The sequence below is a fragment of the Ranitomeya imitator genome, chromosome 1 (genome assembly GCF_032444005.1).
Source record: "Ranitomeya imitator isolate aRanImi1 chromosome 1, aRanImi1.pri, whole genome shotgun sequence".
Lineage (NCBI taxonomy): Eukaryota > Metazoa > Chordata > Amphibia > Anura > Dendrobatidae > Ranitomeya > Ranitomeya imitator.
Genome location: NC_091282.1, coordinates 11374965 through 11519143, shown reverse-complemented (window position 1 = coordinate 11519143; position 144179 = coordinate 11374965). Strand labels below are relative to the sequence as shown.

The 144179-nt window shown below is 46.9% G+C and overlaps 1 protein-coding gene across 2 annotated transcripts; it reads right to left on the bottom strand.

The window, feature by feature from the left end:
- Positions 1 to 31523: 31523 nt before the first annotated feature.
- Positions 31524 to 121133, bottom strand: LOC138657415 (zinc finger protein 271-like). Of its 2 annotated transcripts, none has more exons than XM_069745190.1 (11): positions 120964 to 121133; positions 88541 to 88867; positions 88059 to 88238; positions 85758 to 85881; positions 85499 to 85596; positions 81620 to 81737; positions 57141 to 57238; positions 56984 to 57062; positions 56782 to 56879; positions 56542 to 56659; positions 31524 to 33554 (listed from the first exon to the last, which is right to left on the bottom strand). In XM_069745190.1, the coding sequence occupies exons 2-11, from the start codon at positions 88628 to 88630 to the stop codon at positions 31996 to 31998; spliced, it is 2562 nt and encodes an 853-aa protein (XP_069601291.1). In that variant the 5' UTR covers positions 88631 to 88867; positions 120964 to 121133; the 3' UTR covers positions 31524 to 31995. The 2 variants fall into 2 exon arrangements, with proteins under 2 accessions (XP_069601291.1, XP_069601293.1); XM_069745192.1 differs by having other exon boundaries at positions 88541 to 88687.
- Positions 121134 to 144179: the final 23046 nt, after the last annotated feature.

The window sequence follows — 144179 nt, the reverse complement described above, 5'->3', positions numbered from 1 at the left end:
TCTGGAAACACGAGAATCCAAGATCTTCTCCACAACATACTCCAATTCTCCCTCCACCAGCACCGGAGCAGGAGGCTCAAGCGAAGGAACAACAGGTACCTCATACCTCCGCAACAACGACCGATGGAACACATTATGAATAGCAAACGATGCCGGGAGATCCAAACGAAACGACACAGGGTTAAGAATTTCCAAGATCCTATAAGGACCGATGAACCGAGGCTTGAACTTAGGAGAAGAGACCTTCATAGGAACAAAACGAGAAGACAACCACACCAAGTCCCCAACACGAAGTCGAGGACCCATGCGGCGACGGCGATTAGCAAACTGCTGAGCCTTCTCCTGGGACAACTTCAAATTGTCCACCACATGACTCCAAATCTGATGCAACCTATCCACCACCATGTCCACTCCAGGACAATCAGAAGGCTCCACCTGACCAGAGGAAAAACGAGGATGAAACCCCGAATTACAAAAGAAAGGAGAAACCAAGGTAGCAGAACTAGCCCGATTATTAAGGGCAAACTCGGCCAGCGGCAAAAAGGTAACCCAGTCATCCTGATCAGCAGAAACAAAACACCTCAAATAAGTTTCCAAGGTCTGATTAGTTCGCTCCGTCTGGCCATTCGTCTGAGGGTGGAATGCAGACGAAAAGGACAAATCAATGCCCATCTTAGCACAGAACGTCCGCCAAAATCTAGACACAAACTGGGATCCCCTGTCAGAAACGATGTTCTCCGGAATCCCATGCAAACGAACCACGTTCTGGAAAAACAGAGGGACCAACTCAGAGGAGGAAGGCAACTTAGGCAAGGGTACAAGATGAACCATTTTAGAAAAGCGGTCACACACAACCCAGATGACGGACATTTTTTGAGAGACAGGGAGATGCGAAATAAAGTCCATGGAAATGTGCGTCCAAGGCCTCTTCGGGATAGGCAAAGGTGACAACAATCCACTGGCTCGAGAACAGCAAGGCTTAGCCCGAGCACAAACCTCACAAGACTGCACAAAAGAACGCACATCCCTCGACAAGGAAGGCCACCAAAAAGACCTGGCCACCAAGTCTCTAGTACCAAATATTCCAGGATGACCTGCCAACGCAGAAGAATGGACCTCGGAGATGACTCTACTGGTCCAACTATCCGGAACAAACAGTCTCTCAGGCGGACAACGATCAGGTTTACCCGCCTGAAACTCCTGCAAAGCACGTCGCAAGTCTGGGAAGACGGCCGACAAAATCACCCCATCCCTAAGGATACCAGTGGGCTCAGAATTTCCAGGGGAGTCAGGCACAAAACTCCTAGAAAGAGCATCCGCCTTCACATTCTTTGAACCTGGCAGGTATGAAACCACAAAATTGAAACGAGAGAAAAACAGTGACCAACGAGCCTGTCTAGGATTCAGACGTCTGGCAGACTCAAGGTAAATCAGATTTTTGTGATCAGTCAAGACCACCACACGATGTCTAGCACCCTCCAGCCAATGACGCCACTCCTCAAATGCCCACTTCATGGCCAAAAGTTCCCGATTACCCACATCATAATTCCGCTCAGCGGGCGAAAATTTTCTAGAAAAGAACGCACATGGCTTCATCACCGAGCAATCGGAGCTTCTCTGTGACAAAACCGCCCCCACTCCAATCTCGGAAGCATCAACCTCAACTTGGAAAGGAAGCGAAACATCAGGCTGACGCAACACAGGAGCAGAAGAAAACCGGCGTTTAAGTTTCTGAAAGGCCTCCACAGCCGCAGGAGACCAATCAGCAACATCAGCACCCTTCTTAGTCAAATCCGTCAAAGGCTTAACAACACTAGAAAAATTCGTTATAAAATGACGATAGAAATTAGCAAAGCCCAAGAACTTCTGCAAACTCTTAAGAGATGCAGGCTGCGTCCAGTCACAAATAGCCCGAACCTTGACGGGATCCATCTCAATAGTAGAAGGGGAAAAAATATACCCCAAGAAAGAAATCTTCTGGACTCCAAAGAGACACTTTGAGCCCTTTACAAGGAATTAGCCCGCAGGACCTGAAACACCTTCCTGACCTGCTGAACATGAGACTCCCAGTCATCAGAAAAAACCAAAATATCATCCAAATACACAATCATAAATTTATCCAGATATTCACGGAAAATATCGTGCATAAAGGACTGGAAGACTGAAGGAGCATTAGAAAGTCCGAAAGGCATTACCAAATACTCAAAATGGCCCTCAGGCGTATTAAATGCGGTTTTCCACTCATCACCTTGCTTTATTCGTATAAGATTATACGCACCCCGGAGATCAATCTTAGTGAACCATTTAGCCCCCTTAATGCGAGCAAACAAATCAGTCCACAAAGGCAAAGGATACTGATATTTTACGGTAATCTTATTCAAAAGACGATAATCTATACAAGGCCTCAAGGACCCATCTTTCTTGGCCACGAAAAAAAAACCTGCTCCCAAAGGGGACGAAGATGGACGGATATGTTCCTTTTCCAAGGACTCCTTAACATAATCCCGCATAGCAGTATGCTCTGGCACTGACAGATTGAACAAACGACCTTTAGGAAATTTACTACCAGGAATTAAATCTATAGCACAATCGCAATCCCTGTGAGGAGGAAGCGAACTGAGCTTAGGCTCCTCAAAAACATCCCGATAATCCGACAAAAATACAGGAACCTCAGAAGGAGTAGATGAAGCGATAGAAATCGGAGGTGCATCATCATGAACCCCCTGACATCCCCAGCTTAACACAGACATTGTTTTCCAGTCAAGGACTGGATTATGAGTTTGTAACCATGGCAGACCAAGTACTAGAACATCATGTAAATTATACAATACCAGGAAGCGAATCACCTCCTGATGAACGGGAGTCATACGCATGGTCACTTGTGTCCAGTACTGAGGTTTATTCATAGCCAAAGGTGTAGAGTCAATTCCCTTCAAAGGAATAGGAACTTCCAGAGGCTCAAGACTAAACCCACATCGCTTGGCAAATGACCAATCCATAAGACTCAGGGCAGCGCCTGAATCCACATAGTCATCGACGGAAATGGATGATAATGAACAAATCAGAGTCACAGACAGAATGAACTTAGACTGTAACGTACTAATGGCAACAGACTTATCAACCTTTTTTGTGCGTTTAGAGCATGCTGATATAACATGAGCTGAATCACCACAATAAAAGCACAACCCATTTTTCCGCCTATAGTTTTGCCGTTCACTTCTAGACTGAACTCTATCACATTGCATTGTCTCAAGTGCCTGTTCAAAAGACACCGCCAAATGGTGCACAGGTTTGCGCTACCGTAAACGCCGATCAATCTGAATAGCCATAGTCATAGACTTATTCAGACCCGTAGGCGCAGGGAACCCCACCATAACATCTTTAATGGCCTCAGAAAGGCCATCTCTGAACTTTGCAGCCAGGGCGCACTCATTCCACTGAGTAAGCACTGACCATTTCCGAAATTTTTGACAATATATTTCTGCTTCATCTTGCCCCTGAGAGAGAGCTAATAAAGCTTTTTCAGCCTGAATCTCTTGGTTAGGTTCCTCATAGAGCAAACCCAATGCCAGAAAAAACGCATCCACATTAAGCAACGCAGGATCCCCTGGTGCCAATGCAAATGCCCAATTTTGAGGGTCACCCCGCAGGAAAGATATAATAATCTTAACCTGCTGAGCAGGGTCTCCAGAAGAGCGAGATTTCAAAGAAAGGAACAGCTTGCAATTGTTCCTAAAATTCAGAAAACTAGATCTATCTCCAGCAAAGAACTCTGGAATAGGAATTCTAGGTTCAGACAAAGGAGCATGTACAACAAAATCTTGTATATTTTGAACCTTAGCAGCAAGATTATTCAAGCTGGAAGCTAAACTCTGGACGTCCATGATAAACAGCTAAGGTCAGAGCCATTCAAGGATTAAGAGGAGGAAAAAAAAAAAAAAAAAAAAATCAGCCAGGCTGCAATTAGGGCTAGGCAGCAACCTCAGAGGAGAAAAAAAAAAAACTTCCTCAGACTACTTTTCCTCCTACTTCAGCCCAAACATTTTGGGCCGGCTATACTGTCATGATTCCAATGGCAGGGAATCACAAAAGGACAAGCACCAACGAGCTCTAGGGTGATGGAACCTGAGCTGACCGCGACCCTAAACCTGAACACACAAATAACAATAGCCGGGGAACGTGCCTACGTTGATCCTAGACGTCTCGCACCAGCCGAAGATCTAACTTCCCCTATTAGAAGAAACACAGACCTCTCTTGCCTCCAGAGAAATACCCCACAGAAATAGCAGCCCCTCACATATAATGACGGTGAAATGAGAGGAAGGCACATACACAGTATGAAAACAGATTCAGCAAAATGAGGCCCGCTAAAACTAGATAGCAGAGGATACAAAAGTAAACTGCGCGGTCAGCAAAAAACCCTTCAAAAAACCATCCTGTAATTACTTGAACTCATGTTCCAACTCATGGAACATGAGGAGCAATTACAGCCCGCTAGAGCAACCAGCAGCAAAGAAACAATTATATGCAAGCTGGACAAGACAAAAATAAAGCAAAACGTGGAACAAGAAAATCAAAAACTTAGCTTGTCCTGAAGATTACTGAAGCCAGAAGCTGAGGTAACAAAACACTCTGATAACCTTGATAGCCGGCGGGGAAATGACAAGAAAGCCCGGTTAAATAGGAAACTCCCAAATCCTAATAGAACAGGTGGACACCAGAGACAGCAGAACACAAATCACCCAGTACCATCAGTAACCACCAGAGGGAGCCCAAAAACAGAACTCACAACAGACACGTTGCCGGTTACACAGCAGGGGAACAGCTGGCGTTGCGGAACCCCACTGACACATCAGCTAGTGTTTTTTCTGTGTAGACAACACTTTCAGGTGACAACTGACAGTGTTGAAACCCAGGGAATCAAAGAGGAGCAAAATGTAGGCCGAAGCCTGCACTGGAGGCAGGAAAATGTCTGTTATTGTGCCAGCGTGGCTTGTGCTGGACACGTTGCCGGCTACACAGCAGAGGAACAGCTGGCGTTGCTGAACCCCACTGACACATTGGCGGGTGTTTTTCTCTGTGCAGCTAGCACTTCCGGGCAACAACTGGCGGTGTTAGAGCCCAGGGTCTGCAGTAGGAGCAGAGTGTAAGCCGAAGCCTGCAGTGGAGCAAGTTGAAAGGGAACCTTTAACTCCCCCCCCAGGCATTTGTTGCTGAAAGAGCCATCTTGTACAGCAGTAATGCTGCACATGGAAAATGGTGCTCCTTGCAAACACTGAAGTACACACTCATATAATGTGTCCCCTCACACCGTTAAACCGTCCCGGAGGTGGGACTTTCCTTTGTAATGTGACACAGCACAGCCGTAATTCCAACCCCCTTGGTGCCATGCGCCACCTCCTCAACGTTGTTTGATTCTGTCTCGGAGCCCGCGCTGTAATATTATCCCTTGGCCATGCACAGTTAGCGGTGCCCGTCTTCTGACATCATTTAGGTGTCAGGCTGGCAGTGCCTGTGCGTCCAAGCTGCCCGAGATCCAACCTCGCAGTGTCATCTAATGTAATCCCACTGCGGGCCTGGGATCCATGGGCATGCGCAGTGCATATCATCGCCTCTCACTCCCCTCCTTCCTGCTTCTTCAGACTGTGTGGCGTCACGGCCGTGGCATGCTATTAGGGATCAGCTGACGCCGCCTAGTCTGAAGAAGCGTGAAGAAGGGGAGTGAGAGGCTAGTATATGCACTGCGCATGGCCATGGATACCAGGCCCACTGTGGGATCACATTAGACGACACTGCGAGGTGGGATTTCGGGCAGCGTGGACGCACAGGTGCAGCCAGTACGACAACAAATGATGTCAGAGGACGGGCAGCGCAAACTGTGCATGGCCAAGGGATAACATAATAGCGCAGGGTCCGTGACAGAATCAAACAACGTTAAGGAGGCAGCGCACCGAGCCAAGGGGGTAGGAATGACGGCTGTGCTGCGTCACATTACAAAGGAAAGTCCCACCTCCGGGACGGTTTGACGGTGTGAGGTGACACATTACATGAGTGTGTAGTTCAGCGTTTCCAAGGAGCATAATTTAAAGAGCGACCTTTTCCTTGTGCAGTATTAGTGCTGCACAAGGTGGCTCTTTCAGTAACAAACGCCATGGGGGGGGGGGACAGGTCCCCTTACATTTTAGTTGTACCAGCGTGGCGGTCGCATGACACGTTGCCGGATACACAGCTGGGGATCAGCTGATGTTACTGAACCCCAATAACAGAGGAGCGACTGTTGACTGTGCAGACAGCACTTCCAGGCACCAACTGGCGGTGTTAGAGCCCAGGGACAGCAGGAGGAGCAGATTGGAGGTATTGCCACACACACAGCTGGGGATCAGCTGACGTTACTGAACCCCAATAACAGAGGAGCGACTGTTGACTGTGCAGACAGCACTTCCAGGCACCAACTAGCGGTGTTAGAGCCCAGGGACAGCAGGAGGAGCAGATTGGAGGTATTGCCACACACACAGCTGGGGATCAGCTGACGTTACTGAACCCCAATAACAGAGGAGCGACTGTTGACTGTGCAGACAGCACTTCCAGGCACCAACTGGCGGTGTTAGAGCCCATGGACAGCAGGAGGAGCAGATTGGAGGTATTGCCGCACACACAGCTGGGGATCAGCTGACGTTACTGAACCCCAATAACAGAGTAGCGACTGTTGACTGTGTGGACAGCACTTCCAGGCACCAACTGGCGGTGTTAGAGCCCAGGGACAGCACGAGTAGCAGAGGAACAGAGTGTAGGCCGAAGCCTGATTGGAGCAAGTTGAAAGGGAACCTTTAACCCCCCTCAAGACGTTTGTAGCTGAAAGAGCCATCTTGTGCAGCACTAAGGATGCAAAAGGAAAAGGTTGCTCTTTTAATTATGCTCCTTGCAAACACAGAAGTAAACACTAAAAATGTGTCCCCTTATACCGTAAAACCGTCCCGGAGGTGCGAATTTCCTTCGTAATGGGACGCAGCACAGCTGTCATTCCTATCCCCTTGGTGCCGTGCGCTGCCTCCTCAGCGTTATTTTAAGCTGTCACGGACCCTGCGCTGTTCTGTTATCCCTTGGCCATGCCCAATTTGCGCTGCCTGTCTTCTGACATAATTTGGTGTCAGGCTGTCAGTGCCTGTGCGTCCACGCTGCCCCAGATCCCACCTCGCAGTGTCGTCTAATGTAATCCCACTGCGGGCCTTGGATCCATGGGCATGAACAGTGCATATCCTCGCCTCTCACTCCCCTCCTTCCCTCTTCTTCAGACTGTGCGGCGTCACGGCCGTGGCATGCTATTAGGGATCAGCTGACGGCGCACAGTCTGAAGAAGGCGGAGGGAGATGAGCGAGAGCCCGAGGGGAAGATATGCACTGCACATGCCCATGGATCCCAGGCTCGCAGTGTGATTCAATCAGAAGACACTGCGAGGCGGGATCTCGGGCAGCGCGGGCGCACAGGCGCAGCCAGCCTGACACCAAATTATGTCAGAAGACAGGCAGCGCAAATTGGCCAAGGAATAACAGAACAGCGCAGGGTCTGTGACAGCTTAAAACAACGCTGAGGAGGCAGCGCATGGCACCAAGGGGGTAGGAATGACGGCTGTGCTGCGTCACATTACGAAGGAAAGTCCCAGCTCCGGGACGGCATAAAGGTATCAGTGAACACATTTTATAAGTGTTAAGTTCTGCGTGTGCAAGGAGCTAGACTAAACGAGCTACCTTTTCCTTGTGCAGCATTACTGCTGCACAAGGTGGCTCTTTCAGTAACAAACGCCAGGGGGGAAGGGACAGGTTCCCTTACATTTAGGTTGTTGTGCCTGCGTGGCGGTCGCAGGACACATTGCCGGCTACACAGCTGGGGATCAGCTGACGTTACTGAAACCCAATAACACTGGGTCGTATGTTTTGACTGTGCAGCCTGCACTTCTGAGCCGCAACTGGCGGTGTTGGAGCCCAGGAATAGCAGTTCAGGTGGTAGAAAGATGAACACATCAGGAGACCTGGATGACACCCAATTACTTAATCAGGCAGGGGAGTGGCAAATTCCTGCGAGATCCAGGCCTGGTTCATTTTCAGAAAAGTAAGCCGGTCAACGTTATCGGAGGATAGTCGCATGCGACGGTCTGTTAGTACACCACCTGCGGCACTAAAGACACGTTCCGATAAGACACTAGCCGCAGGGAAAGCCAGCACCTCCAATGCATACTGGCTTAGCTCTGGCCATGTATCCAGCTTAGAGACCCAAAACTTGAACGGGGAAGAGCCGTCTGGGAGTACAGTAAGAGGGCAAGCCATGTAGTCTGTCACCATCTGACGGAACTGTTGCCTCCTGCTGACTGGAGCCGCCGGTGATGGTGTAGACATTTGGGGCGGGCACACAAAAGTTTGCCACAGTTGTGCCATACTGGTCTTGCCTTGGGCAGAGGCACTGCTTCTGTCCCTCTTTGTGCAGAGCCTCCTCCACTGCCTCAACGCACTGAGCTGCTTTGTAAAGCACTAGCAGCACTCCTCTCAGTTGGACTGGAGAAGATGATGGAATTCACCAGTGTGTCGTGGTACTCCCGCATTTTACGCTCCCGGGTCAACGCTGAGATGAGGTTTTGGACGTTGTCCCGGTAGCGAGGATCGAGGAGGGTGAACACCCAATAATCAGGCATGTTGAGAATGTGGTCGATGCGGCGGTCGTTTCTCAGGCACTGCAGCATGAAATCAACCATGTGCTGCAGACTGCCAACTGGCCCAGAAACGCTGTCCCCTGCTTGAGACATGATCTCTGCCCGCTCGTCATCACCCCACCCTCGCTGTACACACTGACCACTGGACATTTGTGTAACTCCCTCCTCTGGATGGAGCTCTTCCTCCTCCATTGACTCCTCCTCACAAAGTGGCCCCTGCGTACCCCTTTGTGAGGAACCACGTGGCGCTGACTCTCCAGAAGCTGATGGAAAAGGTGACTCCTCATCCTCCACCTCTTCCACAACATCATCCCTTAAAGCTTGCAAAGTTTGTTGAAGCAGGCAGATAAGGGGGACAGTCATGCTGACTAGTGCATCATCTGCACTTGCCATCCGCGTGGAATAATTGAAAGGACGCAAAACCTGGCAGACGTCCTTCATAGTAGCCCACTCTGTGGTTGTGAAGTCTGATCAGCGCTGACTGCGACTGTTTTGCGCCTGATGCAGCTGGTACTCCATTACTGCTTGCTGCTGCTCACACAACCGCTCCAACATATGTAAAGTGGAATTCCACCTGGTAGGTAGGTCACATATGATGCGGTGTTCCGGAAGGCGGAATCGGCGCTGCAGAGCAGCAATGCGGGATCTTGCCAAGCTGGAACGCCGCAAGTGAGCACACTCTAGGCGGACCTTGTGCAGCAGTGCATCAAGATCCGGATAGTCCCTCAGAAAACTCTGCACAACCAAATTGAGCACATGTGCCAGACATGGGATGTGAGTGAGGTTGCCAAGGGCCAAAGCTGCCACCAGATTTCGGCCATTGTCACACACTACCATGCCTGGCTGGAGATTCGCTGGCACAAACCACACATCGCTCTCCTGCTTGATGGCATTCCAGAGCTCCTGTGCTGTGTGGCTTCGATTCCCCAAAGAAACAAGTTTCAAGAAGGCCTGTTGACGTTTGGCCACGGCTGTGCTCATGTCGGTCGTAACAGGTAAACGTTCACGTGTCCATGTGGTGGTGGACTGTGACGGCTCCTGCAGCGATGATTCCGAAGAACTTGTGTATGAGGAGGAGTCAATGCATACTGTTATGAAAGGCAATTCAGTATCACAATGGACATGGAGGTCAGAGCACATACAGTGATCTGACAATAACCCAAAATAATAGAACGAGCTCTGAGACGTGGGAACTCTACAGACCGCAATCCCTGATCCTCTCCAAACACAACTAGAGGCAGCCGTGGATTGCGCCTAAAGCTCCCTATGCAACTCGGCACAGCCTGAGAAACTAACTAGCCTGAAGATAGAAAAAATAAGCTTACCTTGCCTCAGAGAAATACCCCAAAGGAAAAGGCAGCCCCCCACATATAATGACTGTGAGTAAGATGAAAAGACAAACGTAGGGATGAAATAGATTCAGCAAAGTGAGGCCCGATATTCTAGACAGAACGAGGATAGGAAAGATAACTTTGCGGTCTACACAAAACCCTAAAGAAAACCACGCAAAGGAGCAAAAAGACCCTCCGTACCGAACTAACGGCACGGAGGTACACCCTTTGCGTCCCAGAGCTTCCAGCAAAACAAATAGACAAGCTGGACAGAAAAAATAGCAACAAATAGCAAAGAAGCACTTAGCTATGCAGAGCAGCAGGCCACAGGAATGATCCAGAGAAACACAAGTCCAACACTGGAACATTGACAGGAAGCATGAATCAAAGCATTAGGTGGGGTTAAGTAGAGAAGCACCTAACGACCTCACCAGATCACCTGAGGAAGGAAACTCAGAAGCAGCAGTACCAGTTTCCTCCACAAACGGAAGCTCCCAGAGAGAATCAGCCGAAGTACCACTTGTGATCACAGGAGGGAGCTCTGCCACAGAATTCACAACAGTACCCCCCCTTGAGGAGGGGTCACCGAACCCTCACCAGAGCCCCCAGGCCGACCAGGATGAGCCACATGAAAGGCACGAACAAGATCGGGAGCATGGACATCAGAGGCAAAAACCCAGGAATTATCCTCCTGAGCATAACCCTTCCATTTAACCAGATACTGGAGTTTCCGTCTTGAAACACGAGAATCCAAAATCTTCTCCACAATATACTCCAATTCCCCCTCCACCAAAACCGGGGCAGGAGGGTCAACAGATGGAACCATAGGTGCCACGTATCTCTGCAACAATGACCTATGGAAGACGTTATGTATGAAAAAAGAATCTGGGAGGGTCAGACGAAAAGACACAGGATTAATAACCTCAGAAATCCTATAAGGACCAATGAAACGAGGTTTAAACTTCGGAGAGGAAACCTTCATAGGAATATGACGAGAAGATAACCAAACCAGATCCCCAACACGAAGTCGGGGACCCACACGGCGTCTGCGATTAGCGAAACGTTGAGCCTTCTCCTGGGACAAGGTCAAATTGTCCACTACATGAGTCCAAATCTGCTGCAACCTGTCCACCACAGTATCCACACCAGGACAGTCCGAAGACTCAACCTGTCCTGAAGAGAAACGAGGATGGAACCCAGAATTGCAGAAAAATGGCGAAACCAAGGTAGCCGAGCTGGCCTGATTATTAAGGGCGAACTCAGCCAAAGGCAAAAAGGACACCCAGTCATCCTGATCGGCAGAAACAAAGCATCTCAGATAGGTTTCCAAGGTCTGATTGGTTCGTTCGGTCTGGCCATTAGTCTGAGGATGAAAAGCCAAGGAAAAAGACAAGTCAATGCCCATCCTACCACAAAAGGCTCGCCAAAACCTCGAAACAAACTGGGAACCTCTGTCAGAAACGATATTCTCTGGAATGCCATGCAAACGAACCACATGCTGGAAGAACAATGGCACCAAATCAGAGGAGGAAGGCAACTTGGACAAGGGTACCAGATGGACCATCTTAGAAAAGCGATCACAGACCACCCAAATGACTGACATCTTTTGAGAGACGGGAAGATCTGAAATAAAATCCATAGAGATATGTGTCCAAGGTCTCTTCGGGACCGGCAAGGGCAAAAGCAACCCACTGGCACGAGAACAGCAGGGCTTAGCCCGAGCACAAATCCCACAGGACTGCACAAAAGAACGCACATCCCGCGACAGAGATGGCCACCAAAAGGATCTAGCCACTAACTCTCTGGTACCAAAGATTCCAGGATGACCAGCCAACACCGAACAATGAACCTCAGAGATCACTTTATTTGTCCACCTATCCGGGACAAACAGTTTCTCCGCTGGACAACGATCAGGTTTATTAGCCTGAAATTTTTGCAGCACCTGCCGCAAATCAGGGGAGATGGCAGACACAATTACTCCTTCCTTGAGGATACCCGCCGGTTCAGATAAACCCGGAGAGTCGGGCACAAAACTCCTAGACAGAGCATCCGCCTTCACATTTTTAGAGCCCGGAAGGTACGAAATCACAAAGTCAAAACGGGCGAAAAACAGCGCCCAACGAGCCTGTCTAGGATTCAAATGCTTAGCATACTCGAGATAAGTCAGGTTCTTATGATCAGTCAATACCACCACGCGATGCTTAGCTCCTTCAAGCCAATGACGCCACTCCTCGAATGCCCACTTCATGGCCAGCAACGCTCGGTTGCCCACATCATAATTCCGCTCAGCAGGCGAAAACTTCCTGGAAAAAAAAGCGCATGGTTTCATCACTGAACAATCAGAACCTCTCTGCGACAAAACTGCCCCTGCTCCAATCTCAGAAGCATCAACCTCGACCTGGAACGGAAGAGAAACATCAGGTTGACACAACACAGGGGCAGAAGAAAAACGACGCTTCAACTCTTGAAAAGCTTCCACCGCAGCAGAAGACCAATTGACCACATCAGCACCCTTCTTGGTCAAATCGGTCAATGGTTTGGCAACACTAGAAAAATTGCAGATGAAGCGACGATAAAAATTAGCAAAGCCCAGGAACTTTTGCAGACTTTTCAGAGATGTCGGCTGAGTCCAGTCATGGATGGCTTGGACCTTAACAGAATCCATCTCGATAGTAGAAGGGGAAAAGATGTACCCCAAAAATGAAACCTTCTGCACACCAAAGAGACACTTTGATCCCTTCACAAACAAAGAATTAGCACGCAGGACCTGAAAAACCGTTCTGACCTGTTTCACATGAGACTCCCAATCATCCGAGAAGATCAAAATGTCATCCAAGTACACAATCAGGAATTTATCCAGGTACTCTCGGAAGATGTCATGCATAAAGGACTGAAACACTGATGGAGCATTGGCAAGTCCGAATGGCATCACTAGATACTCAAAATGACCCTCGGGCGTATTAAATGCAGTTTTCCATTCATCGCCTCGCCTAATTCGCACCAGATTATACGCACCACGAAGATCAATCTTGGTGAACCAACTAGCCCCCTTAATCCGAGCAAACAAATCAGATAACAAAGGCAAGGGGTACTGAAATTTAACAGTGATCTTATTAAGAAGGCGATAATCTATACAAGGTCTCAGCGAACCATCCTTCTTGGCTACAAAAAAAACCCCTGCTCCTAATGGCGACGATGACGGGCGAATATGCCCCTTCTCCAGGGATTCCTTCACATAACTGCGCATAGCGGTGTGCTCAGGCACGGATAAATTAAACAGTCGACCTTTTGGGAATTTACCACCAGGAATCAAATTGATAGCACAATCACAATCCCTATGCGGAGGTAGGGCATCGGACTTGGGCTCATCAAATACATCCTGGTAATCAGACAAGAACTCTGGAACCTCAGAAGTGGTGGATGATGAAATTGACAAAAATGGAACATCACCATGTACCCCCTGACAACCCCAGCTGGACACCGACATGGATTTCCAATCCAATACTGGATTATGGGCTTGTAGCCATGGCAACCCCAACACGACCACATCATGCAGATTATGCAACACCAGAAAGCGAATATCCTCCTGATGTGCAGGAGCCATGCACATGGTCAGCTGGGTCCAGTATTGAGGCTTATTCTTGGCCAAAGGCGTAGCATCAATACCTCTCAATGGAATAGGACACTGCAAGGGCTCCAAGAAAAACCCACAACGCTTAGCATATTCCAAGTCCATCAAATTCAGAGCAGCGCCTGAATCCACAAACGCCATGACAGAATAGGATGACAAAGAGCATATCAAGGTAACGGACAGAAGAAATTTTGACTGTACTGTACCAATGGTGGCAGACCTAGCGAACCGCTTAGTGCGCTTAGGACAATCAGAGATAGCATGAGTGGAATCACCACAGTAGAAACACAGCCCATTCAGACGTCTGTGTTCTTGCCGTTCAACTCTGGTCAAAGTCCTATCGCACTGAATAGGCTCAGGTTTAAGCTCAGGTAATACCGCCAAATGGTGCACAGATTTACGCTCACGCAAGCATCGACCGATCTGAATAGCCAAAGACATAGACTCATTCAAACCAGCAGGCATAGGAAATCCCACCATGACATCCTTAACCCCTTCCCGACCTGTGACACAGCGTATGCGTCATGAAAGTCGGTGCCAATCCGACCTGTGACGCATATGCTGTGTCACAGAAAGATCGCGTCCCTGCAGATCGGGTGAAAGGGTTAACTCCCATTTCACCCGATCTGCAGGGACAGGGGGAGTGGTAGTTTAGCCCAGGGGGGGTGGCTTCACCCCCTCGTGGCTACGATCGCTCTGATTGGCTGTTGAAAGTGAAACTGCCAATCAGAGCGATTTGTAATATTTCACCTAAAAAAATGGTGAAATATTACAATCCAGCCATGGCCGATGCTGCAATATCATCGGCCATGGCTGGAAATACTAATGTGCACCCACCCCACCCCTCCGATCGCCCCCCCAGCCCCCCGATCTGTGGCCCGCTCCCCTCCGTCCTGTGCTCCGCTCCCCCGTCCTCCTGTCCGCTTCCCCGTGAACCAATCACACCCCCCGCGCTCCAATCAAACCCCCCCGCACTCCGATCCCCCCCCGTGCTCCGAACCACCCCCCCTGCACACCGATCCCCCCCCCCTGCACACCGATCCACCCGCCCGCACACCGATCCACCCGCCCGCACACCGATCACTCTCCCCCATGCTCCGATCCCTCCCCCCCCGTGCTCCGACGCCCCCCCGTGCCCTGATCTCCCCCCCCTGTGCCCTGATCTCCCCCCCTTATACTTACCGATCCTGGCGGGGTCCGTCAGTCTTCTTCCCCGAGCGCCGCCATGTTCCAAAATGGCGGGCGCATGCGCAGTGCGCCCGCCGAATCTGCCGGCCGGCAGATTCGTTCCAATGTGAATTTTGATCACTGTGATATAATCTATCACAGTGGTCAAAATAAAAAAACAGTAAATGACCCCCCCCATTTGTCCCCCATAGATAGGGACAATAATAAAATAAAGAATTTTTTTTTTTTCACTAAGGTTGGAGTTAGAACTAGGGTTAGGGTTAGGGGTAGGGTTAGGGGTAGGGTTAGGGGTAGGGGTAGGGTTAGGGGTAGGGTTAGGGTTAGGGTTAGGGGTAGGGGTAGGGTTAGGGGTAGGGTTAGGGGTAGGGGTAGGGTTAGGGGTAGGGTTAGGGTTAGGGTTAGGGTTTCGGTATGTGCACACGTATTCTGGTCCTCTGCGGATTTTTCTGCAGCGGATTTGATAAATCCGCAGTGCTAAACCGCTGCGGATTTATGGCAGATTTACCGCGGTTTTTCTGCGCATTTCACTGCGGTTTTACAACTGCGATTTTCTATTGGAGCAGTTGTAAAACCGCTGTGGAATCCGCAGAAAGAAGTGACATGCTGCGGAATGTAAACCGCTGCGTTTCCGTGCAGTTTTTCCGCAGCATGTGTACAGCGATTTTTGTTTCCCATAGGTTTACATTGAAATGTAAACTCATGGGAAACTGCTGCGGATCCGCAGCGTTTTCCACAGCGTGTGCACATACCTTTAGAATTAGGCTATGTGCACACGGTGCGGATTTGGCTGCGGATCCGCAGCGGATTGGCCGCTGCGGATTCGCAGCAGTGTTCCATCAGGTTTACAGTACCATGTAAACCTATGGAAAACCAAATCCGCTGTGCCCATGGTGCGGAAAATACCGCACGGAAACGCTGCGTTGTATTTTCCGCAGCATGTCAATTCTTTGTGCGGATTCCGCAGCGTTTTACACCTATTCCTCAATAGGAATCCGCAGGTGAAATCCGCAGGTAAAACGCAGTGCCTTTTACCCGCGGATTTTTCAAAAATGGTGCGGAAAAATCTCACACGAATCCGCAACGTGGGTACATAGCCTTAGGGTTAGGGTTGGGTTGGAATTAGGGTTGTGGTTAGGGTTAGGGGTGTGTTGGGGTTAGGGTTGTGGTTAGGGGTGTGTTGCGGTTAGGGTTGTGGTTAGGGTTACGGCTACAGTTGGGATAAGGGTTAGGGGTGTGTTGGCGTAAGAATTGAGGGGTTTCCACTGTTTAGGCACATCAGGGGGTCTCCAAACGCAACATGGCGCCACCATTGATTCCAGCCAATCTTTTATTCAAAAAGTCAAATGGTGCTCCTTCCCTTCCGAGCCCCGACGTGTGCCCAAACAGTGGTTTACCCCCACATATGGGGTATCAGTGTACTCAGGACAAACTGGGCAACAATTACTGGGGTCCAATTTCTCCTGTTACCCTTGAGAAAATAAAAAATTGCTTGCTAAAACATCATTTTTGAGGAAAGTAAAATGATTTTTTATTTTCACGGCTCTGCGTTGTAAACGTCTGTGAAGCACTTGGGGGTTCAAAGTGCTCACCACATATCTAGATAAGTTCCTTGGGGGGTCTAGTTTCCAAAATGGGGTCACTTGTGGGGGGTTTCTACTGTTTAGGCACACCAGGGGCTCTGCAAACGCAACGTGACGCCCGCAGACCATTCCATCAAAGTCTGCATTTCAAAACGTCACTACTTGACTTCCGAGCCCCGACATGTGCCCAAACAGTGGTTTACCCCCACATATGGGGTATCAGCGTACTCAGGACAAACTGGGCAACAATTACTGGGGTCCAATTTCTCCTGTTACCCTTGAGAAAATAAAAAATTGCTTGCTAAAACATCATTTTTGAGGAAAGAAAAATGATTTTTTATTTTCACGGCTCTGCGTTGTAAACGTCTGTGAAGCACTTGGGGGTTCAAAGTGCTCACCACATATCTAGATAAGTTCCTTGGGGGGTCTAGTTTCCAAAATGGGGTCACTTGTGGGGGGTTTCTACTGTTTAGGCACACCAGGGGCTCTGCAAACGCAACGTGACGCCCGCAGACCATTCCATCAAAGTCTGCATTTCAAAAGTCACTACTTCCCTTCTGAGCCCCGACGTGTGCCCAAACAGTGGTTTACCCCCACATATGGGGTATCAGCGTACTCAGGAGAAACTGGACAACAACTTTTGGGGTCCAATTTCTCCTGTAACCCTTGGGAAAATAAAAAATTCTGGGCTAAAAAATTATTTTTGAGGAAAGAAAACGTATTTATTATTTTCACTGCTCTGTGTTATAAACTTCTGTGAAGCACTTGGGGGTTCAAAGTGCTCACCTCACATCTAGATAAGTTCCTTTCGGGGTCTAGTTTCTAAAATGGGGTCACTTGTGGGGGGTTTCTACTGTTTAGCCACATCAGGGGCTCTGCAAACGCAACGTAACGCCCGCAGAGCATTCCATCAAAGTCTGCATTTCAAAATGTCACTACTTGACTTCCGAGCCCCGACATGTGCCCAAACTGTGGTTTACCCCCACATATGGGGTATCAGCGTACTCAGGAGAAACTGTACAACAACTTTTGGGGTCAAATTTCTCCTGTTACCCTTGGGAAAATAATAAATTGCAGGCTAAAAGATCATTTTAGAGAAAATAAAATTTTTATTTTATTTTCATGGCTCTGCGTTATAAACTTCTGTGAAGCACTTGGAAGTTCAAAGTCCTCACCACACATCTAGATTAGTTCCTTTGGGGGTCTAGTTTCCAAAATGGGGTCATATGTGGGGGATCTCCAATGTTTAGGCACACAGGGGCTCTCCAAACGTGACATGGTGTCCGCTAATGATTGGAGCTAATTTTCCATTTAAAAAGCCAATTGGCGTGCCTTCCCTTCCGAGCCCTGCCGTGCGCCCAAACAGTGGTTTACCCCCACATATGGGGTATCAGCGTACTCAGGACAAACTGGACAACAACATTTGCGGTCCAATTTCTCCTATTACCCTTGGCAAAATAGGAAATTCCAGGCTAAAAATCATTTTTGAGGAAAGAAAAATTATTTTTTATTTTCATGGCTCTGCATTATAAACTTCTGTGAAGCACCTGGGGGTTTAAAGTGCTCAATATGCATCTAGATAAGTTCCTTGGGGGGTCTAGTTTCCAAAATGGGGTCACTTGTGGGGGAGCTCCAATGCATAGGCACACAGGGGCTCTCTAAACGCGACATGGTGTCCGCTAACAATTGGAGCTAATTTTCCATTCAAAAAGTCAAATGGCGCGCCTTCCCTTCCGAGCCCTGCCGTGTGCCCAAACAGTGGTTTACCCCCACATATGAGGTATCGGCGTACTCGGGAGAAATTGCCCAACAAATTTTAGGATTCATTTTATCCTATTGCCCATGTGAAAATGAAAAACTGAGGCGAAAAGAATTTTTTTGTGAAAAAAAAAAGTACTTTTTCATTTTTACAGATCAATTTGTGAAGCACCTGAGGGTTTAAAGTGCTCAATATGCATCTAGATAAGTTCCTTGGGGGGTCTAGTTTCCAAAATGGGGTCATTTGTGGGGGAGCTCCAATGTTTAGGCACACGGGGGCTCTCCAAACACGACATGGTGTCCGCTAACGATGGAGATAATTTTTCATTCAAAGAGTCAAATGGCGCTCCTTCCCTTCCGAACCTTACCATGTGCCCAAACAGTGGTTTACCTCCACATGTGAGGTATCGGTGTACTCATGAGAAATTGCCCAACAAATTTTAGGATCCATTTTATCCTGTTGCCCATGTGAAAATGAAAAAAATTGAGGCTAAAAGAATTTTTTTGTGAAAAAAAAGTACTTTTTCATTTTTACGGATCAATTTGTGAAGCCCCCGGGGGTTCAAAGTTCTCACTATGCATCTAGATAAGTTCCTTGGGGCGTCTAGTTTCCAAAATGGGGTCACGTGTGGGGGAGCTCCAATTTTTAGGCACACGGGGGCTCTCCAAACGTGACATGGTGTCCGCTAAAGAGTGGAGCCAATTTTTCATTCAAAAAGTCAAATGGCGCTCCTTCCCTTCCAAGCCCTGCCGTGCGCCCAAACATTGGTTTACCCCCACATATGAGGTATCAGCGTACTCAGGACAAATTGGACAACAACTTTCGTGGTTCAGTTTCTCCTTGTACCATTGGGAAAATAAAAAAAATGTTGCTAAAAGATAATTTTTGTGACTAAAAAGTTAAATGTTCATTTTTTCCTTCCATGTTGCTTCTGCTGCTGTGAAGCACCTGAAGGGTTAAAAAACTTCTTGAATGTGGTTTTGAGCACCTTGAGGGGTGCATTTTTTAGAATGGTGTCACTTTTGGGTATTTTCATCCATATAGACCCCTCAAACTGACTTCAAATGTGAGGTGGTCCCTAAAAAAAATGGTTTTGTAAATTTCGTTGTAAAAATGAGAAATCGCTGGTCAAATTTTAACTCTTATAACTTCCTAGCAAAAAAAAATGTTGTTTCCAAAATTGTGCTGGTGTAAAGTATACATGTGGGAAATGTTATTTATTAACTATTTTGTGTCACATAACTCTCTGGTTTAACAGAATAAAAATTCAAAATGTGAAAATTGCGAAATTTTCAAAATTTTCGCCAAATTTCCGTTTTTATCACAAATAAACGCAGAATTTATTGACCTAAATTTACCACTAACATGAAGCCCAATATGTCACGAAAAAACAATCTCAGAACCGCTAGGATCCGTTGAAGCGTTCCTGAGTTATTACCTCATAAAGGGACACTGGTCAGAATTGCAAAAAACGGCCAGGTCATTAAGGTCAAAATAGGCTGGGTCATGAAGGGGTTAAGGGCTTCAGAGAGACCCTTTCTGAACATAGCTGCCAGCGCAGATTCATTCCACTGAGTGAGTACGGACCACTTTCTAAATTTCTGACAATATACCTCTATCTCATCCTGACCCTGACAAAGAGCCAGCAAATTCTTTTCTGCCTGATCCACTGAATTAGGCTCATCGTACAGCAATCTGAGCGCCAGGAAAAATGCATTGATATTACTTAATGCAGGATCTCCTGGCGCAAGAGAAAATGCCCAGTCCTGAGGGTCGCCGCGCAAAAAAGAAATAATAATCAAAACCTGTTGAACTGGATCACCAGAGGAACGAGGTTTCAAGGCCAGAAATAACTTACAATTATTTTTGAAACTCAGAAACTTAGTTCTATCTCCAAAAAACAAATCAGGAATAGGAATTCTTGGTTCTAACATAGATTTCTGATCAATAGTGTCTTGAATCTTTTGTACTCTTGCCGAGAGCTGATCCACAAATGAAGACAGACTTCTAATGTCCATCGCTACACCTGTGTACTGAACCACCCAAATGTCTAGGGGAAAAAAAAGACAAAACACAAAGCCAAGAAAAAAAAATGGTCTCAGAACTTCTTTTTTTCCCTCTATTGAGAATCATTAGTACTTTTGGCTTCCTGTACTGTTATGAAAGGCAATTCAGTATCACAATGGACATGGAGGTCAGAGCACATACAGTGATCTGACAATAACCCAAAATAATAGAACGAGCTCTGAGACGTGGGAACTCTGCAGACCGCAATCCCTGATCCTCTCCAAACACAACTAGAGGCAGCCGTGGATTGCGCCTAAAGCTCCCTATGCAACTCGGCACAGCCTGAGAAACTAACTAGCCTGAAGATAGAAAAAATAAGCCTACCTTGCCTCAGAGAAATACCCCAAAGGAAAAGGCAGCCCCCCACATATAATGACTGTGAGTAAGATGAAAAGACAAACGTAGGGATGAAATAGATTCAGCAAAGTGAGGCCCGATATTCTAGACAGAACGAGGATAGGAAAGATAACTTTGCGGTCTACACAAAACCCTAAAGAAAACCACGCAAAGGGGCAAAAAGACCCTCCTTACCGAACTAACGGCACGGAGGTACACCCTTTGCGTCCCAGAGCTTCCAGCAAAACAAATAGACAAGCTGGACAGAAAAAATAGCAACAAATAGCAAAGAAGCACTTAGCTATGCAGAGCAGCAGGCCACGGGAATAATCCAGAGAAACACAAGTCCAACACTGGAACATTGACAGGAAGCATGAATCAAAGCATTAGGTGGGGTTAAGTAGAGAAGCACCTAACGACCTCACCAGATCACCTGAGGAAGGAAACTCAGAAGCAGCAGTACCAGTTTCCTCCACAAACGGAAGCTCCCAGAGAGAATCAGCCGAAGTACCACTTGTGACCACAGGAGGGAGCTCTGCCACAGAATTCACAACAGCGTACAGACTGGATTCCTGCAATCCTTGGAGTGGGCAGGACACGTCCTGGGCCACTCGCACGATCTGTACCTGGCTCAACAACATTTACCCAATGGGCAGTGAGGGAAATGTATCGCCCCTGTCCATGTTGACTGGTCCACGCATCGGTGGTGAGGTGGACCTTGCTACTGATGGCGTTCAGTAGCGCGTGTTTTATGTGTCCCTCCACATGCTTGTGCAGGGCAGGGGCAGCTTGCCTGCTGAAGTAAAAGCGGCTGGGCACCTTGTACTGTGGGACTGCCAATGCCATCAAGTCACGGAAGCTGTCAGTCTCCACCAGCCTGAATGAGAGCATTTCCAGTGACAGAAGTTTGGCAATGCCTGCATTCAGAGCCTGTGCTCGGGGGTGGTTGGCCAAGAATGCCCGCCTTTTCTCCCATGCCTGTACTACCGATGGCTGTAGAGTAGACTGGGAGTGTGAGGATGACTGGGAATGTGGTGCTGTGGGTGGATTTACACTAGGTCTCTGGACAACAGTGCCAGAGGTTCTTCCATGGCGATCCTGGGAGGAAGCCGAACCAGCTGTGCGTGAGCTGGAGGAAGAGGCAACACGAGCTGAAGAGGTGGTAGCTGCCACTGTTGGTTGGCCTAGGTCTTCAGTGTGTTTTTGTAACTCCACCGCGTGCCTGGTCCGCACATGTTTCCACATATTTGTGGTATTGAGGTTGCTGACACTTTTACCTCTTTTGACTTTCTGATGACACAGCTTGCATTTGACATAACAAATGTCATCTGCAACTGTGTCAAAAAAGGACACTGCAAGTCTTGGGAGCGCCCTTTTTGGCTTTTGAAAGAGACAGGCTCCTAACGGGTGCCAAAGTGGAGGCTACAGGCTCCGCAGTCTTCCTCCTCCCTCTCCCTTTGACCCGTTAGGGGAATCTCTTCCTCAGAGCTGCTCCCACCACCTTCCTGTTCCTCACACCACGATGGGTCAAGGACCTCATCATCTCCACTACCCTCTGCCACCAACTGCTCCTCCTGGGTAGTCTCGGCAGCACAGTATGCACCAGAAAGCGGCACCTGAGTTTCATCATCAGATGCGTACTGTGCTGTGGTCACCGCAGGCACTGGCCCACCCGCCTCTTCAGAGTCAGAGAGACAAAGCTGTTGGGCATCACTGCACACTGCCTCTTCTTCCATTTCTCCAATGCTGCTTGGCTGGCCCCCTGTTTCCAAGCCAAGAAATTCAGAGAACAGAAGTAGAGACGGCTCCTGTCCTGGGCTCTCTGACTGCCTGGCCAATTTGGTAGGTGGTGAAGAGACAGATGGCTGCTCTCCAGTGGTCTGTGCCTGAGAGGATGTGGCACTAATTGAAGTCGATGCCGATGCGTTAGCTGCCATCCATCCGACAATGGCTTCAATTTGATCTTCACGCAGCAGCGGTGCACGGCGCTCTCTGACAAAGCTGCGCATGAAGGACTGTTCCCTGCTGAAACTGAGTGATGATGAGTCACCGGTGCCCGCAGCAGGCACAGAATCACCACGTCCTCTCCCTGCTCCTCGCCCACGCCCAGGTGCCTTACTCCCTGCCCTCTTCATCTTGGTTGACAGATAAAGATAAGCAGAAAAGTACTAAGGCCTTAGTGTGCTTATTCCTGAAATGCTCCTCCTAACAGGTGTAAGAAACACTAATGTTGTAAAGTGTGGACTAGACTTTATTATTGATAAAATGTGGCCTACACAAGTGTTAAGTGGTGTTTGGTGAACTTTACTTTTTTTTTTTCTGCAGATCGGGCTACAGAGCTAGTTTAAATCACACGGAGACCGTGCAGACAGCCGTAAACGGCGCTGCAAGGCCCAAAAAACCTCCTATAGGTTATCCTATTTAGTGTTTTTCCACAATTTAGCTGGAGGCGGGTGGAAAGACACTAATAGGAAATTTTTGGAAAAATTTTCAACAGGCTGCACTATTTGAAAAAAGTTAAAGTTATTCAACGGTATGAGGCAGTGACGCACCCTGAGCTGAATACAACCGGCTGTGGCTGCACACAGACTACAGGGCGAGCTGCGCTCACACGGAGACCGTGCAGACAGCCGTAAACGGCGCTGCAAGGCCCAAAAACACTCCTCTAGGTTATCCTATGTAGTGTTTTTCCACTATTTAGCTGGAGACGGGTGGAAAGACACTAATAGGAAATTTTTGGAAAAATGTGCAGCAGGCTGCACTATGAGCAAAAAAGGACAATGGATAGAACTGTATGAGGCAGTGTGAACCCCCCCCTGAGCTGAATACAACCGGGTATATGGCTGCACACAGACTACAGAGTGAGCTGCACACACACACACACAGAGACCTTGCAGAACGCTGTTAAAACAGCGCTGCAAGGCAAGAGCAAGGTGAACACACAGCGTTTGCTAAATTAGCCTTGGAAAAGCAAAATAAAGCAATTAGCTATCTCAACTGGCCCTCAGTTAGAACACAGCGTCCTGTCCCTAACTGAAATCACAGCAGAGTGAGCGCAAAATGGCGGCAGCGTTTTTTATAGTACATGGTGACATCATTTCAGCAGCCAATCACAGCCTTGCCAGTAGTTACATGCCCACCATGCTAAACAGGATGTGCCCACACTTCCATTCATTCCTCATTGGCTGCTGCGTGCAGTTTGAATTCTGGGAACTTCCGATTCCGGTATCCGATACGCGGGAAATATCGGAATTCGGTATCGGAATTCCGATACCGCAAATATCGGCCGATACCCGATACTTGCGGTATCGGAATGCTCAACACTATCTCTGAGTCTTTGAATGTCCTTTAACTTCATAGTACTATTGGGATCTATATAATGACAGCAAGTGAGTCCAATAACCTGACACATACCACCCTATGCTGCTAAGTAATCCAGTACTACAGTATATTGATTAGTGACTATGATAAGTTGGTTTTGGACAACAACAGTAGTGTTAAGTATATCCAATATATCCCAAATTTGATCATCTAGATAGTCTGTGGCCCTAACCAATTCATCCCACATTTGTGTAATCATAGGGTAAATGAAAATAGAACCGAATTTTATTGGAATGTTATTATATGGAAATACGAAAAATCAAAACATTGTTTATGTTTGTAAAGCACTGTGGAATATGTTGGCGCTATATCAATAAAATTATTATTATTTTATGTCCCCTTGTTTGCTACTAGTCTGTTTGACCAGCTTGCAGTGCCATACGTGGATCCACGTCGGCCTTCCTTCCAGCTTTACTGACGTAGGAGTAATGAGGAGGACTTGGTAGGGACCGTCATACAAGGGTTCTAGTCCGTGTTTTCTGACATGCCTTTTCACAACTACAAAATCACCAGACTTCAGGTTGTGACAAATATCGGTTTCTGCTGAATCTGGAAGGGAAGAAATATAATAAAGCATGGGTGTTAGCAAGATTTTTACTAAGCTGAATAACATATTGAACAGCACCGTCAGTTTCTTCTGATAACTGCTGAGACTGGAAATTTGCAACTGGGGGCCTAGCACCAAACAATATCTCATATGGGGACAGGCCATGTTTTGTAATAGGGGTAGTATGAATGTGGTACAGTACAATGGGTAGGAGCTCTGGCCATGGAGCCATAGTCTCCTGCATCATTTTGGTCAATTGTCCCTTCAGTGTGCCGTTCAGCCTCTCAACTTTCCCAATGGATTGTGGATGGTACGGAGTATGGAGGGCTACAGTGGATCCAAGCATTGTCAGAACCTCCTCATACACATGAGAAGAAAGGTCTGGACCTTGGTCACTTTTGACGACTTCTGGAACACCATATCTGCATATGACTTCCATCACCAGCTTCTTTGCTGTGGTCTTTGCAGTCATGTTGGTAACAAGGAATGCTTCCGACCAACTGGAGAACATGTCGACAAACACCAGACAATATTCATACCTTCCAGATTTAGGCAACGTGATATGGTCCACCTGGAGCCTTTGGAAAGGGTAGTCGGGCTTAGCAAGATACTTTGGGGGTACACGTTGAAGTTGACCGGGATTGCAGGTCTGACAGATATTACATGCACGATTGAGTGCTGTCAGGACTGTAGAAATACCTGGAACCCAGTAGAATTTTTGTACCAGGGCTAGGGCCTGTTTTTTTCCCTCGATGTTTGGGCCCATGTGCCCACATGTCAATAGCAGGGTACATCCGCTTAGGGAGACACACATGGTTCTTTTTCCAGAGACCATTGTCCATACATGCTCCATCAGCCTTCCACTGCTTAACTTCTTCCTTTGGGGACATTCTTTGCATCGTCATTAAGCGGTCTCACGGGGTCCGGCAGAAGACCTCAGTCTGGCGCAGATCATCAGGTTCCTGTAGAGTCAGTGTTTCTTATAACTGTTTACACTGAGAGCGTGTGGTCAACATAGCTGGTATGGTTGGTTCAACGAATAGGAGAGCAGCAGCTTTTGCTTGTATATCCGCAAAGGCGTTATCAACAGTCTGTGGACTGTTCCTAGGACCGTGTGCCTTAACTTTGATAATGGCCACCTGAGTAGGTAATCTGATTGAGTCCATGAGGGTTTTAACAGCTTCAGCATTCTTCACTGGAGTCCCGGCGGTGGTAATAAACCCTCGATTGGCCCATAGGGCTTCGAAATCATGAGTAATACCAAATGCATACTGTGAGTCCGTGTATATATTAGCCCACCTGTCTTTGGCCAGAACACATGCAGTAGACAGAGCCTGAAGTTCTGCTTCTTGTGCTGACTGTGAGGGAGGGAGCGCAGCTGCGTGCACTACAGTGTCTTAGTCTTACGTAGTAACAGCGTATCCAGTGTGGAATCTGTCAAACTCATCAACATATCTTGAACCATCCGTGTATAACACCAGATCAGGATTTGGAAGTGGATTTTCGCTGACATTTGATTGAGTAGCTGTCTCTTCAGTCAGGAGTTGGGAACAGTCATGTTGGAGGTAATCATCATCACTGCCATCATTCTTGGGGACCGGCAGTAAAGTAGTGGGGTTGATTGTAGTACGATGCAACTTGATGTAGTCAGGCAAAAGGAGTGAACACTGCAGCCGTAAGTGTCGTTGTACAGTCAGATGTCTTGGCTGTTGGAGTGTCAGTATTGCCGCAATATCATGCGGGGCAAAAATGTGCGTCTCATGTCCAAGACGCTCCATGTCATGTCATATGTCCAACCACTCGTTGCTTGACAAGATTGCAGACATAATTCTTGGACATGAGACGCACATTTTTGCCCCGCATGATATTGCGGGGCATGAACTCCCCTCATGCAACTTGGTGATGCCCGGGCCACGGGGTCAAGGCGGGACGAATAATAGCCCACTGGTCGTTGCCTATTGTCATGTGACTGTGTGAGCACCCCTGCTGCGTGACCTTCATTCTCAGACACATACAAATGGAAAGGTCGAGTATAGTCCGGGATGCCGAAGGTAGGGGAGGAAGCAATAAGCCGCTTTAATTCAGAGAAGGCACGATAAAGGCTTTCCATACAAACCGGTGATCTCTCCTTATAGTTCATTATATCGTCTTTCAGGGCATTGTAGAGAGGTTGTGTTATGCGGGATGCATCCAATATCCACTGACGACAATAAGTACATTGTCCAAAAAAAACACGCTGGAGTTCAGTCTCATCTTTCGGAAAAGGGAACTGACGGCTAATATTCTTTCTTTTGTGAGGTGTCTGACACCCTGAAGTAGACAGTGATCCAAAAATGTCACTTGACCAAGGCAGAACTGAAGTTTCGACGCCAAAACTCGACAGTTCAGATCTGCCAGATACTTGAGGAGGCAAGAGCACAAGAAAAGGTTTTTTGTTTTTTTTTCTATTTTTTGGAGGATCTCTGAATCCTCTTCTTGTGCTCTTGCTGTTTAGAATTAGGACTCGTAAGCATGGGGACCCTTGACGCGGGTTACGAGCTTGCGTATTTTGGCCAAAGTATAAACTAATACCTCACAAAAATTTTTTATATTTTTTTGTGTTTCTTTGCATTTTTTACGGGGTGCAGTTGGGCCCATTTTTGTCTTGTAAACTGTGGTGTCTGTTCACATGGGGTGCATTTGGATAGCGTTGGGCAGGCCCGCCTGATCTAATAGAAGGGTGTCACTACTAGGCTTGCCTGGATGCTGTGCATCTCCATTGTGTGAACAGCGCCACATACAAGTCTTTTATGTGCAGCATTGTGCCAAGCAGCCACCCCCTCCATTAGTTTGGTAGGTTGAGAGTGGTTGCCTCATCGGTTATGCTGCACCTGTGTTGTCTCCATCTTAACCACATGGGTCCACTGCATCCTGATAGTGCATTTGTTTAGAGGCCTAGGCAGGTAAGAAGCTCTGCCTTGTTTTGCTGCTGTTTTTTTTTTTTTTTTTTTTTTTAGATACTTGAGGAGGCTAACAGTGGCAGCAATGGCTTCCTGCTCTGTTCGTGCACAACAAAAGATCATCCACATACTGAAGCAGCATGACATAGGGGTGATTTAACTGCCAGGATAAAAGACACTCGCCCATATTTTTTGCAAACTGATTGGGACTATTTTGGGCCCCTTGTGGCATAACTGTCCATGTCAATTATCGTCCCGGATAAGTGAATGCAAACAAAAACTGGCAATTTGGGTGTAATGGAATGCTGAAAAAGGCATTGGCAAGGTCGATGACTGTGAACCAAGCAGCATCCTGAGGTATCTGGGACAAAAGAGTATGTGAATTAGGCACCACCGGAGTTTCTAGAACAGTAGCTGCATTAACTGCCGGTAGATCTTGTACCAGCCGGTACGCAGGGGGTTGGCCGGGTGAGGTCTTTTTCGTAACGGGAAACAAGGGCGTGTTACATGGGGAAACACAGGGTACCAGGGCACCATTATCGAGTAAAGTTTGTATTTGCCCCTTGAGGCCCCGCTCCTGACCATGTTTCAAAGGGTGCTGATGGACTTTGGGAAAAGGGCACCAGGTTTACGAAACACTTTTACTGGTTCTACAGGCATTTTCCCTATATCATCTGGCCCTTTTGACCAAAGTTTGGGTGGTATCTCTGACAGATATGGGGTGAGTCGCTGGTCCTCAGGCATTATTGGGGGTGGATCTGGGCCTATCAGGACCATCGTAACCGTAGGAAGGGCATGTAGGATACAGATCTCCTCACTATCTTTATCTGCATAGGGGTTATATAATGTAAGGACCATCTGACCATCATCTTGGAATTGTATTCTGGAGCGGAACTGTGATAATAAATCTGCCCCCAGTAAATTTACCAGACATGTGGGAGAGATTAGGAACTGAGCAGTAACCTCAGGGAAGGGTCCCACAGGGATGGGTTTTGTAAGAGTATGTTTATTGGGTCTGCCATCTACTCTAATTAAAACAAGCTCTTGATCTTAGAATTGACATGGCAGGGCTTGGGAGGGAGATTCCCAGACATAGGGTTAAAAGGGATATTGGCCAGACAGGTGCTGGTAGTGGGCGACTCAATTATTAGGGGAACAGATAGGGCAATCTGTCACAAAGACAGGGATCGTCGAACGGTGTGCTGCCTACCTGGCGCTCGAGTCCAGTAGCAGTGGGGTACCACAGGGCTCAGTTTTGGGCCCTCTTCTTTTTAACATATTTATTAATGACCTTGTAGGGGGCATTCAGAGTAGAATTTCAATATTTGCAGATGACACTAAACTCTGCAGGGTAATCAATACAGGGGAGGACAAGTTTATATTATAGGAGGATTTATGTAAACTAGAAGCTTGGGCTGATAAATGGCAAATGAGCTTTAATGGGGATAAATGTAAGGTCATGCACTTGGGTAGAAGTAATAAGATGTATAACTATGTGCTTAATTCTAAAACTCTGGGCAAAACGGTCAATGAAAAATACCTAGGTGTATGGGTGGATGACAAACTCATTCAGTGGCCAGTGTCAGGCAGCTGCTACTAAGGCAAATAAAATAATCGGATGCATTAAAAGAGGCATAGATGCTCATGAGAACATAATTTTACCTCTATACAAGTCACTTGCTCGACCTCACTTAGAATACTGTGCACAGTTCTGGTCTCCAGTGTATAAGAAAGATATAGCTGAACTGGAGCGGGTGCAGAGAAGAGCGACCAAGGTTATTAGAAGACTGGGGGGGGGGGGTCTGCAATACCAAGATAGGTTATTACACTTGGGGCTATTTAGTTTGGAAAAACAAAGACTAAGGGGTGATCTTATTTTAATGTATAAATATATGAGGGGACAGTACAAAGACCTTTCTGGTGATCTTTTTAATCATAGACCTGAGACAGGGACAAGGGGGCATCCTCTACGTCTGGAGGAAAGAAGGTTTAAGCATAATAACAGACGCGGATTCTTTACTGTAAGAGCAGTGAGACTATGGAACTCTCTGCCGTATGATGTTGTAATGAGTGATTCGTTACTTAAATTTAAGAGGGGACTGGATACCTTTCTGGAAAAGTATAATGTTACAGGGTATATATACTAGATTCCTTGATAGGGCGTTGATCCAGGGAACTAGTCTGATTGCCGTATGTGGAGTCGGGAAGGAATTTTTTTCCCCAATGTGGAGCTTACTCTTTGCCACATGGGTTTTTTTTGCCTTCCTCTGGATCAACATGTTAGGGCATGTTAGGTTAGGCTATGGGTTGAACTAGATGGACTTAAAGTCTTCCTTCAACCTTAATAACTATGTAACTATATTGGAGTATGGGACTGGATTTGTGTAAGGTGGGAGGGCAGGAGCTGAAGTCTGTTGCGTGGACCACGGATAAGGAACGGAGCTGCGTCCTTGTAGCTGTGGTGGTGGCTGAGGTTGGAGCAGGAATCGCTGTGGCTACTGGTTTAACCTTTGCCTTTCCTGCTGATGCGGAGCGGGCTAAGTTCTTCTGAAAGCTTTTAATTCATCGTCTGGAGTGGAATTCTTGATGTCAGGTCTAACTGACATTATTGCCTCTTTCAATTCGAGTTTAAGGCTGGACATCAAAGTGGCTATAAAAAAGGTGTGTTTGGACTTTATTATACAATGAGAATCCCAGATCATTAAATACTACCATAAGACGCCCAGAGAACTTCTCGGCAGTCAAGGATATATTGATATCTTGGGGTTAAGAGGCATAGGGCTAACAGTCGGGAGGAGAGGCTTGATTTCCTGGGGAGGGACCTTATCTAGCAGGGAAAGCCCCTGTCCCAAATTTTTAATTGTTTGTCTCTCTGGCACATTAATCTCAGTCACTTTCTCAGTTCCTTCTTGCACCACAAAACATCCAGTTTTTTGTCATAGTAATAGAGAACTTTCCTTTTTCAATGTAACAAAAACAATCAGAATTCACTTCCTCTGTTAATCCTCAATTTGCTATATATCAACCACTAAACTTGAAGCAGGTGAATCTTTTACCAATCTTTCAATCACACTGATAACCATACAATCACTTACAAGTTTCCTTCTAAAACTAGGCACCATATTTCACTTTCAACTTCAACTTACAATATTTCTTTCTACTGCAATACAATATTGTTGCTTTAACCCCTTCATGACCCAGCCTATTTTGACCTTAAAGACCTTGCCGTTTTTTGCAATTCTGACCAGTGTCCCTTTATGAGGTAATAACTCAGGAACGCTTCAACGGATCCTAGCGGTTCTGAGATTGTTTTTTCGTGACATATTGGGCTTCATGTTAGTGGTAAATTTAGGTAAATAAATTCTGCGTTTATTTGTGATAAAAACGGAAATTTGGCGAAAATTTTGAAAATTTCGCAATTTTCACATTTTGAATTTTTATTCTGTTAAACCAGAGAGATATGTGACACAAAATAGTTAATAAATAACATTTCCCACATGTTTACTTTACATCAGCACAATTTTGGAAACAAATTTTTTTTTTGTTAGGAAGTTATAAGGGTTAAAATTTGACCAGCGATTTGTCATTTTTACAACGAAATTTACAAAACCATTTTTTTTAGGGACCACCTCACATTTTGCCCCTGGGACAACCCAAAAAAAGCGGTACTCAGTGAAAGGAAGAGGGCGTCTCAAACTAACCCTCCGGACACCTCTGGACATATATATCACCACGCCTGATTCTAACAGTGATTAGGATTTCAGGATATTTTGACTATAAAGAAAATTACATCACTGGTCAATCCGGGGTGTCCGTCCCTTATGAGGTACGGTTCGAGCACTGGGCCCCCAACGGAACTACACCTCTATAGGATTCCACCCAAAAATCACCCCACCATCGGGGACAAACCTCAGATCCTCTTTGCAGCAACAAACACAGAAAAAACCAGACCAAATGGTCAGTCTGGACAGTATAACTGCCAACTTACCGTGGTTTTTGTGGGGGATGATCAGTCCCAATTTTCCAGTGCCTGTGTCCGGTCTGAGGGTCCTTTGTCTTGTTGTCCTCCGGGGGGCAGAGGCGTTCCTGTTTGGGGCCCCACGTTCGGGCGCCAAATGTTGAGGGAGGATCTAAAGTGATCCTTCACGGTTGACTCAGTGATTTCTAAATTAATCTACAGGGCGTTGCCGGCAACTGAAAATGACCAGATGGAGACATGTGTCTCTTTTTGGGGGGATCACGCAGATCTCTGGCCCCCGTTTATTGTGTATCACTATTCATAATCATAGAAATCATACTTCAACCAATCAGCATAAGAACACACTCACAGATCTTAACCTATAAGAATGCAGGAACAGTCTGTACGTCAATGTCTAGTAGACCAATACACCCTCAGTCTCATGTCCTGTCCAGGTTGCAACAATCAAGGTCTCATAACAGCTGTGAACTTTAGCCTAGTAACAAAATTTATATCAAAACAGCAAAATGGAGTCGTCAAAAAGTACAAAATGGAGAATCTTTCTTAATTCGTTCCTTCACATTGTAAACATCAAAAGTTTCTGTCCTGTGTGAATTCTTAGATGTGTTACAAGATTTCCTTTTTGGGTAAAACATTTCCCACATTCTGAACATGAATATGGCTTCTCTCCAGTATGAATTCTCTGATGTATAATAAGATGCACTTTAACCGCGAAGGACTTCCCACATTCCGAACATGAAAATGGCTTTTCTCCTGTGTGAATTCTCTGATGTGTAATAAGATACCCTTTATCTGTGAAGGACTTACCACATTCTGAACATGAAAATAGCTGCTCTCCTTTGTGAATTCTCTGATGTTTAATAAGACTCCTTTTAGCTGTGAAGAACTTCCCACATACTGAACATGAAAATGGCTTTTCTCCTGTGTGAATTCTCTGATGTGTAATAAGATACCCTTTATCTGTGAAGGCCTTCCCACATTCTGAACATGAAAATGGCTTCTCTCCTTTGTGAATTCTCTGATGTTTAATAAGACTCATTTTAGCTGTGAAGAACTTCCCACATACTGAACATGAAAATGGCTTTTCTCCTGTGTGAATTCTCTGATGTGTAATAAGATACCCTTTATCTGTGAAGGACTTACCACATTCTGAACATGAAAATGGCTTTTCTCCTGTGTGAGTTCTCTCATGCACAGCAACTTGTGATTTATATGAAAAGCATTTCCCACATTCTGAACATGAAAATGGCTTTTCTCCTGTGTGAATTCTCTGATGTATAATAAGATACCATTTATTTTTGAAGGACTTCCCACATTCTGAACATGAAAATGGCTTTTCTCCTGTGTGAATTATCTGATGTCTAATAAGATGCTCTTTATCTGTGAAGGATTTCTCACATTCTGAACATGAAAATGGCTTTTCTCTTGTGTGAATCCTCTGATGTGTAATAGGATGCCCTTTAACCACGAAGGACTTCCCACATTCTGAACATGAATATGGCTTTTCTCCTGTGTGAATTCTCTTATGTCTAATAAGACTCGCTTTATCTGGGAAGGATTTCTCACATTCTGAACATGAAAATGGTTTTTCTCCTGTGTGAGTTATCTGATGTCTAATAAGACTCGCTTTATCTGTGAAGAACTTCCCACATTCTGAACATGAAAATGGGTTTTCTCCTGTGTGAATTCTCTGATGTCTAATAAGACTCCTCTTATGTTTGAAGGATTTCTCACATTCTGAACATGAAAATGGGTTTTCACCTGTGTGAATTCTCTCATGTATAACACATTTTGATTTATCGGTAAAGCATTTCCCACATTCTGAACAGGAGTATGGCTTCTCTTCTTCATGTTTGCCTTGAGTAAGATAATCTGAGCTTTTAGTAAATTCTTTATGACAGTGAAATCTTGTATCCACGTTGTCACCTGGAATTGTGGTAACAGTGCAAGATCGCTCAGGAGAGGGTTCCTCATGATTAGGAGGATTATAAGAAAGTGAAGTGCTGGGAACTCCAGGAGGTCCATGAAGGGTAATGAGGCTTTCTCCATTAGAGTGCTTCCTGATATCTTCTTTTTCACAATTTAGAGATAAACTGTTATTATCACAAGGAGTTCCTATAAAGATGAAAGATAAAATTCACAAAAGGGATTATGAAATTTGATGGAGCTCAAAATGAAGACCCTCGTCAGTGAAAGGACTATTAATAAGGAAGACAACTACATGCTATAACATTATCACAATAGGTAAAGTGAATAACATTTATAAAATGGTGAAATTGGCACAAATAGACCTCTAAAATACATGAATAAAGGTTAATTTTTAAAGGGTTAAAAATACTTGATTATCTTAAAAAGGTGAAAAAATGGAGAGTCAGTAGTGGAAAAAAAAATCTAGATCTAATTTCTCCCTAGATGAGCCCTAAAGTTCACCCTACCTGCCAGTGGAGGTTGGCACCCTAGTTGTAGACGTGATGGCAGCCCCGCTGAACGTCGCCCTAGGGACCCTAATGCACCCTTAACATCCTACACACTATAATAGACACAAAAAACACACACATACAAAAACAATTAAAGGGAGTACCTAAGATATAAATATCTCGTAGTTATTGCTGTATGTTCCAGGAGGGATGCAGACAAGATGTGTAGTCACATTAATACCCCAACAAAGATGATATGGCCAGAGCATGCAATCACATTAATAGTCATCTTTGGGGCTACAATTTAGACAAAGAAAATCTATGATCCATATCGCTATTACACAATGCCTATAATATTTACATGGTTTAGAATATCACTAATGGAACGCCAATCAAATGGGTGCACAGTCAGATATCACATGACAAGGTACTATTAGATAATTAGCTCCTTTCTGTTCACTTAATTCAAAAGCCTAATGCCCAATTCTGTTTGTCCCCCACCCCACAAAAAATGGTGCATAACTGAACATAAATTCGCCATACAAAAATCCCTCACAATATAGGTATTAAGCCACTCTCCTCCTCTCCTAATTTCAGAAACCAGCACATAACTGGGTACATAATCCAGTATCAATAGCCATGAGAAAGAAATTCCACACAGTCGCGGTACTTATCTGCCATTCTTAACTCCCTCTTAGCCAAGGGTTCATCCGGGGATCCAGGGCTGAGGGCTTCAGTGTTCCTTCTGGACGTAGTCAATGCTATATTTCCGTTAACAGATGACGGACCTGAGTGGGGACTTGCTTTCTTTGTGGATTGAGTTGAAGCTTTTATTGAGAATATTTTAGATAACGTTTGGGATCACATTTATCCGGCACGCTACACTGAGCACTTACTCTGGGATTTCCATCTAAATCTCTGAGTGATGTGATTCAGATGAAACCCCCCGAGGGATCTCGAATGGCCTCTGTTCAGGGGTGTCCTTTTCAGAAGTGCCTCCATCTGCCTCATTATAGCAGAGCACAGGATAAATGTGTGCCGAGCCTTACTGCGATCTTTGGGAGGCAGAATGAAAATAAATGAACAGCATGTGAAGAATTAGCTATATTTCTTTTTTACACGGTTCATCATGCGGTATAAGTGATTAGGCGAATTTACTCTTCGGGTCGGTGCGATTACAGCGATACCAGATTTATAGCGGGTTTTTATGCTTGGCTGTTACCACACACTAAACGATGCTTTCTATTGCAGAAACTAGTTTTTGCATCCCCATATTTTGAGAGCTATAATTTTTCCATATTTTGGCCCACAGAGTCATGTGAGGGCTTGTTTTTTGCAGGACGAGCTGACGTTTTTATTGGTCCCATTTTCGGGCACATGACATTTTTTGATCACTTTCTATTCTGATTTTTGGGAAACAGAATGAACAAAAAACAGCAATTCAAGAATTCATTTTTGTTTTGTTTTTATACTGTTCTGAGTGTGATAAAATTGATAAGGCAGCTTTATGCTTCGTTTTTTTTATGTTTTGGCACTTTTACACAATAAAAACTATTTTATAGAAAAAAAAAATGTATTTTTGCATCACTTTATTCTGAGAGCTATAATTTTTTTTTTTTCTGCTGATGGAGCTGTATCGTGGCTTGATTTTCTTGCTAGACAAGATTACATTTTCTGCGGTACCATTTTTATTTACATCCGTCTTTTTGATCGCGTTTTATTGCACTTTTTTTTCAGTTTGTTGGTATGATAAAGCATTGTTTTTTGCATCGTTTTTCATTTATTTCGTTTTATGATGTTCTCTGAAGGAGGTTATCTAGTGAGACAGTTCTATAGAGCTTGTCGTTACGGATGTGATGATACCAAATGTTTACTTTTATAGTTTTTTTTATTTCCATAAATAAATGTGTTTATTAGAAAATATTTATTCCATTTTTTTCTTCTTTAGTTAGGGATTTAAAAAAAATATATTTTTACACTTTTTTTTGTTTTTTACATTGTCCCATAATGGGACATCACTGTATTATATCAGATCACTGATCTGACACTGCACTGCAGAGCATCAGATCAGAATCTTACAGGCAGGGAAGGAGGCATGACGGTGCCTGCTGAGAGCAGGGGCCCACAAACCACCTTCAGGACAAAGTGATAGCATTGCGTTGTCCTGATGAAAGCACGCAGGGAGCCCCCTCCCTGTTTGATCCTCCTCTATGTCGATGTCACTACTGACGGCGGCATCAGAGGGATAAAATGCCCGCGATTGGTGTTAGCACCAATAGTGGGCGTTGCAGCGGGGTGTCAGCTGTCACATACAGCTGATACCTGCACACGATAACCGCAGTGCTCAGTGTGAGGCTGCGCGATTGTGTTGCCGTACATATACTTCTCTTTGCGGGAACGCACCTCCCGCAGAGCAGTATAGGTGTGGCGCATGTCGGAAAGGGGTTAATGACTTCAGATTTATTATGTTGCAATAGTCTCCCACCGATTTCTTTATTGAAAACAGACCCGAGTGGTAACAGAGACCCCATTCTGACTCTGGCACTGGAACCACTGCTCCTGAATTCACCAACTTCTTTACATCTGCCAGCAGCCTTGTTGTGACCTGGGGAGACTGGATAGTTGTCAGGTGGCATCTTCCCTGGGATACCTGCATGAATTATATCTTTTAATCCTCTGCTATTGTTTGCAGTATCCATGGTTTCTTGGATGCCTCTGTCCATGCCGGAAGAAAGTTGTGGAGCCTTCCCCCCACTTTCCTTGGGTCCTTGCTTATGTGCACTATTTGCTGAACAGGAAAAAGCACGTCTTCCTTTACTGCCCATCTACCGGTCTTCCCTTTACCTTTGTATTCCGGCTTCTGACTGGAATAAGGCCTTTGAAAGGATGAAACTTTTTTAGGTTTCTCTTCCGGAAACCCCTTCTTCTCATCCGACACCCTTTCCAACATGTTGTCCAGTACAGGACCAAACATTCGAAGGTCAGAAAAGGGGATGGAGCACAATTTAATTTTAGAGTGACAACCCCCTGACCATGTTTTCAGCCATATTGTTCGCCTAGCTGTATTGGCTAGCTTCTCATTCCTTGCGGCGAATCTAATGGATTCTGCTGAGGTGTTTGCCATAAAAGCTGTCGCCATTTTGAGTAACGGCATAGATTCCAACATCTACTCTCTAGGTGTCTTCTTCCTTAGATGAGACTCCAACTCTTCCATCCATCCATATATTCATGGATCTTGCCACAGAGGTAGAGGCTATATTAGCCTGAATTGTAGCGGCAGATGTCTCCCATGAGATGACCCTCTGCCTTTCTGGCCTTAGGATCTTTTAGTCATGACGAGTTATAAAAGGGGATAGCCGTTTTCTTTTCTTCCCTCGCTATAGGGATATCCACCTTAGGAATTTCTTTCCAAATTGTATGTCGTCTGACTCAAAAGGTAGACGTGATCTCAAACTTCCTGGAATTGTCAGTCTCTTTTCCTCATCTTCCCACTCCTCTAGGATAATGCCTTTAATATTCTTAATGACAGGGAACACTTTGTTCATACAGCTCCTTAAACCTCCAAGCACTTCATCTTGCATTGAGGAGGGGGCTGGTGGGTATCCGCCACCTTCATAGTATTCCTGATGGCTGATAATAGAGCGTCAGTATCTTCCCAAGAGAAAAGGTACTTCTTTTCCTCTGCGGGTATTGTAACAAATTCTTCCCTTTCCTCTTGTTCAGGGTCAGTGTAAATTGATAATTTCTCCCCTTCTGGTCTGGATTTAATCTCCCGTCATGGTCTTTTTGCCTGGGAGCCATCCGGGAGGATTGTGGGGTGACTAACTCTGTGACAGAACTCTGAACCTTCACTCTTACTATGGTCCTTATATTGGTCATAAATGAGGGGCGTTCATCTTTAACCACCTTGGCAATACACTCCGGGAATAACTGTTTCCCATATGTGTCCGGCAGTTTAGTATTACACATGGCACATCTCTTTCCTTTCTTTTTAGATGTGGATGGTGTCATGGACCTTTTAGGGGCTTTCTTGTCCTATAAAGGAACAAGGGCAGGTACTAGGAATTATACCCTAGACAACAGTGTGAGACCCAAACTCCCAGAAACTCACTTGTACCAGGAAAATGATAAAATTTGGGGGTAGAAAATATGCATAATATGTCGATTTTCTTCTCACTTTGTTAACATTTGCCCTGGAGCACAATTTTTTCATTTTTAAGGAGACCATATACCTCCAAAAGCATGGCCATGGGTGCGGCCTTCGCGTCTTCATACGCAAACTTGTTTATGGGTATGTGGGAGAGGGGGCTTTTTTTTCATGAAACCGGTGGCGCACATCGAGGGGGTCCTGTTCTGGACCCACTATATAGATGACATTTTGGTCATCTGGCAGGGTTCAGAGCGGGACCTCCTTGATTTCGTGAAAATTTTGAATGACAACAATTTGAACATTAAATTAACCTGTAATTACAGTCATAGTAACATAGTAACATAGTTAGTAAGGCCGAAAAAAGACATTTGTCCATCCAGTTCAGCCTATATTCCATCATAATAAATCCCCAGATCTACGTCCTTCTACAGAACCTAATAATTGTATGATACAATATTGTTCTGCTCCAGGAAGACATCCAGGCCTCTCTTGAACCCCTCGACTGAGTTCGCCATCACCACCTCCTCAGGCAAGCAATTCCAGATTCTCACTGCCCTAACAGTAAAGAATCCTCTTCTATGTTGGTGGAAAAACCTTCTCTCCTCCAGACGCAAAGAATGCCCCCTTGTGCCCGTCACCTTCCTTGGTATAAACAGATCCTCAGCGAGATATTTGTATTGTCCCCTTATATACTTATACATGGTTATTAGATCGCCCCTCAGTCGTCTTTTTTCTAGACTAAATAATCCTAATTTCGCTAATCTATCTGGGTATTGTAGTTCTCCCATCCCCTTTATTAATTTTGTTGCCCTCCTTTGTACTCTCTCTAGTTCCATTATATCCTTCCTGAGCACCGGTGCCCAAAACTGGACACAGTACTCCATGTGCGGTCTAACTAGGGATTTGTACAGAGGCAGTATAATGCTCTCATCATGTGTATCCAGACCTCTTTTAATGCACCCCATGATCCTGTTTGCCTTGGCAGCTGCTGCCTGGCACTGGCTGCTCCAGGTAAGTTTATCATTAACTAGGATCCCCAAGTCCTTCTCCCTGTCAGATTTACCCAGTGGTTTCCCGTTCAGTGTGTAATGGTGATATTGATTCCTTCTTCCCATGTGTATAACCTTACATTTATCATTGTTAAACCTCATCTGCCACCTTTCAGCCCAAGTTTCCAACTTATCCAGATCCATCTGTAGCAGAATACTATCTTCTCTTGTATTAACTGCTTTACATAGTTTTGTATCATCTGCAAATATCGATATTTTACTGTGTAAACCTTCTACCAGATCATTAATGAATATGTTGAAGAGAACAGGTCCCAATACTGACCCCTGCGGTACCCCACTGGTCACAGCGACCCAGTTAGTGACTATACCATTTATAACCACCCTCTGCTTTCTATCACTAAGCCAGTTACTAACCCATTTACACACATTTTCCCCCAGACCAAGCATTCTCATTTTGTGTACCAACCTCTTGTGCGGCACGGTATCAAACGCTTTGGAAAAATCGAGATATAGCACGTCCAATGACTCACCGTGGTCCAGCCTATAGCTTACCTCTTCATAAAAACTGATTAGATTGGTTTGACAGGAGCGATTTCTCATAAACCCATGCTGATATGGAGTTAAACAGTTATTCTCATTGAGATAATCCAGAATAACATCCCTCAGAAACCCTTCAAATATTTTACCAACAATAGAGGTTAGACTTACTGGCCTATAATTTCCAGGTTCACTTTTAGAGCCCTTTTTGAATATTGGCACCACATTTGCTATGCGCCAGTCCTGCGGAACAGACCCTGTCGCTATAGAGTCCCTAAAAATAAGAAATAATGGTTTATCTATTACATTACTTAGTTCTCTTAGTACTCGTGGGTGTATGCCATCCGGACCCGGAGATTTATCTATTTTAATCTTATTTAGCCGGTTTCGCACCTCTTCTTGGGTTAGATTGGTGACCCTTAATATAGGGTTTTCATTGTTTCTTGGGATTTCACCTAGCATTTCATTTTCCACCGTGAATACCGTGGAGAAGAAGGTGTTTAATATGTTAGCTTTTTCCTCGTCATCTACAACCATTCTTTCCTCACTATTTTTTAAGGGGCCTACATTTTCAGTTTTTATTCTTTTACTATTGATATAGTTGAAGAACAGTTTGGGATTAGTTTTACTCTCCTTAGCAATGTGCTTCTCTGTTTCCTTTTTGGCAGCTTTAATTAGTTTTTTAGATAAAGTATTTTTCTCCATATAGTTTTTTAGAGCTTCAATGGTGCCATCCTGCTTTAGTAGTGCAAATGCTTTCTTTTTACTGTTAATTGCCTGTCTTACTTCTTTGTTTAGCCACATTGGGTTTTTCCTATTTCTAGTCCTTTTATTCCCACAAGGTATAAACCGCTTACAGTGCCTATTTAGGATGTTCTTAAACATTTCCCATTTATTATCTGTATTCTTATTTCTGAGGATATTGTCCCAGTCTACCAGATTAAGGGCATCTCTAAGCTGGTCAAACTTTGCCTTCCTAAAGTTCAGTGTTTTTGTGACTCCCTGACAAGTCCCCCTAGTGAAAGACAGGTGAAACTGTACAATATTGTGGTCGCTATTTCCTAGATGCCCGACCACCTGCAGATTTGTTATTCTGTCAGGTCTATTAGATAGTATTAGGTCTAAAAGTGCTGCTCCTCTGGTTGGATTCTGCACCAATTGTGAAAGATAATTTTTCTTGGTTATTAGCAGAAACCTGTTGCCTTTATGGGTTTCACAGGTTTCTGTTTCCCAGTTAATATCCGGGTAGTTAAAGTCCCCCATAACCAGGACCTCATTATGGGCTGCAGCTTCATCTATCTGCTTTAGAAGTAGACTTTCCATGGTTTCTGTTATATTTGGGGGTTTGTAACAGACCCCAATGAGAATTTTTTTACCATTTTTCCCTCCATGAATTTCGACCCATATGGACTCGACATCCTCATTCCCTTCGCTAATATCCTCCCTTAAAGTGGACTTTAGACAAGACTTTACATAAAGACAAACCCCTCCTCCTCTCCGATTTTTACGATCCTTTCTAAACAGACTGTAACCCTGTAAGTTAACTGCCCAGTCATAGCTTTCATCTAACCATGTCTCGGTTATTCCCACTATGTCAAAGTTACCTGTAGATATTTCTGCTTCTAGTTCTTCCATCTTGTTTGTCAGGCTTCTGGCGTTTCTTCCCCAACTCTTCAAAGTCCTTGCAGATTGTCGGTAGGTCCTTCCTTGCCGTGTCATTGGTGCCAACATGTATCAGAAGAAATGGGTGGACGTCCTTGGAGCTGAAGAGCTTTGGTATCCTATCGGTCACATCCTTGATCATCGCACCTGGAAGGCAGCATACTTCTCTTGCGGTTATGTCTGGTCTGCAGATGGCTGCTTCTGTGCCTCTCAGTAGTGAGTCTCCCACCACCACCACTCTTCGTTGCTTCTTGGCTGTACTTTTTGCTGTCACTTGTTGCTGTGTGCCCTTTTCTTTTTTGCTTGCTGGTATTGCTTCATCCTTAGGTGTGCCATCTTCATCCTCTACAAAGATTTGATATCGGTTCTTCAGTTGTGTGGTTGGTGATTTCTCCATGGTCTTCCTGCTTCTTTTGGTCACATGCTTCCACTCATCTGCTTTTGGAGGTTCTCTGACACTTTTTGCACCTTCTGTGACCAGTAGCGATGCTTCTGTTCTGTCTAGGAAGTCTTCATTCTCTTTGATGAGTTTCAAAGTTGCTATTTTTTCTTCCAGACCCCGCACCTTTTCTTCTAAAAGGGCCACTAGTCTACACTTCTGACAGGTGAAATTCGATTCTTCTTCTGGTCGATCTGTGAACATGTAGCACATGCTGCAGCTCACCATGTAGGTTGTCACATCTGCCATGTTGCTCCTAGATCCTGCTGACTTGCTGTGTGTTTTCCTTCTTGTGTAATCTACTCAGCCAAGCTCTCTTGCAATAATGTTCTACAGGCAAAAATTTGCGCGCCGTAAGGCGCGCGGTTTGGTGATGCTTTCCAAGTAGCTGGTCCCGGTTGTACCCAACGATCTTCTAGCTGAGGGAGACTCTTCGCTTTTCCCAGAAGGCACCTGGAATATGCAAATTATCCTCCTCAAAATTGAATCCCTGGTCAAACTACCATTGACTTTTTGAATATTCAAATTTCAGGAGGAGTGGGAAAAACCCTGGAAACCGATGTGTTTTGGAAGAAAACGGCTGTGAACAACTTGCTCCATGCAACATCCTCCCATCCCAAGCCCCTCATAGATAGTATCCCTACGGGGCAATTCTTGAGGGCCAGACGAATCTGTTCTAATGATTTGGCGTTCCAAAAACAAGCTAGTGCACTTGCAACTAGATTTGAAGAGCGAGGATACTCCAAAAGAAGTATCAAAAAAGGTCTTAAAAAGGCCAGAGATGCAAGACGTTCTGACCTGCTGCAACCATGTAAAAGAACCACCACAGAATCAACGGTGCGTTTTATCTCCACGTACAATGGCAAATGGTTCGAAATGAGAGAAGCCTTAAGGAAATATTGGCCTATTTTAATGACTGACCATACCCTCACTAAACATCTACCGCAGAACCCAGCTATCACCTTTCGCCGATCACCAAACCTTAAGGATCAGCTTGTTCATAGCTACTACCGAGGTCCACAAATAGAGAAAAGGTTTACCTCCAAAGGCCCAAAATGGGGGTTCTACCCATGTGGGGAATGTATCGCTTGCCCTAACAAGCTACGTGCAACCGAGTTTAAATCATGTGACGGTAAGAACACGTTCACTATCACGCAGCACATTACTTGTAGCACCGTAGGGGTAGTATATTTAGCAACTTGTACCTGCCCCAAGTCATATGTGGGACTCACCTCTAGGCCACTCAAAATTAGGGCAAGGGAGCACTATCGGGATATTTTAAATGCACCAAAGGTAGATGACCTCTCACTCCTAAAGCCCATTCCAAGGCATTTTAGGAAATACCATGACTGTGATGCTACGCTTCTATCTGTTACTGGCATTGACAAGGTATATGTCGACACTCGGGGAGGCAACTGGAGGAAAAAACTAGCACAGCTAGAGGCCCAGTGGATTTTTAGGGTGGGTTCTATTCAACCGTCAGGTTTAAATGAAGTTCTCAGTTTTGCCCCTTTTTTTGTAATGTTTTTCTGTTATTTGTTTTAGGTATGCTTTTATTGCTTTTTTTGTAGCTATTTTTAATCCATTTTTGCTTTTATTCTTTCTAGTTAGTTCCTTTGATATTATGAAGTACTGGTTTAATGGCGATTATCTTATCCAACTCTACGAGGTTTGGTGTTATGAACATTTCCGTCCAATTTGAATTACAGCTATCTCTATGGGAAACAACAAAGCAAGAATTGTTACGTCAAGAAAGATGAATTTTAAACTACGTGTTCTTATGGACATTTTACTGTATATTTCCTCAATACTTTTATGATGTCTCTGTTGGTACATATATATGATGCACGGTCACTTTATATCTGTTATATGCACAAAAATTAATTGTATGTTCTTCATATACTTAGCGTCTTATGATATAAATGGTATAGCATGGCTTTATGTCTTCATACCCATACTTTTTGTATTTTTTAGTTTAGATCTCTAAGTATTATTTTACACCCATTCATCTCTTTTAAATATGAAATCACACTGGCGTAGTTATAGCCTTTTTGCTTTATACACATTTAATGTGGAGCGCTTTCTGTGCTCTTTAATAATTTTTATGCACCCACTATTTTATATTGATGGTTGCACATTGTCACTAAAATTTTTAAAACTTGGAAATTATTCCAACTTCACCTGTAGGTTGTGCCTCCGTAATATTGTTTTTGTCTTTCCTCATGTAGCATTTTTTATATCTAGACGGCCGTGTGCGGCATGAATAGCTAGCACTATGAACCGTTCACTATCACTTACCAGTGCAGTGTGCGCTTGCGCGGGCTTCCTGTCTCTGAGGTCGCTGTGGAGACGCGTCTCAGCTGGCGCCTGGTCTGCCCCCCCGCTCTGACGCGTCGGGCGGGGGAGTGGTCAGGCGTCACATGACGCCGATCAGCAGCGGCAGCACACAGGATCGCTCACCGAAGCGCCGCCATTAAACTGCCACCAATCGCAGTTAAACCTTTGCTACTTAAGTATTTGGCAACGCGCATTCAGTATGCACTCACCCTCAGACGAAGCTAAACGCGAAACGCGCGTCGGGTTGCTGCTACCACCGTGAGGTAATATCCCTGGCTGTTTGCTTTGTAATTGTTAGGTTACGATCCTCAGCATATGTGAATCTGCGTATAAGTAGGCTGCTACCGCTAATTTTCCCCAGATCGCTGCATGAATCTTATATTCCTGCTGTATTTCTGCAGTATTATATTTATTTTTCTGGGTAACCTACTGTATATTGATACATATATAGATTTATTCCATGTCTGTTAAAGCTTTTTTTTTTTTTTTGGCATTATTATTAGCACGCCTGGGTTCCTTGTTTATGCGCACTATGCCCTATACCTTCCATCCTTTTGGCATAGTTTTACTATAAGAAGTTCTTTTTTGGCTGGGGTAACCTTATAATGTTATTTTTCTTGCGCATAAATGTTTATTTGTAGCATTTGACTATCGATTTTCTGTACATATAACATCGGTACTATACAGTTAGGGCCAGAAATATTTGGACAGTGACACAATTTTCGCGAGTTGGGCTCTGCATGCCACCACATTGGATTTGAAATGAAACCTCTACAACAGAATTCAAGTGCAGATTGTAACGTTTAATTTGAAGGGTTGAACAAAAATATCTGGTAAAAAATGTAGGAATTGTACACATTTCTTTACAAACACTCCACATTTTAGGAGGTCAAAAGTAATTGGACAAATAAACATAACCCAAACAAAATATTTTTATTTTCAATATTTTGTTGCAAATCCTTTGGAGGCAATCACTGCCTTAAGTCTGGAACCCATGGACATCACCAAACGCTGGGTTTCCTCCTTCTTAATGCTTTGCCAGGCCTTTACAGCCACAGCCTTCAGGTCTTGCTTGTTTGTGGGTCTTTCCGTCTTAAGTCTGGATTTGAGCAAGTGAAATGCATGCTCAATTGGGTTTAGATCTGGAGATTGACTTGGCCATTGTAGAATGTGCCACTTTTTGGCACTCATGAACTCCTGGGTAGCTTTGGATGTATGCTTGGGGTCATTGTCCATCTGTACTATGAAGCGCCGTCCAATCAACTTTGCAGCATTTGGCTGAATCTGGGCTGAAAGTATATCCCAGTACACTTCAGAATTCATCCGGCTACTCTTGTCTGCTCTTATGTCATCAATAAACACAAGTGACCCAGTGCCATTGAAAGCCATGCATGCCCATGCCATCACGTTGCCTCCACCATGTTTTACAGAGGATGTGGTGTGCCTTGGATCATGTGCCGTTCCCTTTCTTCTCCCATCATTCTGGTACAGGTTGATCTTTGTCTCATCTGTCCATAGAATACTTTTCCAGAACTGAGCTGGCTTCTTGAGGTTTTTTTCTGTCTATTTTTGGTATTGATGAATGGTTTGCATCTAGATGTGAACCCTTTGTATTTACTGTCATGGAGTCTTCTCTTTACTGTTGACTTAGAGACAGATACACCTACTTCACTGAGAGTGTTCTGGACTTCAGTTGATGTTGTGAACGGGTTCTTCTTCACCAAATTAAGTATGCGGCGATCATCCACCACTGTTGTCATCCGTGGACGCCCAGGCCTTTTTGAGTTCCCAAGCTCACCAGTCAATTCCTTTTTTCTCAGAATGTACCCAACTGTTGATTTTGCTACTCCAAGCATGTCTGCTATCTCTGTGATGGATTTTTTCTTTTTTTTCAGCCTCAGGATGTTTTGCTTCACCTCAATTGAGAGTTCCTTTGACCACATGTTGTCTGCTCACAGCAACAGCTTCCAAATGCAAAACCACACACCTGGAATCCACCCCTGACCTTTTAACTACTTCATTGATTACAGGTTAACGAGGGAGACGCCTTCAGAGTTAATTGCAGCCCTTAGAGTCCATTGTCCAATTACTTTTGGTCCCTTGAAAAAGAGGACGCTATGCATTACAGAGCTATGATTCCTAAACCCTTTCTCCGATTTGGATGTGGAAACTATCATATTGCAGCTGGGAGTGTGCACTTTCAGCCCATATTATATATATAATTGTATTTCTGAACATGTTTTTGTAAACAGCTAAAATAACAAAACTTGTGTCACTGTCCAAATATTTCTGGCCCTAACTGTATATTGCCTCTCGGTGGTCTTTCTTTTTGCATATTTTCTACCCCCAAATTTTATCATTTTTGCGGTATTTTGTATTTATGTATGTTCTAATAAAAATTCTGTTATTTTATGGCCATACTGCTTCTTTGTTTCTTCATTTGATGCTTATATTGATTTGAAGCTTTGCCACTAATCTAGGCAGGTATTTTTCCTTTTTTTGATCACTTGTACCAGGGTTTCAGCAGGGGTATCAGACCTGCTAGTGGTTTGACCTTCCATAGCGGGCTGACTAGATGAACTGGAACCTCAGCTCAACCCTGTCCATACTAGAAATAGTATTGTCTCACTTGTCTTCTACCTGAATCGTCAAAAGGCGGTTCCCCTTTAAATAAGGATCTGGCGCACGCTGGGTACTAGAAGCCTGCGTGTCATCCTTCTGTAACTGGAAGTTCCTCTGAATCTTCTGCGCGTATCGGAGCCATGCGCAGAGATGGGCCGTGCTAGCCGAGAGCCCCTCTGGAGGGGAAGCGGCTCACTCCAGGAGCCACCGCTCAACTGGACAGGCTGAGGGACCCCTTATTCAGCGGGGTGTAGGCCTCCGGACCCTCTGCAGGAGGAAGGGGACAGATGATGAGGACCCCGTCCCGATCCTCCTGCATCCAGCAGCAGGAGCTCCAGCTTGCTGAAAGATGACAGGTACGACTCTTCTGCGTCCGTCCCTGATAGGGACAGGAAAAACACTGAGGGGCGGTGGAGGGAGGGGATAAGAAGGACAACCTCCTGATGGTGCTGTCAGGAGGGACATCCTGGAAAAAATGGCTTTGTAAATCTTGTTGGAAAAATTAGAAATTGCTGCTCAACTTTTAACCCTCATAACGTCCTAACAAAAAAAATCAACAGCAGGTGAAGAATTGGATTCATTTATTTTTTTTACTAGTGATGAGTGAATATACTCGTTATTTCTCGAGCATGCTCAGGGGTCCTCAGAGTATTTTTTAGTGCTCGGAGATTTAGTTTTTCTTGCCGAAGCTGAATGTTTTACATCTTGTTAGCCAGCAAAAGTACATGTGGGGGTTGCCAGGTTGTTAGGGAATCCCCACATGTAATCAAGCTGTCTAAGATGTAAATCATTCAGCTGTGGCAAGAAAAACAGTCTCCGAGCACTAAAAAATACTCGGAGGACCCCCGAGCATGCTCAGGAAATCTCGAGTAACAAGTATATTCGCTCATCACTATTTTTTACACCGTTCCTCGTGCGCTTTAAGTGGTTAGGCGACTTCATTGTTCGGGTCGGTGCGATTACAGAGATACCAGATTTATATCGGATTTTATGTTTGGCTGCTGTCACACTCGCAAAAACTAGTTTTTAGAACAAAAAACTATTTTTTTAATCACCACATTTTGAGAGCTATAATTTTTCCATATTTCTGCAGACAGTCAAGAGACGGCTTGTTTTCTGCAGGAAGAGCTGACGTTTTTATTGGTACCATTTTCGGACACTTTACATTTTGTGATCGCTTTCTATTCTGATTTTTAAGAGGCAGAATGAACAAAAACCAGCAATTTCGGAATTGTTGTTTTTTTTCATGCCATTCTGAGTGTGGTAAAATTGATAAAGAAGATTTATTCTTTGGGTCAGTACGATTACAGCGATACCACATTTTTATAGCTTTTTTTGTTTGGCGCTTTTACAGAGTAAAAATTTTTAAATAGAAAAGATTATTTTTGCATCGCTTTATTCTGAGAGTTATAACTTTTTTATTTTTCCACTGACGGAGCTTCATTGGGGGACACAGGAAACCATGGGACGTAACAAACAGTCCTCTAGGGTTTGATAACAAACAAGGACTAGTCAAAAGCACAATCAGACACAAGAATCTCAGGTCAGGGATCGGCCACTTTAATATGCAAAACATTTCCACCCAGGCCCGAAAACACCAAAGGAGGCGGAAGGAAGTGAGAAGGACCTGGAAGGCAAAAACGTAGAAACAGCTTAGAGAGCTGCTAATGGAGGCCTGATGAAGAATGGTGCAGGAGGCCCTTGGCAGAGATGAAGAGAGCAAGAAGAAAGTTATGGCGGTCTGTCCCATGTCAATATGCATCCAGATTAATAGAGTGGATCCAGACTGTAAGACAAATATGATGACTCTCCAGATGCAAAGGGGGAATCTGAGCGTCTGAAGAAACTGTTCTCGACAGATGGAGCGCTGAATTGCACTATGACCAGATACAATATGTACAAGAGACCGATAAAGAGAATCAGAAGGAACAGAACGAGGATGACTCAGGAAAGGAAGAAAGAATGCTGTAGAGTGTTCAACACCAAACTCAGCCCCCCACAAGGTGCAAGGGAGGGACGTTAAGAGATTTAGTAAGCGTGCTCACCCCACAGGAAATCTCAAACAAGTGAAATGGAAAACTGCTTTTCCTGAAAGAACAGTAGAAACTTGCCCCTGGGGAGCTGAGGAACAAACTAGGCTAAAGATCCAACAATAGGGGGGTAAGGGGGGGAGAGAGGAAGGGGAAAAAAAGAGGGTTTCCCTACTTAGATCATAATCACGCCATGATCGGAGGAACCGGAGCCTGAATGCTGCATTTCACGAGCAGGCCGTGAATCTGGAATAGTCAAAATATGATGGATATGGAAAACATATATAGAAGATTCCAAGTGGAGGCTGTAAGAAAGTAGACTACCTCCATGCTAGAAGAAGGCGGGAGGAAGGGGGAGGGTTCGTGTAGGCGACTGTGAGAGTGTTGGAGAAGAATTTCTGAGTTGTGGAATCAGAGAGGACTGAAAAACCTCGTAGAGCACCCTGGATCTCTTCAGGACGATGTAGGGTATGCTCTACCATAAACAACTATGGACAAGAACAGTTGGATGAAACAAAACAGAGATCTGTCTGATGAGACAACCAATCTCAAGGCATGTCCGATTCACTAAATAGTGGAGAGAAAGAAACGTAGACAGCTGCTGCTATTGACCATAAGGTACATGACGGGTGGTGGGTCTGACTCACCGGACAGGGGACAGAACACTAGTACCACTGCTGCAATCGGCTCTCAATACCCTGTGACTGACTGTGGATATAACCCGGAAGAAAAGGGCACAGGAAAGAGCACTTCTGTGCTGCGGTCAAGGTCAGGATACCTGACAGCATTACACAGAATAGCAGTGTCTGACGCCCAGCTATATTGTGCACAGCACCACAAACTCTGTCCTGAAGCAAGTCCTGTTCTACCATATCTCCTGAGGACAGGGCAGCCGGGGCTACAGACCAGAGGGAGACTGCTGGCGAGCATGGAGCTTCTAGTCATCCGGGAGCTGGCGCATAAAAATAGTGTAGGCCTGGATGGAGCTCATCTCTCTTCATAATGCAGAGTAATGCCGGCATCTGATTCTGGAGAGGAAAGATGGCGCCGAGGGCAGAAAAGAGCAGAACGAGTTTCCGCGAGACAGAAAAAAAAAGCACTGATGTCCCGGATATCGAGGGAGCAAGGCGCGCTGTGATTGGATGAAAAAGGTGGACAGGAACTGCTGGAGAGACCAAGCGACTGACTGGCTGGGATGATGGGGGGCGTGTCCTAGTTCCAGGAGAAGGCCCAGAGCTGAGCCAGGGACTAAATTTAGAAACCAGGCCACCGGGAAGAACCAGGGTGGTGAGGGAGTCACAGCTGGACTAAAAGGCTAGCAAAAAAAGCTCCTAATGAGCTGTGCATGACCGAGAGATGTGGAAAGGGAAGGAAACCACATGTCTGAAATAATAATGAATAAAAAACAAGCATTACTAATATTATATATAGTGTGACAAAGTACTGGAGGGGAGATATGTAGCACTGAGCTTGTTGGCTTCAGTAATATAAACCTAGGAAAATGATCCAGCACACTAAGTGCTGAGAGGGGTTAATCAGCCATGTTTAGTGCTGGGTTGATTGAACAGCTGTATAGTGGGAGGGTCCAGAGGATAAATACCCAGCCTTCTACAGCCTTCAGTGTGGGGTGGACCTGGACGGAAAGCTCTGGAGCCGCATGTTCATGATCAGGAAAGCTGAACCTTGTGTAGTTTGTTCTTGAAATGTACGGATTCCTGTAGCAACAAGGACTGTGACACACGTTATTTTTTCCTTTCCGGTTAGGCCAAGAAGGCCATGTTTGTTTTTCTAATGTTGCCCTGGTTTATGAAGTACTCTAAATAAATCAGTGGAAGATTTAAAGAGACAGTGTCCTTGCATGTGCTGAGTGAAGACGGCTGTAAGGATGGAACAGCAGTCAGACAAAATGGAGGAGCTGATCAAGCACCTAATCCAAAGCCAGCAGCAGCTCCAACAGCAGCTCCAGCAGCACCAGCTGGCACAACAGGAGACAAGTAAGCAGCTGATCCAACAGCTCCAGCAACTGCAGATTGAGTTACTCAGAGGTAATGCATGGCACAGCGGCAGCTTCAACCCCAATGTCAGCTGATGATTTTTCTGTCCAGAAGGTGGTGAGGATAGCCTTGCAGAAAATGACACCACGTGATGACAGAGGCCTTTTTAACAGGTTTTGAAAGGGTCACAGATAGGGAGAAACTCCCACCAGAGTAGTGGGTGGAAGTCTTGAAGCCATTCTTAATGGGGGAGCCACAAAAAGCCTATTATGATTTTGGTTTACAGGACACAAATATGCAAAATTGAAAACAAAAATTTTCGGGCACTTGGGGGTTACGATGTCTGTCAGGGCACAACTAGTCCACTGCTGGGCATATCACCGTGACAAATCTCCTCGCTCCCAAATGTTTGATCTGCTGCACCTCGTCCAAAAGTGGTTACAGCCACAGTCCTCTACACCAAAGCAGATGGTGGAGCGAGTTTTAATGGACTGGTTCGTGTACTACCTTCAGAGCCCATTGCACACTTGGGTTACCCAGGAAGATCCCCGGAACCCCTATGACTTGGTCGGAGTGGTCGAAAGGTATCAAGGGTCAAAAGGTCCTTGAGGAGACAACCCACTCCCTACTGGGGGGGCGGAAGTTAAAAAGAGGGTGGGGAGCCCAAAGTTCAAGGGGGTAGTCGAGGTCATGCCGAGGGCCTTATCAGGGGATGTAATTTGCTGGAGATGTCATGGCCCAGGTTATATAGCTGCAGATTGTCGTCTGACCACCGAGCAAACGGACTGTAGCATAGGACGCTGGTGTTCATTCTACGCATATCCAGCTTGCAGTGTGGACTGTCCACCCAGCGAGGGGCCCCAATCTTGTCTTGTCTCATGGTGGAGAAGGGAATTTCTGCAGCGACTACAGGAAACGAAATGAGCTGGCTAAATTTGAAGCGTATCCGATGCCCAACGTCTATGAACTCGTAGAGAAGCAAGGGTCAGCTAGATACATCACCACTCCAGACCTAACTCAAAGTGCAAAGGAGATGACGGCCTCTTCTACACCTGACGGTTGCTTCCAGTATACCAGAAGGCCGTTCGGGGTGCCAGGAGCCCGCGCTACTTTCCAGGGAGTCATGGACCGGATCAGAGCCCCTCACAAAAAGTAAGCCGCAGCTTACCTTGACGATATTGTGATTGTCATCCCCGATTGGGGTAGTCATCTGCAGAAGATCCAGGCCATGCTGGATGTGCCGAGGAAGGGGGGGAAAGGTTACCGTAAACCCAAAGAAGTGTGCCATGGGGAAAGAGAGGGAAAATACTTGGGCTACATTGTTGTAAAAGGTGAAGCAAAACCGCAAGTAAGTAAGGTGGAAGTAATCCAAAATTGGCCTAAAAAGATCTCCAAGAAACAGGTCCTCAGGCATTTCTAGGAATGGTGGGAACCTATCAGCGGTGTATACTGAATTTCACCAACATAGCCACACCCCTGACCGATCTTCTTAAGGGCACAAAGACGTTAATGGCCAAATCGTCTCTGGAAGCAGAAATGGCGGTCCAAGAGATGAAACTCGGGGCTACAGGACTTCAACTTTCATGTGGAACACAGGCCTGGGAAGCACTTTGGTAATGTAGATGCCCTTGTCTAGACTTCCGTGTTTAGTGAATGAATAATAATAATAATAATAATTTTTATTTATATAGAGCCAACATATTCCGCAGCGCTTTACAAATTATAGAGGGGACTTGTACAGACAATAGACATTACAGCATAACAGAAATCACAGTTCAAAATAGATACCAAGAGGAATGAGGGCCCTGCTGCTCGCAAGCTACAAACTATGAGGAAAAGGAGAGACACGAGAGGCGGATGGTAACAATTGCTTTAGTTATTCGGACCGGCCATAGTGTAAGGCTCGGGTGTTCATGAAAAGCTGCATGAACCAGTTAACTGCCTAAATATGTAGCAGTACAGACACAGAGGGCTGTTAACTGCATAAAGTGAATAAGAACATGATGCGAGGAACCTGATTGTGTTTTTTTTTTTTTAAATAGGCCACACAGGGATCGTTAGGTTAATGCATTGAGGCGGTAGGCCAGTCTGAACAAATGAGTTTTTAGGGTACGCTTAAAACTGTGGGGATTGGGGATTAATCGTATTAACCTAGGTAGTGCATTCCAAAGGATCGGCGCAGCACGTGTAAAGTCTTGGAGACGGGAGTGGGAGGTTGAAGGTGCCAAAACCCCAGGCTTTGGGCAGATGTGGGGGATATGTGACAAAGTCACTGGCAAAGTACTGGAGGGGAGATATGTAGCACTGAGGCTGTTAGCTTCAGTAACATAAACCTAGGAAAATGATCCAGCACACTACGTGCTGAGAGGGGTTAATCAGCCATGTTTAGTGCTGGGTTGATTGAACAGCTGTAGAGTGTGAGGAGTCCAGAGGATAAATACCCAGCCGTCTATAGCATTCAGTGTGGGGTGCGCCTGGAGGGAAAGCTCTGGAGCCGCATGTTCATGATCAGGAAAGCTGAACCTTGTGTAGTTTGTTCTTGAAATGTACGGATTCCCGTTGCAACTAAGACTATGACACGTTATGTTTTTGTTTTCCGGTTAGGCCAGGAAGGCTGTGTTTGTTTTCCTAATTTTGCACTGGTTTATGCAGTACTCTTAATAAACCAGTGGAAGATTTAAAGAGACAGTGTTCCTGTGTCTACCTCTATGTGCAGCCGAGTGAGATGATCTACCACAACATATATCTACATATAAGTTTACCAGAGAACCCCAATGTTTTCCTGGGTCTCAAAATTTTCCCGATGGATTACGGCACACACACTGGAGAGAGTGGACCTGCGGGAGAAAAATCACCTCCTGTGTCCTCCAATGAAGCGATAGAGAAATTAGCTCAGTCACTGAGGGGTTAAGTTTGTATTTTTTTTATCTTTTTCTTCTTATTTTCTTCGGATTTATTCGCATTTGTATTCAGCAGCGATTACCGTTCTGGAGCAGGAAACTGTAAATGGTCGTGTAAAGAGTTAATAGTTGTTGAGTAAAGAAAAAAAACGGATTGTACACAGACGGCACACGGGCCAACGTAACTCGCCTGGACTGATCAGATGAGTAGTTTTTTTTCATGGACCTAATATTCATTTAAAGGGATGTTCCAAAATCAAGTTTTTTTTTTTAAATTTTGATATTATAATACGTTTTTAAATCTGTCCTATTTGGCACATATCATCCCCTAATTACGCCCCTCCAGGCTCTATTTACCCAACAGTTCCAGTGTGAACCCATATGTGAGGAGGAACCGCATGTTATATACCGGGGTGGGGGCTACAGGACCGGATATTATACGCTGGGGGGCTATGGGGCCGGATATTATACGCTCGGGGGCTATGGGGCCGGATATTATACGCTGGGGGGCTATGGGGCCGGATATTATACGCTCGGGGGCTATGGGGCCGGATGTATCACATCTGTTTGTAGATACAAGCTCGTAATCCCTTTTACTATAAAGCAATTCTCCACCCCGGCACAGAGGAGGGACTAAACATTTGTCATGTACTGTCACCTACCTGGTGTCCTCCGCTTGCCTCCGACTGAGACCGGTGTTCTGGTTCTCCTACATCCAAGATGGCCTCCATAGTGGCAGAGGGATGACAGCCGTATATCTGACCCACACCTCCATAGCACGGCACTTACTGACTTACCACAGGGCTCTTCATGCCACCGGGCGGCCGGCCTGGATGTAGAGTGACCAAAACATCGGCCTCAGTGTAGGAAGTAGTGGGAGGCAAACAGAGGGGACAGGTAGGACGACTCTACATGTGACATGTGTCGTCACTCGTCAGCACCAGGCAGAGGCTGCTACATCACCGAGATCCATAGGACGGGGAGATTCATAACCTGGAACACAAGCTCAGTCATTTATATGGGAGCACGGGACTTGTGGAAGAAAAATACAGACAGAAAGGATGGAAAGAATATTAACAAAGGTAAAGGAAAACTAAATCTGCGCTTCCTAAAACATTATTAAGAGGTGTGAAGCCGGCCCAGTTATTCATCAGTGCACCGCCGGACTCTACAAGAGCAGCCGCGCCATCACCAGACGCTTCTGCTGTGATGAGGACAGAAGATAAAGCTTCACTGCACCGGAGACTCCACACGATGTCACACACAGCCGTCATTATTACATACCAGCCATCATCATCATCGTTAGGGCTGGCGGAACGCACCAAATAAATATAAAGATAGCAATAAGGTGCATTCGCAGCCCAGGGTCCACCGTGCAGAGATGGAACCTGCTGCTAAGTAACGGCGTCACCCGGTGTGAATAGAAGCGAACTCTGTTACTTCAAAGAGTCGCAGTAGTAACGCTGTACTCTGTTAGCAGTCACAGGGTGCAGCACGTGGACGGTAGTGGGATCCCTAGAATTCACCCCACTACACTGGTGGATGGACTCGCTCTGACGCTCGGTGGCTTTTGAGCCCGCGCCTGAGGATGCCCGGGGCAGATGCTGAGTCCAAGCAGGAATTCCCACCCTAGAAGTGTGAACGCAGCTGTGAAGCCACTATTAGGCGCTGACTTGTTTGCTCCACTCACCCTAATACCTAAACAACAACCAGAGGGAAAGGGATCATTTAGGAGCATTCACCAGAGTCAATCTCACAGCACACATAGTAACATAGTTAGTAAGGCCGAAAAAAGACATTTGTCCATCCAGTTCAGCCTATATTCCATCATAATAAATCCCCAGATCTACGTCCTTCTACAGAACCTAATAATTGTATGATACAATATTGTTCTGCTCCAGGAAGACATCTAGGCCTCTCTTGAACCCCTCGACTGAGTTCGCCATCACCACCTCCTCAGGCAAGCAATTCCAGATTCTCACTGCCCTAACAGTAAAGAATCCTCTTCTATGTTGGTGGAAAAACCTTCTCTCCTCCAGACGCAAAGAATGCCCCCTTGTGCCCGTCACCTTCCTTGGTATAAACAGATCCTCAGCGAGATATTTGTATTGTCCCCTTATATACTTATACATGGTTATTAGATCGCCCCTCAGTCGTCTTTTTTCTAGACTAAATAATCCTAATTTCGCTAAGCTATCTGGGTATTGTAGTTCTCCCATCCCCTTTATTAATTTTGTTGCCCTCCTTTGTACTCTCTCTAGTTCCATTATATCCTTCCTGAGCACCGGTGCCCAAAACTGGACACAGTGCTCCATGTGCGGTCTAACTAGGGATTTGTACAGAGGCAGTATAATGCTCTCATCATGTGTATCCAGACCTCTTTTAATGCACCCCATGATCCTGTTTGCCTTGGCAGCTGCTGCCTGGCACTGGCTGCTCCAGGTAAGTTTATCATTAACTAGGATCCCCAAGTCCTTCTCCCTGTCAGATTTACCCAGTGGTTTCCCGTTCAGTGTGTAATGGTGATATTGATTCCTTCTTCCCATGTGTATAACCTTACATTTATCCACATGGGAAGAAGGAATCAATATCACCGAGCAGCCAATATGGCCGAGCAGCCAAGCAAATCTTTTATAGTCGCAGTCTTTTGGGACCTTCCTGGTGGCACAATCAGAGACGCTACAGGACCTGAGCATGTGACCTCCGGCCTCCAATGAGAGGTCGTCCCACGGGCATGCTCAGTAGACAAGAAGCAGGACTTAGTCCCTGGAGCATTTGCTCGCCGCTGATTAATGCTGGTTACAATTGCTGGACCTGGAACGGCAGCAGTAACCAGACGCTCAGCATCCGCTTGAGGAAGACGCTGGGACCGACGTCTCTGCTGACTAGGCTGGGGAAAATGGGAGACCGCAGAGGACATGGTTCGAGATTCCCCCTGTACAGCGGCAGGAACTCGACACCTAACAATCATCATCATCACCATGCGTCGGTTAATATCACACACCTGTGAAAACATCTCCTGGAATCTCCTCCTTCCCGTCACTCACACACGGCTGATCCCCCCTCGTCATCGTTTCTTCTTCTGTCTCCTCCTTCACTTTATTCTTAGTCGGATCTTCCCCCTGATATATCAGATGTAACAATCAGCACAATACAAGAAACCACCAAAATCTGTGACCTCTATGACCTCGATCAGAAATGTCCCCCCATATACAGATCCGGTACAGGGCTCAGCACCGTCTACCTGATGATCCTCCGGGATGTTGTGATTCTCCTCCGGACAGTCCTGGGAATACAGAGGACGGGGACATCTCTCTGGTGGATTTCTCCTCCTGGATCCATCTGTAGGAGACACAGTGATGGAATAGATTGTGTCATGTGATGATGAGATGATGGGAGTAGTAGTAGGTGACCACAGCACAGACATGACAGTCTCCCCTCCTCACCCTGCTGATCGGCCCATATTGCGATCGCCTCTTGTGCTCCATGTATAACCTCAACCTTAATACCAATCAGATCTTCACCCTAAAAAGAAAAATGTAAGATGAGCTCAGGTCCCATCACTTCATGGTCAGATGTTGTGGAGGCTTCAGTGTCATCTACCTGATGATCCTCCGGGATGTTGTGATTCTCCTCCGGACAGTCCTGGGGATACAGAGGACGGGGACATCTCTCTGGTGGATTTCTCCTCCTGGATCCATCTGTGGAGACACAGACTGAATACATCACCGGCCGTGTGTCTGTCTATATATGAGACACGTCTCTCAGAACCGGTAATTCTAGGTTTATGTATCAGGGGCTAAATTTCACTGTTGTGGTCCTCACCACCGGTACCGAGGTCCCAGCACATTGTGGACCCAAGTATGAACTGATAATCAGTGAGGCCAAAGCCTAATGCTTTCTGCTCTGCACTCGGAGGATGAGGACCCTGAGGAGAGGGACAGAGAAGACCCTCGTCAGTCAGATGGAGGAGCCGTACTAAGAAACACAACGTCTCCAAGTTTCCTCTCCACCAGGGATGGAACCACAGAGGAGCTGGAGAAAGCTCCACATTTCTATCCAGCGGTTTCTTCTCTCCTAATTCACCGTTATGGAGATTGGGGGGAAGGACGGTTACCATTTACCGGTGATTGTTTTTTGATAAACTCATGACGTCACCATGAGGACACAGCCTCCCTCCTTGACAGGATCCTCTGGGATCACTAAGAGGAGAGAACCTGCCGTCCTCTGTTATGTTTGCTAATGACAGGTGTTATGAAGGCAATCCAGAAACACAGTGTGCTTAGCGATCAGAGCGCACACAGTGATCTGACAAATACCCAAAAATACAAGAACGAGCTCTGAGACGTGGAAACTCTGTAGACTGCACACCTGATCCTATCCTAAACACAACTAAAAGCGGCTGTGGATTGCGCCTAACAACTACCTAGGCAACTCGGCACAGCCTAAGAAACTAGCTAGCCTGAAGATAGAAAAATAGGCCTGACTTGCCCCAGAGAAATTCCCCAAAGGAAAAGGCAGCCCCCCACATATAATGACTGTGAGTAAGATGAAAAGACAAAACGTAGGGATGAAATAGATTCAGCAAAGTGGGGCCCGATATTCTAGGACAGAGCGAGGACAGTAAAGCGAACTTTGCAGTCTACAAAAAACCCTAAAGCAAAACCACGCAAAGGGGGCAAAAAAAAACCCCACCGTGCCGAACTAACGGCACGGCGGTACACCCTTTGCTTCTCAGAGCTTCCAGCAAAACAAAAGACAAGCTGGACAGAAAAAAAGCAACAAAAAAGTAAAAAGCACTTAGCTATACAGAGCAGCAGGTCACAGGAACAATCAGGAGAAGCTCAGATCCAACACTGAAACATTGACAAGGAGCAAGGATAGCAGCATCAGGCGGAGTTAAGTAATGAAGCAGTTAACGAGCTCACCAGAACACCTGAGGGAGGAAGCTCAGAAGCTGCAGTACCACTTGTGACCACAGGAGTGAATTCAGCCACAGAATTCACAACAGTACCCCCCCTTGAGGAGGGGTCACCGAACCCTCACCAGAGCCCCCAGGCCGACCAGGATGAGCCGCATGAAAGGCACGAACAAGATCGGAAGCATGAACATCAGAGGCAAAAACCCAGGAATTATCTTCCTGAGCATAACCCTTCCATTTAACCAGATACTGGAGTTTCCGTCTAGAAACACGAGAATCCAAAATCTTCTCCACAATATACTCCAATTCCCCCTCCACCAAAACCGGGGCAGGAGGCTCAACAGATGGAACCATAGGTGCCACGTATCTCCGCAACAACGACCTATGGAATACATTATGTATGGAAAAGGAGTCTGGGAGGGTCAAACGAAAAGACACAGGATTGAGAACCTCAGAAATCCTATACGGACCAATAAAACGAGGTTTAAATTTAGGAGAGGAAACCTTCATAGGAATATGACGAGAAGATAACCAAACCAGATCCCCAACACGAAGTCGGGGACCCACACGGCGTCTGCGATTAGCGAAAAGTTGAGCTTTCTCCTGGGACAAGATCAAATTGTCCACTACCTGAGTCCAGATCTGCTGCAACCTATCCACCACAGAATCCACACCAGGACAGTCCGAAGACTCAACCTGTCCTGAAGAGAAACGAGGATGGAACCCAGAATTGCAAAAAAATGGAGAAACCAAGGTAGCCGAGCTGGCCCGATTATTAAGGGCGAACTCAGCCAACGGCAGAAAGGACACCCAATCATCCTGGTCTGCAGAAACAAAACATCTCAGATATGTTTCCAAGGTCTGATTGGTTCGTTCGGTCTGGCCATTAGTCTGAGGATGGAAAGCCGAGGAAAAGGATAGGTCAATGCCCATCCTACCACAAAAGGCTCGCCAAAACCTTGAAACAAACTGGGAACCTCTGTCAGAAACAATATTCTCAGGAATGCCATGCAACCGAACCACATGCTGAAAGAACAAAGGTACCAAATCAGAGGAGGAAGGCAATTTAGCCAAGGGCACCAGATGGACCATTTTAGAAAAGCGATCACAGACCACCCAAATGACTGACATCTTTTGAGAAACGGGAAGGTCAGAAATGAAATCCATCGAAATATGTGTCCAAGGCCTCTTTGGGACCGGCAAGGGCAAAAGCAACCCACTGGCACGAGAACAGCAGGGCTTAGCCCTAGCACAAATCCCACAGGACTGCACAAAAGTACGTACATCCCGTGACAGAGATGGCCACCAGAAGGATCTAGCCACTAACTCTCTGGTACCAAAGATTCCAGGATGACCAGCCAACACCGAACAATGAAGTTCAGAGATAAGTTTATTAGTCCACCTATCAGGGACGAACAGTTTCTCTGCTGGACAACGATCAGGTTTATTCGCCTGAAATTTTTGCAGCACTCGCCGCAAATCAGGGGAGATGGCAGACACAATGACTCCTTCCTTGAGGATACCCGCTGGCTCAGATAAACCCGGAGAGTCGGCCACAAAACTCCTAGACAGAGCATCCGCCTTCACATTTTTAGAGCCTGGAAGGTACGAAATCACAAAGTCGAAGCGGGCAAAAAATAACGACCAACGGGCCTGTCTAGGATTCAAGCGCTTGGCAGACTCGAGATAAGTCAAGTTCTTATGATCAGTCAATACCACCACGCGATGCTTAGCTCCTTCAAGCCATTATTTCTTATTTTTAGTGACTCTATAGCGACAGGGTCTGTTCCGCAGGACTGGCGCATAGCAAATGTGGTGCCAATATTCAAAAAGGGCTCTAAAAGTGAACCTGGAAATTATAGGCCAGTAAGTCTAACCTCTATTGTTGGTAAAATATTTGAAGGGTTTCTGAGGGATGTTATTCTGGATTATCTCAATGAGAATAACTGTTTAACTCCATATCAGCATGGGTTTATGAGAAATCGCTCCTGTCAAACCAATCTAATCAGTTTTTATGAAGAGGTAAGCTATAGGCTGGACCACGGTGAGTCATTGGACGTGGTATATCTCGATTTTTCCAAAGCGTTTGATACCGTGCCGCACAAGAGGTTGGTACACAAAATGAGAATGCTTGGTCTGGGGGAAAATGTGTGTAAATGGGTTAGTAACTGGCTTAGTGATAGAAAGCAGAGGGTGGTTATAAATGGTATAGTCTCTAACTGGGTCGCTGTGACCAGTGGGGTACCGCAGGGGTCAGTATTGGGACCTGTTCTCTTCAACATATTCATTAATGATCTGGTAGAAGGTTTACACAGTAAAATATCGATATTTGCAGATGATACAAAACTATGTAAAGCAGTTAATACAAGAGAAGATAGTATTCTGCTACAGATGGATCTGGATAAGTTGGAAACTTGGGCTGAAAGGTGGCAGATGAGGTTTAACAATGATAAATGTAAGGTTATACACATGGGAAGAGGGAATCAATATCACCATTACACACTGAACGGGAAACCACTGGGTAAATCTGACAGGGAGAAGGACTTGGGGATCCTAGTTAATGATAAACTTACCTGGAGCAGCCAGTGCCAGGCAGCAGCTGCCAAGGCAAACAGGATCATGGGGTGCATTAAAAGAGGTCTGGATACACATGATGAGAGCATTATACTGCCTCTGTACAAATCCCTAGTTAGACCGCACATGGAGTACTGTGTCCAGTTTTGGGCACCGGTGCTCAGGAAGGATATAATGGAACTAGAGAGAGTACAAAGGAGGGCAACAAAATTAATAAAGGGGATGGGAGAACTACAATACCCAGATAGATTAGCGAAATTAGGATTATTTAGTCTAGAAAAAAGACGACTGAGGGGCGATCTAATAACCATGTATAAGTATATAAGGGGACAATACAAATATCTCGCTGAGGATCTGTTTATACCAAGGAAGGTGACGGGCACAAGGGGGCATTCTTTGCGTCTGGAGGAGAGAAGGTTTTTCCACCAACATAGAAGAGGATTCTTTACTGTTAGGGCAGTGAGAATCTGGAATTGCTTGCCTGAGGAGGTGGTGATGGCGAACTCAGTCGAGGGGTTCAAGAGAGGCCTGGATGTCTTCCTGGAGCAGAACAATATTGTATCATACAATTATTAGGTTCTGTAGAAGGACGTAGATCTGGGTATTTATTATGATGGAATATAGGCTGAACTGGATGGACAAATGTCTTTTTTCGGCCTTACTAACTATGTTACTATGTTACTATGTAATGACGCCACTCCTCGAATGCCCACTTCATGGCCAGCAACTCTCGATTGCCCACATCATAATTACGCTCAGCCGGCGAAAACTTCCTGGAAAAGAAAGCACATGGTTTCATCACTGAGCAATCAGAACCTCTCTGTGACAAAACCGCCCCTGCTCCAATCTCAGAAGCATCAACCTCGACCTGGAACGGAAGAGAAACATCTGGCTGACACAACACAGGGGCAGAACAAAAACGACGCTTCAACTCCTGAAAAGCTTCCACAGCAGCAGAAGACCAATTAACCAAATCAGCACCCTTCTTGGTCAAATCGGTCAATGGTTTGGCAATGCTAGAAAAATTACAGATGAAGCGACGATAAAAATTAGCAAAGCCCAGGAACTTTTGCAGACTTTTCAGAGATGTCGGCTGAATCCAATCCTGGATGGCTTGGACCTTAACTGGATCCATCTCGATAGTAGAAGGGGTAAAGATGAACTCCAAAAATGAAACTTTCTGCACACCGAAGAGACACTTTGATCCCTTCACAAACAAAGAGTTAGCACGCAGGACCTGAAAAACCATTCTGACCTGCTTCACATGAGACTCCCAATCATCTGAGAAGATCAAAATGTCATCCAAGTAAACAATCAGGAATTTATCCAGATACTCACGGAAGATGTCATGCATAAAAGACTGAAACACAGATGGAGCATTGGCAAGTCCGAACGGCATCACTAGATACTCAAAATGACCCTCGGGCGTATTGAATGCAGTTTTCCATTCATCTCCTTGCCTGATTCTCACCAGATTATACGCACCACGAAGATCTATCTTAGTGAACCAACTAGCCCCCTTAATCCGAGCAAACAAGTCAGATAACAATGGCAAGGGATACTGAAATTTAACAGTGATCTTATTAAGAAGGCGGTAATCAATACACGGTCTCAGCGAACCATCCTTCTTGGCTACAAAGAAGAACCCTGCTCCCAGTGGTGATGACGATGGGCGAATATGTCCCTTCTCCAGGGATTCCTTCACATAACTGCGCATAGCGGCGTGTTCGGGCACGGATAAATTAAATAATCGACCTTTAGGGAATTTACTACCAGGAATCAAATTGATAGCACAATCACAATCCCTATGCGGAGGTAGAGCATCGGACTTGGGCTCTTCAAATACATCCTGATAATCAGACAAGAACTCTGGGACCTCAGAAGGGGTGGATGACGAAATCGACAAAAATGGAACATCACCATGTACCCCCTGACAACCCCAGCTGGATACCGACATAGAGTTCCAATCCAATACTGGATTATGGGTTTGTAGCCATGGCAACCCCAACACGACCACATCATGCAGATTATGCAACACCAGAAAGCGAATAACTTCCTGATGTGCAGGAGCCATGCACATGGTCAGCTGGGCCCAGTATTGAGGCTTATTCTTGGCCAAAGGTGTAGCATCAATTCCTCTCAATGGAATAGGACACCGCAAAGGCTCCAAGAAAAACCCACAACGTTTAGCATAATCCAAATCCATCAGATTCAGGGCAGCGCCCGAATCCACAAACGCCATGACAGAAAACGACGACAAAGAGCATATCAAGGTAATGGACAGAAGGAATTTGGACTGTACAGTACCAAAGACGGCAGACCTAGCGGACCGCTTAGTGCGCTTAGGACAATCAGAAATAGCATGAGTGGAATCACCACAGTAGAAACACAGACCATTCAGACGTCTGTATTCCTGCCGTTCAACTCTAGTCATAGTCCTATCGCACTGCATAGGCTCAGGTTTAACCTCAGGCAGTACCGCCAAATGGTGCACAGATTTACGCTCGCGCAAGCGTCGACCGATCTGAATGGCCAAAGACAAAGACTCATTCAAACCAGCAGGCATAGGAAATCCCACCATGACATCCTTAAGAGCCTCAGAGAGACCCTTTCTGAACAAAGCTGCCAGCGCAGATTCATTCCACTGAGTGAGTACTGACCATTTCCTAAATTTCTGACAATATACTTCTATATCATCCTGACCCTGGCACAAAGCCAGCAAATTTTTCTCAGCCTGATCCACTGAATTAGGCTCATCGTACAGCAATCCGAGCGCCAGGAAAAACGCATCGACACTACTCAATGCAGGGTCTCCTGGCGCAAGAGAAAATGCCCAGTCTTGAGGGTTGCCGCGCAAAAAAGAAATAATAATCAAAACCTGTTGAATAGGATTACCAGAAGAATGAGGTTTCAAGGCCAGAAATAGCTTACAATTATTTTTGAAACTTAGAAACTTAGTTCTATCTCCAAAAAACAAATCAGGAATAGGAATTCTTGGTTCTAACATAGATTTCTGATCAATAGTATCTTGAATTTTTTGTACATTTATAACGAGATTATCCATTGAAGAGCACAGACCCTGAATATCCATGTCCACACCTGTGTCCAGAATCACCCAAATGTCTAGGGGAAAAAAAAAAAGTGAACACAGAGCAGAAAAAAAAAAAAAATGATGTCAGAACTTTTTCTTTCCCTCTATTGAGAATCATTAGTTTGGCTCCTTGTACTGTTATGTTTGCTAATGACAGGTGTTATGAAGGCAATCCAGAAACACAGTGTGCTTAGCGATCAGAGCGCACACAGTGATCTGACAAATACCCAAAAATACAAGAACGAGCTCTGAGACGTGGAAACTCTGTAGACTGCACACCTGATCCTATCCTAAACACAACTAAAAGCGGCTGTGGATTGCGCCTAACAACTACCTAGGCAACTCGGCACAGCCTAAGAAACTAGCTAGCCTGAAGATAGAAAAATAGGCCTGACTTGCCCCAGAGAAATTCCCCAAAGGAAAAGGCAGCCCCCCACATATAATGACTGAGAGTAAGATGAAAAGACAAAACGTAGGGATGAAATAGATTCAGCAAAGTGGGGCCCGATATTCTAGGACAGAGCGAGGACAGTAAAGCGAACTTTGCAGTCTACAAAAAACCCTAAAGCAAAACCACGCAAAGGGGGCAAAAAAAAACCCACCGTGCCGAACTAACGGCACGGCGGTACACCCTTTGCGTCTCAGAGCTTCCAGCAAAACAAAAGACAAGCTGGACAGAAAAAAAGCAACAAAAAAGCAAAAAGCACTTAGCTATACAGAGCAGCAGGTCACAGGAACAATCAGGAGAAGCTCAGATCCAACACTGAAACATTGACAAGGAGCAAGGATAGCAGCATCAGGCGGAGTTAAGTAATGAAGCAGTTAACGAGCTCACCAGAACACCTGAGGGAGGAAGCTCAGAAGCTGCAGTACCACTTGTGACCACAGGAGTGAATTCAGCCACAGAATTCACAACAGTCCTCCTATTAATAGACGAGTTACTGCGTTTTTATTCTTCTTTAACCCCTTCACTACCTTTAACGTATAGGTACATCTTGGCGATCGTGCCAGCACAGGAGCTATACCCTCGCAATCGCCGCTGGGAGGTCGGCTTATGGGATAGCAGAGACCCGGCTATCAATGTCAGGAGCGGTGCCCGCACTGCCCCTGGCTGTTCACCCTCCTAGATAACTCGATTAATATTGTTAGCAAAATTTAGGAGGCTGCGAGAGGGAGGAGGCACCCTCTTCCTTCCGATCGGCACCACCGTGATGTGATTGCGAGTAACTGATGGACGTCATGGCAACCCGAGGTCGACATGACAACCTCAGGGTCTGCCAGTGACGGCACCAGGGGCATGGAATAAGAGGGTTTGGTCAGCGTAGTATACCAGCGATCTGTGTAATAAAAGTGCCACGAGATTTAAACCCCTTCCCGACCTATGACGCATACGCTGCATCATGAAATTCGGTGCCAATCCGACCTGTGACGCAGCGTATGCGTCATGGAGGGATCGCGTCCCTGCAGATCGGGTGAAAGGGTTAACTCCAATTTCCCTCAATCTGCAGGGACAGGGGGAGTGGTCCGACCCCCCCCCTCATACTTACCGAGCCTCTCTGTGTCCGTCCGTCTGCTCCATGGGCGCCACCATCTTCCAAAATGGCGGGCGCACTACACATGCAAATCTGATTCGTTCCAGGTACATTTTGATCACTGTGACAAAACCTATCACAGTGATCAAAATAAAAAAAATAGTAAATGAACTCCCCCCCCTTATCACCCCCCATAGGTAGGGACAATAATAAAATAAAGAAAATATATTTACTTTTATTTTTCCATCAGGGTTAGGGTTAGAACTAGGGTTAGAACTAGGGTTAGGGTTAGAATTAGGCTCTGTGCACACGGTGCGGATTGGCCGCTGCGGATTCGTAGCAGTTTTCCATCAGGTTTACAGAACCATGTAAACATATGGAAAACCAAATCCGCTGTGCCCATGGTGCGGAAAATACAGCGCGGAAACGTTGCGTTGTATTTTCCGCAGCATCTCAATTCTTTGTGCGGATTCCGCAGCGTTTTACACCTGTTCCTCAATAGGAATCCGCAGGTGAAATCCGCGGTAAATCCACAGGTAAAATGCAGTGCATTTTACCTGCGGATTTTTGAAAAATGGTGCGGAAAAATATCACACGAATCCGCAACGTGGGCACATAGCCTTAGGGTTAGGGTTGGAAAAAGAATTAGGGCTAGGGTTGGAATAAGGGTTAAGATTAGGCTTGTGGTTAGGGTTAGGGGTGTGTTGGGGTTAGGGTTGAGGTTAGGGGTGTGATTAGGGTTATGGCTACAGTTGGGATTAGGGTTAGGGGTGTGGGGGGGTTAGTGTTGGAGATAGAATTGAGGGGTTTCCACTGTTTAGGCACATCAGGGGTCTCCAAACGCAACATGGCGCCACCATTGATTCCAGCCAATCTTGCGTACAAAAAGTCAAATGGTGCTCCCTCCCTTCCGAGCCCCGACGTGCGCCCAAACAGTGGTTTAACCCCACATATGGGGTATCAGCGTACTCAGGACAAACTGGGCAACAACTTTTGGGGTCCAATTTCTCCGGTTACCCTTGCGAAAATGAAAAATTGCTTGCTAAAACATAATTTTTGAGGAAAGAAAAATTATTTTTTATTTTCATGGCTCTGCGTTATAAACTTCTGTAAAGCACTTGGGGGTTTAAAGTGCTCTCCGCACATCTAGATTAGTTCCATGGGAGGTCTAGTTTCCAAAATGGGGTCACTTGTGGGGGAGCTCTAATGTTTAGGCACACAGGGGCTCTCCAAACGCGACATGGTGTCCGCTAACGATTGGAGCTAATTTTTCATTCAAAAAGTCAAATGGTGCTCCTTTCCTTCCGAGCCCTGCTGTGCTCCCAAACAGTGGTTTACCCCCACATGTGAGGCATCAGTGTACTCAGGAGAAATCGCCCAATAAATTTTAGGATCCATTTTATCCTGTTGCCCATGTGGAAATGAACAAATTAAGGCTAAAAATTTTTTTTGTAAAAAAAAAGTACTTTTTCATTTTTACGGATCAATTTGTGAAGCACCTGGGGTTTCAAAGTGCTCACTATGCATCTAGATAAGCTCCTTGGGGGGTCTAGTTTCCAAAATGGGGTCACTTGTGGGGGAGCTCCAATGTTTAGGCACACAGGGGCTCTCCAAACGCGACATGGTGTCCGCTAAAGATTGGAGCCAATTTTTCATTCAAAAAGTCAAATGGCGCTCCTTCCCTTCCGAGCCCTGCCGTGCGAACAAACAGTGGTTTACCCCCACATATGAGGTATCGGCATACTCAGGACAAATTATACAATAACTTTTGAGGTCCAGTTTCTCTTTTTACCCTTGGGAAAATAAAAAAATTGTTGCTAAAACATCATTTTTGTGACTAAGGCCGGCTTCACACTCAGCGTATGAAAATACGGTCCGTATATTACGGCCGTAATACGCTGAAAAGTCCCGAAAATAGTGGTCCGTAGCACCTCCGTAGGCAGGGTGTTTCAGCGTTTTTTGCGCATGGCATCCTCCATATGTAATCCGTATGGCATCCGTACTGCGTGGTTTTCTCGCAGGCTTGCAAAACCAACATACCGCTATAGAAGTGATCCATGTGTCCCAAAAAGAAAAAAATATATATATATACTGTCTAATGTCAGTAGACACATATATGTATACATATTAATATTTTTTCCAGCGCTATACAGCTTGAAAGCCGGTAATTCAATTACCGGCTTTTTCTTTCTCCTTCTTAAAACCCGACATGATTTGAGACATGGTTTACATACAGTAAACCATGTCTTCTCTCCATTTTTTTTGCAGATTCCACACTACTAATGTCAGTAGTGTGTATCTGCAAAATTTGGCCGTTCTAGCTCTTAAAATAAAGGGTTAAATGGCGGAAAAAATTGGCGTGGGCTCCCGCGCAATTTTCTCCGCCAGAGTAGTAAAGCCAGTGACTGAGGGCAGATATTAATAGCCTGGAGAGGGTCCACGGTTATTGCCCCCCCTGGCTAAAAACACCTGCCCCCAGCCACCACAGAAAAGGCACATCTGGAAGATGCGCCTATTCTGGCACTTGGCCACTCTCTTCCCATTTCCGTGTAGCGGTGGGATATGGGGTAATGAAGGGTTAATGCCACCTTGCTATTGTAAGGTGACATTAAGCCTAATTAATAATGGAGAGGCGTCAATTATGACACCTATCCATTATTAATCCAATTGTAGTAAAGGGTTAAATAAAACACAAACACATTATTTAAAATTATTTTAATGAAATAAAAACAATGGTTGTTGGAGTATTTTATTCTACGCCCAATCCAGTCACTGAAGACCCTCGTTTTGTAAGTAAAAAAACATAATAAACCAACAATATACTTACCCTCCGCAGATCTGTAACGTCCAACGATGTAAATCCTTCTGAAGGGGTTAAAACATTTTGCAGCAAGGAGTTCCGCTAATGCAGGCTGCTCCTCGCTGCAAAACCCCGGGGAATGAGGCTAAATATAGATCAATGATCTATATTTAGCTTCATTTGCGGTGAGGCGCCCTCTGCTGGCTGTTCATAGATCGTGGGAAATTACCTAGAAAGCCTGGGAGCTTTAACTCTTCATTACCCCATATCCCACCGCTACACGGGAATGGGAAGAGAGTGGCCAAGTGCCAGAATAGGCGCATCTTCCTGGGGGCAGACCCTCTCCAGGCTATTAATATCTGCCCTCAGTCACTGGCTTTACTACTCTGGCGGAGAAAATTGTGCGGGAGCCCACGCCAATTTTTTCCGCCATTTAACCCTTTATTTTAAGAGCTAGAACGGCCAAATTTTGCAGATACACTCTACTGACATTAGTAGTGTGGAATCTGCAAAAAAAATGGAGAGAAGACATGGTTTACTGTATGTAATCATGTCTCAAATCATGTCGGGTTTAGGAAGGAGAAAGAAAAAGCCGGTAATTGAATTACCGGCTTTCAAGCTGTATAGCGCTGGAATAAATATTAATATATATACATATATGTGTCTCACTGACATATATATATATATATACCTATTCTATGTGTACACATTTATTCTACCTATTGGACTGTAAGCTGTCAGTGTGATTTTACTGTACACCGCACTGAATTACCGGCTTTTCTCTCTAACACCGCTGCGTATTTCTCGCAAGTCACACTGCTGGTCCGTGTGTAATCCGTATTTTTCACGCTTCCATAGACTTTCATTGGCGTATTTCTTGCGCAGTACGGTGACAAACGCAGCATGCTGCGATTTTGTACGGCCGTAGAAAGCCGTATAATACTGATCAGTAAAATACGGCAGATAGGAGCAGGGGCATAGAGAATAATTGTGCCGTATTTTTTGCGAGTTTTACGGACGTAGTTTCTGCGCTCTTACGTCCGTAAAACTCGCAAGTGTGAAGCCGGCCTAAAAGTTAAATGTTCATTTTTTCCTTCCATGTTGCTTCTGCTGCTGTGAAGCACCTGAAGGGTTAATAAACTTCTTGAATGTGGTTTTAAGCACCTTGAGGGGTGTAGTTTTTAGAATGGTGTCACTTTTGGGTATTTTCAGCCATATAGACCCCTAGACCCCTCAAACTGACTTCAAATGTGAGGTGGTCCCTAGAAAAATGGTTTTGTAAATTTCGCTGTAAAAATTAGAAATCGCTGGTCAAATTTTAACCCTTATAATTTCCTAGCAAAAAAAATTTTGTTTCCAAAATTGTGCTGATGTAAAGTAGACGTGTGGGAAATGTTATTTATTAACTATTTTGTGTCACATACCGTATTTTTCAGACTACAAGACGCACTTTTTCCCCCCAAAAAAGGGGGAAAATAGGGGGTGCGTCTTATAGTCGTAATGCAGGCTTACCCGCAGTGGTGTGGTGGCGGCGGCAGAGGTGCGGGGATGATGAGCGGTATGGCGTGCACAGGGTCCCTTCCACAGGTGAGGTGACGCAGCGGCCCGGAACTCGGCTTCAGGAAAATGGCCGCCGCGATCTCCATCTGCGCACACGCAACCTTCCCTGAAGCCCCGGGAAGCAGAGCACTCCATCTGCGCACATGCGGCCTCAGGAAGATGGCCGCCGCAACCGAGAAACCGGTGATTAACCCGGCTCTTCTGCTCACATTGCATTCCGGGCCACTGTATCACCTCACCTGTGGAAGGGACCCTGCTCCCGCCATACCGCTCATTATCCCAGCACCTGTGCCGTCACCACACCACTGCTGCAACCCCCCCATGGACACCATGCCGTGGCGTCGCCCACCTAAGCAGGAAGGGACCCTGCTCAGGTGCACGCCGTACCGCATCACCCCACCTCTGCCGACACCATGCCTCCTGTGACCCTGCTCTGCCACCGCCAGCCCTCAGGTAAGATACAGTAACTTCGGACAATAAGACGGACCCACATCTTATAAAAAAAAAATCTTTTTTTCTGCAATTTTCACCCCAAGTTTGGGGTGCGTCTTATGGTCTTATAGTCCGAAAAACACGGTAACTCTCTCGTTTAACAGAATAAAAATTTAAAATTTGAATGTTGCGAAATTTTCAAAATTTTCGCCAAATTTCCATTTTTTTCACAAATAAATGCAAAAATTATCGACCTGAATTTACGACTAACATGAAGCCCAATATGTCACGAAAAAACAAACTCAGAACCGCTAGGATCCGTTGAAGCGTTCCTGAGTTATTACCTCATAAATGGACACTGGTCAGAATTGAAAAAAACGGCAAGGTCATTAAGGTGAAAATAGGCTGGGTCATGAAGGGGTTAAAAAAAAAATGAATGAAAAAAACAAAATGGGTATATTTATGTAAAAACAAAAAGAAAGTCCACATATTTGGTAATTCTGCATCCAGAATGAACTGACCTACAAAACTGTCCCACTAGTTAACCCCGCAAAAAACACAAGCCACCATAAAGTTCCATCAGCAGAAAAATAAAAAAGTTACAGCTCTCAGAATAAAGAATGCAAAAATAATTATTTTTTCTATAAAATAGTTTTTATTATGTGAAAGTGCCAAAAAAAGAAAAAAACTATATAAATGAGGTATCGCTGTAATCGTACTGACCCGAAGAATAAAACTGCTTTATCAATTTTACCACACGGTGAATGGCATAAAAAAAAATTCCTGAGTTGCTGGTGTTTGTTCATTCTGCCTCCGAAAAATCAGAATAGAAAGTGAACAAAAAAAATGTCATGTGCCAACGTCAACTCGTCCCGTAAAAAACAAACCATCACATCACTCTGTGGGCCGAAATATGGAAAAATTAAAGCTCTCAAAATATGGTGATGTGAAAACTTTATTTTGCAATAAAAAGCGTCTTTTAGTGTGTGACAGAAGCCAAACATAAAAACATCGCAGTAAGGCTCGGCTCACATTTATCCTGAGCTCTGCACTGAGCGCTTACGCCAGGGCTTCTGTGCAAATCTCTGAAATATGCGATTCAGACAGAAACCCCGGCGGAAGATTCCCTATAATGAGGCAGATAGAGGCAGTGTGGACATCGTGTGGCTTAGGATCCGGCGGTGTCTGTCTTTTTCGACAGAGTAACTTTGCTGCCTCATTATAGCGAATGGACCTGTCCGTCATGTCACCTGAATTACGTCACTCGGAGATTTAGATGGAAACCCGAAGTAAGTGCTCAGCGAGGAGTGCAGGATAAATGAGATCCAAAATGGGCCCAACAAAAGCTTCTACTCAATCCACTCAGGTCCGTCATCTCTCAATGGAAATATAGGGGGCTTCCACATTACTGATAGTACAAAGGTTCTGCAAAAGCACTTTGTCTTCTCACCCCCAATAAGAAATTCAGCAAATTCTGCACTCCTAAATTCAAATGCCCCCCTCCCTTCTGAGCCCCAGTGTGCCTAAACCACAATTAGTGCCCCCATGTTTGGCATTTTTGTTGCGATGAGAGCCTGCCTAATTTATGGGTGCACAGGCTGGGCATAGTGTCCTGGTCACTACAACGTATTGGTCATTACTACAGCGGTTTGCAATTTTCACTCAACAACATCCAGTGCTGCCTGTTTCTGGAAAAGACCCATGGAGTCAAAATAGACACTACATCTGTAGATAAATTCTCAAAGGGGTGTAATTTCCAAAATGGAGTCACTTGAGGGGAATCTGTATATGGAGTCCGCAAACTATTCTAGGAAAATCTGCACTCCAGAAGGCAAATAGCCCTCTGTAATCTCACCATTTGGCTAAAAAGTACTGCACAGCCATACAGTATATGAGGTATTTCCACATTCAGCAACAGTTGCGGGACACACCAATCTCTCTCAGACAAAATTGCACTCCAGAATTCAGTTGGCGTTCCTTCCTTCCCGAGCCTTGCCGTGCATGGAAACAGTAGTTTTCCACCACATAAAGGATATCGGCGTGCACAGAAGAAATTGCACAACAAATTTTGGGGGCCACTTTCTACTGTTTTACTTACGAAATTTCAAAATTTGGACCTAAATCAACAAGTTTGTGGTAATTTTTTTTTTATATTTTCACGGCTCAATGTTATAAACTGCTGAACTATGAGTTCAAGGTGCATACCACACTTCTACATATATTCCTTGAGGGGTGTAGTTTCCAAAATGGAGTCACTTGTGGTTTGCTTCACTGTTTAGGCACATTAGGGGCCCTACAAACATGACATGGGGTCCGCCATCTATTACACCCAATTTTGATTTCTAAAGTCAAATGGTGCTCCTTCCTTTCCGAGCCTTGCCGTGCGCCCAAACAGTAGTTTTCTACCACATATCGGGTATCGACGCACTCAGGAAAAACTGCGCTACAAACTGTATGGTCCATTTTTGTAAAAATTGAGGCTAAAGCAATGTTTTTGTGGGGAAAAATAAAATCTTTATGTTTTCCCTCCACATTTCTTTAATTCTTATGAAGCTACTAAATGTTTCTTCTTGTATGTGGTTTTGTGCACTTTGAGGGGTGAAGATTCTGAAATGGTGTCATTTTTGAGTATTTTCTGTCACATGGGCCCCTCAGAGTAACTTCAAATGGGATGTGGCCCCTAAACAAATGATTTTGTAAATTTTGTTGGAAAAATTAGGTATTGCTGATAAAATTTTAACCATTTCAATTTCCTAACAAAAAAAAATATGTTTAAAAAAATAGAGTAAAGTAGATATATGGTAAATGTAACTCGTAGGCATAAAAATTCAAAGTTGCAACATTTTCTAATTTTTTTTGTCAAATGATCGATATTTTCATAAGTAAACGTGGAAAATAATGACCAAAATTGACCTCGAATATGAAGTACAACGTGTCACAATAAACAGTCTCTGAAACACTGGGGATATCTTGAAGCGCTCCAGAGTTATCTCATAAAGTATCATCTCTATGCTGACGACACACAGATCTACATCTCTGGACCAGATATCACCACCCTACTAACCAGAATCCCTATTACTACAGATCCTCTCATCCCTTGGCATCACAGACTTGGCTCTATCCTGGATCTCATCATACCTAACAGACCGGACATTCAGCGTCTCCCACTCACACACCACCTCCTCACCTCGCCCCCTATCTGTCAGAGTCCCACAAGGTTCAGTCCTTGGGCCCTTGCTCTTCTCCATTTACACCTTTGGCCTGGGACAGCTCATAGAATCTCACGGCTTTCAGTATCACCTCTATGCTGATGACACACAGATCTACATCTCTGGACCAGATATCACCTCCCTACTAACCAGAATCCCTCAATGTCTGTCCACTATTTCATCCTTCTTCTCCGTTAGATTTCTAAAACTTAACATGGACAAAACAGAATTCATCATCTTTCCCCCCATCTCACGCGACCCCCCCCAATGAACCCATCCATTACAGTAAATGGCTGCCCACTCTCCCCAGTCCCACAAGCTCGCTGCCTCGGGGTAATCTTGACGCTGATCTCTCCTTCAAACCACATATCCAAGCCCTTTCCACTTCCTGCCGACTTCAACTCAAAAATATTTCACGAATCCGTTCATTCCTCAACCAAGAATCTGCAAAAACCCTAGTCCATGCCCTCATCATCTCTCGCCTTGACTACTGCAACCTCCTGCTCTGTGGCCTCCCCTCTAACTCTCCCCTCCAATCTATTCTAAACTCAGCTGCCCGACTAATCCACCTGTCCCCCCGCTCTTCCCAGGCCTCTCCCCTCTGTCAATCCCTTCACTGGCTCCCCATTGCCCAGAGACTCCAGTACAAAACCCTAACCATGACGTACAAAGCCATCCACAACCTGTCTCCTCCATACAGCTGTGACCTCGTCTCCCGGTACTTACCTGCATGCAACCTCCGATCCTCACAAGATCTCCTACTCTACTCCCCTCTTATCTCCTCTTCCCACAATCGCATACAAGATTTCTCTCGCGTATCCCCCCTACTCTGGAATCCTCTACCACAACATATCAGACTCTCGCCTACCATCGAAACCTTCAAAAAGAGCCTGAAGACCCACCTCTTCCGACAAGCCTACAACCTGCAGTAACCACCGATCGACCAAACCGCTGCATGACCAGCTCTATCCTCACCTACTGTATCCTCACCCATCCCTTGTAGATTGTGAGCCCTCGCGGGCAGGGTCCTCTCTCCTCCTGTACCAGTTGTGACTTGTATTGTTTAACCCCTTAGCGACCGCCGATACGCCTTTTAACGGCGGCCGCTAAGGGTACTTAAACCACAGCGCCGTTAATTAACGGCGCTGTGGAAAAAGTAAATAGCGCCCCCCAGAGTCGGATTTTCTCCGGGGTCTCGGCTGCCGGGGGTAGCCGAGACCCCAGAGAACATGATTCGGGGGGGTTTTAACCGACCCCGCATTTGCGATCGCCAGTAATTAACCGTTTACCGGCGATCGCAAAAAAAAAAAAATCAAAGTGTAATTCTCTGTCCTCTGATGTGATCGCACATCAGAGGACAGAGAAATAGGGGGATTCGGGGACCCTATCATACTCACCGGTGTCCCTGGATCCTCCTGCTGTTCCTCCTGGTCGCCGGGGAAAAGAAATGGCGGGCGCATGCGCAGTGCGCCCGCCATCTATCGCCATCTGCCGGCCGACAGAAGAGCAGTTGGGGCTAAAATTAGGGTTAGGGCTAGGGTTAGGGTTAGGGCTAGGGTTAGGGCTAAATTTAGGGTTAGGGTTGGGGCTAAATTCAGGGTTAGGGTTCTTTCACACTTACGTCGGTACGGGGCCGTCGCAATGCGTCGGCCGGACATACCGACGCACGTTGTGAAAATTGTGCACAACGTGGGCAGCGGATGTAGTTTTTCAACGCATCCGCTGCCCAATCTATGTCCTGGGGAGGAGGGGGCGGAGTTAAGGCCACGCATGCACGGTCAGAAATGGTGGATGCGACGTACAAAAAAACGTTACATTGAACGTTTTTTTGTGCTGACTGTCCGCCAAAACACTGATCCAGTGCACGACGGATGCGACGTGTGGCCATCTGTCACGATCCATCGGCAATACAAGTCTATGGGCAAAAAACGCATCCTGCGGGCACATTTGCAGGATCCGTTTCTTGTCCAAAACGACGGATTGCGACGGATGCCAAACGACGCAAGTGTGAAAGTAGCCTTAGGGCTAGGGTTAGGGTTGGGGCTAAAGTTAGGGTTTTTATTATGGTTGGTATTGGGGTTAGGGTTGGCATTAGGGTTACGCTTGGGATTAGGGTTAGGTTTGGGATTAGGGTTAAGGTTAGGGTTGTGATTAGGGGTGTATTGGGATTAGGGTTAGGTTTGGGATTAGGGTTAAGGCTAGGGTTGGCATTAGGGTTACGCTTGGGATTAGGGTTAGGTTTGGGATTAGGGTTAAGGTTATGGTTGTGATTAGGGGTGTATTGGGATTAGGGTTAGGTTTGAGGTTAGGGTTGAGATTAGGATTAGGGGTGTGTTGGATTTAGGGTTTTGATTAGGGTTATGGTTAGGGTTGACATTAGGGTTGTTTTGGGGTAAGGGTTGTGATTATCGTTAGGGTTAGTGATTAGGATTATGGATCAGGTTGGGATTAGGGTTAGGGGTGTGTTGGAGTTGGGTTGGAGCTAGAATTGGGGGGTTTCCACTGTTTAGGTACATCAGGGGGTCTCCAAACACGACAGCCAATTTTGCGCTCAAAAAGTCAAATGGTGCTCCCTCCCTTCTGAGCTCTGCCGTGCGCCCAAACAGTGGGTTACCCCCCACATTTGGGGCATCAGCGTACTCGGGATAAATTGGACAACAACTTCTGGGGTCCAATTTCTCCTGTTACCCTTGTGAAAATAAAAACTTGGGGCTACATTATCTTTTTTGTGGAAAAAAAAATATTTTTTATTTTCACGACTCTGCATTCTAAACTTCTGTGAAGCACTTGGGCATTCAAAGTTCGCACCACACATCTAGATAAGTTCCTTGGGGGGTCTAGTTTCCAAAACGGGGTCACTTGTGGGGGGTTACTACTGTTTAGGTACATCAGGGGCTCTGCAATCGCAACATAATGCCCACAGACCATTCTATCAAAGTCTGCATTCCAAAACGGCGCTCCTTCCCTTCCGAGCTCTGCCGTGCGCCCAAACAGTGGTTTACCCCCACATATGGCACATCAGCGTACTCGGGATAAATTGGACAACAACTATTGCAGTCCAATTTCTCCTGTTACCCTTGTGAAAATAAAAACTTGGGGGCTACAATATCTTTTTTGTGGAAAAAAAATATTTTTTATTTTCACGACTCTGCATTCTAAACTTCTGTGAAGCACTTGGGCATTCAAAGTTCTCACCATACATCTAGATAAGTTCCATGGGGGTTCTAGTTTCCAAAATGGGGTCACTTGTGGGGGATTTCTACTGTTTAGGCCCATCAGGGGCTCTCCAAACGCGACATGGCGTCCGATCTCAATTCCAGCCAATTCTACATTGAAAAAGTAAAACGGCACTCCTTCTCTTCCAAGCTCTGCGGTGCGCCCAAACAGTGGTTTACCCCCACATATTGGGTATCGACGTACTCAGGAGAAATTGCAGTACAACTTTTGTGGTCTAATTTCTCCTGTTACCCTTGTGAAAATAAAAATTTGGGGGCAAAAAGATCATTTTTGTAGAAAAATGTGATTTTTTATTTTCACGGCTCTACGTTATAAACTTCCGTGAAGCACTTGGGGGTTCAAAGTGCTCACCACACATCTAGATAAGTTCCTTAAGGGGTCTAGTTTCCAAAATGGTGTCACTTGTGGGGAGTTTCCACTGTTTAGGCACATCAGGGGCTCTCTAAACGTGACATGGAGTTCGATCTCAATTCCAGCCAATTCTACATTGAAAAAGTAAAACGGCGCTCCTTCACTTCCAAGTTCTGGGGTGCGCCCAAAAAGTGGTTTACCCCCACATATGGGGTATTGGCGTATTCAGGAGAAATTGCATAACAAAATTTATGGTTACATTTCTGTGTTTACACTTGTGAAAATAAAAAAAATGGTTCTGAATTAAGATGTTTGCAAAAAAAAGTTAAATGTTCATTTTTTCCTTCCACATTGTTTCAGTTCCTGTGAAGCACGTAAAGGGTTAATAAACTTCTTGAATGTGGTTTTGAGAACCTTGAGGGGTGTAGTTTTTAGAATGGTGTCACACTTCATTATTTTCTATCATATAGACCCCTCAAAATGACTTCAAATGTGATGTGGTCCCTAAAAAAAAATGGTGTTGTAAAAATGAGAAATTGCTGGTCAACTTTTAACCCTTATAACTCCCTAACAAAAAAAAATTTTGTTTCCAAAATTGTGCTGATGTAAAGTAGACATGTGGAAAATGTTATTTATTAACTATTTTTTGTGACATATCTCTCTGATTTAAGGGCATAAAAATACAAAGTTTGAAAATTGCAAAATTTTAAAAATTTTCGCCATATTTCCGTTTTTTTCATAAATAATCGCAAGAAATATCGAAGAAATGTTACCACTAACATGAAGTACAATATGTCACGAAAAAACAATCTGAGAATCAGCGGGATCCGTTGAAGCGTTCCAGAGTTATAACCTCATAAAGTGACAGTGGTCAGAATTGCAAAAATTGGCTCGGTCATTAAGGGGTTAAGATTATTGTACTTGTTTTTATTATGTATACCCCTCATTACATGTAAAGCGCCATGGAATAAATGGCGCTATAATAATAAATAATCTACTATATAATTGTCTAAGGGTCACTTCCGTCTGTCTTTCTTTCTGTCACGGTTATTCATTCGCTGATTGGTCTCGCCAGCTGCCTGTCATGGCTGCCGCGACCAATCAGCAACGGCCACAGTCCGGAAGAAAATGGCCGCCCCTTACTCCCCACAGTCAGTGCCCGGCATCCGCATACTCCCCTCCGGTCACCGCTCACACAGGGTTAATGGCAGCGTTGACCGCGGTGTAACGCACTCGGTTAACGCTGCTATTAACCCTGTGTGACCAACGTTTACTATTAATGCTGCCTATGCAGCATGAATAGTAAAAATATCTAATGTTAAAAATAATAAAAAAATAAAAAATAGTTACATACTCACCCTCCGGTGGCCCCCCCCCGAATCAGGAACCGGCCTTTCCCGCTCTGCGCGACGCCCCGGTGACCGCTGCATGCATTGCGGTCTCGCGAGATGATGACGTACGGTCTCGCGAGACCGCTACGTCATCATCTCGCGAGACCGCAATGCACTCTTCAGACCGGAGCGCGCGACAAGCATCGGGAACCGGCCGCTTCGATCCGGAGGTTCCAGGAGGTGAGTATGTAACTATTTTTTATTTTAATTCTTTTTTTTTTTTTTAACAGGGATATGGTGCATACTACGTGACTGGCCAATATACTACGTGGCTGGGCAATATACTACGTGGCTGAGCAATATACTACGTGACTGAGCAATATACTACGTGGCTCTGTGGAATATACTACGTGGCTGGGCAATATACTAAGTGGCTGGGCAATATACTATGTGGTTGGGCAATATACTACGTGACTGGGAAATATACTACGTGACTGGGCAATATACTACGTGGCTGGGCAATATACTACGTGACTGGGCAATATACTACGTGACTGGGCAATATACTACGTGTCTGTGCTGTATACTACGTGGCTGGGCAATATAATACGTGACTGGACAATATACTACGTGACTGGGCAATATACTACGTGACTGGGCAATATACTATGTGGCTGGGCAATATACTACGTGTCTGTGCTGTATACTACGTGGCTGGGCAATATACTACGTGGCTGGGCAATATACTATGTGGTTGGGCAATATACTACGTGACTGGGCAATATACTACGTCACTGGACAATATACTACGTGGCTCTGTGGAATATACTACGTGACTGGGCAATATACTACGTGGATGGCAATATACTACGTGGCTGGGCAATATACTACGTGGCTGGGCAATATACTACATGGACATACATATTCTAGAATACCCGATGCCTTGGAATCGGACCACCATCTAGTAATAATCATAAAGTGATACTGGTCAGAATTGTAAAATTTAACCTGATCATGAAGGTGAAAATAGACTCGAGGAGTGAAAGAGCTAAAGAGAAAAATCTCAACATCCCACCTTGATATAAACATTGGGATTTTTGCCCATTTCTCAAGGCAAAACTTCTCCAGTTCCTTCAAGTTAGATGGTTTCCTCTGGTGAACAGCGATCTTCAAGTCTGACCACAGATTCTCCTTGGATTAAGGTCTGGATTAACTCTGCCACTCCAAAACACTTATATGTTTCCCCTTAAAACACCGGAGTGTTGCTTTAGCAGTACGTTTTGGGTCATTATCTCGTTGGAAGGTGAACCTTCATCCCAGTATCAAATCACTGACGGACTGGAACAGGTTTTGCTCAATATTATCCCTGAATTTCGCACCATTCATCTTCCACTCGACTCAGATCATTTTTCCTGTCCCTGCTGCAAAAAATCATCCCCACAGCATTATGCTGCCACCACCATATTTCACTGTGGGTATGGCGTTCTTGGGGTGATGAGCTGTGGTGGTTTGACACCAGACATAGGGTTTTCCCTAGTGTCCAAAAAGTTCAATTTTGGTCTCATCTGACACCTTCCTCCATACAATTGGGGAGTCTCTCACACATCTTCACGCAAACTCAAAACGAGCCTTACAATTTTTTTGTATAAGTAAAGGCTTTTTTCTACCCACTCTTCCATAAAGGCCACCTCTGTGGAGTGTGTGGCTTATTGTGGTCGTATGGACAGATACTTCTTCAGTCTCTGCCTGGGAACTCTGCAGCTCCTTCAGGGTTACCTTTGGTCTCTGTGCTGCCTCTCTGATTAATGCCTTCCTAGCACAGGCTGAGAGTTTTGACGTGCGTCCAGGTTTGTTGTGGTAACATTCTTTCTATTTGATGATAATGGATTTGATGGTGCTTCGGGGGATCATCAGAGATTGGGGGATTTTTTCTTATCACTGAACCCAGACTTGCACTTTGTCCCTGACTTGTTTGGAGACTTTGTCTTCATGATGTTGTTTGGTTAGTGGTGACGCCTTCTCCCTCTGCTCACCCCACTGCCTCTTCCTGCCTGTTGTGGTCCTGCTGCTTCCGCCACCTCTGCACTGCTGTCCTCGCTCTGCATGGCACCTCGCCAGGTTGGGTCAGTGACTTCACCGTGCACAGAATCGTCTTTCACTTCCGCACTCTGGTCCGTCTCCCGACTTGTTGACTTAACATCACTTGTTGGCAACTGTGTCTCATCATCATCGTCCACTTGAGAATCTAATTGCGGTTCCCCACCGTAGTTTTCTTCTGACCGTGACTGCTCAAACACTTTGGCATGAATACATACGATCTCATGTCCCTCTTGAAATGTGCAGGGCGAGAGGCCAGAATCAGTAAATGGAAATGTAAAAACTCGCTCCTCATGTGTCCAAGTGTGGGATCACTTGTCTCCTGGGACTCATGGATGAGCATGTTTGTTGTGCTCCCGCCTGCAAACAGTACGGTGTTATTTTTTTAAATAAAATATGTAGCCCTCAATTTTTGATAGGTCTTGCACTTAGTGCATAGGCTTCAGCAGTCTACGAGTCCCAGAAATTCAGAAATCTCATGCACACGATTCCTTTTTTTTCTTGACAAATGGAAAACTGCTGCATTTTTGAAAGAAGCAGGATGTCAATTTTTTTTTTCAGTGATTTTACAGTGTTTTTTCACCATTGAAAAAGCGCAAAAATGCAGTAAAAACAGTGTGAACACAGCATAAGGGGTGGAGGAGGGTTTTTCTCTCCTATTAATTTTGCCATATAAACAAGTCATACAGGAAAGGATGTTTCCTAACCTTTTACTCCTGTAAATTCCATTTTATCTGCGGTTTTGTATGTTTTATTGTTAGTCCATAAAAGTTCCGCAATGCTCATTGACAACATTGTTTGCAGTAGTGACCTGGGAGTCAGAGATGTGTCCAGGCGTCTTCCCCTTGCTGTTCCCATGTCACTTGAGCTCCGTTTCCATCCATGTCAGAGATTTTACTACGATATCACATGTCAGTCATCATCACGTGTCGGTCATTATTACATACCTGTGGAAACATCTCCCGGAATCTCCTCCTTCCCGTCACTCACACACGGCTGATCCCCCCTCGTCATCACTTCTTCTTCTGTCTCTTCCTTCACTTTATTCTTAGTCGGATCTTCCTCCTTATATAACAGATGTAACAATCAACACAACACATTTAGTAGCATCTTAAGGGGTGCACGCGTGTGGGGTCAGGCACGCGCATCCCTGCAGCAAAGCATCACACAGCTAAGCATCGAGACGCCGCAGTTATTTCAGCGGCAGGAGTCAGGACCCCACTCTATGTATCTGTCTTTGGGTATGTCTGCTGAGTAAGCACTTCTTTTTACTCGGATCTAGCTTTGCTATTAACCCATCTTACTCCTTCACCATGTTTACATACGCCCTTACAGTGTTTGCTCCACTAATCCTCTCTCTCCTTTGCTATCCACAAACCCCAGCACCCTCTAACCAAATAATCATCTCTCCTTCCCTCCTGCCTCCCCACCTGACCTCCTCTGCTGACCTGCTCCTCAACCTCAGATCTCTCCTAATAAAACATAAAACAAGCCGCCCACTCTCCTTCTCCCACCTGCTCGCCCTCTCTCTGCTTCTCCTCACTGCTGGCGATTTATCTCCCAACCCTGGACCCCCACAGCTCATACCTCCCATTACTACCCCCTCCTACCGCTCCCTATCTAATATGAACTACCGCAATCTTTCCAACATAAAACCCGTGCCCCCGATGCCCACCCCCCTGCTCCCTCTCTCTGGAGCACTCTGGAATGCCCGCTCAATCTGCAATAAGCTTCATGTGATTCATGACATTTTTCTCTCTCACAATCTTGCCTTCCTCGGCCTCACAGAAACATGGCTGACACCCTCTGACACTGCCTCCCCTGCTGCAATGTCTTACGGCGGCCTCCACTTCACCCACACCCCTCGCCCCGGCAACAGACATGGTGGAGGAGTGGGCCTTCTCCTTTCTTCAAACTTCACCTTTAACATAACCCCACCTCTACCCTCCCTTATCCTCCCCTCTTTTGAAGTCCACTCTGTCCAAATCTACTCCCCCTACAACCTCCAAGTGGCCGTCATATACCGACCTCCGGGCCCGGCCACTGCCTTTATTGACCAATTCTCTACCTGGCTTCTTCACTTTCTTTCCACTGATATTCCCACTATCATGATGGGTGACTTCAACATCCCCACTGATGGCCTTCAGTCAACAGCGTCCAAACTTCTATCCCTTACTTCATCTTTTGGACTTACTCAGTGGTCCTCCGCAGCCACCCACACAGACGGACATACCCTAGACCTATCTAACTTCACCACCTCCCCTCTCCCTCTAACCGACCACCATCTGCTCACTTTCTCATCCCTGTCCTCCTCACCGGTCATCCATGCCCAGCAAAATGCGCACCCCCGCAGAAACCTCACACACCTAGACACCCACACACTCTCTGACTTCACTGCATTTAAACAGGCAACACTGGCATTCAAATCTACTCTCATCTCTGCTAAACAGGCGACTTCACAACTCTCGTATCCTTCCTACCCTACAACCCCAAACAGTTATTCAAAACCTTTCATTCCTTCCTCCGCCCCTCACTGCCCCCTCCAACCTCCCTCATCTCTGCTGAGGACTTTGCCACACACTTAGAAAATAAGATCGACCAAACAAGGCAAATCTTCATTGTTCAACCACCACAACCCCTTTGTATACCAGACCAGTACCCAAACCCCATAATCTCCCTATCCAACATCACTGAAGGGGGGCTTAATTGTCTCCTCTCCAAATCGCGCTCGACCCCAGCCCATCCCACCTCGTCCCCAACCTCACCACCACACTCATCCCATCCCTAACCCACCTCTTCAACCTATCACTAACTTCTGGCACCTTCCCCTCTGCTTTCAAACATGCCACAATCACGCCTATCCTCAAAAAGCCATCCCTCGATCCAACTGCTATGTCCAGCTATCGCCCAATATCGCTGCTCCCATTCGCTTCCAAACTCCTGGAGCAGCACGTCCACGCTGAACTTTCCTCCCACCTCTCATCTAACTTGCTCTTTGACAATCTACAATCTGGTTTCCGCCCCCATCACTCAACTGAGACAGCCCTGACCAAAATCACTAACGACCTACTAACAGCCAAAGCTAACGGACAATACTCTGTACTCCTCCTTCTAGACCTGTCCTCTGCTTTCGACACGGTTGACCACTGCCTCCTACTACAGATCCTCTCCTCCTTTGGCATCAAAGACCTCGCCCTATCCTGGATCTCCTCGTACCTTTCCAACCGCACATTCAGCGTCTCCCACTCCCACACTACCTCCTCATCCCACCCTCTCTCTGTTGGAGTCCCCCAAGGCTCTGTTCTAGGACCCCTACTCTTCTCAATCTATACACTTGGCCTGGGACAACTCAAAGTCCCATGGATTCCAGTACCACCTCTATGCTGACGACACGCAGATCTACCTCTCTGGCCCAGACGTCACCTCTCTGCTGTCCAGAATCCCGGAGTGTCTATCAGCCATATCCTCCTTCTTCTCCTCTCACTTCCTCAAACTCAATGTGGACAAATGTGAACTCATCATCTTTCCTCCATCCCATAGATCTTCCTTACCTGACCTATCTATTGCAATCAATGACATCATGCTTTCCCCCGTACCGGAAGTCCACTGCCTCGGAGTAACCCTCGACTCTGCCCTGTCCTTCAAACCATACATCCAAGCTCTTTCCACCTCCTGTCGCCTCCAGCTCAAAAATATCTCCAGAATCCGTCCTTTCCTCAACCCTCAATCTACTAAAATGCTTGTGTATGCCCTCATCATCTCCCGCCTTGACTACTGCAACATCCTCCTTTGCAGCCTCCTTGCCAACACCCTTGCACCTCTCCAGTCCATCCTTAACTCTGCTGCCCGACTAATTCATCTCTCTCCTTGCTACTCCGCCGCTTCCCCCCTCTGCAAATCTCTTCACTGGCTCCCATTCCCTCAGCGTATCCAGTTCACATTACTCAAACTAACCTACAAAGCCGTCCACAACCTGTCTCCTCCATACATCTCTGAACTAATCTCCCGATATCTTCCCTCACGTAATCTCCGGTCCTCCCAAGACCTCCTCCTCTCCTCCACACTTATTCCCTCCTCATCCAACCGCCTCCAAGACTTCTCCCGAATATCCCCCATCCTCTGGAATTCTTTGCCCCAACACGTCCGACTATCAACCACATTCAGATCCTTCAGACGGAACCTGAAAACTCGTCTCTTCAGGAAAGCCTACAGCCTGCCCTGACCCCGCTGCCTCCTCACCACTACCGAAGCTACCGCCTCACCAACACCGGAGCTACCGCCTCACCAACACCGGAGCTACCGCCTCACCAACACCGGAGCTAGCGCCTCACCAACACCGGAGCTACCGCCTCACCAACACCGGAGCTACCGCCTCACCAACACCAGAGCTACCGCCTCACCAACACCGGAGCTACCGCCTCACCAACACCGGAGCTACCGCCTCACCAACACCGGAGCTACCGCCTCACCAACACCGGAGCTACCGCCTCATCACTACCGGAGCTACCGCCTCACCAACACCGGAGCTCCTACAACCCTCAACCTATTGTCTCCTTCCCCACCATCCTGTAGAATGTAAGCCCGCAAGGGCAGGGTCCTCGCTCCTCTGTATCAGTCTGTGATTGTTAGTTTACTGTGATATCTGTAACTTGTATGTAACCCCTTCTCATGTACAGCACCATGGAATCAATGCTGCTATATAAATAAATAATAATAATAATAATAATAAAAAGAATACAAGAAACCACCAAAATCTGTGACCTCTATGACCTCGATGAGAAATGTCCCCCATATACAGATCCGGTACAGGGCTCAGCACCGTCTACCTGATGATCCTCCGGGATGTTGTGATTCTCCTCCGGACAGTCCTGGGGACACAGAGGACGGGGACATCTCTCTGGTGGATTTCTCCTCCTGGATCCATCTGTGGAGACACACAGTGATGGAATAGATTGTGTCATGTGATGATGAGATGATGGGAGTAGTAGTAGGTGACCACAGAACAGAAATATCTGTGTCTGCATCACTAATAGCAACCGACCAACGCTGAAGAGACAATCTGATGTCAGGGGAAGGTTTCCTCACCTCGTGGTGTCAGAGGCCGGAGCTCCTCCATCATCACATCCTGGTACCGATCCTGGTGTCCTTCTAGATACTCCCACTCCTCCATGGAGAGATAGACAGCGACGTCCTGACACCTTATAGGAACCTGACAACAGCCACACCGTCATCACCCAGAATCCTCCAGTGCTGTATAATGTCCCAGCAGTCACCTCTCCGCTCATCACCCAGAATCCTCCAGTGCTGTATAATGTCCCAGCAGTCACCTCTCCGCTCATCACCCAGAATCCCCAGGTGCAGTCCTGTATAATGTCCCAGCAGTCACCTCTCCGCTCATCACCCAGAATCCTCCAGTCCTGTATAATGTCCCAGCAGTCACCTCTCCGCTCATCACCCAGAATCCTCCAGTCCTGTATAATGTCCCAGCAGTCACCTCTCCGCTCATCACCCAGAATCCTCCAGTGCTGTATAATGTCCCAGCAGTCACCTCTCCGCTCATCACCCAGAATCCTCCAGTCCTGTATAATGTCCCAGCAGTCACCTCTCCGCTCATCACCCAGAATCCTCCAGTCCTGTATAATGTCCCAGCAGTCACCTCTCCACTCATCACCCAGAATCCTCCAGTCTTGTATGTCCCAGCAGTCACCTCTCCGGTCATCACCCAGAATCCTCCAGTGCTGTATAATGTCCCAGCAGTCACCTCTCCGGTCATCACCCAGAATCCTCCAGTGCTGTATAATGTCCCAGCAGTCACCTCTCCGCTCATCACCCAGAATCCTCCAGTGCTGTATAATGTCCCAGCAGTCACCTCTCCGCTCATCACCCAGAATCCTTCAGTGCTGTATATTGTCCCAGCAGTCACCTCTCCGCTCATCACCCAGAATCCTCCAGTGCTGTATAATGTCCCAGCAGTCACCTCTCCACTCATCACCCAGAATCCTTCAGTGCTGTATAATGTCCCAGCAGTCACCTCTCCGCTCATCACCCAGAATCCTCCAGTCCTGTATAATGTCCCAGCAGTCACCTCTCCGCTCATCACCCAGAATCCTCCAGTCCTGTATAATGTCCCAGCAGTCACCTCTCCGCTCATCACCCAGAATCCTCCAGTGCAGTATAATGTCCCAGCAGTCACCTCTCCGCTCATCACCCAGAATCCTCCTGTGCTGTCCTGTATAATGTCCCAGCAGTCACCTCTCCGCTCATCACCCAGAATCCTCCAGTCCTGTATAATGTCCCAGCAGTCACCTCTCCGCTCATCACCCAGAATCCTCCAGTGCTGTATAATGTCCCAGCAGTCACCTCTCCGCTCATCACCCAGAATCCTCCAGTGCTGTATAATGTCCCAGCAGTCACCTCTCCACTCATCACCCAGAATCCTCCAGTCCTGTATAATCTCCCAGCAGTCACCTCTCCGCTCATCACCCAGAATCCTCCAGTCCTGTATAATCTCCCAGCAGTCACCTCTCCGCTCATCACCCAGAATCCTCCAGTGCTGTATAATCTCCCAGCAGTCACCTCTCCGCTCATCACCCAGAATCCTCCAGTGCTGTATAATGTCCCAGCAGTCACCTCTCCGCTCATCACCCAGAATCCTCCAGTGCTGTATAATCTCCCAGCAGTCACCTCTCCGCTCATCACCCAGAATCCTCCAGTGCTGTATAATCTCCCAGCAGTCACCTCTCCGCTCATCACCCAGAATCCTCCAGTGCTGTATAATGTCCCAGCAGTCACCTCTCCGCTCATCACCCAGAATCCTCCAGTGCTGTATAATCTCCCAGCAGTCACCTCTCCGCTCATCACCCAGAATCCTCCAGTGCTGTATAATCTCCCAGCAGTCACCTCTCCGCTCATCACCCAGAATCCTCCAGTGCTGTATAATCTCCCAGCAGTCACCTCTCCGCTCATCACCCAGAATCCTCCAGTGCTGTATAATGTCCCAGCAGTCACCTCTCCGCTCATCACCCAGAATCCTCCAGTGCTGTATAATCTCCCAGCAGTCACCTCTCCGCTCATCACCCAGAATCCTCCAGTCCTGTATAATGTCCCAGCAGTCACCTCTCCGCTCATCACCCAGAATCCTCTAGTGCTGTATAATCTCCCAGCAGTCACCTCTCCGCTCATCACCCAGAATCCTCCAGTCCTGTATAATCTCCCAGCAGTCACCTCTCCGCTCATCACCCAGAATCCTCCAGTGCTGTATAATGTCCCAGCAGTCACCTCTCCGCTCATCACCCAGAATCCTCCAGTCCTGTATAATGTCCCAGCAGTCCCCTCTCCGCTCATCACCCAGAATCCTCCAGTCCTGTATAATCTCCCAGCAGTCACCTCTCCGCTCAGCAGCTCAATCATCTTGTTGCTGAGCTCCAGGATCTTCTTGTTCCTCTCATGTAGCAGGGAGTGCGGGGGAGGCTCTGTGATGGGGCCCGGGCTCCGCCCTCCTGACTCCTGGAGATGGATGATGGGAGTCACACCGTCCCCCGGTGTCTTCCTCACTATTGTGTAATCCTGTGTATGGAGAGAGACACTTAGGGAGAAGATTCCTTCCCGACTCCAGATCTGACAATCAGTAGAAATCCCGGGATCAATAACCGTCTCCAGTAATCTGGGGCCATAACCGGGAATATTATTCCCCTCCGGACAGACATCCCGACCCCTCTACAACTCTTATAGGGAATCCCCATGACAACTCCTCCGGGCAGAGAGCTCCACACAATCACTGCTCTTACAGTAAAGAATCCTTCTCTCTATTCTGGATGTCGGACTTGTCACAGAACACAATAAAGCTGATAGAAATGTAGAGGAGTTACCTCTCCGCTCAGCAGGGAGATGATCTCCAGGGCGAAGTGGAATAATCTTCTGGTGGTCTCATCCCCGTCCTCGTCCATCCTCGGGGTCATTCAGGAGGAGGAGGGATGAGCACTGGATCAGCTGGAGGGATCTCGTCCTGCCGGCGTCTTCATGATGAAGGAGAAGATGGAAAATATAGGAGACGATATAACGTGAGATCCAGAATGCGCTGGCTTTTATGGACTTATAGCGTTACCAAAAAGGAGGGCATCTGCTGCTCTGGTTTCGGGATTTCAGTCACTCCTTCTGAAGTGAATATGACAATGTAACTAAGGCTCCGATCACATCTAGAAGACAGAGAATACGAAAGGCTAGCACTCGACTATTTAAGGGTGTGACGGTGCAAGTGAACGGAACCAATAGTCCCACGCAATATCCAGATATATAATCACTGCACTCGTACTATGGAAAATGCTTGTTGCAGGTGAAAAAGTTTATTGAAACCAGTGTTGCAGTAAAATACAGAGGTGAAGCGATAGGCATAAATGACGTTTCGGCCAGCTCGTGGCCTTGATCACAGTATCGCTGAAATAAATGACATAAAAACAAATGAGTAACTATATACAGAACATATTTACATATATACAATTCACGAAAAAAATGTCAAAAAACCAAGGTGAGAATGGAACATATGATGTCAGTGCTCCTAAGTTTTGGGGACAAAAGAAACAAACAATCGGGAGGCATGGAGATAGATATGGCATGCGATGGAGCTAGAGGATGAGACGATAAAGATGATACAACATACCCTAGTGGGAAGTTCCTAGTTTACTGCTGCACTACAGTGTTGCTAAGGGTATCAGCCAGAAATAAATGTATATGGTAGTCCTGAAAGAATGATGGGACATGAAAGGTAATGAGAAATACTTAAGAGTATCACCAATGGCTAAGATGTATCCAGGTGGAAAAAGGCTATAACGTACTTGCCAACTTATGTTTTTGCTGCTACTCATAAAGGTATAGGGAACCAATTGTCGCCATACGATGGAGCATGCATATAGGTGTGGCTGTAGGAATAGATAAGAGTGAGTTATGTGTTAAGTCCGTATGGGGTGGGTGGTAGGAAAATGGACTATGGTATACTTGCCAGTTTAGTACTTTTGTTGTACAAAGTGTACCAGGCCGGTCGGCGTAGTATGGAGCGCACATATAGGACTGGCTATGGGGGATATATGAAATAGATTTATGGGTTAAGTCCATATAGAGTCCATATTGAGTAGAAACCGGTAACCAAAATATACTTGCCGATTTAATTGTGGTACTATTCAAACAAAAATACACCGAATGTCCCCAGCATGTGGATGGTGCACAGAGATATAGCTGTTTGATTCACCCCTCCCATCAGGTATTCAGAAATTTCACACAGAAACAGAATACAGCAGTTCTCAGACTTAATTAATTTCCACAAAACCTTCATCACACAATTCATGTTTTCATGAATTGTATATATGTAAATATGGTCAGTATATAGTTATTCATTTGTTTTTATGTCATTTATTTCAGCAATACTGTGATCAAGGCCACGAGCTGGCCGAAACGTCATTTATGCCTATCGCTTCACCTCTGTATTTTACTGCAACACTGGTTTCAATAAACTTTTTCACCTGCAACAAGCATTTTCCATAGTACGAGTGCACTGATTATATATCTGCACATCTACAAGACGTCACCAACCACGACCGATGGATCCTGTAACTAAGGCTCCGATCACATCTACAAGACGTCACCGACAACGACCGATGGATCCTGTAACTAAGGCTCCGATAACATCTAAAAGACGTCACCGACCACGACCGATGGATCCTGCAACTAAGGCTCCGATCACATCTACAAGACGTCACCGACCACGACCGATGGATCCTGTAACTAAGGCTCCGATCACATCTACAAGATGTCACCGACCACGACCGATGGATCCTGCAACTAAGGGACCGATCACATCTACAAGACGTCACCGACCACGACCGATGGATCCTGTAACTAAGGCTCCGATCACATCTACAAGACGTCACTGACCACGACCGATGGATCCTGTAACTAAGGCTCCGATCACATCTACAAGACGTCACCGACCACGACCGATGGATCCTGTAACTAAGGCTCCGATCACATCTACAAGACGTCACCGACCACGACCGATGGATCCTGTAACTAAGGCTCCGATCACATCTACAAGACGTCACCGACCACAACCGATGGATTCTGTAACTAAGACTCCAATCACCTCTACAAGATGTCACCGACCACGACCGATGGATCCTGTAACTAAGGCTCCGATCACATCTACAAGACGTCACCAACCACGACCGATGGATCCTGTAACTAAGGCTCCGATAACATCTAAAAGACGTCACCGACCACGACCGATGGATCCTGCAACTAAGGGACCGATCACATCTACAAGACGTCACCGACCACGACCGATGGATCCTGTAACTAAGGCTCCGATCACATCTACAAGACGTCACCGACCGATGGATCCTGTAACTAAGGCTCCGATCACATCTACAAGACATTCACCGACCACGACCGATAGATCCTGTAACTAAGGCTCCGATCACATCTACAAGACGTCACCGACCACGACCGATGGATCCTGTAACTAAGGCTCCGATCACATCTACAAGACGTCACCGACAACGACCGATGGATCCTGTAACTAAGGCTCCGATCACATCTACAAGACGTCACCGACCACAACCGATGGATTCTGTAACTAAGACTCCAATCACCTCTACAAGATGTCACCGACCACGACCGATGGATCCTGTAACTAAGGCTCCGATCACATCTACAAGACGTCACCAACCACGACCGATGGATCCTGTAACTAAGGCTCCGATCACATCTACAAGACGTCACCGACCACGACCGATGGATCCTGTAACTAAGGCTCCGATCACATCTACAAGACGTCACCGACCACGACCGATGGATCCTGTAACTAAAACTCCAATCACATCTACAAGATGTCAACGACCATGACCGATGGATCCTGTAACTAAGGCTCCGATCACATCTACAAGACGTCACCAACCACGACCGATGGCTCCTGTAACTAAGGCTCCGATCACATCTACAAGACGTCACCGACCACAACCGATGGATCCTGTAACTAATGCTCCGATCACATCTACAAGACGTCACCGACCACGACCGATGACTCCTGTAACTAAGGCTCCGATCACATCTACAAAACGTCACCAACCACGACCGATGGCTCCTGTAACTAAGGCTCCGATCACATCTACAAGACGTCACCGACCACGACCGATGGCTCCTGTAACTAAGGCTCCGATCACATCTACAAGACGTCACCGACCGATGGATCCTGTAACTAAGGCTCCGATCACATCTACAAGACATTCACCGACCACGACCGATAGATCCTGTAACTAAGGCTCCGATCACATCTACAAGACGTCACCGACCACGACCGATGGATCCTGTAACTAAGGCTCCAATCACATCTTACAAGACGTCACCGACCACGACCGATGGATCCTGTAACTAAGGCTCCGATCACATCTACAAGACGTCACCAACCACGACCGATGGATCCTGTAACTAAGGCTCCGATCACATCTACAAGACGTCACTGACCACAACCGATGGATCCTGTAACTAAGGCTCCGATCACATCTACAAGACGTCACCGACCACGACCGATGGATCCTGTAACTAAGGCTCCGATCACATCTACAAGACGTCACCGACCACGACCGATAGCTCCTGTAACTAAGGCTCCAATCACATCTACAAGACGTCAGTGACTGATGGATCCTGTAACTAAGGCTCCGATCACATCTACAAGACGTCACCGACCACGACTGATGGATCCTCTAACTAAGGCTCCGATCACATCTACAAGACGTCACCAACCACGACCGATGGATCCTGTAACTAAGGCTCCGATCACATCTACAAGACGTCAACGACCACGACCGATGGATCCTGTAACTAAGGCTCCGATCACATCTACAAGACGTCAGTGACTGATGGATCCTGTAACTAAGGCTCCGATCACATCTACAAGACGTCACCAACCACGACCGATGGATCCTGTAACTAAGGCTCCGATCACATCTACAAGACATCAGCAACCACGACCGATCAATCCTGTAACTAATGCTCCGATCACATCTACAAGACGTCACCGACCACGACCGATGGATCCTGTAACTAAGGCTCCAATCACATCTACAAGACGTCACCGACCACGACCGATGGATCCTGTAACTAAGGCTCCAATCACATCTACAAGACGTCACCGACCACGACCGATGGATCCTGTAACTAAGGCTCCGATCACATCTACAAGACGTCACCAGAAAGGTGGCAGATGAGGTTTAACAATGATAAATGTAAGGTTATACACATGGGAAGAAGGAATCAATATCACCATTACACACTGAACGGGAAACCACTGGGTAAATCTGACAGGGAGAAGGACTTGGGGATCCTAGTTAATGATAAACTTACCTGGAGCAGCCAGTGCCAGGCAGCAGCTGCCAAGGCAAACAGGATCATGGGGTGCATTAAAAGAGGTCTGGATACACATGATGAGAGCATTATACTGCCTCTGTACAAATCCCTAGTTAGACCGCACATGGAGTACTGTGTCCAGTTTTGGGCACCGGTGCTCAGGAAGGATATAATGGAACTAGAGAGAGTACAAAGGAGGGCAACAAAATTAATAAAGGGGATGGGAGAACTACAATACCCAGATAGATTAGCGAAATTAGGATTATTTAGTCTAGAAAAAAGACGACTGAGGGGCGATCTAATAACCATGTATAAGTATATAAGGGGACAATACAAATATCTCGCTGAGGATCTGTTTATACCAAGGAAGGTGACGGGCACAAGGGGGCATTCTTTGCGTCTGGAGGAGAGAAGGTTTTTCCACCAACATAGAAGAGGATTCTTTACTGTTAGGGCAGTGAGAATCTGGAATTGCTTGCCTGAGGAGGTGGTGATGGCGAACTCAGTCGAGGGGTTCAAGAGAGGCCTGGATGTCTTCCTGGAGCAGAACAATATTGTATCATACAATTATTAGGTTCTGTAAAAGGACGTAGATCTGAGGATTTATTATGACGGAATATAGGCTGAACTGGATGGACAAATGTCTTTTTTCGGCCTTACTAACTATGTTACTATGTTACCAACCACGACCGATGGATCCTGTAACTAAGGCTCCGATCACATCTACAAGACGTCAGTGACTGATGGATCCTGTAACTAAGGCTCCGATCACATCTACAAGACGTCACCAACCACGACCGATGGATCCTGTAACTAAGGCTCCGATCACATCTACAAGACGTCACCGACCGATGGATCCTGTAACTAAGGCTCCGATCACATCTACAAGACGTCACCGACCGATGGATCCTGTAACTAAGGCTCCGATCACATCTACAAGACGTCACCGACCACGACCGATGGATCCTGTAACTAAGGCTCCGATCACATCTACAAGACGTCACCGACCACGACCGATGGATCCTGTAACTAAGGCACCGATCACATCTACAAGACGTCACCGACCACGACCGATGGATCCTGTAACTAAGGCTCCGATCACATCTACAAGACGTCACCGACCACGACCGATGGATCCTGTAACTAAGGCTCCGATCATATCTACAAGACATCACCGACCACGACCGATGGATCCTGTAACTAAGGCTCCGATCACATCTACAAGACGTCACTGACCACGACCGATGGATCCTGTAACTAAGGCCCCGATCACATCTACAAGACGTCACCGACCACGACCGATAGATCCTGTAACTAAGGCTCTGATCACATCTACAAGACGTCATTAACCAAGACTGATGGATCCTGTAACTAAAGCTCCGATCACATTTACAAGACGTCACCGACCACGACCGATGGATCCTGTAACTAAGGCTCCAATCACATCTACAAGATGTCACCGACCACGACCGATGGATCCTGTAACTAAGGCTCCGATCACATCTACAAGACGTCACCGACCACGACCGATGGATCCTGTAACTAAGGCTCCGATCCCATCTACAAGACGTCACCGACCACGACCGATAGATCCTGTAACTAAGGCTCCGATCACATCTACAAGACGTCACCGACCACGACTGATGAATCCTGTAACTAAGGCTCCGATCACATCTACAAGACGTCATTGACCACAACCGATGGATCCTCTAACTAAGGCTCCGATCACATCTACAAGACGTCACCGACCACGACTGATGAATCCTGTAACTAAGGCTCCGATCACATCTACAAGACGTCACTGACCACAACCGATGGATCCTCTAACTAAGGCTCCGATCACATCTACAAGACGTCACCAACCACGACCGATGGATCCTGTAACTAAGGCTCCGATCACATCTACAAGACGTCACCGACCACGACCGATGGATCCTGTAACTAAGGCTCCGATCACATCTACAAGACGTCAGTGACTGATGGATCCTGTAACTAAGGCTCCGATCACATCTACAAGACGTCACCAACCACGACCGATGGATCCTGTAACTAAGGCTCCGATCACATCTACAAGACGTCAGCAACCACGACCGATGGATCCTGTAACTAAGGCTCCGATCACATCTACAAGACGTCACCAACCACGACCGATGGATCCTGTAACTAAGACTCCGATCACATATACAAGACGTCACCAACCACGACCGATGGATCCTGTAACTAAGGCTCCGATCACATCTACAAGACGTCAGTGACCGATGGATCCTGTAACTAAGGCTCCGATCACATCGACAAGACGTCAGTGACCGATGGATCCTGTAACTAATGCTCCAATCACATCTACAAGACGTCACCGACCACGACCGATGGATCCTGTAACTAAGGCTCCGATCACATCTACAAGACGTCACCGACCACGGCCGATGGATCCTGTAACTAAGGCTTCAATCACATCTACAAGACGTCACCGACCACGACCGATGGATCCTGTAACTAAGACTCCGATCACATCTACAAGACGTCACCGACCGATGGATCCTGTAACTAAGGCTCCGATCACATCTACAAGACGTCACCGACCACGACCGATGGATCCTGTAACTAAGGCTCCGATCACATCTACAAGACGTCACTGACCACGACCGATGGATCCTGTAACTAAGGCTCCGATCACATCTACAAGACGTCACCGACCACGACCGATGGATCCTGTAACTAAAGCTCCGATCACATCTACAAGACGTCACCGACCACAACCGATGGATCCTGTAACTAAGGCTCTGATCACATCTACAAGACGTCACCGACCACGACCGATGGATCCTGTAACTAAGGCTCCGATCACATCTACAAGACGTCACCGACCACGACCGATGGATCCTGTAACTAAGGCTCCGATCACATCTACAAGACGTCAGTGACTGATGGATCCTGTAACTAAGGCTCCGATCACATCTACAAGACGTCACCGACCACGACCGATGGATCCTGTAACTAAGGCTCCGATCACATCTACAAGACGTCACCGACCACGACTGATGGATCCTGTAACTAAGGCTCCAATCACATCTACAAGACGTTAGTGACTGATGGATCCTGTAACTAAGGCTCCGATCACATCTATAAGACGTCACCGACCACGACCGATGGATCCTGTAACTTAAGGCTCCGATCACATCTACAAGACGTCACCGACCACGACCGATGGATCCTGTAACTAAGGCTCCGATCACATCTACAAGACGTCACCGACCACGACCGATGGATCCTGTAACTAAGGCTCCGATCACATCTACAAGACGTCACCGACCACGACTGATGAATCCTGTAACTAAGGCTCCGATCACATCTACAAGACGTCATTGACCACAACCGATGGATCCTCTAACTAAGGCTCCGATCACATCTACAAGACGTCACCGACCACGACTGATGAATCCTGTAACTAAGGCTCCGATCACATCTACAAGACGTCACTGACCACAACCGATGGATCCTCTAACTAAGGCTCCGATCACATCTACAAGACGTCAGTGACTGATGGATCCTGTAACTAAGGCTCCGATCACATCTACAAGACGTCACCAACCACGACCGATGGATCCTGTAACTAAGGCTCCGATCACATCTACAAGACGTCAGCAACCACGACCAATGGATCCTGTAACTAAGGCTCCGATCACATCTACAAGACGTCACCAACCACGACCGATGGATCCTGTAACTAAGGCTCCTATCACATCTATAAGACGTCACCGACCACGACCGATGGATCCTGTAACTAAGACTCCGATCACATATACAAGACGTCACCAACCACGACCGATGGATCCTGTAACTAAGGCTCCGATCACATCTACAAGACGTCAGTGACCGATGGATCCTGTAACTAAGGCTCCGATCACATCGACAAGACGTCAGTGACCGATGGATCCTGTAACTAATGCTCCAATCACATCTACAAGACGTCACCGACCACGACCGATGGATCCTGTAACTAAGGCTCCGATCACATCTACAAGACGTCACCGACCACGGCCGATGGATCCTGTAACTAAGGCTTCAATCACATCTACAAGACGTCACCGACCACGACCGATGGATCCTGTAACTAAGACTCCGATCACATCTACAAGACGTCACCGACCGATGGATCCTGTAACTAAGGCTCCGATCACATCTACAAGACGTCACCGACCACGACCGATGGATCCTGTAACTAAGGCTCCGATCACATCTACAAGACGTCACTGACCACGACCGATGGATCCTGTAACTAAGGCTCCGATCACATCTACAAGACGTCACCGACCACGACCGATGGATCCTGTAACTAAAGCTCCGATCACATCTACAAGACGTCACCGACCACAACCGATGGATCCTGTAACTAAGGCTCTGATCACATCTACAAGACGTCACCGACCACGACCGATGGATCCTGTAACTAAGGCTCCGATCACATCTACAAGACGTCACCGACCACGACCGATGGATCCTGTAACTAAGGCTCCGATCACATCTACAAGACGTCAGTGACTGATGGATCCTGTAACTAAGGCTCCGATCACATCTACAAGACGTCACCGACCACGACCGATGGATCCTGTAACTAAGGCTCCGATCACATCTACAAGACGTCACCGACCACGACTGATGGATCCTGTAACTAAGGCTCCAATCACATCTACAAGACGTTAGTGACTGATGGATCCTGTAACTAAGGCTCCGATCACATCTATAAGACGTCACCGACCACGACCGATGGATCCTGTAACTTAAGGCTCCGATCACATCTACAAGACGTCACCGACCACGACCGATGGATCCTGTAACTAAGGCTCCGATCACATCTACAAGACGTCACCGACCACGACCGATGGATCCTGTAACTAAGGCTCCGATCACATCTACAAGACGTCACCGACCACGACCGATGAATCCTGTAACTAAGGCTCCGATAACATCTACAAGACGTCACCGACCACGACTGATGGATCCTGTAACTAAGGCTCCGATCACATCTACAAGACGTCACCGACCACGACCGATGGATCCTGTAACTAAGGCTCCGATCACATCTACAAGACGTCACCGACCACTACCAATGCATCCTGTAACTAAGGCTCCGATCACATCTACAAGACGTCACCGACCACGACCAATGCATCCTGTAACTAAGGCTCCGATCACATCTACTAGACGTCACCGACCACGACCGATGGATCCTGTAACTAAGGGACCGATCACATCTACAAGACGTCACCGACCACGACCGATGGATCCTGTAACTAAGGCTCCGATCACATCTACAAGACGTCACCAACCACGACCGATGGATCCTGTAACTAAGGCTCCGATCACATCTACAAGACGTCACCAACCACGACTGATGGATCCTGTAACTAAGGCTCCGATCACATCTACAAGACGTCACCAACCACGACCGATGGATCCTGTAACTAAGGCTCCGAGCACATCTACAAGACGTCACCGACCACGACCAATGGATCCTGTAACTAAGGCTCCGATCACATCTATAAGACGTCACCGACCACGACCGATGGATCCTGTAACTAAGACTCCGATCACATCTACAAGACGTCACCAACCGTCACCAACCACGACCGATGGATCCTGTAACTAAGGCTCCGATCACATCTACAAGACGTCAGTGACCGATGGATCCTGTAACTAAGGCTCCGATCACATCTACAAGACGTCAGTGACTGATGGATCCTGTAACTAACGCTCCGATCACATCTACAAGACGTCACCAACCACGACCGATGGATCCTGTAACTAAGGCTCCGATCACATCTACAAGACGTCAGCAACCACGACCGATCGATCCTGTAACTAAGGCTCCAATCACATCTACAAGACGTCACCGACCATGACCGATGGATCCTGTAACTAAGGCTCCGATCACATCTAGAAGACGTCACCAACCACGACCGATGGATCCTGTAACTAAGGCTCCGATCACATCTACAAGACGTCACCAACCACGACCGATGGATCCTGTAACTAAGGCTCCGATCACATCTACAAGACGTCACCGACCACGACCGATGGATCCTGTAACTAAGGCTCCGATCACATCTACAAGATGTCAGTGACTGATGGATCCTGTAACTAAGGCTCCGATCACATCTACAAGACGTCACCGACCACGACCGATGGATCCTATAACTAAGGCTCCGATCACATCTACAAGACGTCAGTGACTGATGGATCCTGTAACTAAGACTCCGATCACATCTACAAGATGTCACCGACCACGACCGATGGATCCTGTAACTAAGGCTCCGATCACATCTACAAGACGTCACCGACCACGACCGATGGATCCTGTAACTAAGGCTCCAATCACATCTACAAGACGTCACTGACCACGACCGATGGATCCTGTAACTAAGACTCCGATCACATCTACAAGACGTCACCAACCACGACCGATGGATTCTGTAACTAAGGCTCCGATCACATCTACAAGACGTCAGTGACTGATGGTTCCTGTAACTAAGGCTCCGATCACATCTACAAGACGTCACCGACCACGACTGATGGATCCTGTAACTAAGGCTCCGATCACATCTACAAGACGTCACCGACCACGACCGATGGATCCTCTAACTAAGGCTCCGATCACATCTACAAGACGTCACCAACCACGACCGATGGATCCTGTAACTAAGGCTCCGATCACATCTACAAGACGTCACCAACCACGACTGATGGATCCTGTAGCTAAGGCTCCGATCACATCTACAAGACGTCACCAACCAAGACCGATGGATCCTGTAACTAAGGCTCCGATCACATCTACAAGACGTCACCGACCACGACCAATGGATCCTGTAACTAAGGCTCCGATCACATCTATAAGACGTCACCGACCACGACCGATGGATCCTGTAACTAAGACTCCGATCACATCTACAAGACGTCAGTGACCGATGGATCCTGTAACTAAGGCTCCGATCACATCTACAAGACGTCAGTGACTGATGGATCCTGTAACTAAGGCTCCGATCACATCTACAAGACGTCACCAACCACGACCGATGGATCCTGTAACTAAGGCTCCGATCACATCTACAAGACGTCAGCAACCACGACCGATCGATCCTGTAACTAAGGCTCCAATCACATCTACAAGACGTCACCGACAATGACCGATGGATCCTGTAACTAAGGCTCCGATCACATCTACAAGACGTCACCAACCACGACCGATGGATCCTGTAACTAAGGCTCCGATCACATCTACAAGACGTCACCGACCACGACCGATGGATCCTGTAACTAAGGCTCCGATCACATCTACAAGACGTCACCGACCACGACTGATGGATCCTGTAACTAAGGCTCCGATCACATCTACAAGACGTCACCGACCACGACTGATGGATCCTGTAACTAAAACTCCGATCACATCTACAAGACGTCACCGACCACGACTGATGGATCCTGTAACTAAGGCTCTGATCACATCTACAAGACGTCACCGACCACGACCGATGGATCCTGCAACTAAGGCTCCGATCACATCTACAAGACATCACCGACCACGACCGATGGATCCTGTAACTAAGGCTCCTATCACATCTACAAGACGTCACCGACCACGACCAATGGATCCTGCAACTAAGGCTCCGATCACATCTACAAGACGTCACCGACCACGACCGATGGATCCTGTAACTAAGGCTCCGATCACATCTACAAGATGTCACCGACCACGACCGATGGATCCTGTAACTAAGGCTCCAATCACATCTACAAGACGTCACCGACCACGACCGATGGATCCTGTAACTAAGGCTCTGATCACATCTACAAGACGTCATTAACCAAGACTGATGGATCCTGTAACTAAAGCTCTGATGACATTTACAAGACGTCACCGACCACGACCGATGGATCCTGTAACTAAGGCTCCGATCACATCTACAGACGTTACCGACCACGACCGATGGATCCTGTAACTAAGGCTCCGATCACATCTACAAGACGTCACCGACCACGACCGATGGATCCTGTAACTAAGGCTCCGATCACATCTACAAGACGTCACCGACCACGACCGATGGATCCTGTAACTAAGGCTCCAATCACATCTACAAGACGTCAGTGACTGATGGATCCTGTAACTAAGGCTCCGATCACATCTACAAGACGTCACCAACCACGACCGATGGATCCTGTAACTAAGGCTCCGATCACATCTACAAGACGTCACCAACCACGACCGATGGATCCTGTAACTAAGGCTCCGATCACATCTACAAGACGTCAGCAACCACGACCGATCGATCCTGTAACTAAGGCTCCAATCACAACTACAAGACGTCACCGACCACGACCGATGGATCCTGTAACTAAGGCTCCGATCACATCTACAAGACGTCACCAACCACGACCGAAGGATCCTGTAACTAAGGCACCGATCACATCTACAAGACGTCACCAACCACGACCGATGGATCCTGTAACTAAGGCTCCGATCACATCTACAAGACGTCACCGACCACGACCGATGGATCCTGTAACTAAGGCTCCGATCACATCTACAAGACGTCAGTGACTGATGGATCCTGTAACTAAGGCTCCGATCACATCTACAAGACGTCACCAACCACGACCAATGGATCCTGTAACTAAGGCTCCGATCACATCTACAAGACGTCAGCAACCACGACCGATCGATCCTGTAACTAAGGCTCCGATCACATCTACAAGACGTCACCAACCACGACCGATGGATCCTGTAACTAAGGCTCCGAGCACATCTACAAGACGTCACCGACCACGACCAATGGATCCTGCAACTAAGGCTCCGATCACATCTACAAGACGTCACCGACCACGACCAATGCATCCTGTAACTAAGGCTCCGATCACATCTACAAGACGTCACCGACCACGACCGATGGATCCTGTAACTAAGGGACCGATCACATCTACAAGACGTCACCGACCACGACCGATGGATCCTGTAACTAAGGCTCTGATCACATCTACAAGACGTCACCGACCACGACCGATGGATCCTGCAACTAAGGCTCCGATCACATCTACAAGACGTCACCGACCAAGACCGATGGATCCTGTAACTAAGGCTCCGATCACATCTACAAGACGTCACCGACCACGACCGATGGATCCTGTAACTAAGGCTCTGATCACATCTACAAGACGTCATTAACCAAGACTGATGGATCCTGTAACTAAAGCTCTGATCACATTTACAAGACGTCACCGACTACGACCGATGGATCCTGTAACTAAGGCTCCGATCACATCTACAGACGTCACCGACCACGACCGATGGATCCTGTAACTAAGACTCCGATCACATCTACAAGACGTCACCGACCACAACCGATGGATCCTGTAACTAAGGCTCCGATCACATCTACAAGACGTCACCGACCACGACCGATGGATCCTGTAACTAAGGCTCCGATCACATCTACAGACGTCACCGACCACGACCGATGGATCCTGTAACTAAGGCTCCGATCACATCTACAGACGTCACCGACCACGACCGATGGATCCTGTAACTAAGGCTCCGATCACATCTACAAGACGTCACCGACCACGACCGATGGATCCTGTAACTAAGGCTCCAATCACATCTACAAGACGTCAGTGACTGATGGATCCTGTAACTAAGGCTCCGATCACATCTACAAGACGTCACCGACCACGACTGATGGATCCTCTAACTAAGGCTCCGATCACATCTACAAGACGTCACCAACCACGACCGATGGATCCTGTAACTAAGGCTCCGATCACATCTACAAGACGTCACCGACCACGACCGATGGATCCTGTAACTAAGGCTCCGATCACATCTACAAGACGTCAGTGACTGATGGATCCTGTAACTAAGGCTCCGATCACATCTACAAGACGTCAGTGACTGATGGATCCTGTAACTAAGGCTCCGATCACATCTACAAGACGTCATTAACCAAGACTGATGGATCCTGTAACTAAAGCTCCGATCACATCTACAGACGTCACCGACCACGACCGATGGATCCTGTAACTAAGGCTCCGATCACATCTACAAGACGTCACCGACCACGACCGATGGATCCTGTAACTAAGGCTCCGATCACATCTACAAGACGTCACCGACCACGACCGATGGATCCTGTAACTAAGACTCCGATCACATCTACAAGACGTCACCTACCACGACCGATGGATCCTGTAACTAAGGCTCCGATCACATCTACAAGACGTCAGTGACTGATGGATCCTGTAACTAAGGCTCCGATCACATCTACAAGACGTCACCGACCACGACCGATGGATCCTCTAACTAAGGCTCCGATCACATCTACAAGACGTCATCAACCACGACCGATGGATACTGTAACTAAGGCTCCGATCACATCTACAAGACGTCACCGACCACGACCGATGGATCCTGTAACTAAGGCTCCGATCACGTCTACAAGACGTCACCGACCACGACCGATGGATCCTGTAACTAAGGCTCCGATCACATCTACAAGACGTCACCAACCACGACCGATGGATCCTGTAACTAAGGCTCCGATCACATCTACAAGACGTCACCGACCACGACCGATGGATCCTGTAACTAAAGCTCCGATCACATCTACAAGACGTCACTGACCACGACCGATGGATCCTGTAACTAAGGCTCCGATCACATCTACAAGACGTCACCGACCACGACCGATGGATCCTGTAACTAAAGCTCCGATCACATCTACAAGACGTCACCGACCACGACTGATGGATCCTGTAACTAAGGCTCCGTTCACATCTACAAGACGTCACCGACCACGACCGATGGATCCTGTAACTAAGGCTCCGATCACATCTACAAGATGACACCGACCACGACCGATGGATCCTGTAACTAAGGCTCCTATCACATGTAAAAGACGTCACCGACCACGACCGATGGATCCTGTAACTAAGGCTCCGATCACATCTACAAGACGTCACCGACCACGACCAATGCATCCTGTAACTAAGGCTCCGATCACATCTACAAGACGTCACCGACCACGACCAATGCAACCTGTAACTAAGGCTCCGATCACATCTACAAGACGTCACCGACCACGACCGATGGATCCTGTAACTAAGGCTCCGATCACATCTACAAGACGTCACCGACCACGACCGATGGATCCTGTAACTAAGGCTCCGATCACATCTACAAGACGTCACCGACCACGACCGATGGATCCTGTAACTAAGGCTCCGATCACATCTACAAGACGTCAGTGACTGATGGATCCTGTAACTAAGGCTCCGATCACATCTACAAGACGTCAGTGACTGATGGATCCTGTAACTAAGGCTCCGATCACATCTACAAGACGTCACCGACCGATGGATCCTGTAACTAAGGCTCCGATCACATCTACAAGACGTCATTAACCAAGACTGATGGATCCTGTAACTAAAGCTCCGATCACATCTACAGACGTCACCGACCACGACCGATGGATCCTGTAACTAAGGCTCCGATCACATCTACAAGACGTCACCGACCACGACCGATGGATCCTGTAACTAAGACTCCGATCACATCTACAAGACGTGACCTACCACGACCGATGGATCCTGTAACTAAGGCTCCGATCACATCTACAAGACGTCAGTGACTGATGGATCCTGTAACTAAGGCTCCGATCACATCTACAAGACGTCACCGACCACGACCGATGGATCCTGTAACTAAGGCTCCGATCACATCTACAAGACGTCACCAACCACGACCGATGGATCCTGCAACTAAGGCTCCGATCACATCTACAAGACGTCACCGACCACGACCGATGGATCCTGTAACTAAGGCTCCGATCACATCTACAAGACGTTACCGACCACGACCGATGGATCCTGTAACTAAGGCTCCGATCACGTCTACAAGACGTCACCGACCACGACCGATGGATCATGTAACTAAGGCTCCGATCACATCTACAAGACGTCACCAACCACGACCGATGGATCCTGTAACTAAGGCTCCGATCACATCTACAAGACGTCACCGACCACGACCGATGGATCCTGTAACTAAAGCTCCGATCACATCTACAAGACGTCACTGACCACGACCGATGGATCCTGTAACTAAGGCTCCGATCACATCTACAAGACGTCACCGACCACGACCGATGGATCCTGTAACTAAAGCTCCGATCACATCTACAAGACGTCACCGACCACGACTGATGGATCCTGTAACTAAGGCTCCGTTCACATCTACAAGACGTCACCGACCACGACCGATGGATCCTGTAACTAAGGCTCCGATCACATCTACAAGACGTCACCGACCACGACCGATGGATCCTGTAACTAAGGCTCCGATCACATCTACAAGATGACACCGACCACGACCGATGGATCCTGTAACTAAGGCTCATATCACATGTAAAAGAAGTCACCGACCACGACCGATGGATCCTGTAACTAAGGCTCCGATCACATCTACAAGACGTCACCGACCACGACCAATGCATCCTGTAACTAAGGCTCCGATCACATCTACAAGACGTCACCGACCACGACCAATGCAACCTGTAACTAAGGCTCCGATCACATCTACAAGACGTCACCGACCACGACCGATGGATCCTGTAACTAAGGCTCCGATCACATCTACAAGACGTCACCGACCACGACCGATGGATCCTGTAACTAAGGCTCCGATCACATCTACAAGACGTCACCGACCACGACCGATGGATCCTGTAACTAAGGCTCCGATCACATCTACAAGACGTCAGTGACTGATGGATCCTGTAACTAAGGCTCTGATCACATCTACAAGACGTCACCAACCACGACCGATGGATCCTGTAACTAAGGCTCCGATCACATCTACAAGACGTCAGTGACTGATGGATCCTGTAACTAAGGCTCCGATCACATCTACAAGACGTCACCGACCACGACCGATGGATCCTCTAACTAAGGCTCCGATCACATCTACAAGACGTCATCAACCACGACCGATGGATACTGTAACTAAGGCTCCGATCACATCTACAAGACGTCACCGACCACGACTGCTGAATCCTGTAACTAAGGCTCCGATCACATCTACAGGACGTCACTGACCACAACCGATGGATCCTGTAAATAAGGCTCCGATCACATCTACAAGACGTCACCGACCACGACCGATGGATCCTGTAACTAAGGCTCCGATCACATCTACAAGACGTCACCGACTACGACCGATGGATCCTGTAACTAAGGCTCCAATCACATCTACAAGACATCAGTGACTGATGGATCCTGTAACTAAGGCTCCGATCACATCTACAAGACGTCACCGACCACGACTGATGGATCCTGTAACTAAGGCTCCGATCACATCTACAAGACGTCACCGACCACGACCGATGGATCCTCTAACTAAGGCTCCAATCACATCTACAAGACGTCACCAACCACGACCGATGGATCCTGTAACTAAGGCTCCGATCACATCTACAAGACGTCACCAACCACGACCGATGGATCCTGTAACTAAGGCTCCGATCACATCTACAAGACGTCACCGACCACGACCAATGCATCCTGTAACTAAGGCTCCGATCACATCTACAAGACGTCAGTGACTGATGGATCCTGTAACTAAGGCTCCGATCACATCTACAAGACGTCACCAACCATGACCGATGGATCCTGTAAGTAAGGCTCCGATCACATCTACAAGACGTCATCAACCACGACCGATCGATCCTGTAACTAAGGCTCCAATCACATCTACAAGACGTCACCGACCACGACCGATGGATCCTGTAACTAAGGCTCCGATCACATCTACAAGACGTCACCGACCACGACCGATGGATCCTGTAACTAAGACTCCGATCACATCTACAAGACGTCACCGACCGATGGATCCTGTAACTAAGGCTCCGATCACATCTACAAGACGTCACTGACCACGACAGATGGATCCTGTAACTAAGGCCCCGATCACATCTACAAGACGTCACCGACCACGACCGATGGATCCTGTAACTAAGGCTCCGATCACATCTACAAGACGTCACCGACCACGACCGATGGATCCTGTAACTAAGGCTCCGATCACATTTACAAGACGTCACCGACCACGACCGATGGATCCTGTAACTAAGGCTCCGATCACATCTACAAGACGTCACCGACCACGACCGATGGATCCTGTAACTAAGGCTCCGATCACATCTACAAGACGTCACCGACCACGACCGATGGATCCTGTAACTAAGGCTCCGATCACATCTACAAGACGTCACCGACCACGACCGATGGATCCTGTAACTAAGGCTCCGATCACATCTACAAGACGTCACCGACCACGACCGATGGATCCTGTAACTAAGGCTCCGATCACATCTACAAGACGTCACCTACCACGACCGATGGATCCTGTAACTAAGGCTCCGATCACATCTACAAGACGTCACCGACCACGACCGATGGATCCTCTAACTAAGGCTCCGATCACATCTACAAGATGTCACCAACCACGACCGATGGATCCTGTAACTAAGGCTCCGATCACATCTACAAGACGTCACCGACCACGAGCGATGGATCCTGTAACTAAGGCTCCGATTACATCTACAAGATGTCACCAACCACGACCGATGGATCCTGTAACTAAGGCAACGAACACATCTACAAGACGTCAGTGACCACGACCGATGAATCCTGTAACTAAGGATCCAATCACATCTACAAGACGTCACCGACCACGACAGATGGATCCTGTAACTAAGGCTCCGATCACATCTACAAGGCGTCACCGACCACGACCGATGGATCCTGTAACTAAGGCTCCGATCACACCTACAAGACGTCACCGACCACGACCGATGGTTCCTGTAACTAAGGCTCCGATCACATCTACAAAACGTCAGTGACCGATGGATCCTGTAACTAAAGCTCCGATCACATCTACAAGACGTCACCGACCACGACCGATGGATCCTGTAACTAAGGCTCCGATCTCATCTACAAGACGTCACCGACCACGACCGATGGATCCTGTAACTAAAGCTCCGATCACATCTACAAGACGTCACCGACCACGAACGATGGATCCTGTAACTAAGGCTCGGATCACATCTACAAGACGTCACCGACCACGACCGATGGATCCTGTAACTAAGGCTCCGATCAAATCTACAAGACGTCACCGACCACGACCGATGGATCCTGTAACTAAGGCTCCGATCACATCTACAAGACGTCACCGACCACGACCGATGGATCCTGTAACTAAGGCTCCGATCACATCTAGAAGACGTCACCGACCACGACCGATGGATCCTGTAACTAAGGCTCCGATCACATCTACAAGACGTCACCGACCACGACCGATGGATCCTGTAACTAAGGCTCCGATCACATCTACAAGACGTCACTGACCACGAACGATGGACCCTGTAACTAAGGCTCCGATCACATCTACAAGACGTCACCAACCACGACCGATGGATCCTGTAACTAAGGCTCCGATCACATCTATGAGACGTCACCGACCACGACCGATGGATCCTGTAACTAAGGCTCCGATCACATCTACAAGACGTCAGTGACCGATGGATCCTGTAACTAAGGCTGCGATCACATCTATGAGACGTCACCGACCACGACCGATGGATCCTGTAACTAAGGCTCCGATCACATCTACAAGACGTCACCGACCACGACCGATGGATCCTGTAACTAAGGCTCCGATCACATCTACAAGATGTCACCGACCACGACCGATGGATCCTGTAACTAAGGCTCCGATCACATCTACAAGATGTCACCGACCACGACCGATGGATCCTGTAACTAAGGCTCCGATCACATCTACAAGATGTCACCGACCACGACCGATGGATCCTGTAACTAAGGCTCCGATCACATCTACAAGATGTCACCGACCACGACCGATGGATCCTGTAACTAAGGCTCCGATCACATCTACAAGACGTCACCGACCACGACCGATGGATCCTGTAACTAAGGCTCCGATCACATCTACAAGACGTCACCGACCACGACCGATGGATCCTGTAACTAAAGCTCCGATCACATCTACAAGACGTCACCGACCACGAACGATGGATCCTGTAACTAAGACTCCGATCACATCTACAAGACGTCACCGACCACGACCGATGGATCCTGTAACTAAGGCTCCAATCACATCTACAAGACGTCACCGACCACGACCGATGGATCCTGTAACTAAGGCTCCGATCACATCTACAAGACGTCACCGACCACGACCGATGGATCCTGTAACTAAGACTCCGATCACATCTACAAGACGTCACCGACCACGAACGATGGATCCTGTAACTAAGGCTCCGATCACATCTACAAGACGTCACCGACCACGACCGATGGATCTTGTAACTAAGGCTCCGATCACATCTACAAGACGTCACCGACCACGACCGATGGATCCTGTAACTAAGGCTCCGATCACATCTACAAGATGTCACCAACCACGACCGATGGATCCTGTAACTAAGGCTCCGATCACATCTACAAGACGTCACCGACCATGACCGATGGATCCTGTAACTAAGGCTCCAATCACATCTACAAGACGTCACAGACCACGACCGATGGATCCTATAACTAAGGCTCCGATCACATCTACAAGACGTCACCGACCACGACCGATGGATCCTGTAACTAAAGCTCCGATCACATCTACAAGACGTCACCGACCACGACCAATGGATCCTTTAACTAAGGCTCCGATCACATCTACAAGACGTCACCGACCACGACCGATGGATCCTGTAACTAAGGCTCCAATCACATCTACAAGACGTCACCGACCACGACCGATGGATCCTGTAACTAAGGCTCCGATCACATCTACAAGACGTCACCGACCACGACCGATGGTTCCTGTAACTAAGGCTCCGATCACATCTACAAGACGTCAGTGACCGATGGATCCTGTAACTAAAGCTCCGATCACATCTACAAGACGTCACCGACCACGACCGATGGATCCTGTAACTAAGGCTCCGATCTCATCTACAAGACGTCACCGACCATGACCGATGGATCCTGTAACTAAAGCTCCGATCACATCTACAAGACGTCACCGACCACGATCGATGGATCCTGTAACTAAGGCTCCGATCACATCTACAAGACGTCACCAACCACGACCGATGGATTCTGTAACTAAGGCTCCGATCACATCTAGAAGACGTCACCGACCACGACCGATAGATCCTGTAACTAAGGCTCCGATCACATCTACAAGACGTCACCAACCACGACCGATGGATCCTGTAACTAAGGCTCCGATCACATCTACAAGACGCCACCGACCACGACCGATGGATCCTGTAACTAAGGCTCCGATCACATCTACAAGACGTCACCAACCACGACCGATGGATCCTGTAACTAAGGCTCCGATCACATCTACAAGACGTCACCGACCACGATCGATGGATCCTGTAACTAAGGCTCCGATCACATCTACAAGACGTCACCGACCAAGACCGATGGATCCTGTAACTAAGGCTCCGATCACATCTACAAGACGTCACCGACCACGACCGATGGATCCTGTAACTAAGGCTCCGATCACATCTACAAGACGTCACCGACCACGACCGATGGATCCTGTAACTAAGGGACCGATCACATCTACAAGACGTCACCGACCACGACCGATGGATCCTGTAACTAAAGCTCCGATCACATCTACAAGACGTCACCGACCACGAACGATGGATCCTGTAACTAAGGATCCGATCACATCTACAAGACGTCACCGACCACGACCGATGGATCCTGTAACTAAGGCTCCGATCACATCTACAAGACGTCACCGACCACGACCGATGGATCCTCTAACTAAGGCTCCGATCACATCTACAAGATGTCACCAACCACGACCGATGGATCCTGTAACTAAGGCTCCGATCACATCTACAAGACGTCACCGACCACGAGCGATGGATCCTGTAACTAAGGCTCCGATTACATCTACAAGATGTCACCAACCACGACCGATGGATCCTGTAACTAAGGCAACGAACACATCTACAAGACGTCAGTGACCACGACCGATGAATCCTGTAACTAAGGATCCAATCACATCTACAAGACGTCACCGACCACGACAGATGGATCCTGTAACTAAGGCTCCGATCACATCTACAAGGCGTCACCGACCACGACCGATGGATCCTGTAACTAAGGCTCCGATCACACCTACAAGACGTCACCGACCACGACCGATGGTTCCTGTAACTAAGGCTCCGATCACATCTACAAAACGTCAGTGACCGATGGATCCTGTAACTAAAGCTCCGATCACATCTACAAGACGTCACCGACCACGACCGATGGATCCTGTAACTAAGGCTCCGATCTCATCTACAAGACGTCACCGACCACGACCGATGGATCCTGTAACTAAAGCTCCGATCACATCTACAAGACGTCACCGACCACGAACGATGGAACCTGTAACTAAGGCTCGGATCACATCTACAAGACGTCACCGACCACGACCGATGGATCCTGTAACTAAGGCTCCGATCAAATCTACAAGACGTCACCGACCACGACCGATGGATCCTGTAACTAAGGCTCCGATCACATCTACAAGACGTCACCGACCACGACCGATGGATCCTGTAACTAAGGCTCCGATCACATCTAGAAGACGTCACCGACCACGACCGATGGATCCTGTAACTAAGGCTCCGATCACATCTACAAGACGTCACCGACCACGACCGATGGATCCTGTAACTAAGGCTCCGATCACATCTACAAGACGTCACCGACCACGACCAATGCATCCTGTAACTAAGGCTCCGATCACATCTACAGACGTCAGTGACCACGACCGATGGATCCTGTAACTAAGGCTCCGATCACATCTACAAGACGTCACTGACCACGAACGATGGACCCTGTAACTAAGGCTCCGATCACATCTACAAGACGTCACCAACCACGACCGATGGATCCTGTAACTAAGGCTCCGATCACATCTATGAGACGTCACCGACCACGACCGATGGATCCTGTAACTAAGGCTCCGATCACATCTACAAGACGTCAGTGACCGATGGATCCTGTAACTAAGGCTGCGATCACATCTATGAGACGTCACCGACCACGACCGATGGATCCTGTAACTAAGGCTCCGATCACATCTACAAGACGTCACCGACCACGACCGATGGATCCTGTAACTAAGGCTCCGATCACATCTACAAGATGTCACCGACCACGACCGATGGATCCTGTAACTAAGGCTCCGATCACATCTACAAGATGTCACCGACCACGACCGATGGATCCTGTAACTAAGGCTCCGATCACATCTACAAGATGTCACCGACCACGACCGATGGATCCTGTAACTAAGGCTCCGATCACATCTACAAGATGTCACCGACCACGACCGATGGATCCTGTAACTAAGGCTCCGATCACATCTACAAGACGTCACCGACCACGACCGATGGATCCTGTAACTAAGGCTCCGATCACATCTACAAGACGTCACCGACCACGACCGATGGATCCTGTAACTAAAGCTCCGATCACATCTACAAGACGTCACCGACCACGAACGATGGATCCTGTAACTAAGACTCCGATCACATCTACAAGACGTCACCGACCACGACCGATGGATCCTGTAACTAAGGCTCCAATCACATCTACAAGACGTCACCGACCACGACCGATGGATCCTGTAACTAAGGCTCCGATCACATCTACAAGACGTCACCGACCACGACCGATGGATCCTGTAACTAAGACTCCGATCACATCTACAAGACGTCACCGACCACGAACGATGGATCCTGTAACTAAGGCTCCGATCACATCTACAAGACGTCACCGACCACGACCGATGGATCTTGTAACTAAGGCTCCGATCACATCTACAAGACGTCACCGACCACGACCGATGGATCCTATAACTAAGGCTCCGATCACATCTACAAGATGTCACCAACCACGACCGATGGATCCTGTAACTAAGGCTCCGATCACATCTACAAGACGTCACCGACCATGACCGATGGATCCTGTAACTAAGGCTCCAATCACATCTACAAGACGTCACAGACCACGACCGATGGATCCTATAACTAAGGCTCCGATCACATCTACAAGACGTCACCGACCACGACCGATGGATCCTGTAACTAAAGCTCCGATCACATCTACAAGACGTCACCGACCACGACCAATGGATCCTTTAACTAAGGCTCCGATCACATCTACAAGACGTCACCGACCACGACCGATGGATCCTGTAACTAAGGCTCCAATCACATCTACAAGACGTCACCGACCACGACCGATGGATCCTGTAACTAAGGCTCCGATCACATCTACAAGACGTCACCGACCACGACCGATGGTTCCTGTAACTAAGGCTCCGATCACATCTACAAGACGTCAGTGACCGATGGATCCTGTAACTAAAGCTCCGATCACATCTACAAGACGTCACCGACCACGACCGATGGATCCTGTAACTAAGGCTCCGATCTCATCTACAAGACGTCACCGACCATGACCGATGGATCCTGTAACTAAAGCTCCGATCACATCTACAAGACGTCACCGACCACGATCGATGGATCCTGTAACTAAGGCTCCGATCACATCTACAAGACGTCACCAACCACGACCGATGGATTCTGTAACTAAGGCTCCGATCACATCTAGAAGACGTCACCGACCACGACCGATGGATCCTGTAACTAAGGCTCCGATCACATCTACAAGACGTCACCAACCACGACCGATGGATCCTGTAACTAAGGCTCCGATCACATCTACAAGACGCCACCGACCACGACCGATGGATCCTGTAACTAAGGCTCCGATCACATCTACAAGACGTCACCAACCACGACCGATGGATCCTGTAACTACGGCTCCGATCACATCTACAAGACGTCACCGACCACGATCGATGGATCCTGTAACTAAGGCTCCGATCACATCTACAAGACGTCACCGACCAAGACCGATGGATCCTGTAACTAAGGCTCCGATCACATCTACAAGACGTCACCGACCACGACCGATGGATCCTGTAACTAAGGCTCCGATCACATCTACAAGACGTCACCGACCACGACCGATGGATCCTGTAACTAAGGGACCGATCACATCTACAAGACATCACCGACCACGACCGATGGATCCTGTAACTAAAGCTCCGATCACATCTACAAGACGTCACCGACCACGAACGATGGATCCTGTAACTAAGGATCCGATCACATCTACAAGACGTCACCGACCACGACCGATGGATCCTGTAACTAAGGCTCCGATCACATCTACAAGACGTCACCGACCACGACCGATGGATCCTGTAACTAAGGCTCCGATCACATCTAGAAGACGTCACCGACCACGACCGATGGATCCTGTAACTAAGGCTCCGATCACATCTACAAGACGTCACCGACCACGACCGATGGATCCTGTAACTAAGGCTCCGATCACATCTACAAGACGTCACCGACCACGACCAATGCATCCTGTAACTAAGGCTCCGATCACATCTACAGACGTCAGTGACCACGACCGATGGATCCTGTAACTAAGGCTCCGATCACATCTACAAGACGTCACCAACCACGACCGATGGATCCTGTAACTAAGGCTCCGATCACACCTATGAGACGTCACCGACCACGACCGATGGATCCTGTAACTAAGGCTCCGATCACATCTACAAGACGTCAGTGACCGATGGATCCTGTAACTAAGGCTGCGATCACATCTATGAGACGTCACCGACCACGACCGATGGATCCTGTAACTAAGGCTCCGATCACATCTACAAGACGTCACCGACCACGACCAATGGATCCTGTAACTAAGGCTCCAATCACATCTACAAGATGTCACCGACCACGACCGATGGATCCTGTAACTAAGGCTCCAATCACATCTACAAGATGTCACCGACCACGACCGATGGATCCTGTAACTAAGGCTCCGATCACATCTACAAGACGTCACCGACCACGACCAATGCATCCTGTAACTAAGGCTCCGATCACATCTACAGACGTCAGTGACCACGACCGATGGATCCTGTAACTAAGGCTCCGATCACATCTACAAGACGTCACCAACCACGACCGATGGATCCTGTAACTAAGGCTCCGATCACATCTATGAGACGTCACCGACCACGACCGATGGATCCTGTAACTAAGGCTCCGATCACATCTACAAGACGTCAGTGACCGATGGATCCTGTAACTAAGGCTGCGATCACATCTACAAGACGTCACCGACCACGACCAATGGATCCTTTAACTAAGGCTCCGATCACATCTACAAGACGTCACCGACCACGACCAATGGATCCTTTAACTAAGGCTCCGATCACATCTACAAGACGTCACCGACCACGACCGATGGATCCTGTAACTAAGGCTCCAATCACATCTACAAGACGTCACCGACCACGACCGATGGATCCTGTAACTAAGGCTCCGATCACATCTACAAGACGTCACCGACCACGACCGATGGTTCCTGTAACTAAGGCTCCGATCACATCTACAAGACGTCAGTGACCGATGGATCCTGTAACTAAAGCTCCGATCACATCTACAAGACGTCACCGACCACGATCGATGGATCCTGTAACTAAGGCTCCGATCTCATCTACAAGACGTCACCGACCACGACCGATGGATCCTGTAACTTAAGCTCCGATCACATCTACAAGACGTCACCGACCACGATCGATGGATCCTGTAACTAAGGCTCCGATCACATCTACAAGACGTCACCAACCACGACCGATGGATTCTGTAACTAAGGCTCCGATCACATCTAGAAGACGTCACCGACCACGACCGATAGATCCTGTAACTAAGGCTCCGATCACATCTACAAGACGTCACCGACCGCGACCGATGGATCCTGTAACTAAGGCTCCGATCACATCTACAAGACGCCACCGACCACGACCGATGGATCCTGTAACTAAGGCTCCGATCACATCTACAAGACGTCACCGACCAAGACCGATGGATCCTGCAACTAAGGCTCCGATCACATCTACAAGACGTCACCGACCACGATCGATGGATCCTGTAACTAAGGCTCCGATCACATCTACAAGACGTCACCGACCAAGACCGATGGATCCTGTAACTAAGGCTCCGATCACATCTACAAGACGTCACCGACCACGACCGATGGATCCTGTAACTAAGGCTCCGATCACATTTACAAGACGTCACCGACCACGACCGATGGATCCTGTAACTAAGGGACCGATCACATCTACAAGACGTCACCGACCACGACCGATGGATCCTGTAACTAAAGCTCCGATCACATCTACAAGACGTCACCGACCACGAACGATGGATCCTGTAACTAAGGATCCGATCACATCTACAAGACGTCACCGACCACGACCGATGGATCCTGTAACTAAGGCTCCGATCACATCTACAAGACGTCACCGACCACGACCGATGGATCCTGTAACTAAGGCTCCGATCACATCTACAAGACGTCACCAACCACGACCGATGGATCCTGTAACTAAGGCTACGATCACATCTAGAAGACGTCACCGACCACGACCGATGGATCCTGTAACTAAGGCTCCGATCACATCTACAAGACGTCACCGACCACGACCGATGGATCCTGTAACTAAGGCTCCGATCACATCTACAAGACGTCACCGACCACGACCAATGCATCCTGTAACTAAGGCTCCGATCACATCTACAGACGTCAGTGACCACGACCGATGGATCCTGTAACTAAGGCTCCGATCACATCTACAAGACGTCACCGACCACGAACGATGGACCCTGTAACTAAGGCTCCGATCACATCTACAAGACGTCACCAACCACGACCGATGGATCCTGTAACTAAGGCTCCGATCACATCTATGAGACGTCACCGACCACGACCGATGGATCCTGTAACTAAGGCTCCGATCACATCTACAAGACGTCAGTGACCGATGGATCCTGTAACTAAGGCTGCGATCACATCTACAAGACGTCACCGACCACGACCGATGGATCCTGTAACTAAGGCTCCGATCACATCTACAAGACGTCACCGACCACGACCGATGGATCCTGTAACTAAGGCTCCAATCACATCTACAAGATGTCACCGACCACGACCGATGGATCCTGTAACTAAGGCTCCGATCACATCTACAAGATGTCACCGACCACGACCGATGGATCCTGTAACTAAGACTCCGATCACATCTACAAGACGTCACCGACCACGACCGATGGATCCTGTAACTAAGACTCCGATCACATCTACAAGACGTCACCGACCACGAACGATGGATCCTGTAACTAAGGCTCCGATCACATCTACAAGACGTCACCGACCACGACCGATGGATCCTATAACTAAGGCTCCGATCACATCTACAAGACGTCACCGACCACGACCGATGGATCCTGTAACTAAAGCTCCGATCACATCTACAAGACGTCACCGACCACGACCAATGGATCCTTTAACTAAGGCTCCGATCACATCTACAAGACGTCACCGACCACGACCGATGGATCCTGTAACTAAGGCTCCAATCACATCTACAAGACGTCACCGACCACGACCGATGGATCCTGTAACTAAGGCTCCGATCACATCTACAAGACGTCACCGACCACGACCGATGGTTCCTGTAACTAAGGCTCCGATCACATCTACAAGACGTCAGTGACCGATGGATCCTGTAACTAAAGCTCCGATCACATCTACAAGACGTCACCGACCACGACCGATGGATCCTGTAACTAAGGCTCCGATCTCATCTACAAGACGTCACCGACCACGACCGATGGATCCTGTAACTAAAGCTCCGATCACATCTACAAGACGTCACCGACCACGATCGATGGATCCTGTAACTAAGGCTCCGATCACATCTAGAAGACGTCACCGACCACGACCGATAGATCCTGTAACTAAGGCTCCGATCACATCTACAAGACGTCACCAACCACGACCGATGGATCCTGTAACTAAGGCTCCGATCACATCTACAAGACGCCACCGACCACGACCGATGGATCCTGTAACTAAGGCTCCGATCACATCTACAAGACGTCACCAACCACGACCGATGGATCCTGTAACTAAGGCTCCGATCACATCTACAAGACGTCACCGACCACGATCGATGGATCCTGTAACTAAGGCTCCGATCACATCTACAAGACGTCACCGACCAAGACCGATGGATCCTGTAACTAAGGCTCCGATCACATCTACAAGACGTCACCGACCACGACCGATGGATCCTGTAACTAAGGCTCCGATCACATCTACAAGACGTCACCGACCACGATCGATGGATCCTGTAACTAAGGCTCCGATCACATCTACAAGACGTCACCGACCACGACCGATGGTTCCTGTAACTAAGGCTCCGATCACATCTACAAGACATCACCGACCACGACCAATGGATCCTGTAACTAAGGCTCCGATCACATCTACAAGACGTCACCGACCACGACCGATGGATCCTGTAACTAAGACTCCGATCACATCTACAAGACGTCACCGACCACGACCGATGGATCCTGTAACTAAGGCTCCAATCACATCTACAAGACGTCACCGACCACGACCGATGGATCCTGTAACTAAGGCTCCGATCACATCTACAAGACGTCACCGACCGATGGATCCTGTAACTAAGGCTCCGATCACATCTACAAGACGTCACCGACCACGACCGATGGATCCTGTAACTAAGACTCCGATCACATCTACAAGACGTCACCGACCACGACCGATGGATCCTGTAACTAAGGCTCCAATCACATCTACAAGAGGTCACCGACCACGACCGATGGATCCTGTAACTAAGGCTCCGATCACATCTACAAGACGTCACCGACCACGACCGATGGATCCTGTAACTAAGGCTCCGATCACATCTACAAGACGTCACCGACCACGACCGATGGATCCTGTAACTAAGGCTCCGATCACATCTACAAGACATCACCGACCACGACCAATGGATCCTGTAACTAAGGCTCCGATCACATCTACAAGACGTCACCGACCACGACCGATGGATCCTGTAACTAAGACTCCGATCACATCTACAAGACGTCACCGACCACGACCGATGGATCCTGTAACTAAGGCTGCAATCACATCTACAAGACGTCACCGACCACGACCGATGGATCCTGTAACTAAGGCTCCGATCACATCTACAAGACGTCACCGACCGATGGATCCTGTAACTAAGGCTCCAATCACATCTACAAGACGTCACCGACCACGACCGATGGATCCTGTAACTAAGACTCCGATCACATCTACAAGACGTCACCGACCACGACCGATGGATCCTGTAACTAAGGCTCCAATCACATCTACAAGACGTCACCGACCACGACCGATGGATCCTGTAACTAAGGCTCCGATCACATCTAAAAGACGTCACCGACCGATGGATCCTGTAACTAAGGCTCCGATCACATCTACAAGACGTCACCAACCACGACCGATGGATCCTGTAACTAAGGCCCCGATCAGACCTACAAGACGTCACCGACCACGACCGATGGATCCTGTAACTAAGGCTCCGATCACATCTACAAGACGTCACCGACCACGACCGATGGATCCTGTAACTAAGGCTCCGATCACATCTACAAGACGTCACCGACCACGACCGATGGATCCTGTAACTAAGGCTCCGATCACATCTACAAGACGTCACCGGCCACGACCGATGGATCCTGTAACTAAGGCTCCGATCACATCTACAAGACGTCACCGGCCACGACCGATGGATCCTGTAACTAAGACTACTTTCACACTAGCGTTGTTGCGTCTGCACATTGCAACGTGCAGACGCAACGACGCTAGCGTTATTTGTGTCGCACAACGGGGCAGCGGATGCAGATTTTCATCCCATCCGCTGCCCCATTGTGAGGTGCGGGGAGGTGGGGACGGATTTACGGCCGCGCATGCGCGGTCGGAAAAAGTGGTTTGTCGGCAGCAAAAAACGTTACATGTAACGTTTTTTGTTCCCAGCGGTTCGCCACAACACGGCGCAACCATCGCACGACGGTTGCGACGTGTGGCAATGCGTCGCTAATGTTAATATATGGGGCAAAAACGCATCCTGCAAACAACTTTGTAGGATGCGTTTTTTGCCCTAAATGACGCATTGCGACGTTTTGAAAAAAACGCTAGTGTGCAAGTAGCCTTAGGCCTCTTTCACACTTCCGTAGGTACGGGGCCGTCGCCAGCCCGATGTACCCGACATATGAAAAAACCCTCCCTTGAACGTTTTTTTTCATAAGGCTTCTTTCACACTAGCGTCGGGTTCGGCCCGTCACAGTGCGTCGGGCCGAGGTTACCGACACTAGCAGTGAATGCGCCGCACAACGGAGGCATTGGATGCATTTTTCCAGCGCATCCGCTGCCCCATTGTGAGGTGCGGGGAGGTGGGGGCGGAGTTCCGGCCGCGCATGCGTGGTCGGAAATGGCAGACCGTCGGCCGCAAAAAACGTTACATGTAACGTTTTTTGCAGCCGGTGGTCCGCCACTACACGGCGCAACCGTGACGTGTGGCAATGCGTCGCTAATGTTAGTCAATAGAGAAAAAACGCATCCTGCAAGCACCTTTGCAGGATGCGTTTTTTGTCCAATATGACGCATTGCAAAAAACGCTAGAGTGAAAGTAGACGGGCCGCCAAAAGACGACGCAACCAGCGCAGGACGGAAATGTGAAAGAGGCCCGGGTCCGATCACATCTACAGACGTCAGTGACTGATGGATCCTGTACCGGAGTCTCTGTCGCTCCTCTCCTCGGTGCTGCCGTCACTCCGGTGCTGGTACACGCTCAGTACTGAGCCGCCTCCCGCTCTCTGTACATTCGGCCTCTGCTGAGGTTATTGGTTCATATGTGGGGAATTAGTTTTTTGAGGCTTTAGGACCTATGGTGACGTCAGGGTCATGTGATAGGGGCGGAGCTCAGTAGTGTACTGTGTAGGATGAAGGACCTGTGGTGACGTCAGTGTCATGTGATAGGGGCGGAGCTCAGTAGTGTACTGCGTAGGATGAAGGACCTGTGGTGACGTCAGTGTCATGTGATTGGGGCGGAGCTCCGTGCTGGGCGCTGTTCTCTGTGTCTGGAGGAGTTTTGGCTCTTCTAGGACGGTAGAATGGAGGCGGTTTTGCAAGTGTGACGTCACTGGCGATGGGCGTGTTGTGGGCGGGGTTTAGTGTAGGTGGCGCGCAGTGTAGTTGCAATCAGCGCTGTAGTGACGTCATACCGGAACACGTGGGGTTGTGTTTATTTTTGGTGGTGGATAATGGTGCGGGGGGCTGTATGGTGGGATTTGAGGTTTGTGCATGGGGCTGCTGCTGGGGGCGGTTGGTGCATGGGGCTGCTGGGGGGCGGTTGATGCATGGGGCTGCTGGGGGGCGGTTGATGCATGGGGCTGCTGGGGGGCGGTTGATGCATGGGGCTGCTGGGGGGCGGTTGGTGCATGGGGCTGCTGCTGGGGGGCGGTTGGTGCATGGGGCTGCTGGGGGGCGGTTGGTGCATGGGGCTGCTGCTGGGGGGCGGTTGGTGCATGGGGCTGCTGGGGGGCGGTTGGTGCATGGGGCTGCTGGGGGGCGGTTGATGCATGGGGCTGCTGGGGGGCGGTTGGTGCATGGGGCTGCTGCTGGGGGGCGGTTGATGCATGGGGCTGCTGCTGGGGGGCGGTTGATGCATGGGGCTGCTGGGGGGCGGTTGGTGCATGGGGCTGCTGCTGGGGGGCGGTTGATGCATGGGGCTGCTGCTGGGGGGCGGTTGGTGCATGGGGCTGCTGGGGGGCGGTTGGTGCATGGGGCTGCTGCTGGGGGGCGGTTGATGCATGGGGCTGCTGCTGGGGGGCGGTTGGTGCATGGGGCTGCTGCTGGGGGGCGGTTGGTGCATGGGGCTGCTGCTTGGGGGCGGTTGATGCATGGGGCTGTTGCTGGGGGGCGGTTGATGCATGGGGCTGCTGCTGGGGGGCGGTTGATGCATGGGGCTGCTGCTGGGGGGCGGTTGATGCATGGGGCTGCTGCTTGGGGGCGGTTGATGCATGGGGCTGCTGCTGGGGGGCGGTTGATGCATGGGGCTGCTGCTGGGGGACGGTTGATGCATGGGGCTGCTGCTGGGGGACGGTTGATGCATGGGGCTGCTGCTGGGGGGCGGTTGATGCATGGGGCTGCTGCTTGGGGGCGGTTGATGCATGGGGCTGCTGCTGGGGGGTGGTTGATGCATGGGGCTACTGCTGGGGGGCGGCTGTTGCTGGGGGGCGGTTGATGCATGGGGCTGCTGCTGGGGGGCGGTTGATGCATGGGGCTGCTGCTTGGGGGCGGTTGATGCATGGGGCTGCTGCTGGGGGGTGGTTGATGCATGGGGCTACTGCTGGGGGGCGGCTGTTGCTGGGGGGCGGTTGATGCATGGGGCTGCTGCTGGGGGGCGGTTGATGCATGGGGCTGCTGCTGGGGGGCGGTTGATGCATGGGGCTGCTGCTGGGGGGCGCTTGATGCATGGGGCTGCTGCTGGGGGGCGGTTGATGCATGGGGCTGCTGTTCGGTGGCGAGGGGCTGTTCTGCTCCCACACCCTGGCACCCCACAAAGGAAACATAATGTCCCTTCTGCTGTGTATGCAGCGTGTGCAGCAGAGCTCTTCCATCACCGGAGCCCCCTCTGGCTCCATATTCCTGGTTTGCACAGATGACTCCAGACTCCATGTCTATACTTCACAGCCCAACTTCCCTTGACAGCAGGGTGTTTGTTACAGTTGCAGCACAGCTCGCACACAATGGCGTTCCTAGAGCTTTCCCGTGTGCGGCGTCCGTTCCCTCAGATCCACCAACTTCCTCCCAGTCCCCTTGTCTGGTTTCAATAGGAAAGGCGCGCTCAGCTGTGCCTAGTCCCGGCCGTAGGCCCCCAATCCTCCTTGGGATGGTTACCACATAAGACGGTGACCACTTGCACGCTGCTCAGCCTGGGGTCACTGCTGCCTCAGGACCTTCACCCCCGCTGCTGTCTGTCTTCTCTCACTGCTCCTCACTGAACAGGAAGTCTCGTCTCCATCCCTCCCTGCTCTGCAGTACAACCACCTGCACCTCCTCCCGGTCTGGAGACCCCTGTGCTGAGGCCGGGTTCACAGTTGTGTGCGCAGCGTATACCTGCGTACCGATCCGCATGAGTCTTGTGTACATATATTTAGCATTGTGTACGCAGCGATATGCGTTCTCCTGCGGATGCGTACATATGCGTCGTTTCGCGGTGTGCGGCGAATGCTACGTGTTACATTGTTTTAGGCTCCAATTTAGCGCAGACATACGCATGCAGATGAGTGCGTCAAAACAACGCATTACTGTCTATGGGAACGCATTGATGCGCAAGGACGTGCTTTCGATAAGCATGCGCACTTCACACTAATGTCCGGGACATGATGTCACCACCTGCAGAATCCTCGATGTATAAAAGGGGTGTGGACACAGGAATCCATTACTCTCTGGAAGGATGGAAGCTTTGAAAAGGTCTCATTGCATTCTGTACTTATGTTTTGCTTTCTGTTACTTCTAGACTGTTTTGTTTCTCTGATCGCCCATGACGGCACCACGGAGAGAGGGGATCCGCCCACCAAGGACAGGAAACCTACGGATAAAAAGGCGGTACCACTCTCCTGCATCAGTTGGTTTCCTGTCCTTGATGGGAGACCTACGGACTTACCAGTTCGACGTTGGAATTCCGGGGCCAACCAGTCCGATTCAGGCAGCTGGGGTCCCTCTGCCTCGGCTAGGGTGGTGACCCGAAGCGCCTCCGCTGGGAGCCAGTGGGCCGACAGGGTGTGCGGGGGAGGTGACAAGGAGTTCACGGTCACCTCCCCAGGAAAGATGCAGCAGCGGCAACATCCAGGGGGGTCCCTCTGGTTGCGGGAGGTGCAGCGCGACCCTCCCTAAAACAAGCATCAGTCTGCACGCTGCACCGCCATCGGGCATGCAGAGTAACGCGCTATAGGGACTGCATAGGACCGGGGGCGCCGGTCAGCAGCGCCATATCTGCTTCCCGGGCGCCATCTTGAAAGTTCGGCGCATGCCCGGGATCTAAGCTGGTCTCGCGAGGTTAGGACGCTTCCGCGCAGGCGCCGGCGGATCACCGCTCAAGCGCTGGGCGCGGTCTGCGCAGGCGCCGGCGGGGTTGCCGCTCGGGCGCTTGGTGCGGTCTGCGCAGGCGCCGGCGGGGCTTCCGCTTGGGCGCTTAGCGCGGTCTGCGCGGGCGCCGGCGGGGCTTCCGCTCGGACGCCTGGCGCGGTCTGCGCAGGCGCCGGCGGAGTTGCCACTAGGGCGCTTGGTGCGGTATGTGGGGTCATGCGGGCGCCGGGCTTAATGCGCAGGCGCCGGCGTTCGGCACTCCTCTCCGTGGAGCAGGCGCTACTGCGCAAGTGCAGAAAGAAAAAAAAAAAAAGCAAAGCGGCGGGAGGGTTTAAATAGAGGAATCCACATCCTCCCAGTGGCTCTGCAGTAATAAGCAGGAGCCTCAAGAGCTAATAGTGCCGCAGCGCCAGCTCAGCCGAGTGTCAAGGCAGCATCCGCAGACCAGCAGCAGTATGAGCGACCCGACATCACCTCAGCCCGAGTCACCTCCACCTCTAGCGTCGCCGCAGCAGCAGCAGCAGCAAAAAAGGCAACAGCAGAAAGGGCACCAGGACACCAGCAAAGAACGCCAAAGGTCCCAACACAGTAAGGAGTCCAGTACGGCGTCGGGGAAAAAGCCAGAGGCAGAGAATCCCCAACCGGTATTTATGGGTCCTGGAGGTGGTAAGTGGATCTTCGTGAATGTCAGAGACAGTAAGAGTGTTATTCGTCTCTTTTAGGGGAGGAAAAGCGTAGGTAAAACTAAGCACAAAAGTTGCGCCATCTGTAGAGAGGATCTTCCACCTACATGGGATAAGAGACTATGCAATACTTGCATTCAGCAGACTGTATCTGAAAACCTTCCCGGGTTTGCAACAGATCTTAAAAGCCTGATTAAAGAGCAAGTGGAGGACACCTTCAGATCACTAAAAAGTGGGAAAAAAAGGAGAAAGACCAGACACAGGTCCCCATCTCCAGTCTCAAAATCCGAAAGCGATAGTGAGAGTTCAGTGTCCTCCGACTCCTCCACCTCATCTTCATCGTCTACTTCTTCCTCGGGGGGACATAACTGTTTCCCTCTAGAGGATACTGATGGCCTCATAAAAGCCGTGAGAAGTACCATGGGTCTGGTAGACTCCCACCCTAAAAAATCGGTACGAGACATCATGTTTGGGGGCCTGGAACAGAAAAAGAGAAGAGCTTTTCCTCTTAACGAAGCAATAGCACCCTTAATTAAGAAAGAATGGAAGAAGCCCATGAGAAAGACTCTTTTAACTCCAAAAAGGAAATACCCCTTCGAGGAAGAATCCTGCTCCTTTTGGGAGCAGGCCCCCAAATTAGACGTAGTGATTGCTAAAGCCTCAAAAAAATTCGCCCTCCCACTTTCCTAGCTGATGCCTCGGCCGACTCCATCAGGCTATCCGCCAGAGCAGCAGTGTTTGCTAATGCGGCCAGGCGCGCCCTCTGGCTTAAGAATTGGCCTGGCGACCTGCAAACGAAAACAAAACTGTGTACCATCCCCTGCGAAGGAGAATTTCTGTTCGGTTCCACCCTAGATGACATCTTGGAAAAAGCAGGGGACAAGAAAAAGTCCTTCCCCTCTCTGGGTCTCCCCTCTTATAGGAAGCCCTTTCGGAACAAGAGGTTTTTCCGTAAGAACCCTGGGAGAGGCCAGGGGAAATGGGAAGATAAGAAGAACAAAAATAAGGGGTTTAGCTTTAACAAAAACCTCAATGACAACAAAAAACCTTCACAATGAAGGTTCGCCCCAGGTGGGAGGGTGTTGTGAATTCTGTGGCTGAATTCACTCCTGTGGTCACAAGTGGTACTGCAGCTTCTGAGCTCCCTCCCTCAGGTGTTCTGGTGAGCTCGTTAACTGCTTCATTACTTAACTCCGCCTGATGCTGCTATCCTTGCTCCTTGTCAATGTTTCAGTGTTGGATCTGAGCTTCTCCTGATTGTTCCTGTGACCTGCTGCTCTGTATAGCTAAGTGCTTTTTGCTTTTTTGTTGCTTTTTTTCTGTCCAGCTTGTCTTTTGTTTTGCTGGAAGCTCTGAGACGCAAAGGGTGTACCGCCATGCCGTTAGTTCGGCACGGTGGTTTTTTTTTGCCCCCTTTGCGTGGTTTTGCTTTAGGGTTTTTTGTAGACTGCAAAGTTCGCTTTACTGTCCTCGCTCTGTCCTAGAATATCGGGCCCCACTTTGCTGAATCTATTTCATCCCTACGTTTTGTCTTTTCATCTTACTCACAGTCATTATATGTGGGGGGCTGCCTTTTCCTTGGGGAATTTCTCTGGGGCAAGTCAGGCTTATTTTTCTATCTTCAGGCTAGCTAGTTTCTTAGGCTGTGCCGAGTTGCCTAGGTAGTTGTTAGGCGCAATCCACAGCCGCTTTTAGTTGTGTTTAGGATAGGATCAGGTGTGCAGTCTACAGAGTTTCCACGTCTCAGAGCTCGTTCTTGTATTTTTGGGTATTTGTCAGATCACTGTGTGCGCTCTGATCGCTAAGCACACTGTGATTCTGGATTGCCTTCATAACACCTGTCATTAGCAAACATAACAGGTATATATCTGTGTGTCATCTCCTGTATTAGACCTCGTTCACACGTTATTTGGTCAGTATTTTTACCTCAGTATTTGAACGCTAAATTGGCAGCCTGATAAATCTCCAGCTAACAGGAAGCCCTGGCAGTATATATTAGCTCACACATATACATAATAGACAGGTCATGTGACTGACAGCTGCCGTATTTCCTATATGGTACATTTGTTGCTCTTCTAGTTTGTCTGCTTATTAATCAGATTTTTATTTTTGAAGGATAATACCAGACTTGTGTGTTTTAGGGCGAGTTTCATGTGTCAAGTTGTGTGTGTTGAGTTGCGTGTGGCGACATGCATGTAGCGACTTTTGTGAGCTGAGTTTTGTGTGGCGACATGCGTGTAGCAACTTTTTGTGTGTCGAGTTGCATGTGACAGGTTAGTGTAGCAAGTTGTGTGCAGCAAGTTTTGCGCATGGCGAGTTTTGCGCGTGGCAAGTTTTATGTGTGGTGCGTTTTGAGTATGTGCAAGTTTTGTGTGAGGCAACTTTTGCATGTGTTGCAACTTTTGTGCATGTGGCAATTTTTCCGCGTGTGCAAGTTTTGCGTGTGGCGAGTTTTCAATGAGGTGAGTTTTGCACGTGTGGCGAGTTTTACGTGAGCCTAGTTTTGCATGTGGCGAGTTTTGCGCATGGCGAGTTTTGAGCGGCAACTTTTGTGTTTCGACTCTTATGTAGCGAGGTTGGTGTATGTGTGGTGAAATGTGTGCTGAGGGTGGTATATGTGTTCAAGCACGTTGTAGTTTGTGGCGCATTTTGTGTGTGTGTTCATATCCCCGTGTGTGGTGAGTATCCCATGTCGGGGCCCCACCTTAGCAACTGTACGGTATATACTCTTTGGTGCCATTGCTCTCACTCTTTAAGTCCCCCTTGTTCACATATGGCAGCTGTCAATTTGCCTCCAACACTTTTCCTTTCACTTTTTCCCCATTATGTAGATAAGGGCAAAATTGTTTGGTGAATTGGAAAGCGCGGGGTTAAAATTTCACCTCACAACATAGCCTATGACGCTCTCAGGGTCCAGACGTGTGACTGTGCAAAATTTTGTAGCTGTAGCTGCAACGCTTCCAACACTTTTCCTTTCACTTTTTCCCTATTATGTAGATAAGGGCAAAATTGTTTGGTGAATTGGAACGTGCGGGGTTAAAATTTCGCCTCACAACATAGCCTATGACGCTCTCGGGGTCCAGACGTGTGACTGTACAAAATTTTGTGGCTGTAGCTGCGACAGTGCAGATGCCAATTACCGGACATACAGTGGGGCAAAAAAGTATTTAGTCAGTCAGCAATAGTGCAAGTTCCACCACTTAAAAAGATGAGAGGCGTCTGTAATTTACATCATAGGTAGACCTCAACTATGGGAGACAAACTGAGAAAAAAAAATCCAGAAAATCACATTGTCTGTTTTTTTTAACATTTTATTTGCATATTATGGTGGAAAATAAGTATTTGGTCAGAAACAAAATTTCATCTCAATACTTTGTAATATATCCTTTGTTGGCAATGACAGAGGTCAAACGTTTTCTGTAAGTCTTCACAAGGTTGCCACACACTGTTGTTGGTATGTTGGCCCATTCCTCCATGCAGATCTCCTCTAGAGCAGTGATGTTTTTGGCTTTTCGCTTGGCAACACGGACTTTCAACTCCCTCCAAAGGTTTTCTATAGGGTTGAGATCTGGAGACTGGCTAGGCCACTCCAGGACCTTGAAATGCTTCTTACGAAGCCACTCCTTCGTTGCCCTGGCGGTGTGCTTTGGATCATTGTCATGTTGAAAGACCCAGCCACGTTTCATCTTCAATGCCCTTGCTGATGGAAGGAGGTTTGCACTCAAAATCTCACGATACATGGCCCCATTCATTCTTTCATGTACCCGGATCAGTCGTCCTGGCCCCTTTGCAGAGAAACAGTCCCAAAGCATGATGTTTCCACCACCATGCTTTACAGTAGGTATGGTGTTTGATGGATGCAACTCAGTATTCTTTTTCCTCCAAACACGACAAGTTGTGTTTCTACCAAACAGTTCCAGTTTGGTTTCATCAGACCATAGGACATTCTCCCAAAACTCCTCTGGATCATCCAAATGCTCTCTAGCAAACTTCAGACGGGCCCGGACATGTACTGGATTAAGCAGTGGGACACGTCTGGCACTGCAGGATCTGAGTCCGTGGTGGCGTAGTGTGTTACTTATGGTAGGCCTTATTACATTGGTCCCAGCTCTCTGCAGTTCATTCACTAGGTCCCCCCGCGTGGTTCTGGGATTTTTGCTCACCGTTCTTGTGATCATTCTGACCCCACGGGTGGGATTTTCCGTGGAGCCCCAGATCGAGGGAGATTATCAGTGGTCTTGTATGTCTTCCATTTTCTAATTATTGCTCCCACTGTTGATTTCTTCACTCCAAGCTGGTTGGCTATTGCAGATTCAGTCTTCCCAGCCTGGTGCAGGGCTACAATTTTGTTTCTGGTGTCCTTTGACAGCTCTTTGGTCTTCACCATAGTGGAGTTTGGAGTCAGACTGTTTGAGGGTGTGCACAGGTGTCTTTTTATACTGATAACAAGTTTAAACAGGTGCCATTACTACAGGTAATGAGTGGAGGAAAGAGGAGACTCTTAAAGAAGAAGTTACAGGTCTGTGAGAGCCAGAAATCTTGATTGTTTGTTTCTGACCAAATACTTATTTTCCACCATAATATGCAAAAAAAATGATAAAAAAACAGACTGTGATTTTCTGGATTTTTTTTTCTCAGTTTGTCTCCCATAGTTGAGGTCTACCTATGATGTAAATTACAGACGCCTCTCATCTTTTTAAGTGGTGGAACTTGCACTATTGCTGACTGACTAAATACTTTTTTGCCCCACTGTACATACATACACACATACACACACATTCAGCTTTATATATTAGATATATATATATACTAGCTGAAGAGCCCGGCGTTGCCTGGGCATAGTAAATATCTGTGGTTAGTTATAGCACCTCTATTCTCTTATTTTCCCATCACACCTCTCATTTTCCCAATCACATCTTTCATTTTCTCCCTCACTCCTCTCATTCCCCCCTAACACTTGTCATTTCGACCTCACATCTGTCATTTTCCGATCACTCCACTATTTTCCCTCACTCCTCTCATTTTGCACTCACACCTTTTAATTTTCACCTCACACCTCTCATTTTCACCTCAGTATATACATGTTTGTCATCTCCCTTATATATAGTATACACCTGTATGTCATCTCCTGTATATAGTATATACCTGTATGTCATCTCCCCTGTATATAGTATATACCTGCTGTGTGTCATCTCCCCTGTATATAGTATATACCTGTATGTCATCTCCTCCTATATATAGTATATACCTGTATGTCATCTCCTTCTATATATAGTATATACCTGTATGTCATCTCCTCCTGTATATAGTATATACCTGTATGTCATCTCCCCTGTATATAGTATATACCTGCTGTGTGTCATCTCCCCTGTATATAGTATATAGCTGTATGTCATCTCCTATATATAGTATATACCTGTATGTCATCTCCTATATATAGTATATACCTGTATGTCATTTCCTTCTGTATATAGTATGTACCTGTATGTCATCTCCTCCTCTATATAGTATATACCTGTGTATCATCTCCCCTGTATATAGTATATACCTGTATGTCATCTCCTCCTGTATTAGACCTCGTTCACACGTTATTTGCTCAGTATTTTTACCTCAGTATTTGTAAGCTAAATTGGCAGCCTGATAAATCCCCAGCCAACAGGAAGCCCTCCCCCCGGCAGTATATATTAGCTCACACATACACATAATAGACAGGTCGTGACTGACAGCTGCCGTATTTCCTATATGGTACATTTGTTGCTCTTCTAGTTTGTCTGCTTATTAATCTGATTTTTATTTTTGAAGGATAATACCAGACTTGTGTGTGTTTTAGGACGAGTTTAGTTTGTCAAGTTGTGTGTGTGGAGTTGCGTGTGGCGACATGCATGTAGCGACTTTTGTGAGATGAGTTTTGTGTGGCAACATGCGTGTAGCAACTTTTTGTGTGTCGAGTTGCATGTGACAGGTTAGTGTAGCAAGTTGTGTGCAGCAAGTTTTGCGCATGGCGAGTTTTGCACGTGGCGAGTTTTATGTGTGGTGCCTTTTGAGTATGTGCAAGTTTTGTGTGAGGCAACTTTTGCATGTGTTGCAACTTTTGTGCATGTGGCAATTTTTCAGCGTGTGCAAGTTTTGCGTGTGGCGAGTTTTCCATGAGGTGAGTTTTGCACTTGTGGCGAGTTTTGCGTGAGCCTAGTTTTTGCATGTGACGAGTTTTGCGCGTGGCGAGTTTTGAGCGGCGACTTTTGTGTTTCGACTTTTGTGGCGAGGTTGGTGTATGTGTGGTGAAATGTATGCTGAGGGTGGTATATGTGTTCAAGCACGTGGTAGTGTGTGGCGCATTTTGTGTGTGTTCATATACTCGTGTGTGATGAGTATCCCATGTCGGGGCCCCACCTTAGCAACTGTACGGTATATACTCTTTGGCGCCATCACTCTCATTCTTTAAGTCCCCCTTCTTCACATCTGGCAGCTATCAATTTGCCTCCAACACTTTTCCGTTCACTTTTCCCCATTATGTAGATAGGGGCAAAATTGTTTGGTGAATTGGAAAGCGCGGGGTTAAAATTTCACCTCACAACATAGCCTATGACGCTCTCGGGGTCCAGACGTGTGACTGTGCAAAATTTTGTGGCTCTAGCTGCGACGGTGCAGATGCCAATCCCGGACATACATACACACACACACATACACACACACATTCAGCTTTATATATTAGATAAATATATATATATATATATATATATACACACACACACAGCAGCTATGAGGCAGACAGGTGAGACTGCTGTATTACCTGTATTCCCATAGTAATCAATCAAAATTGTCTGGGGGTGACAGATTCCCTTTAATGGGATTTTTAAATTTTTTAATGAAGGAAATTGCTTTCCACGTGCCTGAAGACCCAAATACTCAAAATCAATAATTAAATATATTTTAGGATCTTCATTTGTAAATTCACTCAAGTTATTGAACATATTGGGAAATTTACAGGGAGAGCTCATTTTTATATAACATTGTTTAATATTTATGCAAACAAGCAACTTCAGACATTAGTAATTCAATTTATGTATTTTAACATAGTATAAGTCATAACAGTATCGATTAACTAATTGCCAAATTCTAAGGAAAATAAGGATACTATACTGTGAATAATATTAGAGACATAATCCCATGTCAATTATCTGTATACTATTGGGCCTGGAATAATAAAAATAATAAAACATCCTTCAGCACATACTGTGGTAACATGACACCTGGCCAGCTTCATCAAAGGTTTCACACCTTCCCTAGCCAGCTGGAATGCAACCTTCTACAGGAAAACCCCCTGTGGATCCAAGCCATGTGGCCCAAGTCCTTTGATCAGCCAGCTAGGAATTCATAAAGGAGTTATACACATACTATATGTCCTAGCTGTACAATGTGTATATTTCCGAGATCCCCAGAACAGGGCAATCACCTGTCTTGGTCTCGAGTCATTCTAACATGCACGGAAGGGAGATACATAGAACAGCCACTAGGAGCTAGGTAGCAAAATTGTGTTTAGTCTCTAGGAGTAGTAGGGGCCCAGTCAGATCCGATGGCACCTGAACTGTTGCCATAAGACTGCCCAGTAAGGAGTTATGATCCTTCATAGGGTTTGGAAGATTTATCTCCAAACTAACAGTGGAGTGCCTAGAGGGCAGAAGAAGAGTGACCCAGAGGGTTAAATGCTTGTGTCACGATAATGTAAAAATGTCATAGTGTGCGATTAGTTCTAGAAAGCACCATGTCAGACACACACTGCAGCTTCAACCTCCCTTTTCTTTCCCCCCTGCACTCGCTCATACAACAAACAAAGCCCTATGGCAGAGACACTGCAACTTGATACTAATGGGTGAGCAAGGTGTGGCTTTTAAACTGCAGATGACCAATTCTGTAAAGCCACTTGTTTTCCCCTCCCCTTGCCAAGGAATGCCTTTGTCTGGGGGGCTTCCAAAAACGTAAATTCTGAGAAAAGAGTGCATATCATTTCTCAGCCCACTTAATGATGTCACGACGAGAAGGCATGTCTTACGCCTGCTGAGTTGTGTTTTAGTCTTGGTCCAGGAAGCGAGCTAACAACAGCTCGGCAAAGCGGTGCTAATGGACCTGGATGTATCTCCTGAGCACACAGCCGCCATGCTGATATGAAATCATCTGAATGACCTGTAAGTGTTCTCTATTCTATGTTAATCCTACTTTTTTTGTAATCTGCAAGGTACACATGAATTTGTCTTTGTAATATCTTTGATACTTTGTAAACACTGCCTAACTTTTTATGGAGTAAAATATATAATTTACTAGCTATCTTTCCTGCTCTATGCGCAAACTGTCGCTTCTTATGAAGTGAATTACGCTACTGATTTGGGTTGGCTCTGGACCCATTAACCTTTGGTGGAGTCGGAGCTGGTGGCAGCATACTTTGTTCTGTGCGATTGGGAATCTTTGAAGCGACAGCGGTGTTGATAATTATTGTTCCCACTTGCATGGGAGCAGTTAGGGCTTGTGAGTTGATAAATCCGCAGTGCAAAACCGCTGCGGTTTTTACTGCGGATTTATCGCAGTTTCTAGTGCGGTTTCCTCTGCGGGTTTTCACCTGCAGATTTCTATTGGAGCAGGTGGAAACCCGCAGCGGAATCTGCACAAACAATTGACATGCTGCCGAATATAAACCACTGCATTTCCGTGCGTTTTTTTCCGCACTGTGCACTGCGGATTTCGTTTCCCATAGGTTTACAATGTACTGTAAACTCATGGGAAACCGCTGCAGACCCGCAGCTGCGGAAACGCTGCAGTTCCGCAGCGAAATCCGCACATACCCTTATATTGCCCTCGCTGCAGCGTGCCCAATAGCCAGTACATAGCAGGCAGCCTTTCTGGCGACTAATTACCCTAGGTGCAGTACCTAGTCTGACCTGAGGGTAAGGAGGGCACCAGAGAGCTGCAAGTTCCAAACCGGAACTGGGATATCGATAAATCCCCTTCAGAAGGAACCAGGGGCAACCAAACAACCCCGATTCGTGATAATTTGGTGTGAGTAGTGGGGACAATAAAGGTATCCTCTCCAGGATCCCTGACATATTGATGGGATCCGTGACAGTGTTGGCAGCATGGTGTGAACCATGACAGCTTGTGTGATGCATATCCTATTGCTTTTCCACTGGGATGTCACATCTTGTGAGGACAAGTCACACATCAAGGGGAACACAAGCCTCCCATGTGGCAGCTCCAGCCTCGCAAGCCAGGCCTTTCATCTAACTGGTAACTGATTATATGTTCTGCTTATACCCTTTGTCCTACCACTATTGTATTTGCATATCTGAACATCATATATTTATAACCAGTGTGTATATAGTGTATTATCTTGTGTACCCTTAAGGCGATTAAATATATAATTTTACCTTGGTCTGCTCTTATATCTCTAGCCACGAATCCACCCGTCTGTTTCTCGGCCTAATCACACAATACTGGGGGCTGGCTCCTGGCTCAATATAACCCTGTTAACAGACCAGGTATATATTGAACAAGGAACTGGTGGCAGTCCTACCGGGCTGATAAGGATCTGTTTCACTAGGTCTAGTGAAAGGGGCCTCTCAGGGCTGTGAGAGTGCGGTGCCATGTCAGTGACTGCGTGGGCCACCTCTCACTCCCCGTCCCTCTCTGGGCCCGTGTGGATGGGAAGCGGGGGGCTGTGTAAAATTATACCAAGCTGACCTTACGCATCCCTAAGGTGTGCGGAACGTCACGTTGGTACAAGTGGGGAGATCTTACCACGTGATGCCTCTGATGTAATATTGACGTCAGATCGGGTGGCAAGGTGTGTATCCTTCGCGTTTTCTTCACATGTACCATATCAGCTGAATTCACAGTACAGTAGACATCTCCAGATAGTAAGTCAAAATTCTGATCTATTTGTGCAATTGTATGATATGCTCAAAAAAGTAAATACAACCTTGTAAGAAGGTATATGGTTAATGAAATTATAATTTATATATGAAAGAAAGCAACGTTTAGATCAGGGGACTCAAACTAGGCTGGGTATATGGGCTGCACATAAACAAAAAGTTGAATTTGGAGGGCCACATTCTTTGCAGGAAAAAATGTCATTTTTAGTGATACCATTTTTTCTCTACATACCTTTTGCTAATTTTTTGGAACATTTTTGGTATGATTTGCTAATTTTTTTCAAAATGGCATTAATCATATGGGTTATGGTACAGATTTATAACTTGGGTCGTTCTGGAAGTGGCGATAACAAACGTTCACTTGTTTGCTTTAAGTTCTATATAAAACAGCATCTTTATTGGCAAAATACATTTTCATGCTTTCTTTGTATTTTTGTTTTACAATTTTGTTTATCCCAATTAATGGTTTTTAACAGGGAAAAATGCAGAGTACTACATCTGGGCAGTAAAAATGAAAAAAGCATACACAGAATGGGATGAATAGGGCTAAGCATGAGAACATGTGAAAAAGACATGGGTATACTAATAGATCACAGACTAAACATGAGCCAACAGTGTGATGCAGCAGCAAAAAAGGCAAATGCAATTCTGGGATGTATTAACAGAAGCATACAGTCTAGATCACGTGAAGTCATTATTGCCCTCTACTCCTCTTTGGTCAGACCTCATCTGGAATACTGTGTCCAGTTCTGGGCACCACATTTTAAAAAAGACATCAACAAACTGGAGCAAGTTCAGAGAAGAGCTACCAGAATGGTGACCGGTCTGCAAACCATGTCCTATGAGGAACGGTTACAGGATTTGGGAAAGTTTAGCTTGCAAAAAAGAAGACTGCGAGGAGACTTAATAGCCGTCTACAGATATCTCAAAGGCTGTCACATTGTAGAAGGATCATCTTTATTCTCATTTGCACAAGGAATGACTAGAAGCAATGGGATGAAATTGAATGGGAGGAGACACAGATTAGATATTAGAAAAAACTTTTTGACAGTGAGGGTGATCAATAAGTGGAACAGGCTGCCACAAGAGGTGGTGAGTTCTCCTTCAATGGAAGTCTTCACACAGAGGCTGGACAGACATCTGTCTGGGGTGATTTAGTGAATCCTGCTTTGAGCAGGGGGTTGGACTAGATGACCCCAGAGGTCACTTCCAACTCTACCATTCTAGGATTCTATGAATTAGCCATGCACAGTAATAAAACCAATATATTCAATCTTAAGTGGTCAGGCCTAAAAAGCTTAGATAAACAAAACATTGAACAAGACCCTTTTTTATGCAAAGGCTAAAAACAATATTTTATTAAGATACATTAACCCCTTTACCCCCGAGGGTGGTTTGCACGTTAATGACCGGGCCAATTTTTACAATTCTGATCACTGTCCCTTTATGAGGTTATAACTCTGGAACGCTTCAACGGATCCCAGTGATTCTGACATTGTTTTCTCATGACATATTGTACTTCATGATGGTGGTAAGATTTCCTTGACATTACTTGAGTTTATTTGTGAAAAAAAGCAGAAATTTGGCAACAATTTCAAAATTTTCCAACTTTGAATTTTTATGCCCTTAAATCACAGAAATATGTCACACAAAATACTTAATAAGTAACATTTCCCACATGTGTACTTTACATCAGCACAATTTTGGAAACAAAGTTTTTTTTGTTGGGGAGTTATAAGGGTTAAAATTTGACCAGCAATATCTCATTTTTACAACAAATTTTTTTTAGAGACCACATCACATTTGAAGTCACTTTGTTTGGATGTGGGCTGAATCCAATCATGAATGGCCTGAACCTTAACCGGATCCATCTCTATAGACGAGGGACAAAAAATAAAGCCCAAAAAGGAAACCTTCTGCACCCCAAAAAGACACTTAGAACCTTTCACAAACAAAGCATTGTCACGAAGGATCTGAAATACCATCCTGACCTGCTGCACATGAGACTCCCAATCATCGGAAAAAATCAAAATATCGTCCAAATATACAATCAAGAATTTATCAAGATAATTCCGGAAGATATCATGCATGAAGGACTGAAAAACAGATGGAGCATTAGAGAGTCCGAATGGCATCACAAGGTATTCAAAATGGCCTTCGGGCGTGTTAAACGCAGTTTTCCATTCATCACCCTGCTTTATACAAACAAGATTATAAGCCCCCCGAAGGTCAATCTTCGTAAACCAACTAGCTCCCTTAATCCTAGCAAACAAATCGGAAAGCAAAGGTAAAGGGTATTGAAACTTGACCGTGATCTTATTCAAGAGGCGATAATCAATACAGGGTCTTAAGGAACCATCTTTTTTAGCAACAAAAAAGAACCCCGCTCCCAACGGTGAAGAAGATGGCCGAATATGCCCTTTCTCCAAAGACTCCTTAATATAGCTCCGCATGGCGGTATGTTCAGGTACAGACAGGTTGAAAAGTCAGCCCTTAGGAAACTTACAGCCTGGAATCAAGTCAATAGCACAATCGCAGTCCCTGTGCGGTGGAAGGAAACTGGACTTGGGCTCATCGAATACATCCTGAAAATCAGACAAAAACTCCGGAATTTCAGAAGAGGAAGAAGGGGCGATAGACATCAGAGGAACATCATTATGAACCCCCTGACAACCCCAACTAGTCACAGACATGGACTTCCAATCCAAAACAGGATTATGTACCTGTAACCACGGAAAACCCAGCACGATAGCATCATGCAAATCATGCAACACCATAAATCGACAATCTTCCTGATGGGCTGGCGCCATGCGCATGGTCACCTGTGTCCAAAACTGGGGCTTATTTTTAGCCAAGGGTGTAGCAACAATGCCCCTTAAAGGAATAGGGTTCTGCAAAGGCTGCAAGGGAAAACCACAATGCCTAGCAAAGTCAAAGTCCATTAAGTTCAAGGCGGCGCCTGAATCCACAAACGCCATGACAGAAAATGATGACAATGAGCAGATCAAGGACACAGATAACAGAAATTTAGGTTGTACAGTACTGATGGTAAATGAACTGGCGATCCTCTTTGTCCGCTTAGGGCAGACAGAAATGACATGGGAAGCGTCACCACAATAATAACACAACCTATTGAGACGTCTGAAACCTTGTCGTTCTGTTTTAGACAGAATCCTATCACACTGCATAGGCTCAGGAATTAGCTCTGAGGATAACGCCATAGCGCGCACAGTTCTGCGCTCCCGCAAGCGCCGATCAATCTGAATGGCCAGAGACATAGAATCACTCAGACCGAAAGGTGTGGGAAACCCCACCATAACATCTTTAACGGATTCAGAAAGGCCCTTTATGAAAATTGCCGCCAAAGCATCATCATTCCATTTAGTCAACACAGACCATTTTCTGAATTTCTGACAATACAGGTCCTTCTCAAAAAATTAGCATATAGTGTTAAATTTCATTATTTACCATAATGTAATGATTACAATTACACTTTCATATATTATAGATTCATTATCCACCAACTGAAATTTGTCAGGTCTTTTATTGTTTTAATACTGATGATTTTGGCATACAACTCCTGATAACCCAAAAAACCTGTCTCAATAAATTAGCATATTTCACCCATCCAATCAAATAAAAGTGTTTTTTAATAACAAACAAAAAAAACAACAAATAATAATGTTCAGTTATGCACTCAATACTTGGTGGGGAATCCTTTGGCAGAAATGACTGCTTCAATGCGGCGTGGCATGGAGGCAATCAGCCTGTGACACTGCTGAGATGTTATGGAGGCCCAGGATGCTTCAATAGCGGCCTTAAGCTCATCCAGAGTGTTGGGTCTTGCGTCTCTCAACTTTCTCTTCACAATATCCCACAGATTCTCTATGGGGTTCAGGTCAGGAGAGTTGGCAGGCCAATTGAGCACAGTAATACCATGGTCAGTAAACCATTTACCAGTGGTTTTGGCACTGTGAGCAGGTGCCAGGTCGTGCTGAAAAATGAAATCTTCATCTCCATAAAGCATTTCAGCCGATGGAAGCATGAAGTGCTCCAAAATCTCCTGATAGCTAGCTGCATTGACCCTGCCCTTGATGAAACACAGTGGACCAACACCAGCAGCTGACATGGCACCCCACACCATCACTGACTGTGGGTACTTGACACTGGACTTCAGGCATTTTGGCATTTCCTTCTCCCTAGTCTTCCTCCAGACTCTGGCACCTTGATTTCCGAATGACATGCAAAATTTGCTTTCATCAGAAAAAAGTACTTGGGACCACTTAGCAACAGTCCAGTGCTGCTTCTCTGTAGCTCAAAAGTGGCTTTACCTGGGGAATGCGGCACCTGTAGCCCATTTCCTGCACACGCCTGTGCACGGTGGCTCTGGATGTTTCCACACCAGACTCAGTCCACTGCTTCCTCAGGTTCCCCAAGGTCTGGAATCGGTCCTTCTCCACAATCTTCCTCAGGGTCCGGTCTCCTCTTCTCGTTGTACAGCGTTTTCTGCCACATTGTTTCCTTCCAACAGACTTACCATTGAGGTGCCTTGATACAGCACTCTGGGAACAGCCTATTTGTTGAGAAATTTCTTTCTGGGTCTTACCCTCTTGCTTGAGGGTGTCAATGATGGCCTTCTTGACATCTGTCAGGTCGCTAGTCTTACCCATGATGGGGGTTTTGAGTAATGAACCAGGCAGGGAGTTTATAAAAGCCTCAGGTATCTTTTCCACGGTATTCACGGTGGAAAATGAAATGCTAGGTGAAATCCCAAGAAACAATGAAAACCCTATATTGAGGGTCACCAATCTAACCCAAGAAGAGGTGCGAAACCGGCTAAATAAGATTAAAATAGATAAATCTCCGGGTCCGGATGGCATACACCCACGAGTACTAAGAGAACTAAGTAATGTAATAGATAAACCATTATTTCTTATTTTTAGTGACTCTATAGCGACAGGGTCTGTTCCGCAGGACTGGCGCATAGCAAATGTGGTGCCAATATTCAAAAAGGGCTCTAAAAGTGAACCTGGAAATTATAGGCCAGTAAGTCTAACCTCTATTGTTGGTAAAATATTTGAAGGGTTTCTGAGGGATGTTATTCTGGATTATCTCAATGAGAATAACTGTTTAACTCCATATCAGCATGGGTTTATGAGAAATCGCTCCTGTCAAACCAATCTAATCAGTTTTTATGAAGAGGTAAGCTATAGGCTGGACCACGGTGAGTCATTGGACGTGGTATATCTCGATTTTTCCAAAGCGTTTGATACCGTGCCGCACAAGAGGTTGGTACACAAAATGAGAATGCTTGGTCTGGGGGAAAATGTGTGTAAATGGGTTAGTAACTGGCTTAGTGATAGAAAGCAGAGGGTGGTTATAAATGGTATAGTCTCTAACTGGGTCGCTGTGACCAGTGGGGTACCGCAGGGGTCAGTATTGGGACCTGTTCTCTTCAACATATTCATTAATGATCTGGTAGAAGGTTTACACAGTAAAATATCGATATTTGCAGATGATACAAAACTATGTAAAGCAGTTAATACAAGAGAAGATAGTATTCTGCTACAGATGGATCTGGATAAGTTGGAAACTTGGGCTGAAAGGTGGCAGATGAGGTTTAACAATGATAAATGTAAGGTTATACACATGGGAAGAAGGAATCAATGTCACCATTACACACTGAATGGGAAACCACTGGGTAAATCTGACAGGGAGAAGGACTTGGGGATCCTAGTTAATGATAAACTTACCTGGAGCAGCCAGTGCCAGGCAGCAGCTGCCAAGGCAAACAGGATCATGGGGTGCATTAAAAGAGGTCTGGATACACATGATGAGAGCATTATACTGCCTCTGTACAAATCCCTAGTTAGACCGCACATGGAGTACTGTGTCCAGTTTTGGGCACCGGTGCTCAGGAAGGATATAATGGAACTAGAGAGAGTACAAAGGAGGGCAACAAAATTAATAAAGGGGATGGGAGAACTACAATACCCAGATAGATTAGCGAAATTAGGATTATTTAGTCTAGAAAAAAGACGACTGAGGGGCGATCTAATAACCATGTATAAGTATATAAGGGGACAATACAAATATCTCGCTGAGGATCTGTTTATACCAAGGAAGGTGACGGGCACAAGGGGGAATTCTTTGCGTCTGGAGGAGAGAAGGTTTTTCCACCAACATAGAAGAGGATTCTTTACTGTTAGGGCAGTGAGAATCTGGAATTGCTTGCCTGAGGAGGTGGTGATGGCGAACTCAGTCGAGGGGTTCAAGAGAGGCCTGGATGTCTTCCTGGAGCAGAACAATATTGTATCATACAATTAGGTTCTGTAGAAGGACGTAGATCTGGGGATTTATTATGATGGAATATAGGCTGAACTGGATGGACAAATGTCTTTTTTCGGCCTTACTAACTATGTTACTATGTTACTATGTTTTGCATGTGTTTAGAGTTAATTAGTTGATCCAGAAGATTAGGGTAATGGGTCGTTTAGAGAACCTTTTCTTGATATGCTAATTTATTGAGACAGGTTTTTTGGGTTATCAGGAGTTGTATGCCAAAATCATCAGTATTAAAACAATAAAAGACCTGACAAATTTCAGTTGGTGGATAATGAATCTATAATATATGAAAGTTTAATTGTAATAATTACATTATGGTAAATAATGAAATTTAACACTATATGCTAATTTTTTGAGAAGGACCTGTACAATTCAGCCGCCTCTTGCCTGTTGTGAATTCTGTGGCAGAGCTCCCTCCTGTGGTCACAAGTGGTACTTCGGCTGATTCTCTCTGGGAGCTTCCGTTTGTGGAGGAAAGTGGTACTGCTGCTTCTGAGTTTCCTCCCTCAGGTGATCTTGTGAGCTCGTTAGGTGCTTCTCTACTTAACTCCACCTAATGCTTTGATCCATGCTTCCTGTCAATGTTCCAGTGTTGGACTTGTTTTTCCCTGGATCATTCCTGTGGCCTGCTGCTCTGCATAGCTAAGTTCTTCTTTGCTATTTGTTTGCTATTTTTTCTGTCCAGCTTGTTTTGCTGGAAGCTCTGGGACGCAAAGGGTGTACCTCCGTGCCGTTAGTTCGGTACGGAGGGTCTTTTTGCCCCCTTTGCGTGGTTTTCTTTAGGGTTTTGTGTGGACCGCAAAGTTATCTTTCCTATCCTCGCTCTGTTTAGAAAGTCGGGCCTCACTTTGCTGAATCTATTTCATAACAGTACAGGAAGCCTAAAGTGCTAATGATTCTCAATAGAGGGAAAAAAGAAGTTCTGAGACCATTTTTTTTTCTTTGCACTGTGTTTTGTCTTTTTTTTCCCCTAGACATTTGGGTGGTTCAGGACACAGGTGTAGCAATGGACATTAAAGGTCTGTCTTCATGTGTGGATCAGCTCACGGCAAGAGTTCAAAATATTCAAGATTTTGTGGTTCAGAATTCTTTGCTAGAACCGAGAATTCCTATTCCAGATTTGTTTTTTGGAGATAGAACTAAATTTCTGAGTTTCAAAAATAATTGTAAACTATTTCTGGCTTTGAAACCTCGCTCCTCTGGTGACCCAGTTCAACAGGTTAGGATCGTCATTTCTTTTTTGCGCGGCGACCCTCAGGACTGGGCGTTTTCTCTTGCGCCAGGAGATCCTGCATTGAGTAATATCGATGCGTTTTTCCTGGTGCTTGGGTTGCTGTACGATGAGCCTAATTCAGTGGATCAGGCAGAAAAAAATTTGCTGGCTCTTTGTCAGGCTCAGGATGAGATAGAGGTATATTGTCAGAAATTTAGAAAGTGGTCAGTGCTCACTCAATGGAATGAATCTGCGCTGGCAGCTATATTCAGAAAGGGTCTCTCTGAAGCCCTTAAGGATGTCATGGTGGGATTTTCTATGCCTGCTGGTTTGAATGAGTCTATGTCTTTGGCCATTCAGATCGGTCGACGCTTGCGTGAGCGTAAATCTGTGCACCATTTGGCGGTATTACCTGAGCTTAAACCTGAGCCTATGCAGTGTGATAGGACCTTGACCAGAGTTGAACGGCAAGAATACAGACGTCTGAATGGTCTGTGTTTCTACTGTGGTGATTCCACTCATGCTATCTCTGATTGTCCTAAGCGCACTAAGCGGTTCGCTAGGTCTGCTACCATTGGTACTGTACAGTCAAAATTTCTTCTGTCCGTTACCTTGATCTGCTCTTTGTCATCGTATTCTGTCATGGCATTTGTGGATTCAGGCGCTGCCCTGAATTTGATGGACTTGGAATATGCTAAGCGTTGTGGGTTTTTCTTGGAGCCCTTGCAGTGTCCTATTCCATTGAGAGGAATTGATGCTACGCCTTTGGCCAAGAATAAGCCTCAATACTGGACCCAGCTGACTATGTGCATGGCTCCTGCACATCAGGAGGTTATTCGCTTTCTGGTGTTGCATAATCTGCATGATGTGGTCGTGTTGGGGTTGCCATGGCTACAAGCCCATAATCCAGTATTAGATTGGAAATCCATGTTGGTGTCCAGCTGGGGTTGTCAGGGGGTACATGGTGATGTTCCATTTCTGTCAATTTCGTCATCCACCCCTTCTGAGGTTCCAGAGTTCTTGTCTGATTACCGGGATGTATTTGATGAGCCCAAGTCCGATACCCTACCTCCGCATAGGGATTGTGATTGTGCTATCAATTTGATTCCTGGTAGTAAATTCCCAAAAGGTCGATTGTTTAATTTATCCGTACCTGAGCACACCGCTATGCGCAGTTATGTGAAGGAATCCCTGGAGAAGGGGCATATTCGCCCGTCATCGTCGCCATTAGGAGCAGGGTTCTTTTTTGTAGCCAAGAAGGATGGTTCGCTGAGACCTTGTATTGATTACCGCCTTCTTAATAAGATCACGGTTAAATTTCAGTACCCCTTGCCATTTTTATCTGATCTGTTTGCTCGGATTAAGGGGGCTAGTTGGTTCACAAAGATAGATCTTCGTGGTGCGTATAATCTGGTGCGAATAAAGCAAGGCGATGAATGGAAAACTGCATTTAATACGCCAGAGGGTCATTTTGAGTATCTTGTGATGCCGTTCGGACTTGCCAATGCTCCATCAGTGTTTCAGTCCTTTATGCATGACATCTTCCGAGAGTACCTGGATAAATTCCTGATTGTGTACTTGGATGACATTTTGATCTTCTCGGATGATTGGGAGTCTCATGTGAAGCAGGTCAGAACGGTTTTTCAGGTCCTGCGTGCTAATTCTTTGTTTGTGAAGGGATCAAAGTGTCTCTTTG

Coding starts and splice junctions, on each gene's coding strand:
- LOC138657415 (XM_069745190.1), bottom strand. CDS start 88,630: ATGACCCCGAGGATGGACGAGGACGGGGATGAGACCACCAGAAGATTA. Junction 57,063..57,140: donor ACATCCCGGAGGATCATCAG/GTAGATGACACT, acceptor TTTTCTTTTTAG/GGTGAAGATCTGATTGGTAT. Junction 56,880..56,983: donor AATATGGGCCGATCAGCAGG/GTGAGGAGGGGA, acceptor TGTCTCCTACAG/ATGGATCCAGGAGGAGAAAT.